This window comes from Rhinatrema bivittatum, chromosome 3 (assembly GCF_901001135.1).
Source record: "Rhinatrema bivittatum chromosome 3, aRhiBiv1.1, whole genome shotgun sequence".
Taxonomy (NCBI): domain Eukaryota; kingdom Metazoa; phylum Chordata; class Amphibia; order Gymnophiona; family Rhinatrematidae; genus Rhinatrema; species Rhinatrema bivittatum.
In genome coordinates, this window is record NC_042617.1 from 451,389,229 (window position 1) to 451,510,264 (window position 121,036).

The 121,036-nt window shown below is 44.1% G+C and overlaps 1 protein-coding gene and 1 long non-coding RNA gene across 4 annotated transcripts; both read right to left on the reverse strand.

The window, feature by feature from the left end:
• Positions 1–1,695: 1,695 nt before the first annotated feature.
• On the reverse strand, positions 1,696–88,980 carry RNF144A (ring finger protein 144A; the record flags this gene model as incomplete). 3 transcript variants are annotated; one of them, XM_029595896.1, is given in 6 exon segments in its annotated part: positions 1,696–1,843; positions 4,582–4,789; positions 30,922–30,982; positions 34,132–34,236; positions 63,764–63,910; positions 88,940–88,980. In XM_029595896.1, coding segments are annotated over 5 exon segments (657 nt in total), but the record flags the coding sequence as incomplete, so codon positions are not given.
• On the reverse strand, positions 55,586–57,833 carry LOC115088032. The gene is made up of 2 exons (XR_003855692.1): positions 56,685–57,833; positions 55,586–55,763 (listed from the first exon to the last, which is right to left on the reverse strand). It is a non-coding gene; the product is annotated as an uncharacterized LOC115088032 (long non-coding RNA).
• Positions 88,981–121,036: the final 32,056 nt, after the last annotated feature.

The window sequence follows — 121,036 nt, forward strand, 5'->3', positions numbered from 1 at the left end:
TATGAGTTTTTAATTATTGGATATTCCACTCATCAGCTGTTTCGAAATATGTTCTTTTTGTTAGTACAGTTTTACTGCTGATGATTTTATATTTCTTGATTTGTTTTATAAGGATGTGTGATGTTTCTTTTTTCCTTTGTACACTGCATACAGAGACTCTGGCTTGTTGCAGTTTCCAATTCAGTTTTTGTCTGCATGCTTCTTGTTATGCGTTTTGGTCTCTTTATTCTATGTTAGGTGAGGGACAGCACGTGATTCAGGTGAGGTTTTCTGCTGGCGTGTAGTTTCTGTGTAGGACTCTATAGCAGCCTGACTTGGTCCGTTTTCCTAATAGGAGATGTATTGGTGTCTTAAGGCCTGGTGTAATATTTTCAGAGACTTATTGTACTTTAAAAGTGTGATCTTACATAAAATGCACACATTTACTTGTATTTAGTTTTAAACATATTGTATGGCTCTCATGGAATTACATTTTAAAATATGTGGCGTTTATGGCTCTCTCAGCCAAAAAGGTTCCTGACCCCTGGTATAGGGCATGCTGAGCATGCTCAGTGTGCCTAGTCAAAGTTCAAGAAACTTTGACATAAGTTTTCCAGAACGGGGCTCCATCTAATGATGTCACCCGTGTGTGAGGACTACCATGCTGCTTATCCTCGGAGAATAATTTTGGCATTCTTAAAATAGCGGAAAATATTACACAGTTATACGACCATACAGGCACAATTACGTTGCTATGCAGGAACTATCATGTAACCATGCATGGTGTAGTCAATGTATTTCTGCTACCTAAACATATCTGAAAAGTTGCAAAAGAAAATGAGGTAGAGAAAAATATTATTATTATCCAATTACAATAATCTGCCCAAGCTCATGGACTTGGCTATAGGCTCAGACTACCAACACAACCTATATTTAATCACACACAACATTTTTATAGAAGCAATAAACAAAGGGGCACATTTTGAAAGGGTTACGCGTGCCGGGACTATTTTCAAAAGGCCCGGCGGGGCGCGTAAAGCCCCGGGACACGTGTAAGTCCTGGGGCTTGAAAAAATGGGCGGTCCAGGGGCGGGGGCATGGCCAGAGGCCTCTGCAAGGCCGCTGGGCCAGGGGATCACGCGCCCGGCAGTAGGCCGGCGTGCGCAAGTTACGCCTGCCTCTGGCAGGCGTAACTTGTGAGATAAAGGTACGGGGTTTTGTTTTTTTTCGGGCTGGGGGGCGGGACAGGGAGGGAGGGGAAAAGGAAAGTTCCCTCCAAGGCCGCTCCGATTTCGGCCTCGCAGGGAATGGGGAAAGCCAGTTGGTCTCCCCGAGGGCTCGGCGCGCGCAAGGTGTACTACTGTGCACCCCCTTGCGCGCGCTGACCCCTGATTTTATAACATGCGTGCGGTTGCGCGCACATGTTATAAAATCCGGCGTACATTTTAAAATCTGCCCCAATGTGCATACGTTTTCTCGGAAATTCTACTCGCACTATTTGTCACATATTTAACCCTATTTAGCACATACTTTCACTTTAAAAACTCGGTGCAAAATCTGCTGGTAAACCTTACCTGTGCACTCTACACCAGTACAGGCAGTTACAAAATTACCCCTGTATACATGCATCAGAGACTTACATAGGGTGGATTATAAAGAATGAGACAACACACAACTCTCTCTGCAAAAATACTAAGCACAGTCTTGCATACTTACATCAAGTGATTCCAGGCAGTACCAGCAAAAAGCATGTTTACAGTTTTTACACATCATTTGTGCGCATCCTTCATCACGCTCGATATAAACCTTGCACTTTGGACACCGCTTTATTTGCACATCATCCTCTTCTGCTTTAAAAATAGAGCTGTGGGAGAAACTCAAATCAGTGCACTAGCACAAATATTCCAGATAACTAAGGCACAGTCAGTCAGTGACACGTCTCTTTCTAATGTGTATTTTATGCAGGCATAACTAAGAAGGCTTACTATCACATGCAAGTAAGAATGGCAGTACTGCCATAAGAGGGACTGAGCTGGAGAAAACATATATCAGTGTCAAAAAATATATAATTTTCAAAAGTAAAAATATATAGTCATGCAATATTATGAAACACTTATATACTGTCTTCCTTGAACAAAATAATGCAATAACAAATACTTCATAATACATCAATAAAATTACATTCATCCACTATATTTATATAAAAGGCTGTTTATTGTTTGCATGGTGTTTTTCATACAGCCTTTCTCCTAAAATTCCTTTGTCTCATCACTGACTTGCATAGAAAACCCTACTGGTGAAATTAACAAGTCTTGCTCGAGGTAATGAAAGCACTGGAGTGATGAATACTGGCACGGTACTGATAATAGCATGAAGCTGAGAACCTAGATCCCTATTCATTTTCCTTATCTACTACTCATTGAATGATCTTGAACAAGGCACAACCTGTTGGATTGGTTTTCAAGATCTCTAGAGCAGGCATATAGTAACATAACTTGTGTAGCAATTGTATATTATTGGCATAATACAAATAATTATCTCAAATTAACTCAAGTTTATTAACTATCTCTCCCAAAAGACTACATAGGGATGGTAATTTTAAACAGCCCTCATATTTTTAGTGTGAACTTACACGAGTAATTTCACTTTGAAAATACTTGGGTAATTGGCTGCGTACGCACACACATTCACTAGAGTAAAGTTACACCTCTTTTTCAGACAGTGTAACTTACCATAAGTATATTTATACGCATGGGGGTAGTTTTCAAAAGTATTTATGCATGCAATTTTACATGTGGAAATGGGTTTTTTGAAAATTACCTCAGAGGTTGTACACATAAAAAGTATGACTGAAAGTGATAAAACATGTATCTTTACCCAGAACATACTCTTGTACGTTGGCTTATGTGACATTATATGCAATGCATTGAACATGTGTACTTTTCCTACCTATTTTAAAAATAAACATGCAACTAGGGCTTGATTTTCAAAAGCATTTACATGCTTAAAAACTAGGTTTACACCTGTAAATGCACTTTGCTCATGTTAAGTGGGTTTTTGAAAATTGCTACAATATGTCATTGAATTGTCCATAGGATATTCACGTGTAAGTGCACTTTACCCAAGTAAATTGCTTTTGAAAATTGCTACGATAGTATGTTACATTTATACGTGAATCTCTTTTTAAAATTAACTCCATATTTTATGCGTGAAAATAAAGTAGGACTTGCATAAAATCCAATTTATGCATGCAAGTTGGCATATTTTAAAACATGCACGCATAATTGAAGTTAACCAGTTTACCAATTTCTGGTAATCAGCTTTGACCATCAGGATTCCTCTCCTCAGTGTATGTAAAAGTCTGCACATAATCCAAATGTGCATGTAATTTTATGCACACTGAGTCTGGGTCAATATTAGAACAGACATTTAGGGGCATAAAACCAGGTTTTATGTGCATTCATGGCTTTGAAAGTTACCCCCATTATTGTCTTATTATTGACTAATGCCTTAATCAAGCATGGATATGCTTTGCATTGGTATCGGTAACTAATGTTTAAACTAACCTAATCAGATAGAAATCTTCTACAGCTATTTGCCCGAGTAAAAGGGCTATTTAAAAATTTCCCATCATTTATGCAAGTAAACATCAGCCTGTTGCTCTAACATGTGATAGGAGCTGTGGATTCAGTGTCCATGTATGCAGCAGCCTCCTGCTTTCCTTTCCCCTTCACTATCACTTGGACAAGAGTACAGAACATTGTCAGATCAGGGCTAAACATGGATGCACAGATAGATGGGTGGGAAGAAGAGTAAAAAATAAACTTAAGCAAACATGATAACACAAACTGAACTGAAAGCTGTTCGCTATCACTTCGTTTCAAGTACATACCAGTTATCCTTACAGAGAGTCACCATATTATCAACTGACCCTTTAAACTCAAAATTATTGTGACATATTTCATTATTTCAAAAGGACTCCTAAGAAGTACAGCACTTTAGAACTGGTGTTTTTTGATTAGTCTGCTTCTGAAAGGAAGCAACACTAGTGTGCCTTAATAACAAGATTGCATAATGCACCAACTCAGGAATTCTATTCTAGGTGTACAGCATCGCAAGGTGGAAGCATAGTGTTGGTAGTTGTGGGTGGAGGAAAAGGGCACAGATAAGAGTGATTTTCCCGATGAACAGAATTCACAAGGAAGGGTATAGGGAGAGAGAAGATAGGTAATGAAGAGCTGCAGAGTGTGTGCCTTTGTAGCTGAGCACAGAAGCTTGAACTGTATGCAGAATTAGACATGGAGCCAATGTCATAGTGATGTCAAAGGAAGACAAGCCATGCAACTGAATTTTGAATAGACTGCAGGTATAACTAAGGCAATTAACAAAAATTTTATAACATGCTATGAGGAGGATAATTCCTGCCCTCCAAAACTTATAATAAAATTGACTGGCTTACAAATATGTAACTTGATAACTGATGCATAATCTCTCTTTCCTATACAAAACACTACACTGCATAACAAGATTATGAGGTTTTCACTTTCCTGTTCACAGCTTCAGAACAGCCTTGTGTCAGTGGTATGTAATAAAATGTGATACCTCATTTCTCCTGGAAGGAAGGTGATAGGCAGGTTCTCTGGGCAGCCTTGTCCTGGATGCCAGTTGGCTTTACACGCTGAGCAGAATTCCATGTCGCAGGCATTACACTGAACCAACTGGGGATTCTGCGGCCCTGTCTCTTGGATCTGGCAAACCGCTTGGCAGGAAGAAGATGGACACCAAGTCCGGCATGGATCTAAAAGGACTTCTGCAAAAGAATGTGAAACTCACAAAATCAGCAGCAGCCCAAAGAAACCTCCATAAAGTACTAGTTTTTAATATTGCATTCTGTCTCCTATATGGTCTAAAAGGTAATCAGTAAGACTGAAGAAGAGAGATACTAAGGGAGCAAGATAAGTACAAGAGATACAAGTAAAGAAAAGAAAGATATTTGCAAGTAAATAATAGTAGACAAAGACAGCAAAGTTGCTTACCTGTAACAGGTGTTCTCCACAGACAGCAGGACAATTCAGCCATAGAAGCTGGTGATGTCACTGGATGGAGTCTTTGTGGAACATGCTCAGAAAGAGCTAGAAGTCTTTCCGCCAAATCCGCCTCCAACCCCCACATGCTATTGCACGTGAAAAGGGACTTTTCACATGCAACAGTGGCTTATCGCACGCAATAAGCGTTAGAAAATGACCCCCTAAGTTTGTACCTGAGGCAATGGGGAGGGTAAAGTGACTTGCCCAAGGTCACAAGGAGCAACAGCAGGACCCAAACCCTGGTCTCCTGGTTCGTAGCCCACTGCTCTAACCACTAGGCTACTCCTCCACCCACTTAAAGAGCACCTCCATAAATATGGATGCAGTGTTTCAAAGTCTCCCACTGCTGCTGGAAGCTAGTGCAGGCCAAAGCATGTGCTATGTTTCAAGTCCTGCCTCCACCCCCCCCCCCCCCCCCAGCAACCAGCCAAGGTGCCTGCTGTTTGGTGCCACCAATGTTTGAAGTAGGACATGCCCTCCACCTCCACCCTACATGCACACACACACACACTGGAACCACTCCCCGACAGGCTTCCTGGTCCTGCTCAAAAGCAGAAATGCAGTGCTGCAGAGTGCAGGAGTCACAACATGGATGCTGCTGAAGAAGGTAGGAGGAGGAGCCTGATTTTGATAGAGGCTGGGGATCCATGATTGAAGGGGGCTCCGTGGGTGATAAAAATGATGGCACTTAAGCCTTCTGGATAATGAAATGCCTGCAGCAAGTGGTGAAGATTTGATTGCTGTGTCGAGGACCCACTGTGCCCCACCCTTCTGCACCCTGCCCTCCCACGCCCTGACCCATCCTCCGGCCCTCGTTGCGCTCGATAACTTGTAATGTGGCCCAGCACATAAAAGTGTGCCTACCCCTGCTTTTAGATCCAGCATTATCAGTCAATCGATTTCTAGATTTGGAAAGATGGTGCCTAAAGAAATACTTTTGAATTTTTCTCTGTTGAGATAATGGTTTAAGTTTCTCGAGTCCAGAATAGAATGGAGGCTTCCAGACTTTTTGGGATAAAGAAAGTGCCCCTGCTATTTTCCATCATCAGGACTGGTTCTATTGCATTGGATGCTAACAGGATACAAATTCCTGTTTTAGCATTTGAAGATGTTCCAGGAAGACTGGATGAGGGTTTAGCTGTGTGAAAACGTTTAGGTGTTAATCGTGTATGAATTTGAGAGCCCAATGGTCTTTGGTAATCAGGGATCACTGGAGATTAAAAAAAAACAACAAAACATCTTGAACTTTTCCCCAACTGGAAGAGGTTTGAAAGAGGTAGGGAACTGATAAATTTTGTAGTTAAAAATTCAGTGCTGATTTTTGAGAAGACGGTTGAGTTGCCCTTAGCTGGACATTTCTCTAGACTGTGATCTCTGCCGTTGCTATGGATACTGTTACTGTTATGAATGTTGCCTCTGATAAGGTATGGATGGTATCTTATGAGAGTAACAGTATTGCCTCCTGTATGGTTGCTGCTGGTATTTCCTTTGAGCGGACGGTTGGCCGGAGGTTACAGATAATAATGTTTGGAAGGTTGAGAGGTGATCTTTTATAGAGTTTACCTTTTCCTTAACTTTGTTTCCAAACAAGATGTTGCCAGATCATGGGGTGTCTGCCAATTTAAAAATGAATTTTCAAAAGATGCACATGCAATAATCAGCATATACGCATGTAAAATAGCATATATTTGCGTATATGCTATTTTATACACCTCAAAATACATGTGCAATAAAGGTATACGAGTAAGTTTGCATATGTAAAAAAGTGGCGGGCAAGGGGCATCCTGGCGTAGAACCTTCATTTATGTGAGTAAATTGCTATTTTTAAAGCAATTTATGCATATAAATTTGGCAGTTTATTCACGCCTATTTGCATCTACTCTATAGTGGGAGTAAGTGATTGTAAATGTCTTAAAAGTCGCAACTTGGCTGGATAAGTCTCAAACAGAGCTCCTTATCCAGCTAAGTAAGATAGATGCATAAGTCTCAAATAGTGCTGCTTATTCGGCTATGTCAGATAGAGGGATACATCTGAAAGAAAGTTACTTACCTGGATAAGTCACACTATTTGAGACTAATGCATTGATCTTCCTTATTTGGATAAGTAGCTCTTTATGAGACTTATCAGTCATGGCGCTTGATGTTGATCATGCTGAAACATCAGTACTGGAGGAGGACAGTGTTGACTTCATGCACGCCAAAGGAGTCTCGATGTGGTGACTCTTGTGCTTGCTTCTCACTGCTGATGGAAATGTTTCTTCTTCCTCTTATCCTGAAGCTGGAGAATCTCAGCTTCAGTGTCAAGGGGACTCTGACCTTTTCCTTTTAGCTATTGGCCTGTTTGAACTTTTCCTGACCCTTTCCTCTGAAGGGGAGGAGAGATAGAATTTTAATTTGAGATTCCTGTATTAGTTTGCTTGAGAGGACATTCTTCCACATGCTGCCCCAGTTGCTTATGTCATGAGGGACCCAGGCACTGGACGAAGAGCTCATGGAAGTCTAACCTTGAAATTTTATGTTTGCATTTAGTGCAGCACGCAAAGGTCTTTTCCTCCATATTATGAAAATTACCTGAAGGGACTCTCAGAAAAAATGATCTAATTTTTCTAATTTTTTTTTTTTTTTTTTTTTTTTTTTTAGAGGCTTACAAAAATAAAACAATGAGTTAAAAAAAACCTAACCGAAAAATCAGGGTAGCAAACGTCCTTTTGCTCAGTGGAAGAAAAAAGACTGGCAACCCTTACATAGTGGAAGCCGCATAGGACCACTCACACATACTCCGAAAGACTTCTAGGTCTTTCTGAGCACTGAGGAAGCACGTCTCTTGTCAGCCTCATCAGATGATGTCACCTACTTGTGAGGCTGAATTCATTCCTGCTTGTCCACGTACAAAGTTTATAACCAAAGGGCAGAAAAGAATTAATAAATGAGTGAAAGGAGAAAAATATTGGAAAAACAAAATAAAAAGCAAATAAAAATCAATAATATGAACAGGTATACCAAGATAGCAAACTGACAGAAATGGATAATCACAGAATAAAACATTCTAATTAAATATCTTGGTGTATGAGTCAGACAGACAATCCTATATACTCAAATAAGAGGTTCAAAAAGAAATGAGATCAGAGAATAAATGGACAGCAGGGAACAAAAGAAGAAGAGCATTCAGTCAGGTTGTGTGTGGGAACCATTGCATGGATTAATGCTGTTTTTTTGGGTTCAATGCTTGATAAAAACACCCTCATGGATGAAATATGCACCAGTTGTGTTAGTGATTTTGGTTCTGAAGGTCTATATAAATTGCTCTTGTAAACTTTGATTCTGTGGATCTATCTTGTTCAAACTTGGGTTTGCAACTTAATATTTGTAGTGATAGCCCAATGACCAGGTTGTAGCCCCATTCCTTTCCATATACCCATTTCCACTAGAAAGGCATTTTGTGTGAAATGAAAAGTAGCAGCAAATTAGGTCATACCACTATCCTGGCTGAGACACAATGAGAAGAGTTGAAGAGGAGACTGGGATCTCAGTGATTTTGGATAATGGGCGACATGCTCTGGGAGGGAATGAGGATTCAAGATATGAATGGGAGAATGGCATCTCGGGGGATGGAGAAAGTGAATGGAGAATTCAGTGGGAGAGAGAGAAAGTCTAACTGGGGAGGGGAGAATGTGAATTTAGGGACTGGGTGGGAAACAGAGATTGAGTGAGCAAATGGGAACTTGGGGGTGAAATAGAGTGGGAACTGGGGAATTGATGGAGAGCGATGTTCAAAAAGAAGAGAATGGGAATGAGTGAGAAAATTGCAACTTGGGGATAGAGGATCCAGATAGGGAAGGAAGAATGGGGTCTCAGTGATTAGGTGTGTGGGAGGTGAGGGGAAATGAGTGGGGACTGAGTGAGGGAATACAAACTTGAAATGTAGGAACTAGGGAACTGAGTGGAAGGAGAGAGTGGAAACTGAGGAAGGGGAGAAAAGGGACTGGGAGACTGAGTGGGGAAGGGGTGAAGGAGAGGCCTTGGATGGGATTGGAAAGAATGGGAACGTGGAGATAGGAGGTAGAGGAGAGCAGGAACTGGGGTATAATTTGATACCACTTAGCTTCTTCCACAGTTTCATCTACTATGATCCTAACACACTGGACATAGCAGTTGCCAAAAGCACTGTATCTCACATTACTACACTCTGGCTAGCCTCCAGATCACAGACTCAATGAACACTCATCAGGTGAGAGCCATGGCTACCTCAGCAGTTCATCTGTCAGTCGTGCCTATTGAAGATATCTGCAAAGCTGCAATTTAGTCATCAGTTCACACGTTCACATCCCATTACTGTCTGGACAATCTATCATCAATAGGTGACATTAAATCTGGACAAGCAGTTTTGCGCAGCCTGTTTACCCAGTAGTCTACTATCCATGGTGGGGTCTGGGTTGCTGTTTTAGTAATTGCTCTTCTGCAACCTTCAACTTGGACTCCCCAAGTGTCATGATTAATTCAGCCCTGCTTGTCAAAGGAGAAAGCAAGTTTGCTTACTGTAAAGGAGTTTTTCCATTGACAGAAGGATCAATTAGCCACACTTAATATCCACTCTCCTCCCTGGAAAGTCAACTACTAAACTAAAACTCAGCTCTCAATCAACCGAGGGGCTCATGAAGCAGTACATGCATGGGAACTTCCACGCATGCTCAGTAGAGCAAAGGCTCTACGAGCTAGGAGAAAAAGTGCCTTCAGATGATGTCGCCCATGCATCATAGCTAATTCAGACTGTTATGTATGGAGAACCCCTTTTAAGGTAAACAAACTTGCTTTATATTCTGCAAATAAAGAAGAAGCTGGAGACAAAGGGGCAGTATGCACAGCAAAATGTGAAGCAAGCACGAGTTCAGGCACATTATAATCAGAGAACAGGAACTCGGAAATTTCAGGTAGTCTGCGGCCACAGTTAGATTCTGTACAAACCAAACAAGCAAGTAGAAATCTTATAAGTTGTGCTCTCAGTGGATTTTGGAAAAACACATCATACTGATGCCATGTCCCATTCCAGACAGGATAAAAATGGGAAGTTGAAAATATGCTAAAACTAGGGATTATAGAACTATCCAGGAGTGAGTGATGTAGTCCAGTATTTTTAGTTCTCGGTTCAGTTAATCAATATAGTTTGGTATAGCTTTTAGGAAGAGGATTGTGGTCTTGAAATGCTGTGCTCCAAGTGGATAAGCTTATGAATAAATCATGGGGTTTATCATTTATCTCCACTTTAGATCTTACAAGGGACTATTGGTAAACACCTCTTAAAACTATCTTCAAAAGAGAAGACAGCATATTGCTGGCTCAGCAGAAAAAAGAGATCCACTGTAAGAAAAAGTATTACACAGTCTAGATTTTTTTTTTTTTTTTTTACCATTTTCCAATTACCCATTGCTGCCTCAGAATTAGGTCAGAGATAGTTCTGTCTCAAAACGCAGATGGAAAAAAAGTGTTACATAGAAAGTTGGCATCTACAGAATGAAATTATATTGTCATTGAGAAAGAGTGTTTGGTAGTAAAGTAGGCAATCAATTTTCTTACATATTATTTCCTGCGTGGCTCATTCGTATCCACCACAAACTATTTTCACTAAAGGTGGCCGAATACAATGAAGACGGCAAAATGCACAACTTACATGGTGGTACCTGGTATTGCAGACATTTCCCTTACAGGCCCAACACCAAACAGAATTACAACACCTAAATGCATAATTCTGAGAATGGAGGACTTTGAGGTTGAAAGAGTGTAGCCCAAGCTACTATAGGGTAGCGGAAGGAGCAAGGTCTGAAGGATTGATCAATGGAGAAGGAAGAAACACAGGCCACAATGAACATGCAAATAAAATCAGAAAAGTAAAAGCCAAGAAAAGGTTTGCAGATATGTTAGGCTGCATTCTGCGGTAGAGTGCTGAGGGGGAGGCGGGCAGGAATTCTTACCTGCCTGAGAGAGTCAAGGCCAAGGCTAATAAAACTCAGTTGGTCTTATTCAGGAGCTCTTTGGAATAATCTCAGGTCAGCTGATCTCAAAAACTTGGAAGTGCCAGAACTCTCGCACCAAACTTCTAGGTTTTGCGTTTTACTTTTTTGTGCTTTTCATTTACCTCATATGTTGAAGAAAAATGGTGGTCTGAAGGGGTGTGTGCACACATTTTTCCCATTTGCTTTTTGTTTCATTTCATTTCATTTATTCGAAATGAAGGAAAAACAAATAAAAAATGAAATGAAAACAATAAAACAAAAGAATAGATAAAGTTGGGTCCCTTTTTAAATGGTTTTTTTTAGATTAAAAACCACAAATCATTCTGGGGCGAGTGCCATTTTCTTGTATGGAAGAAATTGATGTGTGCCTTCCTCAGTCCTCCAGCACCATTTATAACTGTAATTACAACAGAGCAGGAGTGATCTGCTCCATGAAGAAAGAAGACTTGGGGTGAGAAGATGCAGAGAGGCTTGGGAGGGGGTAGGAATTGATACATGACCTGGGAGGGGTTTGTGGGGGGGGGGGGGTTGCAGTGGAGTGTCCTGCTTTTAAAAACAAAATGTGGAGGATTCCGTTGGAAATGCAACCTGTACCCCTGCTGCATGATGGAGAGGACCCATTGGTCTGAGGTGACTGAAATTCACCAGTCGGCGAACAGCTGCAGGCGGCCCCCCACTGGGGTGACGGTGTCCTGGGCTAGGGTTTGCTGGATCAAATCCCCTCGCCACCAGTCAAAACCCCATGGTGAGGTTCTGAGATGGGCAGGGGCCGGTCGAGGGGCACGTGACTGCCGTGCCCTTGGTCTAGCTGGTGCCCACTGTGGTCTTCTTCGGGACGCCGACAGATAATACTTTCATGGCTGGTAGAAAGGGCATCTTGTGTATTGCCTGGGAGACTTCTTGCCTGAGGACTGGGTATCTAAGGTGCTAGCTGACAACTGCTGAAGGGTTTCGTGATAATCCTTCAGCTGTGCTACCACCTCTTTAATCTTATCCCCGAAGAGGTTCTCCCCTGTACATGGGAGGTCCACCAGACGATCCTAAACTTTGGGACAGAGGTCAGAAGCGCGAAGCCAAGCCATGCAACAAGCCCCAATGCCGGCTGCCGAAACCCTCATTGCGGTTTCAAACACGTCAACATGGAGTGGACTCCTTGTTTGTCACACTCCAGGCCCTGTTGAACTACATTTTGGTAATCGTCCACCAAATCTTGGACCTGCTTCCAGAGGTTTCTGGAGAATTGGCCCATATAAAGTTGATAGCAGGCAATCCTGGCTGCCAACGATGAGCCCTGGATTAACCGCCATCCAAGAGCATTCAGAGCCCTATTTCGAAAATCTCTTCCATCCCGCTAGGTGTCCCTGAGTCTAAGTCTAAGAATATAGTCGCCTGGGAGAAAGACCTTAGGGGAACTATAGACAAGGACAATTGGGACCTTTGTTTCCATTTGATAGTGAAGAGTTCAGTATCCTCTCATATTTAGGAAAATGGTTATAAAATCCCTGTATGAGATGTATCCCGCGGCTTCTGATCACTGTTGGCGGGATTGTGGTTTGAAGGGTGATTTCTTCCATATATGGTGAGCGTGCCCTGTGGCTGCTTGTTATTGGGAGGCAGTATCCGCATTAATTTGCGAGATCCTGGGCAGCTCGGTAGAGAAGGATCCTAAGCTCTTCCTAATTACTTTAGTAGTTCAGGATTAGGGGGAGGATTTGTGAAAACTGACCTTAAGAATAATAGTGGCTGCCAGATGTGAACTAGCAGCATAGTGGCATAAATCATCGGCACTTACTATGGAGCGTGTGTGTACCCGCTTGGCTAGGGTATTTTTGATGGGGAAGTTAACAGCTATATTACATGACCACTTGGTAAAGTTTGAGAGAAATCTGTGCTCCATATATAGCTTGGGTTGACCGGCAGAGAGGGGGTGTGCTTGGTTAAGAGGTAGTGATGAGGGAGTTGGGATATCTATCTCACTTTTGTCTTATTCAGTTAGCCATCCACATCTGGGTGGGATGCTAAGGGGCGGAAGGGTGAGATAGTGCTAGATGGGATTATAGGGAATGAGGATAAATAGGGATGGGTAAAAAGTTGAGGTATTTTGCTCATAATTATTGTCTTGGGGCTCTGGGAAATATTCTACATATTATGGGGCAGATTTTAAAAAAGTACGCGCGCACATACTTTTGTTCGCGCAAACAAAAATACGCCGGATTTTAAAAGATACATGCGTAGCCGCGCATATCCTTTAAAATACGGGGTCGGCGCGCGCAAGGCTGCGCAAAATCAGCAGCCTGCACGTGCCAAGCCGCGCAGCCTGCCTCCGTTCCCTCCGAAGCTGCCCCGAAATCGGAGCGGCCTCGGAGGGAACTTTCTTTCCGGCGCCCCCCACCTTCCCTTTCCTTCCCCTAACTAACCCGCCCCCGGCCCTAACTAATTCCCCCCCCCCTACCTTTATTTCAAAAGTTACGCCTGCCCGAGGCAGCCATTACTTGCACGCGCAGGGCCGGCTGCCGGCGCGCCATGTTCCGGTCTGGGAGCTGATCCGGAGGCCGCGGCCACGCCCCCAGAACACCCCTGGGCCGGAACCATGGCCATGGCCCCACCCCCGACATGCCCCCCCAGGAAAGCCCCGGGACTTACGCGCCGGCAGCCTAAGCAACATAGGCTCGGCGCACACGGGGGGAGCTTGGGGCAGGTTTTCGGGGGGTACGCGCATATCTTATGCACCTACCCCTTTGAAAATCTGCCCCTATGGGTTTTGCCTGTTAAGGTTTTACAGTGACAATTTGTTTTCTTGCTTGACTGTGCCCAGAGTCTGCGTATCCTGCTTATAGTTGTTTTATTCACTGTTTGTAAATCTCAGACTTCACAATAAACTTTAAATTAAGAGCATTCAGAGCCCTGTGCTCACATCCCCGGGGAGCCGAAGCATGAATCCAGAGCCTCTTTCCTTTCTTCAAGGCCGATTCCACCACTACCGACTGGTGTGGGAGTTGCCGGCGTCCAAACCCAGTGGTGGGCTGGATGAGATAGACAGCATCTGTCGTCCAGTTCACTGAAGGGATGGAGATGGAATGTACCTAGAGCCGGACGACAAACTCCTTAAAATGTTGTATACTGGCACAGTCACCAATTCTTTAGGAGCATTAATAAATTGTAGGATCTCTAACATTTTATGCCTAGAATCCTGCTCTGTTAAAAGCACAAAGGGCACTGTCTCCGCCATGGCCTCTACAAATCTAGCAAATGTCAGATCCTCTAGTGGGGACTTACGCTTCTCCTCTGGAGGAGAGGGTTCAGAAGGCAAGTCCTCAGATTCATCTGTGGAGGAAATTGATACCTCTCCCTCCCAGGGATCGTAGGGGACATCCTCCTCACTTTGGAAGCCCTGAGATACTTGAGGTGCAGCGCCCACCGGGGTCTTAAGCCAAGACCCAGAAGGCCTCGGAAACATTGGTGGGACAGAAGTAGGCACCAAAGACACCAGTGGAATTTGAGGGCACATTGGCATCAAAGGTCCCATAAGCGTCGGGAGTGCCGAGGGAAATCAATGTCTCCGAGGACACCGGCCCCGAAGGCTCTGGGAGGGCTAGCATCGGTCAAGGAATCACTCACCGGAATTGGAATCGGTGGAGGCAGCAGCGATGCACCCTTTGATAGAGAAGGGATTCATGAAAGAAGAAAAAGGTTGTTTTCCACAGCAAGAAAATGTGAGCTCCACAGCTGTGAGGCTTCAGCTTCGCGGGAAAAGAGAGACTGAAGAGGGACCCCGCATGGACGTGTGGATAGTGGCATGCTGGGCATGCTCAGTGTGTCAGCCAAAGTTTCTAGAAATTTTGAGAAAAGTTTTCTGTGCTGGGCTCCATCTGATTATGTCACCCATGTGTGAGGACTACCATCTTGCTTGTCCTTGGAGAATGCAACTTGCACATTATTACTCGTAATGTTACTGTCGGCTCCTCCCTCCTTTACTATCTTTCTACAAGATCTTCTTCCCTTCTCTCTTTCCCATCAGCTTCCCTTCTCTTATAGGTCACCTCCAGATATTTTTGGTTCCGCACGTGCATTTGCATAGCCTGAGCTGACTCACGCATGCAAATAACCCTCAGTTTCATAGACATGTACAATTACAAATGTAACTGTACATCATGCACATTAACAGGACGAGTAGTTAGGAAAAACACTTAAAAAGTCCACCCACTCTACAACCGTGAAAGAGAGAGACAACATAGTTTTACCTTCCCTTTTCTGAAAGTAATTTCCCAAGCAGACCACAACTGTCACCTCCTGTTATGTTAGCTTATAGAGGGGGGAAAAACAATATCTGATGTGAATCTCGGTTTACACAAGCAGATAGTTGTATAGGTCCCTCTTTACATAGGAACAGAAGACTATCCAGTGTATAAAACTTTTTTATTTTTTTTTACAAATATGAAGAGCATTTTCCCCTTCTTATGTTCACACACAAGTAACATAGTAAATGACAGCAGAAAAAGACCAAAGGTCCATCCAGCATGCCCAGCAAGTTGCTTTTGGTGGTAATTGCCGCTCTGTGCAGGTTACCCCCATGCAGAAGTTAACAAGGGTGACTCTAGTTTTTTCATTTCCATCCTGTAGCCTGTAGGGATCCGCAGTACTTATCCCATGCCCTTTTGAATTCCATTATCGTTCTCATGTTCGCCACCTCTTCTGGGAAAGCATGCCAGGCATCCACCACTCTCTCTGTGAAGAAATATTTTCTGATGATGGTTCTCCATACCCCTTGGAGCTTCATATTGTGACCCCCTAGTTCTACAGTTTTCTTTCCAATGGAAAAGATGTGTTGTCTGTGCATCATTAAAGCCTTTCAGGTATCTGAAGATGTGTATCATATCTTCCCTGACCTCCTCTCCTCCAGTGTATACATATTTAGATCCTTCAGCCTCTCCTCATAGGTCTTTCAATGCAAATCCTGCACCATTTTGGTCACCGTTCTCTGGACTTCCTCCATCCTGTATCTATCCTTATTGAGATACGGTCTCCAGAATTGGTGAGGCCTCACCAAAGACCTGTACAAGGGCATCATCACCTCTTTTTTGTTGCTGGTTAATCCTCTCTCTATGCAGCCTGGCATCCCTCTAGCTTTAGCCATCGCCTGTCACACTGCAATGATGCCCTCTCATCTCCAGAAACTATCACCCCATGATCTAGTGAGATTCCTCCTTAAGTGACCTATGATCCCTCCTACTCCTTTCACACACCGGAAAACCTAGTTATTTCTGCAGTACCCCCTCCTCTTTGAGAAAGGGAAAGGGGGTAACTACCCAAATCAAATGAATAGACTATGAGCTCAAGTTACCAGTGTGGATTTTTCCCTTTCCTTTTCACTCATTCCTCAGAAATTCACATAGCGCATTGCAGCTTCTGTGTAAAGAGCAGAAGCGAATGCACACATACCCAAATACGCACACAAGCCTAAGCCTCACATACAGTACATATATCTATTCACAAACCTATACCTACCTATATGAAGCCCAGCCTCAATCAGACATTCACAGCTTCACACAAATTCATATATATGCATGCATGCAGTCTCAGCTTCACATGCATGCATATGAAAATATATGCATCCATGAATGCACGTGCACAGCCAGAGTCTCATGTACATGCAGTCAAGTGTCACATGCATACACACTGTCTGTTTTACATGCATGCACACAGCTCCATCCAGGGTTCCCAGAAAATTCTAGAATTCCGTTTCCCTGATCCTTCCAATCAAACACAAAATATTTCCCAGAATAATCATGCAACACAATATCACAAATGTAGATACTGACACTTTTGTACCTTCCTTTCTAGTTTTTTTACAACATGTAGTTTGCATTAACAGCTTGGTAAAAGTTATAGATAATTGAACTATTACTTATATATGCAGTGATCAAATTTAGAAATGTCAGTGTCAAATAGTGTACCAGCCTTATGTCCCAATCTTTTCAGGTCTCTCCCTCTACTTCATCCTCCTCCCTCTTTCTCTCCTCTTCCTCCAAAGCCCATTCTGTTCTCTCTTTCTCTCTCTAAATTAGTCATTTAGACTGTAACTTTCAAACTGGCGCACTTTGGCGCATGCCCAGATAGGTGGCCATTTTATAACTTGTGTATGCTTTATAAAATAGCCTGGGCACGTGTACGTGTGCACAATTTTAAGAGGGTGTGTGCCTAGCTGTGCAAATCCCGATTCTTCTACCACGTAAGTGAGAGTATTTAAAAACTGGTGTGCGTCCACGACATTGCCAGTCTCACCAGTTCGTCTACCAGTTCACCCAGTATAGAACTTGGTCCTCCAAACCCCCTGGTTTGAAGCCTATTATCCCAGACTATATGATCCTGGCAGAAATGGCTGATTTCTTTTATTTTTTTAAGTAACACTTCCTCCACAGCAGAATTAGTTACACGGCAGTGGGCCTGGGCATGTGCACAGGCGCTAAGAATTTACGTGCACATCTCTTGACCACGCCCTGAAACACCCATGCGCCATCCAGATCATGCCCTTTTTTTTAATTGAAGTGAGATGTGCACACTGCAGGAGATATGCGCATACCTGGACAGCTTTTAAAATTCAGTGGGTGCACGAGAGCCTGACTTGGGGGCACATCTCACAATCTTGGTGCATGCCAGGCTTTTAAAATTCACCTTTAAGCCATTACTAGCCCTTAAATTTAAAAAACAAAGCTAAATAAGGCACTTTACAGCACTGGCAGCTTCCTACTCTATAGCAATATGTGGGGCAGATGCAATAATGTGCGCTGAAAGCAGGCGCTGGCTTTTCAGGCCTGCTTTTTTAATGCGCGCATCGCGCCTGCAAGGGGCGCCATGCAATATGGAAATTAGGGGGTCGAGCTAGGAAGGAGGTGCTAGGGTCGCTTGCGTGATCTTAGCGCCTCCTTCCTAACGCGACCTGGCGCGGCTGCCGGTTATGAAGACCGACGCCGGTAAACTCGGCCTCGGTTTTCATAACCGACCGTCTGCCAGTAATGAAAATGGCCGCCGATCGGCCATTTTCATTACCGGCAGACAGGCAGGTTATGAAAACCGAGGCCGAGTTTACCGGCGTCGGTCTTCATAACTCGGCGGTCTGCTGAGTTATATATATATATTTTTTTTTTTTTACTTTAAAAAAGAAGTACAGAAAAGCAGTTTTTTCTGCTTTTCTGTACTTCTTTTCAATGCGCTCAACTATTAACGCCTGCTCCAGGCAGGCGTTGATATCTGAGTGATAAATGTGCGTCTGAGACGCACATTTATCTTTTTGCATTTGGAGTGAATGAGTAATAGCCTCATTCACATGCATTTGCATATGATGAGTGCTATCTCATTCACTCCGCGTTGGACATGTGTTAAATAGGCGCTAATCCCCCTATTGCATTAGGGAGTGGATTAGTGCCTATTTATCCCGCGTCTGACCGCGTCTGACTGCATCGGCCCCTCTGTCTCTCTGCTGCTGTCTTGTGCATGGAAGAGCAACTACAGCACTGCCAGCTTTTGCAGACTCTTGGCTGCTATTCAGTGTATGTCAAAGTCACTGTACAGTACAAATAAAAGAATCTTGCTCATGGATCGCCGAAAGACGCAAGCACTCTGATGTCAGGGAGAGACTGCATGAATCCTGCTATCGCATGGCCTGATTAACTGCCCTGACTTTCTGTGACCATGTGCAAAATAACTAATCTTAAAAGCCCCATGATCAAATCATATAATTTCATTTGACTTTCATGGAGTCTCTCTGACTGTCCAGGTCTGTGAGAGCCTGGGCAATCATAAACAGATAGAAGCACAGCACATGTAAGTACCTGTGGGTACACAGGCTCAATCTGACACAAGCATACACAAGTGCTCAACCTCAACATTTATTTTGAACAGAGACAGTATTTGGAACCACAGAAGCAGAAGGCTGTGCCAGAACTCACCACTGATCCCGTACCAGACAGCTTCTGAGGGAAGACTGCTGAAACATTCTTCTGGAGGAAGAAGTGACTGAGCTCAGCAGTGCACTGGAAAGTGGAGACACGACTAGTTAAAAACTCAATGGGGCCGCCTCAATACCATGCTCTAGCCGCAGCGCACGGCCTAACACACGACTGGATGCGCGTTTTGGACACGCGTCCGTAACCCCCGATCCAATACGGGGATTAGCACATCCAAAACGCACGTCCAAATCTCCACGTGGCTAATAGCGCTCATCCCATGGAAATCCATGTAGATGAGGCTATTAGCTAACCCCCTGCCATGCAATGAATTTTTACGCACCCAGGCCCGGCATAAAGGTGTGCCACGCTCAAGGGCGCATTGGGAAAAAAAAAAAAAAAAGAAAAATCCTGCTTTCTGCGATTCTTCCTAATAGCATCGTAGCAATACTATTTTTTTATTAAAAAAAAAAATTTTGGCGGTGCAACACACACACACACAAGATACAGGGCCCAGGCCGTGGATCTTGTGTGTGTATATGCCGGTAGCAGGAGAAAACAGATGCTTGTGGATTGAGCGTCAATTTTCCCAAATGGCTTGTCGGCCACCTGTCCTGAGTGCCTGATTCGGAGGAGGCTCTAGGGATGTACATTTGTCCCTAGCGCCTCCTTTTTAGCGCAACCACTCATTTTAATATTGGATCGGAAGCCCAGGAGAGGTGGCTGGATGCGAGTTAGGAAAACGGGTGCTCAACACTGAGCGCCCGTTTTCTGGCTCCACATTCACTCAGTTTCGCTGTGCTTTATTTTTTTATTTTTTTTGGTAGTAAAAAATTGGAATAGAACTGCCCACACAGGAGAAGCAGTGGGAAAAATACCTATGTGCTGTCCTGTGCTGCCAAAGCCTGGAATCAGAGAGACAATCTGGACAATGGAGGGATCTGAAGTAACTCCTTAGAGCTCTAACCCAGCGCCCAGAACTGCTTGGCCCTGCTCTCTGCCGACAGCCTAAACAAAAGATGAATATTCAAAAGGACGATGCCAACAATTTCTAAGAGTGAGCCACATCCAATGGGTCCAAGCTGAGGAGAGCCAAATGCCTTGAGCTGGGGGCTGTAAGTAGAATCCTTTTAGGGAAATAATGCGAGAATCCCACAAACACTTTTTGCAGTCGCAGACCTTAGGGGAGAAATCGGTGCTCGCTTGGTCTTCAGCTGTTACTCTCCTTGCTACAAGCAGAGGGCGGGCCATGAACACAGAGCTCATTCATTGTCGCTATTGTTTCAGCAGTGCTGGTCAGTTCATTTTTTTTTTAATAACTGTTTGCCAAACAAAGGAACTATCCCCAGCAGAAGGCAGATTAGAAAGCCAATGAGCCGAATGTAAATAAACCAGAAAAGGGAGATAAGGTAACCCAACACTCTCACAGAAGAAGTAAAATAGAAGCAGTTGGTAAAAGGGGGATAACTCCTTCTGAAAACGCTCACTTCCAGCATTGAATATGTGATTGCTGTTATCTCTGGCTCCTATGGACCAAATAAAGGAGATTGATTTTTCTTTATCCAGCCCTTTCTAGTTAACATTCACTGTTTCAGTGCAAGTAGCAAGTTACCTTATCCTTTTAATACCTTTTTTCCTTTCTGGTCCTTCAAAGGTGCTTTCAGGAGCCAGGGTTGAAGCTTTGACAACAGGCGCCACTGCTCACAAACTTCAAACTGGTGCTAATTTAACCCTTTTTTTGTGTCTGGCTCAGTAATTTCAGGAACCTGCCAGCCTGTCTCCTCCTTCTTCTTACACAGCACCATCTTGACTATCTTCTTCTCCCTCCCCCTGGTCATCCCTTACAGAGGCCCCCCTAACCTCCTCCAGGGCCCACAGCTATGTTTACCTCTCCCTCTGCTCCCAGTGGTAGAAACAGTACCGACTCTCTGCCATGTGGAGAGAGATTTTTCCCCCTGCTGTGCCTATGCCAGTTTTTTTCCAGCACTCCTCCTCCAGACACCGTGATGTCATGCTGACCATGGTCCACTCCGTTCTTTTTTCACTTGGGAGCTGTCATACTCAACTCTTCCCAAGCAGCAAAAGAATGATTGAGATCCACACCTCAGTTACATAGAAATCACTAGCAATATAAACATGGGAAAGGAGCTGGAAAATGAATCATTTCATTTCACACATTCTTTATGGCCTGGAAAGTATGAGCTAAAAAAAAAAAACCCAACCACAGAAGGATACAGGGCAAGTCCAACTTGGACATGGCACAGAGGGCTAAAAGGCAAACAGAAAGCCACAGGCAGTTGTGGGAAACCTGCAGTGGCTCCGTTACTTTAAATGGAGCTGCCCGCAGCTTGTCTGCAGCCGCCCCAAGGCTCCCGTGGGAATCTACACATTTCTTTCAGCAGTCAGCACCACGGGATGTAAAAAGAGACAACAGTTCATCACCTCAAATGCCGTATTAATATCAAGCAGCCATAAGATGAAATATACCACACTACCACTATCAAAGAGAGCAACCGTCCATGCTGTGCCCTGAATGAAAATCAGACTGAGGCTTCAGGAGAAAAAGGTGTACCACGCAAGGCGAGAGGCAACCTCATGATGCGGAACAAGACATACGGTGATAACTAATTGATCAGCAGTTTTACAGGGAAGGTCTCATAAGTCAACTTTCATAGTAGCACTCGCTAGTAGGACAGCAGCACTAGCTAGATTCCTGATCATATCAACTTTCCTGTTTCCTGGCTGTAGTGCATCCCCACTGGGTCTCCCCCCTAGTTGTCTTTTTCTTTAAAAATATATACCTTGGATTGTATTCATATTTCAATAAAAGGAATGCACGGTTTATTATGGGCACACCCTCATTTCATTGTGTTTTTCCCCCTGCTAATCTAGGTATCTTTATATTTGGTGAGGGTGGATTTCAAAGCCATTCCCATATGTAAAACAGTGATTTTGTCACACAAACAGACTTGTTGAAAAATGCCCGCCCTATATGTAGGTAAAATTATGGACTACATTTTCAAAGGGGTTTCGTTTCCATGCAAAAGTAGCATGCACTTGCAGATATGCTATTTTATAAACATCGAGAGAGCAGAGTTGTTTACCTGTAACAGGTGTTCTCCTAGGAGAGCAGGATGTTAGTCCTCACACATGGGTGATATCATCAGATGAAGCCTGGCACAGAAAACGTTTGTCAAAGTTTCTAGAACTTTGATTGACACACTGAGCATGCAAAGCATGCCCTAATCCACCTGTCCACGTGGGGTCCCTCTTCAGTCTCGTAACATACAATTATGAAAAAATAAAATAAGAAACAAAGATGAAACCCAACTCCTCAGGGTGGCGGGCAGGTTTAGTGAGTACTAATAACCTGCTGTCCTAGGAGAACACCTGTTACAGGTAAGCAACTCTGCTTTCTCCTAGGACAAGCAGGATGGTGGTCCTCACACATGGGTGAATCCCTAGCTACAAGCTATCCCTGAAACAAAAAAAAAAAAACAACAGACACCTAACCAAATGCCAATGGGCTCAACAACAGGGGTGCTGTTGGCAACAGAGGGAGACAGCCTGAACCTGAAAAAAGAGCCCTAAGCAGGAAGAGTTGGGTTTAGAGCTACAAGAGATTCCTGAGGACGGACTGGCCGAATCTACTGTCATGTTGGTCATCCCTATCCAGACAATAGGGAGAGGCGAACATGTGGAGGGAACTCACAGCCCTGCATATCTCCTCCACAGGAGCTGCCCTCAAGTGGGTCACCGAAGTTGCCATGGCTCTGACGGAATGAGCCTTGACATGACCCCCAAGCCGAGGTCCTCCTGTGTATAACAGAACGAGATGCAATCCACTATCCAGTTGGACTGTATCTGCTTACAAATGGCAACTTCCAATCTATTCCTGTCAAAAGATTCAAAGAATTACATGGATTTCCTATGACCTTCTGTCCGCTGCAGGTAGAAGGCTAAGGCCCTCCTACAATCCAGACTGTGCAAGGCCCACTCGCCTTGATACAAGTGAGGCTTGGGTTTTGGGTGGACCCTTGGACACTGTGGCTGCTGACCACACCCACGGGGGGAAGTCTCATGAGGGGCCACAGGTCAGGCTCAGCTTAGGACACACAACACAGATAGATCTTTTATTAACAGTATTGAGGAGCCACCAGAGGTGGCAGTAGTGAGCAGAGATGAAGCCCAGCTGGGCTTGTAGTCCCTCAGGGCTCTGGAACAGCAATCCCACAATGGCTGTGCTGTAGTGAAGAGAAACTGAGATAGTGAGTACAATGAAGTATATGTGCGGTTCTGGAATAGAGCCTCATTGGTTAGGTACTTACACAGCGGTTTCTCTCGGTAGGGAACACAGGAGCTGGAGTAGAGGCAGGCCCTCAAGGAGTGAATACCTGGTTCCAGGGAACAGCTCTGAGAGAAGTAGATAGTAACTCACTGATGGTGTAGGCAGCAGTATCTTCCAGGCAGAAGTGAAGTCCAGGCAGCGAATCTGGGAACATGAGCCCTCAAGGAGCGAGTACTGGTTCCAGACAGCAACCTGAAAGAGAAGAGAGAGGCCCCCAAGGGGTGGGTACCCCAAATAGAGTAAGTCCAATAATGGAGAGGCAGAGTAGCTAGGTACAGAGAGCGAATCCCATCTGTAAGGAGTTCACCAGTACGAATACCTGTCCTTGCTAACTCGATTAGCTAGCAGTATTGTAGGCTTTTTGTATCCGGGATGCGTGACGTCATCACAGGGGGACGCCCCTGAGGTTCGCGCCAAAAAAAGTATTTGAAGCAGGGCCACGTGGCGCGCGTGTCCTAAGTCAGCTGGACAGCATGGCGGGAGGCAGCACCCAAGCCGGACCGGGGATGCCGGAGAGGACGGCAGGCAGACGCCGCGGCAGCCAAACGTCCATCAACCGCGGGAGGAGTCGCCAGAGAGGTAAGGAGGGCGGAGTGGAGACGTCAGGCAGCAACAGTAGTAACAGTACCCCCCTTCAAAGGGCGGTCTCCTCTGCGGGTACCAGGTTTAGGTTTTGAAGGATGCGTGAGATGAAATTGACGGAGCATCTCTTTATCAAGGATGTTAGCCTGAGGCTCCCAAGAGTTTTCTTCGGGGCCAAAACCCTCCCAAGAAAGGAGGTATTCAAGTGTTTTGCCTCGTCTTCGGACATCAAGAATCTCTTCGACCTTGAATTCTAGGTCATCTTCTGCGTTGATGGCAGGTGGTTCCTGAGTCTTGGAAGAGAATTCACTGAGTATGAAAGGTTTCAAGAGTGAAAAGTGAAAAGCGTTGTGGATGTTTAGTCTAGGTGGTAACTTCAGACTGTAAGTGATGTTGCCAAGACATCGGAGGACTGGAAATGGTCCAACGTAGCGAGGAGCGAACTGAGTGGAGGGTAACTTCAGTCTGAGATGTTTGGTAGATAACCAGACTTTGTCACCGGGTTTGAAGATAGGCACTTGAGAATCATAGAACTTCTTAGCGCGGTCACTCGCTTTAACTAGCATGTCTTTCGTCTGAGTCCACAGGTTATGGATTTCATCAGCAGTAGATTGAGCTGCTGGGGACGTCACTGAGAGCTTCAGTGGAAGTGGCGGTGTTGGAGAGCATCCATATATCACTTCAAAAGGTGTTGATCCAGGTGATGTTGCTGGATCAGAGTTGATAGCGAATTCAGCCCAAGGTAACAGTTCGGCCCAGTTATTCTGACGGCAACTCACGTAGGCTCGAATGAACTGTTTTAAGGTTCTATTCATCCGTTCTGATTGACCATTTGATTGCGGATGATAGGTTGAAGTGTAGTCTAGAGAGATATCGAATAACTTGCACAAGGTCCTCCAGAATCTTGCCGTGAATTGAGATCCTCGGTCTGAGACAATGTGTCTTGGTAAGCCGTGAAGGCGAAAAATGTGCGATATGAAGACCTTCGCAAGCTCCAAGGCTGAAGGTAAGCCAGGCAGCGCCACGAAATGGGCCATCTTGATGAAGCGATCGACTGTTACCCAGATGGTATTTATTCCTCCAGAAGAGGGTAAATCAACTACAAAATCAGTAGCGATGTGTGACCAGGGCTGTTCCGGAACTGGCAGTGGGTGCAGCAATCCCCACGGTTGGCCAGAAGCAGGTTTGTGTTTGGCACAGTTGGTATAGGATGCCACGTAGGATAGGGTATCCTTCTTGATAGTAGGCCACCAATAAAACTTCTGGATCTTGAGCAGGGTTCGGCATTGACCAGGATGGCAAGCCAGCTTGGAATCGTGTGCCCAAAAGAGCACTTTCTTCCTGAGGTGTTTAGGCACGATGGTCTTACCAGCGGGCACAGAATGTGTAGTCGCCAAGTTGACTTTCTTCAGGTCAATTATGTGCTGAGGCTCTTCTGGCACATCCTCCAAGAGAAAGGAGCGTGACAAGGCATCAGCTCTGGTATTTCTGTATCCGAGGAGATATTTAAGCACAAAGTCGAAACGATTGAAAAATAAGGACCATCTAGCTTGTCTGTGGTTAAAACGTTGTGCATGGCGGAGATACTCTAGATTTTTGTGGTCCGTGAATACGGTTATTTGATGTTGAATGCCTTCGAGCCAAGGCCGCCATTCCTCGAATGCAAACTGTATTGCCAAGAGCTCTTTATCGCCGATCCCATAGTTCTTCTCTGCCGGGGAGAAACGTCATGAGAAGAAAACAGGGACGTAAGGCTTTAGAGTCTCCAGTCTGGCTCAATACAGCCCCCACGCCGACATCTGAAGCGTCCACTTCTACGATAAAGGGCTTGTTGGGGTCAGGATGCCGCAAGCATGGTTCCGTGGAAAAGGCAGTCTTTAGTTTCTCAAACGCGGAAATGGCCTCCGCAGACCATTTTGAAGCACTGGCACCCTTGCGGGTCATTGCGGTCAAGGGTACTGTTAAAGAAGAGTAGTTCTTTATAAAGCTTCTATAATAGTTGGTAAACCCCAGGAATCGTCTCAGGGCCTTCAGGCTGATAGGTTGGGACCAATTTTTGATACTCTCGAGCTTTTGAGGGTCCATCTGGAAGCCATCTTTAGACACGATATAGCCAAGAAAAGGCACTGAGTCTTTATGAAATTCGCACTTGGAGAGTTTGGCGTAGAGCCGGTGTTCACGGAGTCGGCGTAGTACTTGCTTGACATCCTCTAGATGAGTGGGCAAATCCTGGGAAAATATCAGGACATCATCCAGGTATACCACGACACTCTTGTACAGCAGGTCCCGCAGGATGTCGTTCATCATGTTCTGAAATATAGCAGGTGCGTTGCATAGACCTGCTAATTGACTGGTGCAAGCAAAATCAGAACTGTTGCAAGTGAAACTGTTTGCTGCCATTTTGGGCGGGAGGCCTGGGTGAACTGGTGGGGGTTCAGGGTAAAGATCTAGAGCAGGGGTCAGGAACCTTTTTGGCTGAGAGAGCCATAAACGCCACATATTTTAAAATGTAATTCCATGAGAGCCATACAATATGTTTAAAACTAAATACAAGTAAATGTGTGCATTTTATGTAAGATCACACTTTTAAAGTACAATAAGTCTCTGAAAATATTACACCAGGCCTTAAGACACCAATACATCTCCTATTAGGAAAACGGACCAAGTCAGGCTGCTATAGAGTCCTACACAGAAACTACACGCCAGCAGAAAACCTCACCTGAATCACGTGCTGTCCCTCACCTAACATAGAATAAAGAGACCAAAACGCATAACAAGAAGCATGCAGACAAAAACTGAATTGGAAACTGCAACAAGCCAGAGTCTCTGTATGCAGTGTAACAAAGGAAAAAAGAAACATCACACATCCTTATAAAACAAATCAAGAAATATAAAATCATCAGCAGTAAAACTGTACTAACAAAAAGAACATATTTCGAAACAGCTGATGAGTGGAATATCCAATAATTAAAAACTCATATAAAACATTTCCAGATACCAACAAAATATTTCAAAATAGCAGACACAAAGATCCAGTAATGAAAAATAATAAGGATACAAACATTTTTTTGCTCTGCATACCTGGGAACGTTTGATATCCAGGTGTCCTGAGATTGTTCTGAATTAGCAGGAGGTGGGGTGGTTTGCTTGGAACTTTCTCCTCTCTCAGTCACATACCAGCGCTCTCTCTCACACTGGCTCTCAATGACACACCTATACACACATGCTCTCAGTCACTCACATATACAAATGTTTTTTCTCTCTCACTTATATAGGCTCTTAATTACACATTTACACACATGCTGTCTATCTTTTCACGCTTACACACACACAGGCTTTCAATCACATAAATACATGCTGTCTTTTTCTCTCACACACAGACTCTCATTCACATGCTTACAAACATGTCCTCTCTTTCTCTCATTTACACACAGGCTCTCAATCACATACTCACATGCTCCCTCACCTAAATCAGCTCTCAATCACACACATACATACACACATGGTCTCTCTCTCTCATTTAAACACAGGCTCTCAATCACATACTCACATGCTCCATCACCTAAACCAGCTGTCAATCAGACACAGACACACATGATCTCTCTCTTACTTATACACACAGGCTCTTAATCATACATACACATGATCTCTCTCACACACAAAGGATCTCAATCATACACACATACTCTTTCAAACAAACAGGTTTTCAATTACAAACTTACACATACAGGTTCCCAATGGTAAACTTACATTCATGCTCTCTCTCTCACAGGCAGGATCTCAATCACAGACATACTCTCTTTCACATATACAGGCTCTCAATCATTCACATACATGCAATCTCTCACTCACACACAGGATCTCAAAAACACATGCTTGCTCGCTCATTCATTCACTCTCTCTCTCCCCCCCCCCCCCCCCCCGGGAACTCGCGGCAGCAGCAGCCACCTCCCAACGCTAACCTCCTTCATTTTCAGCCCTCGCGGAGGCGAAGGCGGAGTCCCATCGGCCGCGGTTGAAGATTTTCATTTTCCTCCGAGCCGCGCTGCTCTCTTCTTCCCGCGGCCCGGAAGAGGAAGTGGAGAGCATCGGGTGCCTGCGCGGGAAGACCCGCGCAGGCACCCGATGACTCCAGCGCTGGCACCCGGCTGACACCCGATGACTCCCGCGCAGGCACCCGGATGACTCCAGTCGGCGTGCCCTCTGCTCCTCCCCCCCGCGGCCCGGAAGAGGAAGTGGTGAGCATCGGGTGCCTGCGCGGAAGAAGAGACCACGCTAGTGTGGTCTCTTCTTCCCGCGCAGGCACCCGATGCTCTCCACTTCCTCTTCCGGGCCGCGGGGGGGGAGAAGAGAGCACGCCGGTGCCGCTGACTCCAGCTGTCCTGCCGCGTTCCGCCCGGGCTGACAGCATTTTAAGCCCGGGCGGCGGAGGACCGGGGAGCAGCTGGGTCAGCGGGGAACAGCGAAGTATGGCGACACTTGTCTGCGAGCCAGATGCAGCCCTCAAAAGAGCCATATCTGGCTCGCGAGCCATGGGTTCCCGACCCCTGATCTAGAGAATCTAGGTGAACTGGAGATGGACTGGGTAAACTGGCAGAGGTATCAGTGAACCGATACTTTTCAAGTATATGCACAAGTATTTCTAAATGGGTTATAAACGCGTACTTTATAAAATACCTGCCTCCCAGTAAAAATTGAGGTTATTATGTGTACATGTTCTATTTTTTATGTACCTAAAATATGCGCATGCATGTTTATAAAATAGGTAGGGACAGTATGCGTTTTCTTTGCAATGGAAAAATTTGCGCCTCCTGAAACAAACACACATACTTTCTGAGCAGAACTACATCGTATTTTATAAACTGTGCATCTCCCACCGCAGCCTTTATAAAATCCTATAAAATCCTATAAAATCCTTTATAAAATTTCTGTGTATCCACTTAGGTGCATGCATGTTGTACCATAGAGAGATTTGAAAGTTAGGCTTCCTGTACATGGAATTTTATTCGCGGTAGGTGGGAGGTATTCTTTGGGGATTTTCAAAAGCAGGCGTGGATTTTTAGCCAGAAAATATGGAACTGCACAAATTGTCAGGTGTGAAATCTGTGTGGGTAATTTTCCTTAGGCCATTTTCAAAGACAAAGAACGCACCTGCCTTCCCTTTTACAAAATCTGTGGGCAAAAAGTACCCAGGCACTTTGCAATAATGTACGAGGGTGAGGCCTGCGTGGACTTCCAGCAAAGATAGCCATCTCGTAAACATACCCAGCCATTTTAAAAGGAAGAAGAGTTTTCAAAACGCTAAATGCTAATACTGCCTCCGGAATAAAACATATATCAGAATGAGAATGGTTAACTTGAATGGCTTTGCTGTAACTGCCAACTGAGTTCTCAAATTGATAGTATTTATGCTGCTAACAACAACATGTAAAATCTGAACAGACTTTTGCTCAAGTGTGCTGGAAGGTGAGCTGAGTTAAAACAAGCAATGGGGGAAAAAAAAAAAACCCAGGTAACCATGGTGGTCTTCTTTCAAGAGGTTGTGCTTGTCTGTGCTGGTCAGTGTTTGGCAAATGGTCCACTTTAAATGAGAAGTCAGGCAGGGAGGTATAAACAGAAAAGAGAAAAAGGAAAAAAAAGGCAAAGCAGAAGAATGCATTCCTAAACCACTTTTCAGAGAAATCATGGCTCAAAATAATTCTTTGCTAGCACTTTGAAATGGCCTTCGAGGAATAAGTAATCCAGGCAGATCAATTACTGATCAAACACCTAACCTCACAGCCACCCCAATATTTCTATCGCTGCACAAACAGCATTCATTGCAACCTAGAAAAATGCCTGAGAAAACACTGGCCTTTCAAACAACAGAGCAATACAGCTCACAGCACACATCAACAGATTTAAGTTGAACATTTAATGGAAAAATGATGTGGTCTATGTGCTTCCTGAGGGTGCATTTCAAACAGCCCTGCATAGGCTAAATCTGTGGCTACTTTTTATTTGCAGAATTTATTTTCAAAGCAGATTTATGCACAAAATCCAATTTGCTCAAAAGCAGATGTTAACTTTGTGCAGGTGGATTTACACCCATGCTTTTGGAAAGTAAAGCATCTTTGAAACAATGAAGGTCATTCTCCAAGACCTTTGCATGCATAAAATCCGGTTTTATGCGTGCAAGTGCCTCTTTACTAACAGCCCCAGTGGGCATGCAGGTACAAGTATCCACGGACCACGATTCCCTTGTGGATTTTTTACGTGCATAATCAGAGACGGCCAGCTCCAGTCTCCAAGAGCAGCACACATGACAGCGAGATCTGTATGCACTACCTCCTTTTTAAGCTAATATATCTTATATATATATAATATATATTCATTATAGATATCCTGAAAACCAGGAGTTGGCTATCGCTGAAACAGGTGTTCTGGGGGGGGGGGGGAGGGTTTGAGGGGGTTGAAATTTATGTTCATTCTTTTGGAAATCGAAAGGAATTACTTTTTGTGTATGCTCGCCATAGTTGTTATTAAACAGTCACTTGCATGCATAAAAGCCAGGTTTTTATATGCACAAGTGCATTTGAAAATTACCCCCTCTATTGTTTAGCAGGCCAGTGAAAAAGCAGATTTTGGTCAATAGCTGAGTTCATCGGTTTAAGTTGAAAGGCAGGTTGGCAGATAAAGGTACAATAAGCCTGACAATAAGTTATCTCACATCACTCTAGCTGGAATCTCATCCCATAGCTGTCATGTTTACACTTCCTGATTAATAGAAAACAACTTCTCAGTTCCCTGAGGTTCTGCCAAATTGCCCAAGAAGGCCCTTGGTGCCTCTCTGTGTTGATGCTTCTTACTTGGTATAAAACAAACAGCTGCGTATTATCAATATTTTGCCATTAGCCAACAAGTTGATATTATAAGGCTTCAATTGCATTTGTCAAAAGACTGGTGTGTTAAGTGGAAAATACACTGTTACATACCTCTTTCAAACTGCAACTTTTTATACCGCTGCATAATTTCTGTTGCAACCATGCACTCAATCTAGTAAAATAAAATTAAGCAAATATCAAATTATAGAGATACAGAAAGAGTTGATTCTTTCATATGGCAGAGAAACCTAAAAAATACATTAAAGTGTTAACATCCAACATGGGTCGGGCCTTTGCTTGCCAGTTTGCAGTTAGTGCTCTCATTTTTTAAAACACCTCTTTTTATCACTCTGCATTACAGAATTCAGCTCAGGAGCTACTCATTAATCACTGCTTCCCTGCAATGTTCTTGAGGAGGCAAAGTAATAAAATGCAGTTTGCTGAATGCACTGGTTTACTTCTGCTTAAGCGCACACGTTTGGTGTGTAAAACTTATTTCTGAGGCAGGAAGAGTTTTAGCACACAAAAATTGTGACCTACATGGGAAGTAAAAAAAAAAAAAAAAAGAGCTAATTTTAGTGCAATTTCCATGGAAATGCATGCTAATGAGCTGCAGATGGAATTACTTCCAAAGCAGGAAAGTGTGCTAAAAATTAGCACACTTTTTCACTTCTGTTTTACAGGCCGATGCAATAACCTGTGCGTTAAGAGCCTGTGTGCTGGATTTCAGTGCACAGTTTTAACGCACAGGTAAAAATTTTTTTTTTTTAAACTCCCAATGCAGTATGCTAATGCTATGCTAATACATCGGGAGTTAAAATGTGCCGTCAGCACAGGCTAACCATGCATTTTAAAACTCCGGAGGGGCTAAACAGGAGTGAGCATATAGGAGCACATCTTTTGCTGTAGCCCTAATTTAGGAGCACATCTTTTGTTGTGTTCCTATCTGGCCATGGTTAGACTTAAAAAATAAATGCACCATAAAGCCTATGCCATTTGTCCTTGCAGGTAGAGGGAAAGTCCAGCATTAGCAGCTTTACTCTACCTCTGCCCAGGAATACATTTTCTAATGTTAAGAAAATGTGCACCCAGCCACTGCTCCTCTCTGGGCCGGGAGGGAATGCTTAATGCCTTCATTTGCATGGAACTTCCATGTGAGGGCGCTGAGCTGATCACGCATTTCTGAACGCTCATTTTGTGAGCGTAAAACTCCTTGCTGCATCAGCAGTAAGGTTTACCCTCACAAAATGTGCGTTCAAGTGCAGGTGAATGTACCTTTCTTAATTGCCCTGTTAGTGCTGAAACTTTATTTCAACCCCCCCAAGGGGGGAAGTAAATAAAAGTAAAAAAAAAAATCAGTCAGCAACAAACAGGGAATTCCCAATTTGGGGACCAACATCCCTTGGGACCCAAAGTCCTGATTCAAAGGAGCCCAGCTTCTCCGAGCCTGGGACTCCTGTAAACGGAGCCTCCCCATATTCCCCTCACCCTCTATTGTGCCAGCACATTCCCTAAATTCATCCACTCACTAAACCCCTATTATGCTCCTCCCCACTAAACCCACCCACTCCCTAATTTACCCATCCCCACTGAGCTAATCCCCCACCCATATAAACTACCCCCTCCTACTCATTAATTCATTCCCCACTCATCCTACTACCCCCCACCCACTATCCCATTCCCTCCATGCACCCGCCTCCTCCACTAATTCCAGGACCCCATAAACTTACCTGTCCTATAGAATGGCTCCTCCATTCTTCCTTGCTGGCCATTTAAAAAAATGGTGCCTGTTCAGCTGAAGACACTGACCTCAGCTGAAAAGGTGTCACTGTTAAAATGGCCAGCAGGGCAGAAAGGAGGATCCATAGATAAGATGGAGATAAACATATGAAAACACATGAAGTAACTGGAGATCATCTACAGCAGTGGTGCCCACCTCAAGGCCAGCCAGTGTTTCAGGCCACACCTAATAAATACTCATGAGATATATTGGCGTGCATGGCTTCCAATGTATGCAAATATATCTCACGCATAGTCTTTAGGGCTATGAATCCTTGGGCTGGGGTGGGTGAGCACTACTGCTCCATGGTGCATTATAAGGCACGTGAGAACATGTGCACCAACCAAAAAATGGCAAACTAAATGGGAGTCAACTGTTATGGAGACTCCGGTTTTTTTTTTATATGAAAAGGAGATAATTGGAGAATTCCAGTGAATCCGTGTCAGGGATTGGGAAGAACTATCACACGTGTCAATTTAAATGTAAAAATCAAGATGATCTTGCTAATTTACTTGCAAAGTATAAAGGTTTTCAGAGATCTCCCAGGAAATGCAGCAAACACAGGGAGTAGCAACTTTTCGTGAAAGTATTAATCAACACATTAGTTGATTTAAAATGTGACTCAGAGTTTTATTAGTCACCAAGGCTTTGAGAATCTAGCGGAGAGGGTTTATAAAAGCACAGGATCATAGCAGGGATCATATATGGAGATAGGTTCTAAGTTTTTAGGAGTCCTGAGATGCCCCCAAGTCAGCGGGATACGTTTCTAGCTGAATAACCAGTTATCTGGCTGCCTCATGATCAGTCAGATGGCAAGATTTACAAACCTCAACATTCAAACCTCAACATTTGTTCAGCTAAGTCCAAACTTAGCCAGACAAATGGCACTGCATATGGGCCTCTCTGTCTATAGTCCTAAGGAAACATGAAGAGGGCAATTTTCAGAAGCCATTTACATGTGTAAATACCTATTTATCTGAGTAAGCTGGTAGTCTGAAAAATGCCCTGTCCTTATCTGGCTAAAAGCATGCGCAGGGATCCCCAATGCACATACTTTCAGCAGAAGTGCACGTGCTTAGGTTGGGGCAAGAAAATAATGTGCCTAGATTACATTTTTCAAATCCACACGAAAAATGTTGACATTCATACACCGGTATCCAATTCTTCCCAGAGAAAGTTTCTCCATAAGAAACGAGTTACAACAAAGCCAGACCACAAAGCCAACATGTCATGTGCTGAAACCTCCAGTAACAGCTCCCAACCAAAGTTGGCAGCCCTATCACCGGGTCATGACGACAGCTGAACGAAATCTACAAAACCCAACTCAGGAATAGCAGAGAAACGTGGAGACAGAAATCAGAGGCTCTGACTGGTTACCAATGCAGTCACAATTTACCCACAAATGACCGCGAAAACTGCATAAGGATTTCTAAAAACTACAGACAAGCAAGACTGACTTTCATGCTGTCCATCCTCTACTTATTCATTTCACTGCTGCCGCAATATACGCTCATCGGCCACTGCAGTTTCAGGTGGCTTACCTCATTCTCTTGTAGATGTCCTCGCTTTGGACAGGCAGAATCGGGACAGCTGATTGCCGTTTCCAGACCTTCCTTGATCAAAAGTTCGACGTACTGCTTTAAGCACTGTTGGGAAACAACACAGGGTATACATATCTTTCCAAAATCTGAGCTAGTAAAGAACACAGCACTTACTGCACAAGAAAAGGCTTTAAAGAGTTCAACTGTCAGTAGGAGACTGAAAAGGAAGTAAAAAATAAGTTTTATTTACAGAATTAACTGGATGCCATGAAAATGGCAGGAGACAAATTATGGGCACTACCCATCTCTCTCTCTCTCAGCTCCGATTCCCTAACTAGCCAGGAATCTGTATTGGGACCCGTACTTTTCAATATATTTATAAATGATCTGGAAAGAAATACGATGAGTGAGGTCATCAAATTTGCAGATGATACAAAATTGTTCAGAGTAGTTAAATCACAAGCAGATTGTGATAAATTTGCAAGAGGACCTTGTGAGACTGGAAAATTGGGCATCCAAATGGCAGATGAAATTTAATGTGGATAAGTGCAAGGTGATGCATATAGGGAAAAATAACCCTTGCTGTAGTTACATGATGTTAGGTTCCAGATTAGGAACTACCACCCAAGAAAGAGATCTAGGCATCATAGTGGATAACACATTGAAATCGTCGGTTCAGTGTGCTGTGGCAGTCAAAAAAGCAAACAGAATGTTGGGAATTATTAGAAAGGGAATAGTGAATAAAACGGAAAATGTCATAATGCCTCTGTATCACTCCATGGTGAGACCGCACCTTGAATACTGTGTACAATTCTGGTCGCCGCATCTCAAAAAAGATATAATTGCAATGGAGGAGGTACAGAGAAGGGCGAACAAAATGATAAGGGGATTGGAACATCTCCCCTATGAGGAAAGACTAAAGAGGTTAGGACTTTTCAGCTTGGAGAAGAGACGGGTGAGGGGAGATATGATAGAGGTGTTTAAAAATCATGAGAGGTCTAGAACGGGTAAATGTGATTCGGTTATTTACTCTTTCGGATAAAAGAAGGACTAGGGAGCACTCCATGAAGTTAGCATGTGGCACATTTAAAATTAATCGGAGAAAGTTCTTTTTCACTCAACGCACAATTAAACTCTGGAATTTGTTGCCAGGGGATGTGGTTAGTGCAGTTAGTGTAGCTGGGTTTAAAAAAGGATTGGATAAGTTCTTGGAGGAGAAGTCCATTACCTGCTATTAATTAAGGTAATTTATAAAATAGCCACTGCTATTACTAGCAACAGTAACATGGGATAGACTTAGTTTTTGGGTACTTGCCAGGTTCTTATGGCCTGGGTTGGCCACTGTTGGAGACAGGATGCTGGGCTTGATGGACCCTTGGTCTGATCCAGTATGGCATGTTCTTATGTTAAGTTACTAACTGAAGCAGCATTCAGTGGGTAGCCTAGCCCCCAACTTGTTGTGGAAAACCTTAGAGAAAACAAGGAGTGATACAACTTGCTGCCCGGCATCTTCTCCAAGCTCAATTAATATTATAGCCAGAGCTGTTTGCTTTTTTGGGGGGTTTTTTTTGTTTGCTTGTTTGCTTTTTTGTTTCATTTCTGAAAGCCAAATGAGAGAAATGCTGCTCACTCCTTCAGCTTGCTCCTCACAGCAAATGTAGGTTTTGCAGCAAATGGGAGGCAATGCTATTTTTAAAAGTTTGTTTTAGAATCATCAGATTTAAAGTAAATACATCAGTGACATTTGTAACAGGACAGAAAAAATGTGCACAAACTCAAGGGTTTTCAGTGTTAACATGCACCCATTTGGCATAAGGCTAAAAGAAAATGTTTTAAGATTTTGTGCCAATTCTGAAGCACATTTATATTTACTTAACATTTATGAATAAGCACAAGTGGCTGAGTTAGTGCAAGTTTAAAACTTATGAGCAATCTGCACCAATCGCCAGGACCTCAGCTCTTGCTACTGTCCATTTGTGCGTCTTTCATAAGCATTCATATTTCATTCACTTTCTGAAAAAAGTTTGAAAAGTACACATGAATAAAGCCTTAACTGACCCCACTGCTCACTAGTTCCAGGCCTGCTAATGCAGCCATTTCTTTGTATTACCATGTGCCCAATGTGCATATGACCAAGGGATTCCAACAGGTAAAAAGCGTTTTAACTAAGTAAATCAGCTGTTTGAAAATGTGCCCACTCTGTACACAGGCAGAAGTGTACACAGACCTCCACAACCCGCACACTTTTACCCGCAGTACAGTGGAGGCATTCCTAGGGAAGTGATTAGGTCAGGGGTGAAAAACTACATGCATCGTTTTGGGATTTTCAAACCTACTGAGAACATTTTCTAAAGGGCTCTGCCTGGCAAAGTGCCTTCTATCAAGTGAATTTTCAAAAAGGATTTACTCGTGTAAATGTAACTAATATTGTAGCATTTTTTAAAAGCCATTTACACACACGTAACGTGCACTTACATGAGCAAATCCTATGTACAATTCAATTAGCATATTGTCGGGGGACTGAATCTTACATATTTGATTAGACAACCTTGACTTGAAGGGATCTGCACTTGTAAAGGACTTTCTCTGATTAAAAGGACTCTGCTCATTTTTTAATAAATGATGAGGTAATCTCACTTTTAGTTTTTTACAAAAAACTTCTTTGTTTATACGCAACCACATGAAGTGTTAACGCAGCACACATTTGTAATTTTGTACGTTTCCGTTCATGCCCTCGACCCACTACTATCGTGGCTCTTCACTGTCCCTTCTGAAATCAATAAATGCAGTTTGGCCTTTAGCCACCAACATGCCACCCAGCCCACTATTTCCTTTGAGGTACTTACACCCTGGGGATAGTAGACTCCATGGTTGAACTCTCTTCTGAGGTCCAGCCAGGCCTGCCTCATGGTGCAGATGTTTCTTCCCTCTCTCTAGATGGCGAACATCATTTCCTTGTTTGCCATCATTAAGGTGGCCAGTATGGCCACATCCTTAGCAGTGAAATTTGGCTGTGTTGCTGAGGGAGCCATTTTGGAATGAGCCCGCCCCAGCAAAACCGGAAGTGCACGTACGTGTGTGAAAAAGTATGCATGTGCTTTTACAACCTGCAAGTTGTAAAATACTATATTAATTATTTGTGGACCCCTATATGTGTGTATTTGGGGGTCACATGAGATGTTTGAAAGTCTGGTTCCATGTGTGTAGCTTTAGTCAGAAAAAGTATCTGCAGGTGCAAATTTCTGTGGTACTTTTCTCTGGGCTAATTTTCAAAGTAAAGTACATATACGCTTTCCTTTGAAAGCTGGAGCAAAGTCTGTGGCTTAAAAGTACCCTTGGACTTTGCAGCAATGTGGGAAGTTAGAAAATTGCCCCCAGTATGCACGTAACAACTTTTACTGAAAGTTTCAAATTGTAAAAATATTTTTCTTTAAAAAAATTATAAAGTTCCTCCAAAGTTTGATCTCTGTATCTCAAGAATTAATTCTCCATTACTCTTTTTCTCCATTCCAGCCCCGTCAATATTTTTAGCTTTCGCTCCTTTTTCGTGTTCTCGTTTCCTTTATTCTCTTCCATTTCTTTCCTCCTATCCCAGTTACCTCAGGGGTAACTGGGATAGGAGCTCCATCTGTTCTCCTCCACTTCTCCCATGCCCCATGTCTTTTCCTTATTCTCTTCACTGGCATCTCCTTCATTCTCTCCATCACTCCTGTTTGCTCTCACTCACAGCATTTCTTCCCTCCCTTCTTCCTCACCTGTCTCTTATCCTTCCCTTCTCTGGTGTCTTTCAGTCCTTCCTTACTCGCCTTTGCTGTTACTGACTCAGCCTGCTGTACTGCCTCCCTCTGGGTGGCAGCTCGCTAGGGCTTTCCGTCAGCCACAGCATTGGCAGAGAAAGGAAAAGCGGCTGCAGTAGCAACACCGCTGGCACCTAGAGGCACAGGGTCCAGAGCAGTAGGTGAAAGGCAAAAGTAAAAATGAAATAACACAAAGTACCCTGACGACCTGGTTGTGGGCTGGGCAGAAAGGGAAAACTTTGAAAATACAGTTTAGCTTTACAACAAAAGTAAGTCTATGGATGTACAGAAGATTCAAGATCTTTACATAGAAACATAGAAATGACGGCAGAAGAAGACCAAACGACCCATCCAGTCTGCCCAGCAAGCTACTCACTTTATCCAATTTTTTTTCCCTTTTTCTCTCTCCCACCTGTTACTATTGGCTTCCAGTACCCTCCAGCCCTAATTCCCCTCCACCCCACCACCAATGCAGAGAGCAGTGCCATATCTGCATCCAAGTGCCGTATCTGCATCCAAGTTAAACATGCCTTTGCATAATCAGTCCAGGTTATGATGGGATCCGAGGCAGTTTTTCCATCAGTTTACAGTTCATTTGAATGGTTATGGAGTACTGAGCCCCAGAGGGGGAACACTGACTTCCAATTTATGTGAATAGGACTGACAGCACAGCCTTACCAGAGAGTGTCAACAAAGCCTATACAAATTTGGGATCATTAGAATTGTGTTGATTTTAATCATATTGGGGGAACACTGAGCCAGATTCAACACAGAGGGACACTGTTCATTTTGCTGAGTGCCACAGCTTTTATTGCTTTTTCCCAGGCATCAATAGTGAATAAGAAAATTACATTTGAGGCCAGACATTTCAGCAGACTTGTTCTGTGTACAGCAGGTATAGGACCTTAATAATGTACAAAATTAAATCCCGGCAGGTACTTTACCAGGCCTCCCTAACCCTTCCCCCAAAAGACGCCCTTTTCCCCTGCAAGTGCTATGCGCAGTGGGGTAGATTTTAAAAGCCCTGAGCGCCGGCGGCCTATTTTGCATAGGCCGCCGGCGCGCAAAGCCCCGAGACGCGCGTAAGTCCCGGGGCTTGCTAAAATGGGCGGTCCGGGGGCGCGTCTGCGGTCCGGGGGCGTATCCTGGGGAGCGTGTCCGAGGTCCGGGGCGGTCGTGGCCGAGTGCCCCGACACAGCGGCCTGTGTCGGGGCCTGGCCAGCCGGCACGCACAAGTTACGCCTACCAGTGGCAGGCGGAACTCCATCGAACAAGGTAGGGGGGGGGGGGATTTATGTAGGGCCAGGGGCGTAGGTTAGATAGGGGAAGGGAGGGAAAGGTGGGGGGGACAAAAAAAAAAGTTCCCTCCGAGGCCGCTCCGATTTCGGAGCGGCTTCGGAAGGAATGGAGGCAGGCTGCGCAGCTCGGCGCGCACAGGCTGCCGATTTTGCGCAGCCTTCCGCGCGCCGACCCCGGAAATCTGGCGTACTTTTGTTTGCGCCAATTGCGCGAACAAAAGTACGTGCGCACGCTGTTTTTAAAATGTACCCCAGTGTGTGGACATTTTCCCTCTTAGGGGTAGGGGGCACATTTTCAAAGGATTTGTTTTTAAAATGTACCCCAGTGTGTGGACATTTTCCCTCTTAGGGGTAGGGAGCATATTTTCAAAGGATTTGTTTTCTGCAGGTAAACAAAATTGGTTTCTAAATAAACTAACAGAGGTTCAGAGTAGTTAAATAGTGGTGGAAAGAAATGTCTTGTTTTTATGTTAATGCTAAGTCAATGCTTGGTGTAATAAGGTCATGTAAGAGTGAATAGCACATATGGTTATGTAAATAATAGCTGCGGCCACGGGTCAGCCGGAGCAAAGCCCCCAGGGAAAGAGGAAAGTCACTACTTAAGGGCGACCCCCTGGTGACCCGACTCAGGGCCCGTGACGCTAGGCCAAGGACCATCACTGCAATGACCAGACTGGAATAGGCATGCTTGGAGGAGGAGATATAAAACAAGGGGTGGGAGGGGGAAATCCCTGGGTAGTTGCGAATAAAGGCTCAGCCCTGGTTCCACTTGAGCTGGAAGTACAAAGGAGCAGGAGGAAACAGCTGGTCCAAGAAGAAGCTGCAACCCTCATTTCTCCAGTATTCTCTGCTCAGGGTTTTGGGTAATGCTAGCAATAAATGGAGAGTAAGAAGAGAGTGTGCAGAGGCTTACATTGTCCATGTGACGCATTTGTAAAAAAACACTAGAAAGCAGAGTCAGCACAGTTTTCTTTAAAAAGTATAAACTACAAATCAAGACTGAGCCAACTGGTATCCTAGAAATGAGACAGGAGAGACACTGTATGTGAATAGCCCTAAACTGGGAATGAGAAGAAATGCTTTCAGCCCCTATCCTGAAGTAGAATTAAGGTACTACAGTAAAAGCCTCCTTATCTAGCATGCTTAAGGTACAGTCCATGCTGGTTAATCAAATATGCCTGTTTTCTGAGAGGTTTTCATTCAAAGATGAATTTGAAAAGCTGGGCAAATGCCAAAATCAGGAGAATGGTGCGCGGCTGGCTCTTGCACTATTTAATAAGACGCCTGGATGAATGCACAAGAACCGATGCGTGCAAATCTCACACCGGCCATAAAAAGGGACATGGGCGTTCCGCGGCGGGGCCAAGAGATGCGTGCACAGGTACCTATCAGGTCCACTGCCGCATAACTTTATTTCTGCTATGGAGGAGGCGTATGTTAAAAAAAATAAATAAATAAAAGGGAAGGGTTGGAAGGGTCTGAGGTAACTGGGGGGAGTGCAGGCCAAAGAACCATGGAGTTGGGAAGAACTAGGAAAAACTGGGTGAACTGGTGAAACTGGTCTTTGGCTGGACACGCATCTGTTATAAAATACAGTCCCTTGCATATCCATAAGCTGACTTACGCTGCTGGGTGCGCACAAGCTTAAAATTAGGCACACACATACACACGCCTAAGCTATTTTAGAACATACACGCATATGTGTGCACATATTATAAAACTTCCACGTCTCTGGGCGTGCTCTCTCTCTCTGCTCACCTTCTTTGGCAGCAGTCCCAGCGATTTTCCTTCACCCAGCGCTCAGTTTGGTGGCCATGGGGCCATCAAGGAGCGTGTGCACACGCTCCCTGCCCTGCAAAGTCCCCGCATCCTTCACCCAGCCATAAAGGAGCATGTGCAGCGTGGAAGGCCCCGCCTCCACACAATCTAAAAAAAATGCTGAGCGGAATGCCAGATAACCAAGCATTCCAAATAGTGACAAGCTGGATAATGGTGCTTTCACTGCATGTTCCATCTCTAATGTAGAAAGAGTCTGATGATACTGAAAATATATTATTAATACATATTTACATTGAAGAAATTCAAGTGCTTGAGGCTTCATGGTAAAATGTCTCAATATGCTGCTGCAGATAGAGTGAGAAGCAGTTTTGGGAGAGTGTGAATAGACACACTCATATTTAAAGAACTCTATAAAGAAGTACCGGTATATTATATAAAATGAGAGATACACACCAAAATAGAAAACCCAAATAAAGGATTTGTACCCCAGTACACATACATGAGGAGCTGTCAGGCTGAAATCTGAAAACTATACTCAGGCAAATACATAAAAGCAATAGAAAGAAAAAGGCAAATTATAGACACTATGTCTTTCCCTTCTATTATATACCAGAACTGGCAGCTGCTTATAAAACTATGAGTCCACTTTGCAATTTTGGCAAAAAGTCACAATCCACTATGGTTTCTCTTATGCGTTATGTCACTAGCATTTCTTGCTGGAATAACAGCCTTGTAACACACAATTACCTATTATTTTACTCACAATTATAGTGCCCTGTAGTGGATTTACTGTACTGGTATGCCTTACAGTCAATGTGAAAGCAATTTCGTCCAATGAATCTAAATACAATCCAAAATATAATCTCCATCTTGCAAGTGATGCTTCAGGATCCAAACATATGAAAAGATTGTGCGTACACTAGGGAGCTTTACTATTGATTGTGGGATTATTGCTTACTGTAAGACCAATAATGCAACATTCTCTGGGTTGTGGATGAAAATTCCAAGGAGATAAAGTTGGTCATGGCAACATGAGTTCCCCCTTACCTCATTTTCCATCACTTGCATGAACTGTACTTTTAAAAGCCACTGGACATATGTTTTATGAATTCCAAAAAAATCCTGTATTCTAGCAGAGCCATAACATAAGAATTTGTCTGTTTGAGAAAGACAATGAGTTCCCTCCCATGCAGGTGAATTTTCAAAGGATTTACACATGTAAATGAATATACTATTCTAGCAATTTTCAAAAGACGTGGATTTACAAGGTAAATCCTATAGATAATTCAATGGTATATAATGTAGCAACTTTCAAAAGCCCACTCACATGGGTAAACTGCATTTATATGTGCAAAACCCATTTTTAAGCATGTAAATACTTTTGAAAAACATGCCCATAGGGAGGGCAATATGCAAAATCTATTTACTTAGATAAAAGGGGAGTCAAAAAATTGTGCGTACTTTCTCTTTGAAAACTGATGGAAAACCTATAGGAAAAATCTGCATAGTTTTGAAAGACGCCTCCTTAAACTGTACCTTAGCCTCTTGCACCCTGCCACATGTCAAAAATAACCTAACATGTGCGGCAAATATCAGTCCTGCTAACACTTTCCTTTGAAACAAAGCACAATAAAAAACCTATTTACAAAAGGGTTCTGTTGGGCCACTTGTGATACTGTTCTGAAAATACAGACACAGATATTACACCACTGGTCCATTACTGGTGAGCAAATTCCTGCTGTTGTCTCTATTGTTAGTTTGCAGAGTTGCTCCTGCCACCGGCTTGTGACAAATATTAGCCCCCCCTTCCCCCCTGACCCTCCCGACATGCCCCCCCCCCCCCCCCCGGGATACCTTTCTTTTTCATGCCGGGAGCAAGGGACCCTCTGTGCCTCCAGAGCTGCTCTGACAGATGCAACGCTAGAAGCATAAACTCATGTTCAAGCTTACACTTCCAGCACTGCCTCTGTTAAAGCAACGCAGAGGGTCCCTCGCTTCTGACATGAAAAAATAAGGTATCAGGGGGAGAAGGGTGGGCTGGCACCAGATATCTTCCTTCCGGGTAGATGAGGGGGAGGGGGGGGCATTTTTAACAATAATCGGGACAGGGGCCCAGCGTATAATAATAGGCACTTCACAAAATTTAAAACTGGTTTGGGGGGGGGGGGTAAGCATAGCATGGCCAACAGGGCATCTGTATTACGTTTTGGGAGGAAGGAAGGGGATTGGCCTGCTGGTCCTTTTATTTCTTTTGTTTGGACTGTTTCTGATAGCGCTTCCCAGCCAAATATCTTTTAACGATATCTGGTTAAGTAGCACGTTATCCGGCCACACAAGGCTAGATAACATTCAACCTGCTCAGAAGCAGGTTGTCTAACGTTATCGGGCTAACTTAGCAAGGTATGTCATATTCAGCTAAGTCAGCCAAGTAACTTAACCCCTCCCCGGAACACCCCTGGAACACCTTTTTTTTTAATCCGGCACTTATATGTAATTTATCCAGATAAGTGGCTGAATATGCCTATTTTGCCATTTAGACGGATAACTTTTGAGTTATCTGTCTAAATGGCTTTTGAATATGGAACTCTGGGTTTACATGTGTGAGAATGACTCAACAGTGAAGACTGATTCTACAGCGATGATGTATTTATGATTTGATATGCATGGGGCATGAGTTGAAATATACCCATAAGATAAGTTATTTTATGTGCATTTTTCAAAACTCTATTTAAAAATTTCAGGACAAATGAGTAGAGATCATGACAAGGCATTTTTGAACTAAATTGTGTTATGATGATCCTTAATTATCACAATTAGGGGGTGAAAAGCTCTGTTAATGCATGCAATAGCATCATATTGTATGGTGTGATGCAAATAGGAGGAGTTAGGGGTGGGCTAGCCTGTCTGTGAAGAACTATTGCACAGCTGTGTGCCAATTTTAACAACACCTTTTTGAATTGTGTTAGCCTTTTGTAAGGAGAGAGAGAGAGAGAGAGAGTGGCCATAATGTCATCCCCTTAGATAGGTATTTGTATCCCTATGGTAGGGCCACCTAGTAACTCGAGGTGGGGTTTAGGTATGAGTGTAGGGGGTTAGGGGCCCACTTTGACATTCTACATGACACGTACGAACAGAACAGTGGTCTCTTGTAAAGATCTGATGGCCTTCGGAGTGAGGAAACTCACTCCAAGATGAGATTTGGGCAATGTTCTCTCCACCTAGCTTGATGTTACCCAGGTAGCAACTTTCCTATTTTAAATACAAGCTGAATTTTGAAACTGGATATTCAAAAGTGACTATTGATAGTGTGTGAGAACAGACTGAGCAGTGTCTGCATGATTGATGACCTGAAAAATGACTTTGGGTGGCTGGCAAAACTGAATCACTTAGATGTGAATGAACCAAAATGTCCTTCAAATTTCTGCGATCAAAAAACTTATGTAAAGACAGAATAGGCCAATGACGGCTTATAATGGTAGTGATATCCCTACAAGAGTAGAAAATGGCAGTATACAATTAATGTACCCTTCTGACGTCTGATTTTGAGGAATAAACAAAAAATCACGATTCGCATAGAGAGCGCGTTTAAAAGCTCTACGAAGAATGCGTTGAGGGTACCCTCTTTCCCTGAACCTGGACAGCATCTGCTTAGCCTGAGAGATAAAATCATCCTTTGAAGAGCAGATCTGCTGAAGCCTGAGTAGTTGCCCAATAGGAATATTTGTTCTTAAAGCAGAGGGGTGATGACTATCAAATCTTAGCAGTGTATTTCGATCGGTGTTCTTACGAAAAATTGAAGTAGAGAAATTACCATTAGAAAAGGTAACTGAAACATCCAAAAAAGAAATATGAGAAGAATTGATGGAAAAATTAAATTGAAGGTGTTCATTACAGCTGTTAAGCCAGTCAAAAAATAAGAAAAACTGAATGTCAGTACCGGTCCATACTAAAAAAATATCATCAATGTATCAATGCCATATTGGAATGAAACATAACCATGTAGAAAGGTATACAAAATTTTCCTCAAATTTTTCAACATAAAGACAGGCGAGGCTAGGTGCCATAGTGGTGCCCATCGCCGTCCCTTTTATCTGTTGGTATAGTGTAATCTGAAACTGAAAATAGTTGCGGGTAAGGGCTAAATGTGTAAGAGTGAGTAGAAAAGAGGTAGGAACACGGACAGGACCTGGTCATTGATCTAAAATGTTTTCAGTCAATGATAAGGCATCTTCCTGAGGAATATTAGTGTAAAGAGAGATGATATCCAGGGTGACCAAAAAACATGGGGGTAATGGGTGGAGAGACATTGTCCAAAATGGTGATAAAATGACTTGAGTCTCTGACATAGGAACAACTTTGACACACTAAGGGTTGCAAAAAAACATCAACAAATTGTGACAAAGGTTCTAAAACAGAACCTATGCCAGAGACAATAGGGTGACCCAGAGGGCTGCATAAAGTCTTATGTATCTTGGGCAAAATGTAAAACATTGGGATCCGAGTAAATTCTACCTGAAGGAAAGTGGCCTCACGAGGGGTGATTTGATTTAATTCCAATGCTTGTTGTACAACATCCTTAATAGTGTTTTGTAAATCATGTGCTCATATTCTAAAATAGCCTGACCGCATGCACATGTGCGTTCAATTTTAAGTGGATGTGTGTCTGCGTGCGCAAATGCTGCTTCTACCACAGAAGTGGGGGAATTTTAAAAGACGTGTGCCGATGCCATTGACAGTTTTCCCAGTTTGTCCAGTTAAGGGATAGGACTTCCAACCCCCTTAGTTTATTAGCCTCTCTTCCACCTTGACAGACCCAACCTTTAACACTCCACTGATCAGTCTACATGTCATCCATAGCAGAAGTTAAGTTATGTTCCGGGGGACCCGATGCACACCAGTGTGCATAAGTATTTTTGTGCAAATTTAATGATTACATTTCAAAACACACCCAGGCACCCCACTTCTTTTTGGAAAATTTTCATTTGTGCATGCAGCAGCATGTATGAACGTATCCGGACAGTTTTTAAAATACACTCAGCGTACACTGGCTTGAAAATTAGCGCATCCCCTAATTTTGGTGCGCGTCTGGCTTTTAAACTTCACCTTTTAGTGTATTTGGATTTTCAGAAGGCATTTGACAAGAGACACTCAGTAATGGGAGAGAAGGCAATGCCCTTTTGTGGACTGCCAACTGGTTAAAAGAAAGGTAAACAGTGGAGTGCCTCAGGGACCCACGTTTGTCCCGGGGCTTTAAAAAATGGGCAGTCCGGGGGCGTGGCATGGCGGCAGTCCGGGGGCGTTCCCAAGTCCTCCGGCACAGCGCGCAAGTTACGCCTGCCAGAGGCAGGCGTAACTTGCGCGCTGCCAGAGGCAGGCGTAACACCATCAAATAAGGTGGGGGGGGGATTTAGGTAGGACCGGGGGGGTGGGTTACATAGGGGAAGGGAGGGAAAGGTGGGGGGGATCAAAAAAAAAGTTCCCTCCAAGGCCGCTCCGATTTCGGAGCAGCCTTGGAGGGAACAGGGAAAGTCTTCGGGGCTCCCCTTGGGCTCAGCACGCGCAAGGTGCACAAATGTGCACCCCCTTGCGCGCGCCGACCCCGGATTTTATAACATGCGCGTGGCAGCGCACACATGTTATAAAATTGGGCGTAGATTTTTGCGCGCTGGGTTGCGCGCTCAAATCTACGCCCGCGCATAAGTTTTAAAATCTGGCCCTATGTGCATAAAAATTGGCATATATCCAAGTAAACAGCCTCTACGCTCGTTCTCTATATTTTATAAAAGTCAAAAATTGCACATAGTTTCACTTTCGTACGCACAGATACACGTGTAAAAAAAGGGACAGTCTAGGAGTGTTCGAGGATAGGGCCAACACATACCAATAAATTGCCATTTTAAAAGACACTTTCCCATGGACCTTTTTTAATTTTCTTGCATATTTTTACTCCTGATAATTATCTGGCATAAATAATATTAAATGTTTTTATTGTGTAGTACTGACTGGGTGGGAGTTCTGGGTAAACTAGGGGGAGTTGAGGCTGAATAACCAGGTGTTACATTTACTGCTCACTGGACATTCTGCCTGCAGCTTCACTCAGCCAATAATTTCGCCTGATCTTTGACCAGTCCAGGCATGTTTTGTCCCCTGCAATTGAACTTTTTCGGATTCAGCAAGGCACTCACTCAGTTGGTGAATATGTGGTGTAATTTCTTACTTTGGTCTTTGAACTTGGTTGGGGCGAGGACAGCAAAACCACCATTTTTTAGCAAGGATTATCTGGGATGATAAAAGATAAATTAGCTGCTCGGGACCTTCCCCATTCCTAGAAGCCCTGGCCATTCATACAGATATGAGGTTTCAGGAAAAAGCTCGAGAGAAGAAGATCTCCCATCGGTCCACACCCATGGCTTCCAAGCCTCTGACTCTCGGAGTCCACCTCCGAACCATCGAGGATCGTTGCCTGTGAAGATCCCATGCAACTGAGTAACTTTTGACTTTCGATAGATGAAAAACAAAGGCGATGACTGCACAACCTCTGCCTCTACTGCGCTACATAAGGATATTTCATCAGTCGGTGTCCCGAGAAACCGGAAAACTCTGTAAAAAAAAAAAAAAAAAAAAAGTCTTGTCGGGAGCTTAGCATTTCACCATCCTGCTTCCTCTTCACAATTAATAATACCAGTATGCTTCGCCTACAGAAAACATTCAGTTCAGATGGAAGCCTTAGTAGGTTCAGAAGCCAGGAGCAACTTTATCCTGGAATCACTGTTATATCAATGTGGCTGCCCTACAACCAGCTTAACCACCTCCTGTGTCATTTCTTCCATCTACGGAGAAACTCTACCTGCTTCCCTGACCACAGCCTCTTTGCATATTACGATGCAGATTGGGCCTCACCAAGAGGATCTTCAGTTCTATGTACTATCTAATGCATCCAGCCCTCTTGTACTTGGACAACCCTGGCTTAGGCTCCATCAACCATTCATTGACTGGAATACCTTACAGATTAACCAATGGGGTCCATCCTGCCAGGAGCATTGTTCTGTCTCATCCATATTTCCAGGCACTTCACTCCAAACCGCCTTGCCTGAAGAAACAGACCTTCCGCTCCCATATACGTCCTGTTCCTGCTCGAGTTCTGACGTATGTCGTCTTCCTGTCAAAGGATCCTTGTCTGTAATCTGGACTTTCCTCCAAATGTTTCTTCAGTCCAGCCCCAAAATCAAAGAATCTCTGGATCCCATGTCAAGAACCCAAGCTCCTGGTTGGTAAAAAGATGCCTTTATTTCCTCAGAAGCCAAAGAGAAGAGGCCTCAGGAGAGGGCTTAGAAGAGGGGATACAGTTATGTTTACTGCTCGCAGGGCAGTCCTGCAAGCAGTTCACTCACCCTGAAACTGCCAGCCAGTCACTGCTGCTACTCGTAGAAGGGAACCGCTGCCGCTCCAGCCTTGCCTCTAGGCGCGTGTGTGCAAAGCGCATGCTAAGTTATGAAGACCATGCAGCGGGAATCCAGGCTCCCGTCACATTCTGATGATGTCACATAGCTGGGTATTTAAACCCGAGCTGTGCAACCCGCGTTTCCTCAGCAAAAAGGCCTCCTGGAAGTCTTCAGCCTTGCTCTGCTCATCTTCAGCCTTGCTCCAGTTTTCAGCTTCCGCTATAGCCTCTTGGACTCTGTCATAGCCTGACCCATGCCAAGACTCGCCCATCCGCTGTCAGCGCAGACCTCAGGGCCCTGCCCACAATGTTGCGTCATTTGCACTACAGCAAGAAGGGCTCACGTTCATGTCGCTTGCAACACCAGGAAGGTCTCAATGATCTGGAGAAGGACTGGTCAAAATGGTGGACTAACTGGTAAAACTGCTAATTTCCTTGTCACACACATGATTTAAAATTGGTCGATTTATGCGCTTAAATGTCTTATGCAAGTAAGTCCAATTTTACCTGCGACCAAATTTTCAAAACCTCTCGTCCGTAAAAATCGGTAGATATGCGCGGAAGTATCAGGGTTCATAAGAGGAGTAGGCCAGGGGCTGGGTCTTGGCAGGTTGGGAGCTGGTGGGGACAGTGCCATTAGATACTGTCCCAAGGAAGTGTACGCCGGCAGCTGGCCGACGCGCAGTTAGTTCTGCTCCAAAGGAGCAGTAAGTAAGTAAACAAAAAATTGGGGATACATAGGATTAGTTTAGGGGTCGGGGAGGAGAGGGGAAAAAGGTGGAAGGGAAGGTAGGAGTATAGGAAAATTCCCTTACACTCAGCTCCTTAATTGGAGCGGACTGGGAGGGAACTGGCAAAGGCCCGATCGCATCGTTGCACCTACTTTACAAAATCCCCCCCCCCCCCCCCCCGTGTGTGTGCGAGTCATGACCCGCCTGCACAGGCGCACGCCGATATTAAAATCAGGCATGCATGTGCGCACGGGAATCATATTTTAAAACATGCACACGCCGACGCACACGTTATAAAATCGACATGTCCATGTGTGCATGCCGGGAACCGCGCACACATGGACGCACATGTGCGCCTTTTAAAATTAACTCCTTATACGTGCGTAAGAGACTAAACTGAAACTAAGAGAAGCGTTTTCTCATGCAGGTCCTTTTATTGTGGAACACATTACAATATGATCTAAGATCAATGATTTGTCATCTTTTCAGAAAAAGTGTAAAACATTGTTATTTTCCAATGCATTCTCTTGATATATTTTTGACGTTATGATTTTATGTATTTGGAGTGTCTTGAATGTTTCTATTTTTCTGTATATTGTTTTGTAGCCTTGTGGAAAAGGCAATTAAATTTAAAAATAAATATATTAATAAAATATATTATTTTGGGTGCTATAAAATCATAGCCCTTGGAAAAGCTAAACCTACGTTTAAGTACTATTGTGGGTTGAATGGACATTAGTAAATTGAAACTGAATCCCACAAAAACAGAAGTGCTATGGATAAAAAAATCCAAACCTCAAGTCCTTATCGCCAATCTGGACTTAGATGGGATGGTTCTTGTAACACAAGGTATCTTGTATTAAAAATCTGGCTATTTCAGTGGACATTTGGAACTTAGAGGTCGATTTTAAAATGTCCACATGTGTGCGTAAGTGGGCCGTGTGTGAGCAATGCAGATTTTAAAAGCTGTGAAGTACACGTGCATATACCCATGTGTGTGTCAAAAAAAAAAAAAAAAAGAGTGTGGTGTTTTGGGGACAGGTTGCACAAGAAATTTCTGATATTATTAACTTGCCCTTCCATTTGACAACTCGCCTGGGGCTTCTTGAGCGATGGGAAGGATCACTAGTTCCCTCTAACAAAGATTTCTGGTTGCGCAACTTGTCCTCGCATCACGACTTATGGTCGCTACCTTTTGGAAATTCTCTGGGGGTTGACTATTGGGAAAAGCAATGTCACGTTGTTTCTGCTCTTGAAAAACTTTGCTATGAAATGAAGAGTGAGATTCATAAGTATGATGCTATTTGGCATTGCTATAACGGATATTACGACTTGGATGGGGTCTAAAAAAAGTGGGTGGAAAAGGGGTGGGCATGGGTGTTCCGGGACGGGCCAACGGTTACAGACGGAACTCTGTATTTTAAAACCGGAGACCACAGTGTGCATTGGCTTATCTGTGTAACTTTACTGTGCTCGGATGAGCAGCACGCCTGTAGATGTCGAGTTTTAGGGCTTAAAGTACAGAGTGAGTTGTCTGGGTCAACAGGGGGTGCTCAGGTCTTGAAGACCTTGATATTAACTGGGCAAACTGGTAGACTACTTGGAAAAATTGGGTTGTCCCTCATGTGAGCATGTTTTAAGATCTGCCTACATATGCATGTAAAAGCCAGCAAAGTCCTAGGAAAAATATGCGAAGTACATTTTCTCGAGGATTCTCTTAAGATTAGGCACATACACACAGGAGGTGTATTTTGAAACTTATGCGCATAAGTGTGTGCACAACTTAAAATTGCAATGTATTTCTGCTCAGATACGCAAGTGTATGGGCACACTCGTTTGTTTTAAAATTAGCCTGTTAGCTTTTAATTATTATGGCTTTTAATTTTATAATCATTGTATGCAAGGGATTGAATAAAGTTTTATATGTTGCAATTTTAGTCAGTTTATTATTTATTTGATAGCGTGTGCAGCAGACTATGCTGCATTTTATGATATTTTTATGTTATTCCTGCCTTCAGCTGCTTGGAAAGTTGGTCTACAAATTGAATAAATAAATTCAATATGCAGGAAAACTCTTGCAAAGCATACAATCATGTAACTATGTATTCTTAGGACTCTTGGAATATAAAAAAGTCATATAATGAGATTCTATTTGGCTACATTAGTAAGCATGACTCATCAACAGAGATTACTCCTACTATTACACAGTACTATTATCAAGACACCCAGTTTCCTGCAGCACATTCTGCAGCAAGCGTTATCAAATTCTGTGGCAGATTTTTTAAAATACTGTAGTAATTACATAGCAAATTTTCATAATTTTACACATTAAAATATATTTTATTAAACTTCATAAAAACAATAATTTTCCTGTGTACAGTTAATATATTTTGTTCTTTATTAGAGAAAAGGGGTGTTAGTGATTGAGACTGAGGAGGAAGGAGGGAAACAGATCTGGGAATGGGAAGAGAGGATATATCAAATGAAGTATAGGGGATCTCAGAGGAAGAAATGAAGAAGGGATCTCAGGCAGGAAGGGACAGAGGGATAAGGGATGTGAGGAGGATACAGGCACAGAAAGAGAAAAGGATTAGGGAGAAGAGGGGAGGAAGAGGGACTGGGGATGGAAGAGGAGGAAAGATTGGGTTGGGGAGAAGAAGGAAGGAGGAAAGAGTTGGGATGGGAGAAGAGAAGGAAGAAAAATTGAAGATGGAAGGAGATGTAGAGATCTTTGGGAGTGAGATCCCTCCCCTGCTCTCTTCATATCCCTACCTCCAATATCTACCCTCCTTCTGTCACCCTTTCTAGCCCATACTTTCTCTCTCCTTTCCTCCCTCAACGCCCACTCTTTTTATTGTTCCCATCCTACCTGCTTATACATACATACATACCCCCATCCAACCTTACCCAACATCTATCACACATTCCCATTCCCCAGTCTCCCCCTATCAAACATGCCTATCTCCCCAGACCCTTATCATACATATCCCCCAGCACCCTTACACACCCTTCAACTAAGCCCTTTCCCATAACCTCTCCAACCTATCACAACCCTCCCAATCGCACACCACCACTACCAACGCTTTCCCATAACCTCTCTCCAGCCTCCTCCCTGTTTCACACAACACCCCCATCTCAATTTTCTCATATCCTACCCAACATGGCTCCTTTCACACACCCCATCCCCCCCCCATCCTCTTTTTTTCCCCTTAGTCCTCCTCCAGCCGCTCTGATTTCACACAATCCCTTATCACCTCTTTCTCTAATCCCCCTCGCTTCTCCCTTGTTTCAGACAAAGATACACCTCATTTACATGATTCCCCCGCCATTTCCTTCTTCCCAACAATTCCCTTCCCCCACCCTGATCACACTGCAAGGAGGGGAAGGAAAGCAATAGTACGTTGGGATACATCTTTCTCCTCTGCTAACCTGGTCCCATTGCTGCTTTCAACCATGGAACACTGTCCCACGGCAGAAAGCAACAATGGGGCCTGGCCAGCAGAGAAGCAGGACACTGCCCAAAGTAATGCAGCTTGCCTCCTCTTCTCCATGTGATTAACATGTGAGGGAGGAGAGGAAGAGGGAATCAAGAAGGGCTCTGGAGGTGGCAGTTGAAAACACCACCATGGTAAAGGAGCCTTTTGCTTTTCCCACCTGACCCAGCTGGACCCAGCTCCTTCATCTCCTTTGGTGATTCTGTGGAGGATCAGCAAATTCCATGAGAAGAGGCAGATTTTGCAATCCTTCCTGTTATATGCACTCCTATCTCTGGAACACAAAGGGCTGCACACATTTCATTCACACCACATGCGGTTGTGATCATAAGTTTACATACCCCTGGCAGAATTTGTAAGATGTGTAACATTTTAAGAAACTAATGTGTGATCAGACAAACCATGTCTGTTATTTTTTTATATGTTTCAAATTAAACTATTATGCATCATAGAATTGCACAATCATGAAACAAACCATAGCAATAAAGGAAATAATAAAATGGTCCTGTTCAAAAGTTTGCACACCCTTGAATATTTGGGCTGATAATACACGCTCAAGTTGATACACACACAGGTTGAGATGGCATTTAAGGGTGGGTATCCACACCTGTGCCTTGTTTGATTGTAATTAGTGCCTGTGTATAGTCAATGAGTTTCTTAGCTCTTGAAAAACAAAATAATTTGGAGTGATGAGACCAAAATTAAACTTTATGGTCACAACCATAAGCACTATGTTTGGAGAGGCAACAACAAGGCCTATGAAGAGAAGCACACCATCCCTACCATGAAGTATAGAGGTGGATCTCTGCTGTTTTGGGGGTGGGAGTGGGGGTGAGTTACAGTGGCACAGGGAATTTAGTCAAACTTGATGGCAGGATGAATGCAGCATCTTATCAGAAAATATTGGAGGAGAATTTTCATTCATCAACCAGGAAAGCTGCACTTGCGGCACACTTGGACTTTCCAACACAACAATGATCTGAAACATAAGAGCAAAGTCGACCCTTCAGTGGCTACAGCAGAAGGAAGTGAAGGTTCTGGAGAGGCCATCACAGTCTCCTGACCTCAACATCATTGAACCACTTTGGGGAGAACTCAAACATGCAGTACATGCTAGTCAACCAAAGAATTTACAGGATCTGGAGGCTTTTTGCCGAGAGGAATTGGCAGCTTTACCACATGAGAAAATAAAGGTCCTCATTCACAACTATCACAAAAGACTGCAAGCCGTCATTGATGCAAAAGGGGGCAATACACGATATTACATACTAAGGGTATGCAAACTTTTGAACAGGACCATGGAGAAGTTACTACTTACCTGATAACTTCCTTTCCTTTAGTGAAGGGTAGGTCAATCCCAACGAATGGGTTATGTACCTCTGCCAGCAGATGGAAGTGGAGCAAAATCTGACATCATGGCTATATAGTCCTGCCCCGACATCAGCCTGCCAGTATTCTCTGGAAAGCCAAACTGTGGACAAACCTGATTAAACTTGAACATTATTAGCAACAGGCAACCATTTGTGTTTCTCAATCAACAAGAACACTGAGCTCAGCCAAAAGAAGGACAAATCTAGCAAACTAAGAGCTAGAGAAGTCATTGCCAGCAAAATCGGAAGGAGACAAATCTCTCTGAACATCCAAGCAGCTCTGACACAGGCTTAAAAAAAATCTCCGGCTGAATGGTTCTAATGTGGCAGGCAGCACAGATAGAGAGGCGCTTAGGTTTCTACGCCGTGGGCACCATACTATAACCACACAGCGCAATGAAGGTCCGTGCCTAGCTTTCCCGCATGTACAAGCAAGCCTAATATGTACGCACAAAAAAATATGCATACAAGCCCACTTGCTTAGGCCGCTCGAACTACTGGACGCCCAAACTGAACATCCAAGACTGACGCCTAAACTGGATGCGCAAGATGCGTGTGCAGAAGAAAGAACGCCCAACTGCATGCATAAACGAGAATGGGCGCACCCCCAGATGCGCAAGCGCTTGCAGATGTTCTGAAGCACAAAAAAGTGCACAAAAGTACCTCGCAGGCTACCGCACACCCAAAATGGGAGAAGCCTGGAAGCGGGGCCTAGCCAAACGGCTGCTCAATCTGCCTTGCCTCCATTCTCTTCTCACCTCACAGAACTTCCCAGAGACTTAAGTGGGACTTCCGAAAGCCGAGGAAACAGACCTTTCTCCTGCAGTCTTCCTGTCACTGACTCTTTTTTTTCTTAAAGTAAAAAAACTTTTATCTGAGCTCAGCCCTCCCTGGCTGAGAGCAGAAAACAGGTCCCAGCTGTAGGGGGAGAGGGCTAAAGCCTTCACTGCCAAGCCTCTCTCGGCATGCAACCACTAATTGGAAATTAAGTCCATGCCAGACAAGGCTACTGGACTGAGGCACTCTACCGAGGGAAGGACTGCACGGTATCACCTCAGGAGGCAAGCAGTGCTACATAGCCCTCTCCTTTCCAACTTCTTTCTTTTCTTCTTTTTTCTCCTTTTTTTTACTCAGAGGGAAATGCATATATCCACCATCTGCTGGAGACAGAGAATATTGGCAGGCTGATGTCGGGGTGGGACTATATAGCCGTGAAATAGGCTTTTGCGCCATCTCAGAGGTGCATAACCCACTCGTTAGGACTGACCTACCTGAACACATAAGAATTTATTTCTTTTATTGCTATGGTTTGTTTAATGATTGTGCTATTCTGTTTAATTTGAAACACATTAAAAATAACAAGACGTGTTTTATCTGATCACTCATGTCTTTTTAAAATGTTACATATCTTACAAATTCAGACAGGGATATGAAAACTTATGAGCACAACTGTACATATTTTCACTTATAGATTATTAATATCTCATACTGAATACAGCAGTACTCAACACATGGCATATGTGAAGTAACAACAGACAAACTAACAAAATAGAACACATTTATTTACACAAACATAATAATAGAAATTAAACAAAAACTCTTGGCATCTTGCATGTTGTATCAAACTCTGAGTCATGAAATTGGTTGTGATTTTGCTCTTGCCAGATGCCATGCTGCTGTTTCTGGGAGTTTGGGGAGCCTTTGCTTATCCTCCTCACTCTCCTAGATGTCATAGTAGGGATGCAAAAGAAGAAAAACCACATAAGAAAACGTATAATGAAATCCTTCCTTAAATGCTATGTGATAAACTAGAATGCAAATCTTAACAACCAAACTTACAGAGAAAGACAGGAAGCAGAGAGATGAAGGGGATGGGTAAGGCAGGAAATTATATACGATAAAAAATATTCAGAGGAGACAAATAAACAAGAATGCATGCAACTGCAAGATTATCGGGCAGAGAAAGGAAAACAAGCTTGCAATGAAGAACAAATATGTACTGCTAACCAACAAAAATATCCTTCCCACCTCTCACAGTCGTAAGTCAGGAACACATACAACGACTGAAACCTATCACAAAAATCATACAACACTGAAACATAAAGATGGACAATCTGTGTTTGGAAATGGATATTTTGGTCAGACTCAAATATACCACAAGCAAACGGTGAAAGACCAAAACCCAACTTAGGAATTTCCATTAAGATGGAAGGGTGGTCAGAAGAATGTACAGATCCACAAAAGTTTCCAAACTGAAGAAATAGGAGTTTATTAACAAATTTAGGGTGCCATTCAACATGCTCGTAGCCGCTATTGTTGCGGGTTTAAAAGGTCCTTCCCGACGCAGCTTGTCGAAACATGGTTCCATGTCGGGGGACTGTGTAATATTTTTGTTGAACTTGCAGTGCCAACCTAAAGTTGTTAATAAACGCCTATGTCTGCAATTTGAAAACCTTTATGGATCTGTACATTCTTCTGGCCACCCTTCCATCTTCCCAGACTCAAATATACAACATGGGCACAGCAACCATATTGTCACAATAGCAAGCACATCATACAGACACCAGATGAACTAAAACTTACAACTACAGAGAAACACAGCATCAGAGAAGCATTCAAAACTGCATTAAACTGTTTACTCACTTCCTTGGTGACGAATGCATGCCAAAATGGACTCTGACTTGAGGTTCACATCTGAACCCTCCTTTAGATACCAGAACACATTTGTGCCTGGGTGTTCCTCTTGCTACTGAAGAGGAAGAGTGCCCAGAGAAGGATGAGGAGTATCAAAGCCCTCACTGTGCTGAAATACATAGATGTTAAAACATGTTGGCTAACATACAACCACAAAATAGGAGACCTCTCTCTCAATCCCTCAGCATTTATTGATTTACACTTCTGCAAAAAGAAATAAAAGTTCATCTTACTGCTGGGCTCAGGGAGAATTTTGTATCCCAGACACCGGCAACTGCCTGCTCCTCTACAAAAATGTAATCACACGCTTGTGGTGCAGGAGCCACCTCTGGGGACATCTGGAATATGGATTAGCGTTGATGAGGGGATATGCTATAGTAAGGCTCTTTCTTAGAAATAGCCAAAAGAAAAACAAACAAATTCTGATAGGGGACTGCATAGAGAGGGTTCTGCATGGTGGTGCAGTTCCTGGAAGGCTGCAACTATATGAATACTTACTTAAAACATCCCTTGCAAAAAGAAAAATTAAAACTAATGCACAAAGGGAAGAAAATAGCTCTCATCTGATGAATCTTGCAGTGATGATGATGATGTAAGATCGGTGTGGAATGCACTTTTGGCACCATTAAAACTAGGCTGAAGTAGCCATGTTAACTGTTTTTGGTGGACACTGTTTTTAGACGCTGTTAATCACTCAACTGTTTCTGAAGCTGCAGCCAAAACAGTAAATGAGTACCAGACCAATTAAGACAACATTCTAGTAATTGATACTGACAACACTAATTACATGAAAAAAAATTGCGGATTTTGTACATTGTTTCCAGAAGCTGCACATATCATTAGTTTGACACATATTAACCTAATTGGTGAGTCATTCAGAAAGTCTTTATACACCAGGTTAATACATTTGTAAGCTGTTTCAGAAAGCATGTTCTTAACTCTGCTGGTAGAAAAGAACAATATCTTTGTTTCATAGACAAAGGTTTTGAGATACTAAAGCACACGTATCTCCTGGTCCTGTGGAAATGCTAGTCCCAGGCTCTTCAGAATCACTCACTCAACTTATAATTAAGCTCTGGAATTCGTTGCCAGAGGATGTGGAGAAAGCTATTATTTATTTATTTATTTTTAATTTTTATATACCGACATTCTTACATCCGATGTAAATCATACCGGTTTACATTAAACAGAATAGCAGGAAATAAATTTCCATAGTCTAATACAATGAACATTTCTAATTAAAATTGTTAACAAGCAAAAAGAAAAGGTAAAGAATTGGAATAAAGGTTAAATAACAGAAAAATATAAAAGTTCTCACTATGTTATATGTTATAGTGTAGCTATGTTTAAAAAAAGGCTTCGACAAGTTCCTGGAGGAAAAGTCCATTAACCATTATTAAGGTACAGCTGCAGAAATCTACTGCTTGTTCTCGGGATAAGCAGCTTGGAATCTGTCTACCTCTTGGGATCCTGTCAAGAACTTCTGACCTCGATTGGTCGCTGTTAGAAACAGGACACTAGGCTTGATGGACCTTTGGTCTGTCACAGTATGGCAAGTCCCGTGTTCTTATGTTCAAACTGTCAGTTCTACAGTGAATTCTTCAATGAAGAATACAACAGCAGGCCCCTTCCCCCCTCCCTCCTCCAGGTTCTAGTCCAGCTATTTAGAAAATGCTTACACAGCATTCTGCAATGCCACAGCCTAGTTTTCCAACTGGGAATTCTGAACCTACAATCTTCTGGCTCCCAATCAGGGGACTTTTTTAAACGAGAAGCTCCTTTAGCTATTCTAATAGGAGAACCCTATCTAATTCAGTCAAGTGCTAAAATCTTATTACGCTACCCTGTCACAATGTTAAGTTTACCTTGTTAACAGGACAAATCACTTTTCTAGGAAAGAAATGTGAACAAATTATCTATTTAAATCTGGGATTAGAGAGCATAAAGCTTTTCACTGCTAAATTATTTATCTTCTGGAAGAACTGCAGATATATTTCAGTTCATATCTAGAGCTCTTTCCACAAAGCACTTACGGATTCTTAAAATTTAGGAAGACAGAAAATATAATGCCTGTTGAAAGACTTCTCTGTCTAGAGTTCTTTAAAGAGGCTTTCCGTGAAGCGTCTGAAAAACTTTACAAATATCTGTCATTTGGACACCCAGCTCTGAATTTTCTGAAGGCCTGTAGGTTATAGGACATTTACAAACAGAGATGGAGCAACCACAATCAGAAGTGTAAGACATGAATATGTAATGGTTTATTCATTTAAAACATACTTACAGTCTAAAGACATTTATTACCCGCTCTTCCTACGTCCAGAGCGGGGAACAATAAGAGAATACATACACAGAAATAAAAGGGGAAACAGACATTTCATATATTATCCAGGTATAGCATCAGTCATTGTAATAATACATGATCATCGGGGGGGGGGGGGGGGCGGAGGATAGAGCTAAAATATCTGGGAGGAAGTTCATACTTTCCAGAAAGCTCTTGCTTCTGGCCCTTGGTGGCCTCTCTTAAGAGGGATATGTTGGGAACAGGCTCTTATCATTTAAGCTTGAGAAGGCTTTTTTGAAAAGAAATGTTTTGAGGGCTTTTTTTTTTTTTTTTTAAAGAAAGTTCTGTTTTGGAGGCATCTTAGTTCTTTGGGTAGGGTGTTCCAAAGGAAAGGTCCTGCGGAGAAGAAGGTGCAGTCTCTGGTTTCCTTGGTGTGTGAGCCTAGGGGATGGGACATCTAAAAGCATGAGATTGGACGATCTGAGGTGCCGGGAGGGGGTGTGGATGTTTATTACTGAGGAAATCCAGGGCAAGTGCAAGTTATGAATCAAAGAGTATATAATCATGGCAAGCTTGTATTGTACCTGCTACTGGATTGGGAGCCAATGTAGGGATTTGAGAACAGGAGAGATGTGAGCATGCATCAGAGTGTCTGTGAAGAGTCTTGCTGCCAAATTTTGAATGATCTGGAGAGGAGGGTCGCATATAAATGTAGACCTGACAGGAGGGAGTTGCAGTAGTCTATGCTAGAGAATATTAGAGATTGGAGGACAGTCCTAAAGTTGGAGGGTTCAAGAAGGGGTTTAAGGTGACGGAGTAAGCGAATTTGTGGAAGAGTTGGTAATAGTTCTTATATGTTGTTGCATAGAAAGCGATGAGTCAATAGTTTTCCCCAGGTTTCTTACATTTTGTGAGATGGCAATTGATTGGGAGTCAAAGGAGAAAAAGTTGGGTGTGTTATCCACTGGGTGACATGATAGGATAATGATTTCCGTTTTGGAGATGTTGAGGGCTAGTTTATTGTTATGTAGCCATCTTTGGATAGTTGTGAGGCAATGGGTGAGGAAAGATTCTGTAATGGTTTCCTTTCGGAGAAAAAAGAATTGGATGTCATAGGCATAGATCTTGTGGTGGACTCTAAAGTTGGCAAGGGTGCGACATAAAGGAGTAAGATAAAGGTTGAATAAGGCAGTGGATAGAACAGAACCTTGAGGTATCCCAGAACTCAGGGGCATCAGGGAGGAAGTGAAGGAGTTGATTGTGACTTAATGGGTTCTGTTGTTCAGGTAAGATGAGAACCAGGCTATCACAGAGTCAGACATTCCAATGGAGCACAGTCTTGAGAGTAGGATGGCATGATTGACAGTGTCAAATGCAGCGGAGATGTCGAGAAGACAAAGGAGGAATGCTGAACCTTGATCAGAACCCCGTCTCATCGTGTCAAAGCTGGACAGCAGCAGTAATTCAGTACTGTGGTGCTTTCTGAATGTGAATTGGTATTGGTTAAGGATATTGTTTGTGTCAATGTAGTTGCAGAGTTGGTGAAGCACTGCTATTTCTAACCCTTTGGCCATGAAGGATAGGGCAGAGATTGGGCGGTAATTGGAGATGATAGTAGGGTCAGCAAAATGTTTTTTTTTAATTGTGGGTCGGACTGAAGCTTGTTTAAGTCAGGGACAATACCAAGTTGAAGAGAAGAGTTGATGAACTTAGTCATGAATGGAGCAATATCCAGTTTGATCAGGTTAAGAAGGGTAGTATGACAGGGGTTAAGGGGATTAACTGATGGTTTGAGGTTACTGATGATCTTGATGGTGTCAGATTCCATAATATCTTTGAAACGTTCCCAGATTAGGCCATCCAAGTTCAGTTCATTGGTTTCTTCCTGATGGGAGTTATTAAAAGTTTTGTTTACCGTTGCTGTCTTGTTGGTAAAATGTACAGTGAAGGTTTCTGCGATGTTCATCCCTGGAAGTGAGTGTGGAAGAGAAGAAGCGGCTGAGCTGGAGTTAGTTTCTTAATGGCTGTATATAATTCTCTAGCGTTGTTTAGTGTGGCTGACAATTTTGTGTAGATGAATGAATTCTTCGCAGAGTTGATGGCCTCTTGGTATAATGCAAGTTTATCATTATAAAGTGTTTTATTAGTGTGGGAGGGGGGGGTCTTTCCACATTTTCTTTTGTATCTCCTCAATTCACATTTTTGGGTTTGTGGAGAGGGGTTACACCACTGTGCAGAGTTGGATCTTTTGGTCGAGTATGGTTTTTTGGGGACCAATTTATCAAGGGTAGATGTAAGGGAGGAGTTCCAGGGTTCTAGGAACTCATCAGGTGAGTAGCAGGAGTTTTTACCAAGGATAGGGGTGAGGTTGGATGCAAGGGTTTCAGGATTCAGGTGTCCTCGTTTCATGAGAACGGTGTTATTTCTGTGCAGGATTCATGGGAGGGATTTGGATCTCAGAGTGAAGCAGATGAGAAGTGGTCGCTCCAGGGAATTTCAATTGTGGCTACATTCACTCTGTTTATGGAAAGCCGGAGGGATTAATAAATACCATGTCAAGGCAATTGCCTTTCTTGTGGGTGGGGGAGAAGATGATTTGTTTCCAGCCACAGGAAAGTATGGTGTCAAACAAGGTATTAGTGCGGGAGGCTATCGATGAGGTCAAAGGGTGAAGGTTAAAGTCACTGAGAATTATGGTTGTGGAGTGATTACGATAAAGACTGAGGTTTGAGGATTGCCTCGCATAGAGGGGAAGCATTTTTGGCAAGTAGCCCAGAAGGGCTATAGGTCAGGCAAAGATTAATGTGTTGAGATTTCAGGCACAGGATCTTGTAGAGAGCAGGAATGGAAATTACTTGCATAGTAAATTTTAGGTGGGATTTTAAGAATATAGCTAGGCCTCCTCCTTTTCATCCTGGTCTTGGTTTATGGAAGTAGGAGAAATTGGGTGGGCAGCAGTGATTGAGAATTGGAATGTCGTAGTCTTTCAGCCATGTTTCGGTAGTTCACTGCAGGAAATGCTATAGCAATTATTATAAAATATCTATTTATGTATAAATATAAAAGACCAGTGTCAGTCATTCGGTCACACTGTCCTGTATCTATGGCCTACTAAGTGTGTCCTAACAGTGAAAGCTACATTGTGCAAAGACAAATGTTCTGTCTGCAAAGCACTGTCACAAACACACACACACACACAGGCAGACACACACAGGCTCAGTCACCCACACCCACACGCACATACACAGGCAATCCATGCAATGACAATGTTCGCTAATGTGCTCTGTCTGCAAAGCCCTATCTCTCATGCTCCTACACACAGGGGACAGGTAGGCATAGGCATACACATATAGGCACACACAAGCTCATAGAAGCATGCACACTGGCTCATACACAGTTTCATACACACAAGCAGACCCAACCATACTGGCAGTCTCACGCACGGAAACACACACACACAGACACAGAGGCTGTTATAGACCAGACTTACTGAGCAATGTTGGACACATTTTGCTAATATAATATATATAACTATGATCAAAACCATATTCAAAGATAGTCAGAGCAATGCAGGAAGTCACTGGGAGTACCGAAGCCTGGGTCCTCCTGATGTCTAGCACTGCTCTGACAGCAATGCTGGTAGCATACCCTACTTGCATTGCTCTCAGAGCAACAAAGGCACTTATAGCTGGGAGACCTGAAGTCTATGCCCTTAGGATCCTTTGACGGAGGGATTTTTAGGGAGTGGGAGATTTGAGGGAGGGGACCTTTCTGTACCCAATTTTAACTTTGGGTGGTGAGAGGGGGGGTTGGTGCTGCACATATTTATAGCTTTGGATGGGTGGCAGGTAGATGTGTGTGGGAGGGCCAGTGGATCCCCCATAATTTTTAAAGGGCCTGGGGGCCCTTTAATTTTAACCCGGGCGGGCACCTGGGGGCCCACCCCCCCACCGGCATAACAAACTTCTGGGTGCAAGAGGGGATGCTGGGAAACTGGTGGCTCCCCTTCTCTCCCCCACATAAGAATTTAAACTTGTCAGTGGGATGGATGTTACAGGGCACCTACAGTTTCATTTAGTCACCTCTATATATAGTCAAAATGTAAGAAACCTAAAGTCAGCTGAAAACAGGCTCCTAAACTGATGTGCTGAAGTGTCCTCTGAATATCAGGCTCTTACTCATCGGTTCATAGCTTTGGTGACTCTTTCAGGATTGCACAATAACATTTTTTTTTTTTGCAGGACTTGTCAATATTTTATCACAATGGTGCAAGGAGGAGCAAAGGCCCCCTATTCAGGAAGGTGTGCTAAATGCTAACATGCCAAAATGCATTATTTACTGCAGGCCTTATTTTCATTAATAACATTCATTTTGGCAAGTTAATACTTAATGCACCTTCCTAAATAGGGGCCAAAGTAATTTCAACCCAACTAAAATTTACTGTCTCCTTTCTCAAAACGATTTCCATTTAAGTTTGAAGCTACAAGTCGTAAAACTGCTGTCTAGCAAACTGTGCCGAAGTTGTTTAATATACTGCATATATTATGCGGTGGAATTGGCTTAGCAAAGAAGCACTGCATGTATTGACAGGTTTCCTACAAGAGCATGTTCCTTCTTGATGGCTACACTTTACAGAATTATGCCCGTAGAAACTGGAAATGAAGGCAAAATGCTTGCTCAGATCCTCTAGTTCAATAGCTATTCATTTTCATCTCTTTGCAACTATGAAGCAAAAAAGCATACCAACCAGCGTACAGAAGATACACTGGCACTGCGTTATTGTGGTCATTTGCTCCACGGGATATTCGCCAAGGCAAAGTTTACAGGACACCAAAGGATCGAGTGCCAAGTCCCACGTAGGTCTATACCTTGCTGTAGTCATTGCAGAAAAACCCTAAAATAAGAAAAGGGAAAAATTAATTTTACACTACAGGACAAATATAAGAAATGTTATTAAATAAGGAACATAATCTAGTAATTAAAATAACTTATTTATAAAGAAACTGGATGTTATGTGCCCTGATATGAATTCTTGAAGTTGAGCTTCTGATAGCCTAAGGTGAATGAATCCATCTGCTTAACAAGAGAAATTGAGTTTTATAACCCACGTGACGTGTGCTGCTGCCTGTAAAAATACTGTGATGCATGACCACTAAGACTTTTGTATGGTTTTGTATAACTGATATTAGAATCACATCACTACAAGGTAGAAAGCATGGAGACAGGATTTGGCCACAAAAGAGAAGAGCAGAGATAGGAGAGACTTGCCTGCTGAGCAGAATTCAGGAGGAGGGGTGTAGGGAAAGATAAGAGAGGAGAGTTAGTGAAGAGGTGCAGAAGGAAGGTTCTTGCACTTAAATAACAGGAGCTTGAACTTTATGAGGAAATGGATAGGGAGCCAATACAATGACTTAAGAATGGATAGGGAGCCAATGGTATTACCAAGTAGCACATTTAAACAAATCAGAGAATATATTTTTTCACTCAACGCACAATTAAGCTCTGGATTTCATTGCCGGTGGACGTGTTAAAGGTAACTGGCATAGCTGGGTTTAAAAATTTTTTGCCAAGTTCCTGGAGGAAAACTCCATAAACTGTTATTAACTAGGTAAAATTAGCATATGCGCACATGAGTAGCTTGCACTCCCAGATTTGATATTTTTAAAACATCAAAATGTACGTGTGTATTTTTGGTCTTGCATGCACATTTACAGGTGGAAAAAAGGGGTGGGTTCGGGGCGTTCAGGGCACGGCCTACAGCTACATGAGCAAGTTGCTATTTTATGAGACTTATGCGCATACATTTGTCAATTTATTTACATAATTTTATGCCTGCTAATTATCTTGCACAATTGATATCAGACTCTTCTGTTGTTTACTGTTGGGTGGGAGGTCTGAGTGACCTGGGGGAAGTTCAGAGTGAGGAACAAGGAGGGTCTAGATGACCTGGAGAAGGTCTGGGTGAACTGGTGGAGGTTTTACCAAACTGCTGATTTCAATTATATGCATAATTTAAAATATACCAACTTCCAAGCGTAAACAGAGTTTTACGTGTGCAAGTCGCAAAATTTTTCGCACATAAAACATACAGATGTATGTATTTAAAATACATAGGAAAAGTATGCAGTTTCAAGGCACTTAAATGTGCGCTTTCAATTCATTGCAGATATTTGTGCATAACCATACATATGTACATATGTTTGGGGGTAGACATATGCGTATTTCATAATCTGCGAATCCCGCAGAGGTTATAAAATACCGTTATAGATCTCCAGATGGCCATGTATGTGCAAATATGGAGCTACATGGAGTTGCTTGAAAATTACCCTCTATATCTATAGTTCTGTGTTTGAATTTTAGAACTAGAAACTTTGGTAAAATTCTAAAAATTGCCTTCCAAAAATCTAGGTCATACTAGCTACCAAAGCAAGCATCTCTCTGTCAATCTGAACATAATTCCATTTAGAAGGCAATAAGGTTCAAGAATAGAGCATCTGTGCCTCCATGACATCTGGCAAAGCAAGAGCCAGCATAGCCCCAACACCATATGATGAAGTATCGTAGGAGTTATGAAAGGCCTCTCTCTGTTCATCATAATGAATGAATACAGAGTCTGATGTCAGAAATTTTGTAATGTTACAGAAAGCATCTGCATATCAGCATGTTCACTTCCATGGCACTCCTTTTTGGACAAGGCTGTGTAGAAGTTCAGCGAGTGTTGCTTTTTGCGGAAAAATATATGATAGAAGGTAAGTATGCTCAAATAAAACCTCGACTCATCTTTAGAAGTTGATTCAGAGGCATCATGGATTGTCTTTACCTTGCCTTCCATGGATTCCTAAAGCATCAATGCAATTCCCCAGACATTTGACACCGGTAGTCACCATTTCACATTCATCTTCCTTCACTTGAGTACATGACTTCTCAAATCAGTGTAGAATTTCCCTAAGTCACACAACGAGTTCATTTTCTGATGCTTCCATGACCAAAACATTGTCAAAATAAAGTGCAACAACTGAAAATCCAGCCAATAAAATTTCTATGAAACATTGAAAGATGCCTGGGACAACAGAGATTCCAAATTGGAAATATTTAACTCGGAAAGCTGCTCGATGAGTAATGACTGGACATCTGCAGTTTTATCCACAATCAATTGCTAATAGGCATGTGTAAGGTCAAGTTTTGCAAAGAAGTTCCCTCCAGCAAGTGTGGCGAGTAGTTGGTTAACATCAGACACAGGGTGCAGGTGATCTTTAAGTGCCTTGTTAAGAGAGCACTTAAAATCTCACAGAACTGCCCATCTCCATTTTGCTTTAGTATTAGATATTGGGTGTGGTCCATTTTATGTGTGTAATTGGTTCTAGGATAACTTGTGCTATGGGATGCTTGACTTGTGCCTCGATCTTAAGTAGTAGTGAAAAGGCACATGCTTGGACTTCAGGTGAAAGGGTGCAATGACTAGGTCCAGGTGGAATCATGCTACTGGTCCCTTGTAAGCTCCAGCTCCTCAGAATACACCTGAGGGAATTCATCTTGTAATGCTCTCAGTTGGTGGACCCTTAATGCTGTGGTGTGATTGGTGCTGCCTAGTGAGCAACCCCACTAGAATCATACGAACAACTGGCGGAGAAGCCCTTGGGCGAGACTGGCTGGAGCTTTGCCTATACCAGCCTCCTCGGCCGAAGGTTAAGCCCTTGGGTTCTGGCGGCCAGCACATCTTAGGTCGGGAAGGCAGCAGACAAGGTACGGTCAGGTCCAAAGCAGAGGGTCGGGTCCAGGTAGCAGTCAAGGAAGGTCAAAGTCCAAGCCAGGATCAGGATCCAGAAAGTCAGGTTGGGGAGGGAGAGACAAGACAAAGACAAGATACAGACAAGGCATGGACAAGGACACAGAAAGACAAGAGACAAGCCTGAGAAACTAGCAACATGCACTGGGACACACAATGGCACCAGGAGACCTATTGCTGAGGCAAAGCAAAGATGTCTGGAACGTCCTTACGTAGGACTAGGCCAGTGATGTCATCAATAGGTGCCACAGCCTTTTCCACCACAGGCCCTTTGAAGGGGGCAGCGTCGGGCAGGCGCACACCTAATAGGTTCCTGTATTTACCTGTGAGACTAGAATGGCAATGAACCATGAAAAGGGCCATAACAAGCACTTACAACACAGCTTCCTTCAAGCTCATTATTCTGTGTTTTGTAATGATGGAGGCTACCGTGTGGAATGGACAGCTTGGGAGGATTTGAGTAGGAAGCCAACAATAAACTGTATTTGGCTAAGTTATCCAACTGCATATGGATGGATAACTTTAGGCTTAACTGGCTATATTCAAAAAGTATTTAGCCAATTAAGCAGCAACAGAAAGAAAAACACCTAGGTCTGCCCCGGTGGTCATGGCTCCCTCTTCCTGAGTGGATTTCAAAATAGGGCCAGTGGTTCTGTGCCCCAATCCAAACTCCCCAAAATATTTTTTTAAAGTATCAAAACAAAAGGCCAGAGAAAGCGAACCAGCAGCCCTCCACATACAGTTCAAATGTTCTTAACTGGGCAGGGGGATCCTTCTCTCTCCTATCCCCATTCCCAACCCATCAAGCTAACTCCGTCTCTTCTTCAGAATTGGCAAAGGCTGACGGGGACATGCTACAAGCTCTAGAACAGCACTGCTAGGTGGAAGCTGCATAGGGAGTAAGATACAAGACAGGACCAAGATCATGTCTGACCTAGAACCTGAACATCCCTTACACCTAGTGCCCCCAGCTACATACGTAACACACATTATTTAGCACATTTTTATGAAACTGAAAATGTATTTTTTATTTTGCTTTGTCCATCTGAGATGCTTGATATAGCAGGTGAGGACTAGCAGCATGGATGCACACAGTGAAAACATAAGCAGTGATGTGGAAGGGTTAACACGGAATGGGGGGGGGATCACCTGGGAGATGAGAGGCAGATCATATGGTTGGGTAAGGAAGGGTTGGGGGATGAAATAGGGCTTGGCTGGCAGGGGATCGTGTGGAAGGATTGAGCAGAGAAGAAGTGGTAAGGCTAGAGAAGGGTCAGAAAAAACAAAAGAAAGTAAAAAAGTGAAAAAAAAAGTCAAGAATTGTATTGTCACTGCACATGGCCTCTCTTCCTGGGGCCCTATTGAAAATGCTCTCTTAAATTGTCATGCAGTTCTAGATTTTCCATTGCTACTATTAGCTTTAGATACATACATTTTTCTTGATATGCAGCATGGATAATCCTCTCTTACTGGTATGCTTTTAAATAGTATATTTTGAATATTTCATTAGCATTGCCCACGTTCTAAGACTTCACTTCAAATCCAGCTCATATGCCTGAATGAATCATTTTCGGTTTCACTTATTTCCCATCATTCAGGCTCACGTCTGCCCAAGGGAGGACAATTTTCAAAGCCGTTTATAAGAGTAAAGATCAATCTGCACAAATAAAATGTGACAATCTAAAAACAGACCTCCCTCGATATGGCAGGAAATGTGTGCAGCACTCCACACTGCACGCAAGGAAGATGCTCCCGGGTGTGTGCTTTGAGCAGGAGTGGGAGATAATGCACCTCGTTTGCATTTTCAAGTACTACGCACGTCAATTTCAATAGAAAAGCTACCTGCAGAATTGCTTACCTGTAACAAGTGTTCTCCTAGGACAGCAAGATGTTAGTCCTCACACGTGGGTGACATCATCAGATGGAGCCCGGCACGGAAAACACTCAGCATGCCCAGCATGCCACTATCCATGTGAGGTCCCTCTTCAGTCTTGTATCATAGAATTATGAAAAAATAAAATAAACTTAGGAGAATCCCAGCTCCGCGGGGTGGCAGGCAGGTTTCGTGATGACTAACATCCTGCTGTCCTAGGAGAACACCTGTAACAGGTAAGCAACTCTGCTTTCTCCTATGACAAGCAGGATGGGTTAATACCAAGCTACAGGCTGCTCCTGAGCAACAACAAGAGCCAATAGGCACGTAACCGGGTGCCAAAGGGCACAAAAACAACGGTGCTGCTAGTAACAGGGGTAGACAGCCTGAACCCGAACAATGGGCCCTAGGCAGGAAGAGTTGGGTTTTACAGCTGAAAGAGATTCCGAAGGACAGAATGGCCGAAGCTGCTATCATGTCGGCCATCACTGTCCAGACAGTAGTGGGCAATGAACACGTGGAGAGAAATCCACGTCACAGCCTTGCAGATTTCTGTTACAGGAACCGCTCGCAAGTGGGCTACCGAAGCCACCATGGCTCTCACGGAGTGAGTCTTGATACGGCCTCCAAACTGAAGGCCTGTCTGAGTATAGCAGAAAGAAATACAATCTGCCAGCCAATCTGACAGAGTCTGCTTGCCAACCGCAACTCCCAACCTGTTCATATTGAAAGAGTTGAAGAGTTGTGTGGAGTGCCTGTGGCCTGCTGTCCGTTCAAGGTAGAAAGCTAAGGCTCTCTTGCAATCCAAGCTGTGCAGTGCCCGTTTGCCCTGGGGTGAATAAGGCCTGGGAAAAAAGGTGTGAAGAATAATTGATTGGTTAAGATGAAAATCAGTCACCACCTTAGGCAGGAACTTAGGGTGAGTACACAGGACCACCCTATCATGAAAGAATTTCATGTAGGGCGGATATGTCACCAATGCCTGAAGTTCGCTAACTCTGCGCCAAAGTGACCGCAACCAAGAAGATGTCCTTCCAGGTCAGGTCGTAGGAGTGCAGGGGCTCAAAAGGATCTCACATGAGTTGAGCCATGTTAAGGTCCCAGGACACAATAGGAGGCCACAGGGGAGGCTTCAGCTGAAGCAAACTCCGTATAAATCGCCCCACTATGGGCTGCACAGATATGGGCAAACCGTCAACACCCTGGTGATAAGCACTAATGGCACTCAGATATACTCTGAGTTAGTCTTTAAACCAGCATCCGAAAGGTGCAGCAAGTAGTCAAGCAATTTTGGAGTGGAGCAGGAGAACGGATCCAAGCCATGGCTCTCACACCAGAAAGAAAACCTCTTCCACGTCAGGCTATAAGACTTCCTGGTAGCTACCAGGACCTGAGACACATTGTCAGAGAGGTCAAGGGGCTATGCTCTAAACTGGCCCCAGCACTGGCTGCAGATCCAGGCCATCAGAGACAATGCTCTGAGGTTGGGATGGCGCAGCTTGCCCCGATCCTGCATGATCAGGTCAGGGAGGTCCCCAGACCGATCGGTTCTCTGACGGAGAGATCCCGCAGGAGCAGGAAACAGACCTGCCTCTACCAATGGGAAGCAATGAGAAACATGATCCCCCTGTCCTGCCGGAGTGTCAAGAGAGTCTTCATCATCAGTGAAATCGGAGGATACGTATACAGAAGGACCTCGCCCCAAAGGTGAGCAAAGGCATCCGAGGCTGGTCTTCCATCTCCCCTGAACAGGGAGCAGAAGTGCTTCATTTTGCTGTTGCAGGGGGAGGCGAAGAGGTCCACGTCCGGGATCCCCCAAAGATGGAAGATACGATCCACCACCACTGGATTCAGGGGCCACTCGAGGGGCCAAAATGTTAAACTCAGGTGGTTCACCACCACATTCTCCATCCCAGCTGGGTACATGGCCTGCAGGAGCATGCCCTGGGACTGAGCCCATGACCAAATCTATACTGCCTCTTTACACAGGAGGAATGACCCTGTGCCTCCCTGTTTGTTGCTGTACCACATTGTAACCTGATTGTCTGTCTGGATCAGGTCCGTCTTGTTGGACAAGCAATCCTGGAATGGCCAAAGCTTGCAGCGGATCACTTGTAGCTCCATGAAGTTGATTTGGCACTGAGCTTCCCGAGTAGACCACCGACCTTGTGTGCAAAGACTATCCACATGCGCACTCCAACCTAGGGTGGACGCATCTGTGGTAAGCACAACCTGTGTCAGGGGAGACTGAAAAGGAACCCCCTACTCCAGATTGGGTAGACTCCCCCACCAAGACAGGAGATCTAGAGAGGCAGTGTGATGCAGATGTGCACACTGAGGTCTTGGGTGGCCTGCTGCCACTGAGATCGCAAGGTCCACTGAGCCCTGCGCATGTGAAAGCGAGCCAAGCGGGTAACATGGACAGATGCAGCCATGTGGCTCAGCAGGCGAAGTAAAAGGCAGGCAGAGACCTGCCGGCTTTGAAGGACCAGACTTGCAAGAGACGCCAGAGCAATCACCTGATCGCAGGAAAGATATACTCTGGCCTGAGTAGTGTCTAGCCTGGCATTGATGAAGCTTAACTTGAGGTGATGCGCTGAGATGTGACTTCAGGTAGTTGATGACAAACCCAAGAGACTGCAGCACTTGAATGATCAACTGCAGAGAGCGAAGCATCCCGCCCCCCCCCCCCCCCCCGGGTAGCGCTCTTGACCAGCCAGTCGTCCAAGTAGGGGAACACGTGCACCCATAACCCCTATCAGCGCCCCCACTACTGCCAGGCACTTGGTGAAGATCTGCTGGGCCAAGGTGAGGCCAAACGGCAACACCCTGTACTGGAAGTGCCTCTCACACACAATGAACCGAACATACTTTCTGTGACCAGAGAAAATTTCTATGTGGGCGTAGGCATCTTTTAGATCGAGGGAGCAAAGCCAATCTCCTCTTTGCTGGAGTAGGATCAGGGTGGCCAAAGAGACCATCTTGATCTTTTCTCTTTGAAGAAATTTGCTCAAGGTTCTCAGGTCCAGAATAGGGCAGAGGCCCTCTGTTATCTTTGGAATCAGGAAATAACGAGAATAAAACCCCCACCCCTGCTGCCGCAGAGGAACGGGATCGACCGCTCTGGCCATTACTAGGGCGGGGAGCTCCATCAAGAGTATTTCCTGATGGGCAAAGGGGAGAGTCCGTGGGGACACCCAGGAAGTTTAACCGGTACCCTTGACAAATGAATGACAGGACCCAGTGATCCGAGGTAACCCGAGGCCAGTGGTCCACAAAAAATCACAGCCAGCCTCCAACCAGACAGCATGAGGCCAAGGGTATGGCAGCAAGGCTTATGGTCCCCTGCAGCCAGTCAAAACCCTGTAGCAGGGTTCTGCTAAGGGCCAGTTGAAACCTAGGAGTCCTTTGCTGTCGAGATGGCCCCTGGAGCTCACACATGGAGTCCGTGCACACGAGGCAGAAGGATAGTATTTCCTCTGGAAATAGAAAGACCTCCTGGAGCCCTGGTGCGAGGATTTTTTGGCCGAGGACAGTGGGTCAGATGTACTGCTGGAGGGTCTAATGGTGATCCTTCAACTAAGCCACAGCATTCCTGACCTTAACTCCAAAAAGGTTCTCGCTTGTACAGGGCAGATCCGCGAGCTTCTCCTAGACTTCCGGCCAGAGGACAAAGGCTCGGAGCCACGCCATCCTGCAGGCCCCAATGCCCAATGCTGCTACTCTAGACGCCATCTCAAACACGTTACAAGTGGACCGCACCTTGTGTTTATCACACTCTAGGCCCTGTTGGACCACCGCCACAAATGTGACCTGCTACTGCTGGGGCAGACACTCAGAGAGCTCCTGAACTTGCTTCCACAGGTTCCAGGTGTACTGGGTCATGTACAGCTGGTAGGAAGCAATATGGGCAATCAACATGGCACCCTGATATACCTTCCTGCCTAAGGCATCCAATGCCCTATGCTCTCGACCCAGGGGAGCAGAAGTGTGGGTGCAAGAAAGCTTGGCCTTCTTGAGGGCAGATTCCACCACAACCGGTTGATGTGGAAGCTGTCGCCTCTCAAACCCCAGCATGTACAAAATAGAACGCATCTGCCTTCTGATTGACCAGAAGAACGGAGATGGGGTGCTCCCAAATCCTAAGGAGTAACTCCTTAAATATATCATGGACTGGAATGGCCACCACCTCTTTTAGGGCATGGACAAATTGGAGGACTTCCAGCATCTTATGTCAGGCATCCTCCTCTGTCAGGTGCTGAAACGGAATAGCTTCCTCCACGGCCCGAACAAAGCCCGCAAAAGTAGGTCCTCCGATGGGGACATGCACCTCTCCTCTACAGGAAAAATCCGAAGGAAGATCCCCTGAATCATCTAAGGAAGACTCTGAGGTATCGCTCCCCCACGGGTCACATGGGGCATCCTACTCACAAAGATCTCATGGGATCACCATGGAGGGTCCTTGCCCAGGCCTCTCAGTTTGTGCACAGAAGGCATTAGGGCACCGAAGGCACAGAGAACCCTGAGGGACCAGGAACTGGACTGGGCAACACCGACACGGTACCAATGATCCTGACGGTGCCGCAGGCCGCAACAACTCATCCTCCTCGGAGGAACACACGATGGGAATTGCACTGGAAGGAGGAGGCATCGGTGGCCACTGAGGTATCGATGGACCCCCAGGCAGCAGCACCTGCTGGGTAGGCAAAATGCCCAGGAGGACGTCAAGGCACACCAGCAGTGGTGCCAACATTAAAGGCGCAGGCAGACACAGTTGGGAGCACCCGTGGAGCAGGTGGCTCAATGCCCTGCAGGGCTCGCAGCGCCGCCAGCTGCACCCTGTAGTCCAGCTCCTCCTGGAAATCCACCGAGGACAGGACAGATTGAAGAGGAGGTGGAGAAGGCATCACCATAACTCCCTTGTAGCCCTGAAGGAGCTCTGTGCCTGGCTCCGGTATTGGTGGGGAACGCCTGGGACTCCCGAGTTCGATGCCTCCTCTCCGTGGGGTCGCTTCGGCGGCATCATGGCAGCCATTGGTACTGATGGCGACTGGTGCTGATGCTTCTGGGGTTTCCCACGGTGCTCGGCCTGGTCTTTCCCCAGCGCCAAGGTGGATGGAGACAAGTCTGATGTTTTGGAGCGCATCAACCCCGATGACGGCCTATCTCCTGCACACCTTTCTTGAGAGGGCCCCGGAGGAGGGAGTAGACAGCGATGACGCCATGTCAGTAGGCTCTCCACAGCCTCTCGGTGTCAACGCTCCCAATGCCGGAGTCAATGGATCGGACTTTCTGGAATCAAAATGTTTCTCCATCTTATCTAACCAGGCACAACCCTTGGGGGTCATTTGATCACAAAAACGACATCCCTGAATGTCTTGCAATGCCCCCAGGCAGAGGATACAAACCTCATGTGGATCTGTCAGAGACATGGTCCATGGGCTTTGGGGGCATATACTAAAACCCAACGATACCATTCAAAAAAGATCCGGCGAGCGGTCTATGACTGGCAGCCACCGGAAAAGCGACACTGCTGGGAATCGACCACACAGAAGGGAAAACTTACTGCGCTTCCCTACAGGGGAACAGACAGGAGAAGAGGGACCCGGCATAGAAAAACATTCTGTGACCAACCGAAAAACTGAAGAAAAAGAGCAGAGCTGCACAACTGCGAGGCAAATCCTCCGCGGAAATGAAGAGACTGAAGAGGGACCCCACATGGATGCATGGATAGTGGCATACTGGGCTCCGTCTGATGATGTCATCCATGTGTGAGGACTACCATCCTGCTTATCCTAGGTGAAAAAGTAGCTACAAGAATCCACAGGCACTTTGTACCCATGGCGAGTTTCTTGTGGGGACTTTTTACCCTGCTTCCAACTTTCCCATACCAGCTGAGTCTTTTTTGGCTATTTTGGGAGTAATCCTGCCTCCCCTTCATCTGACAATACTCTTGATGCATAACCAAGATGAAGTCCATAAGTATTCCCCTTTTTAATCCTGCCAGCCCCCCCCCCCCCCCCCCCCCCCCCCCATGCTGCAGAGGAATGCCAGTAGCACCCTGATGCCTGCTCTATCAATGCTGGAAAGGACACAGTCACTGTAACACACTGCTCCACAGGGCCAATGCCACCTCCTTCCTCTGCCGCAGTCTGCTTTTCGTTGTCGCAGTTACAGCAGAGGGAGCCAGTGATGATTGGGATGCATCTGGCTTCGCATTTAGCACACTTCCTGCCCTTCTCCATGAAGGGAGGGGTACTAGTTTCAAACCTGGTTGACCCTCCTTGTTTTGTTTTTGGTTTTTTTTTGCACTCATTGATTTTTTGCAGGGAGACTAGGAGACCAGCACAACTGGATGCCCTGGGGAGGGAACAGTTCTAAAGAGGCTGTCATCCCACAGGTATTCCCTACCCGGCCCTGGCTCCCAGGGATATTGACCTTATAGAAGGCTGTTGCCCTGGAGCTCCTTTTCCCCTGCTGGTCCAGCTCTCCATGCTCTTCACCATCTGCTGGAGGTAGAGACTACTGACATTCTCCCTGCTAGGCCAGTCTATATACAAGCTGACATCACAGGAAGAAGTCATGCACTCTGCCCTCATCTACTGGAAGGAGGGAGAATTCCATTAGGTCCACTGGTTCATTGGTCTGGCAGGCCGAAGATGAAGGAGCAGTTGTGCCAGAAGCCTAAGTTGGATGCAGCAGTAGTGGCAGTCACTAAGAGAACCATAATTCTGGTTAAAGGAGGAGATGCACTGAAGGACCTACAGGATAGGAAGGTGGAGTCTGCTTTGAAGGGATCATTTGAAGTAGTCAGCCTTTCACTCCAGGCAGCTATTTGTGGAGGCTATATGGCAAGAGCACTACCCAGATAGATGAAACAGTCCCCTTAGGGCAAGGAACCAGATGCATTCCAAATCCAGCAGTACTCAGGTGGTACTCAGGTGGCATTGCTAGAGTTTGAAAATCACAAAACGGAGCCACACCTCTCAGAATATACCATAAACCACCAAAAGAGAGAGAAAAAATATAAAGTAAAAAATATATAAATTACAAAATTCTCCAAAATAATCTCCAAAATTCTAAAACGAATTCCATCTAAGAGGAAAACGGTATCAGAAAAGTTAGTGTAATGGATTTAATCCACTGTCTCCCCCTGCAATGGGCCTCAGGCAGTATCAGAATTATACACCATTAGTTTAAATCATCTTCTGAAAACCTCATCTATAAATATATTTAAAAAAAAATTAATTCCACTTTATTCAAAAAATAACTATATCACATTCACACAAAAAATTATACTAAATCCTAACAACCTAAGGTACCAGGTTAGTTATCACAATATATTTATAGCTGAGGTTTGTGGTAGATGATTTAAAATAATAGTGTATAATTCTGATACTGCTTGAGGCCCATTGCGGGCAAGAGACAGTGGATTAAATCCATTACATCAACTTTTCTGATACAGCTCTCCTCTTACATAGAATTCTTTTTAAGATTTTGGAGAATTTTGTAACTTATATATATATATATTTTACTTCATATTTTTCCCTCACTTATGGTGGTTTATTGCTAGAGTTTGTACTGTCCTTTATAGCAGATTACCTATTTGACTTGATTAGGGCATCAGCCAAACAAATGGCAATGATGGTGTTAGCCTGGAGACTACTGAAGCTGAAAAATTTGCAGCAGACTCAGATTCCAAGGCAAGATTGAACAAATTCCCATTAAAAGGAGGATAACTCTTTGGTGAATAGCTAGGGAAGTTAGTCAAAAGCCTGAGGGAAGCAAAGCCACAGAGGTTACCTGAAGATCAGGGTAGGACTAGTTTTAGAGCAGGCACCAGTAGGGCCAAGACAAAGAACTATAGGTAGTGCAAGCCAGAAAGACCTTATGGCACAGCAAAAGTATACATCACTAGAACGAGTAAAGCCATTTTGAGGAAGTAGGTGCAATGGCACAGATAAGGACATCAAAGGGCCCAGAACAGGCAGAAGCACCTAGTGACGATGCCCAGGGCCACTCCTCAATCTGCCTATAACAATAATACGAGTAATGGCCAGGTAACAACCAACCAATGGGTCCTAGAAATGGGGGTACACATTGGGACTAAAAGCCTCAGTAAGGGATGTCATTGTCCAGTCCCCATGCAAAGGATATAAAAGCTTAGCAGTACAGGCCACATTACACAGGTTACTGCACTTACAAGTTATAATACCAATCCCAGTACAGGAAACAAGGAAAGGCAGCTATTCAATTTATTTTGTCGTCCCGAAGAAAGAACGTTTTGGCTAGTACCAGATTCGAAAGTAATAAACCAGTCCCTGCATGTACCCCATTTCCAGAAGGAAATATTAAAGAGAGCAATTATGGCAGTAAGAAAGGGAGCATTTCTGTCATTGATAACATTTATCAGAAGCCTATCTTCACATTCCAATAAGAAAATATCAGCAGTTATCTGCACTTCGCAATACTGGGAAATCATTTCCAAATCAAGGCATCACTCTTTGGCCTGGAAACAGCTCCCAGAACATTTACGAAGATAATGGTGATAGTAGCAGTTACCTTATGCAGAGAGGAAATAAGGGTATACCTGTATCTGGACAACTGTTTTATAAGAGCAGACTTATTACAGAAAGGGAACCAGCAATAACCAGAGTGATATGAAGACCGGAAAGCCTAGGATGGAGGGCGAACAGGGACAAAAATCACTTAGAGCCATAAAAGCAACTAACCTACCTGGGCGTCCATTTCAATACAAAGACAGAGAAAGTATCCATGCCAAACAAGAGAATCCTCAAACTGCAAGCCCAAGTAAGAGGACTGCTAGTCACTGCCTCCCCAACAGCGTAAGAATATCTCCAGCTTCTAGGCTCGATGATAGCCACCATCGAGGTGGTGCCCTGAGCAAGAACCCACCTGCACCTCTTACAATGGAGCCTATTGTCCAGGTAGCCACCACAGAGCCAAAAATTCAACAGGATTCTACCCTTGAGAAAACAGGTCAAGGAGAACCTGCAGTAGTGGCTAAACAAGCCAGCTTATCAAGGGGTTTCAGTCTGGACTCAACAAAGTGGATGATAGTCACAACAGATGTGAGCAGGTTAAGATGGGGGGCACTTTGCAAAAGAAAAGTGGCACAAGGATTCTGATCAAGAAGGGAAGAAATGTTCTCAATAAATCAACTAGAGACCAGAGCGATCAGACAAGCAATAAAAAGCTTCCTACCAATATCCAGAGTGCTATTAGGCAATGCAATAGCAGTGGCATATGACAACAGGCAAGGGGAAACAAGATGTCTGCAAGTAACAAGATAAGCAGAACGCCTCATAAAATGAGTGCAATAATATCTGCTGGATACATTAGCAACACACATTTCTGGAACACTCAGTATAAGAGCAGATTTCTTAAGCCTTCAGAAATTGAACCTAGGAGAATGGGAACTGCAGAGAAGTCCTTCACCAAACACCGACAAGATAGGGAGCCCCAGTGAGATTTAATGACAATGCACAAGAATGCCAAGGCGAGCTACTTCTTCAGTCTTAAAAGAGAATGGGGATCAAGGTGAATAGAAGCCCTAACGCAAAGGTGGCCAGAAAATCATTACGGTATTTGTTCCCACCATTGCCAATGATGGGGAAAACCCTAAGGAAAATCGAAAATCATCCAGATCTAGTCATTCTAGTAGCATCCGACTGGTATGCAAACCTTGTAAGGATCAAGGACCACTAAAGATTTACTTAGACCAAGGGCCTTATTTGGCAGGGATCAGTGACCATGGAAAACTCAGCTCAATTTTGTCTTACAGCATGGTTCTTGAAAGAAGAAGTTCAACAGAACAGAGTAGTCAAAACTAATAATAATGACCTTGCTCAAGGCTAGGAAGAAATCAACATCGTTACCATATATAAAAATCTGGAAGATCTTCGAAACATGGTGCAGGAAGAAAGGAGTAGCTCTAAAAAAGACACAATTGCCCTCTATTCTGAAGTTTCTCCAGAAGGGATTGGATAAGGGCTTGGCTGTGAACTCATTTAGAGTACAGTTAAGGACGAGAGCATGTTACGAGGGAGACATAATGGGGCCCTTCAAGTATCTTTTCCAGATGTGACTCGCTTCCTGAAGAGAACAGACTATATTAGACCACTAGTACTTCCGTGGGACCTAAACTTGAGCTTGAAGACATTCACAAAAGCCCCATTCAAATCGCTCAAAGAATCCACCAAAAAAGACTTAACATTGAAGACTAACAGGATGATCTAGATAGATAATAAAGGGAAAGCAAGTACCAGAGAGCACAGGTGGCCTCATGGGCAGAGCACAGACAGGTAAACCCAGCAGAGATTTGTAGAGCAGCTACACAGGTGTCACTGCATTCATTTTAAAGCACTATAGGTTGAATCTTCAAGACAGAGGAGATACAGCCTTTGCCATGGGAGTTTTAGAAACAGCTCTAGGATGAATCCCTCCCAGTATAGGTACTGTAGAGATGCATCCCACTTGTCTGTACTGGTCTACAGGATGATGAGGTAGGTTCAAATAGATATTACCTGCTAATTGTGTTTCCTTGACACAACAGTTCAAAACTCACCCTGAGAGTAACTAGGGGACAAAACATTTCTATTTTTTTGGTTGCACTTGTTAATTGCGAGTATATTGGAAATGAAAAAAATATATAGAGAAACAACAGAGAATAAGAAAGAAATAAAGGACTCTCTTTTCCTTTTTACTGAAGAGCCATAAGCAAGATGTGACCCAGGGAAGATGAGCAGAGATTATGCTTATTCTTATTCCTTTACCGATTAGGGATCTAATGTTTGAATACCATTCATAATATATTTTCTCACGTTCCAGGAAAAGCCAAATGCTTCAGTTTGGGCAAAGAGAATACTGACGCCTTCTCTGCTGCACCAGGCTATATAGGGAGGGACATCAGGTCAAACAAACGTTTTTGCCCTCTGCCTCCATCTCCTGGTAGTGGCGACAAATCCCACTTGTCTGGACTTGTCTGTCAGGACCTTATTTTTCTTTTTTTCAAAACATGAATTTCAGATAACATTCTTTTGTATGCTTCTGAAAATAAGTTGACTGCAGAATACTCTTTTCAAATGTTCTCACTTTTTGGGCAAATGCTTTTCCATATACACTTTTTTTTTTTTTTTTAACATAATCGTGAACTTTTGCTCTAATTGCTGGATACTGACATAGTCATAAGCTTGCCTGGAGATTCACCTCACAGAATGACATTTCAAAACCTGTTTTCACACAATACAACTGTTCCTTCCTCATATTGTTCAGAAAACTAAAACATTCAAGGGGCAGCAGCTTTGAGAATATTAGATCATCCTCTATTTCTAGGTAATTTTCCATAATAAATTTACTACATCAATAATTTGCTCCATCTGTCAGAGTTTGAAGTATACAATCATTCTTTCAGCGCTCTGCTGCCAGCTGCATCCTGTTTCGTTTTAGAGGTATTAGTACTTAAATAGTTCTTAAATGTTCAGCACTATAATGCAGCTGTGCAGCCAGGACAGTATTTTCTGAAGTCAGAGGGAGCTAAACCGTCATCATTATAAGGCAACAGGAATGTGTTTAAACCAAATCTAGGTTGTCTTTCTCTCTATACACATTTTCAAAATGATGGCTGGGTGAACTACAAAACCATGTGGCTCTGTGCTTAAGCGAGGTGCAAGTTAGTCATATGCAGTGCTACTGAGGTGCTAAGTAAAAGGCCTTAGACCCACTGTTTAGTGTTTATAGAGCTGGCATCAGCCTCAACTCCGTAGATTAGAAATTAAGCCACAATTAGGCTGACTACTCTGTGCTGGTGTTTCCCTTCTTAACACCAATACAAAACCAAGTGTAAATCAGCCCCTCGATGTTTAGACCACAATGCCAGACAACTGGTCTAGGCTCGGAAAAGTACAGCAGTACAATGGGAGAACAATTTTCAGTGTCGTGCATACAGGTCAATAAACTTGACCTCTGCTACCCATGTAAATGTAAGCGGCAGCTTTCACAGCACACCTGCGTTTCGCCGGGGGGGGGGAGGAAGAGGCTCTCCCCTGAGCATGCTTAGGCCAAGGGAGTGCAACAGCGCAGCTAATTTGATTTTCAAATATATGCACGCTGTTCCCCTCCCCACCCCCATCGGCAGCCCACACCAACAGCAGATGGAAGTGTACACGGATGGTCTCAGCAGGCAGATATTGTAGCCAATTTTCTAAGGGAATATACCTGCGCTGTTTTCCATAGAAAACTGCCTACAATGTATGCAAGCTAGAAATGCCTGCATAAACTGTCAGCACCACGGGCTATTCAAAATTGTCCCCTGACAATTTTCAGAGACATTTAGAGGGTCATTTTATAAATATGCACATTTGGATAAAGTGTGCATGTATTTCTTATGTGCAGACTTTAGCTGGAATTTTCAAAATTAATTTTAGCATTCAGGGTTACTTTGAAAATTTGTGGGCAATTGGCCTCATAGGCGCACAGATTAACTCACACAAAGCTACACCCTCTTTCTGAAGGGCAGAACTTGTTTGGGTTCACAAGTGCATACTTTTTATCATCAAAAAGAATTAGGGGTAGATTTTCAAAGGGTTACGCATGTAAGATACACGCGTAACCCCCGAAAACCTACCCCTGCGCGCGCCGAGCCTATTTTGCATAGGCTCGGTGGTGCGCGCAAGCCCCGGGACGCGTGTATGTCCCGGGGCTTCGAAAAAAGGGCGGTCCGGGGGCGTGACAGCGGGTTGGGGGTGGTCAGGGGGCGTGGCCGGGGGTGTGGCGGCAGTTCGGGGCGGGATCGAGTGCTTCGGGACAGTGGTCTGTGCCGGGGCATGGTGCGCCGGCAGCCAGCTAACGCGCGCAAGTTACGCCTGCCTCAGGCAGGCGTAACTTTTGGAGCAAAGGTAGGGGAAGAATTTAGTTAGGGATGGGGGCTGGGTTAGATAGGGGAAGGGAGGGAAATGTGGGGGGGGGCTGGAGGGAAAGGGGGGGCCTTGGAGGGAATGGGGAAAGCCATCGGGGCTCCCCTTGGGCTCGGTGTGTGCACCCCCTTGCGCGCGCCAAGCCTGGATTTTATAACATGTGCCTTCCTCCCCCCACTCCAAGCACCTTCCTGCAGTTTTCAATACTCACATAAGCAGGATACGCATGTACCTTTACTTACATAAAATCCCAGGCTATTTTACAACAGCCACTTACATGCAAAAAACATGGCTTTGAAAGTTCAGCCCTTAATAGTTAACAGAGTTATCTGTCTAGATACCCCTTTCTCTGCCCCCCACAGAGGAGAGAAGTAAGCACTGGCTATCACGATGCACATACTTTTAGCCAGATTATGAAGAAGCTTTCCTTTTTTGGGTCGGGAATATATTTGGATTTTAAAATGTGTACGATGCTATTTTATAATGCTACTGTAACTGTAAATCTGATCCAACTGTGATTGTGAATGACCTTGAAACTAAGGTTACTGTAATTGCAAGTTTGATTTTAAATGTGCTTGTAATCTGCCTTGAGGTCGTTCTCGGTAAAAAGATGTAATATCAAATGTTTCTAAAAAACTAAATAGTTTACTGCTGATGTGCTGCCCGTACAAATGCGTGTGGGCCCTTTTGTGCACACATTCCTTGTCAGCAATTGTCAAAGTGAAACTGTCCAGGTAGCTTCCCTTTGACGACTAGCTATATGGTACAGGGAAACAAAAGTGCCTGCATATCGTGCAACAAGGCAGGTTATTGAAAGTGGCCCATCCTAGATAATCATCGTAAACTGCGCGTACTGGGGCTTCTAAAGGCAAAGCTAGACTTTTGATAACTCAAATGTTCTAACATTACCTCTAGTCTCCGTGTCAAAATATCTGTACAAATATTCATCAATTCCACTCCCATAATAAATCCAAATAAGCAAGTCTTTAAGAGGGTAATATTGAAACACTGCGCACAAGTTAGCCGGCAAAGCATGCAAGTCGCAAGCAGTAAGTCTGCTTTGAAACTTATCCCAGCACAACTACATGCACCCAATTACCCCTGCTATTTGGCACATCTAGTTCTGCTGCATTATGTACATATGGCCCCACCCTGTCCAGACTCCATCCCTGGAATGGTTCTCCCCACCATGCTAAAAAAAAAAACAAAAAACGTGTGCTTACAGAGGGTCATTGTCAAACAGAAGATCACTGTGAAAATCCTTGGGTAAGTGGATGAGTACAAGCGCACATTACTTCACGTAAAGTTACACCTGATCTGCAGAGGGCAGAGCTTACACACGTACAATACTTGCTGTTTTCTACAAGCAAGTTCCCGTTCCACTCCCCGGAATGCACTTCTGCCGTTCACAGATCAGAATTGCGTGGATACTTTTACACACCCAGAACGTGGGTCTATTTTAGAATAGCTATATATGCACATAAAAAAAAAAAAAAAAAAGTTTTATGCACATACATAGTTGGTGCAGAATTTTAGCCACACAGCACACGTGCCCAGTCTTCTAAAGGGCCATTTCTGCAGTACAGCAAGACTCTTCCTGCTGTAGACCGTTTGCAAATTATTCTTCCCAGATCCAAACAAGCTTGGGTGGTAACTGCGCTGTCACATTTTAAATGGACAATTATTGCAGCTGCCATGGACTCTGACAAAATATCTTTCTCCAGGGAGCCATTAAACATGGTTCATAAACAGGTGCATAATACTTCAATGGCTTTTGTTTACCAGATTCCTCTGAGTACCCATCTGGACTAAAACATTCCCCAGATTTTAGCCCTTTTGTTACCACTATTATTTCCTGCAGTGTGAAAGGTTTCGCAAGGACAGTCTTTTGTTCAGTTATAAAGAAGGGTTTTTGGGTTTTCTTTTAAGAGCAAGGTATAATTTTGTAGTCCTTGTAGTATATGTTATATCTTTGGATTTTTGGAATTCATTACAAAATTCAAAGAAAACCTTATTAATACCTCCTAGATCATAAATGATAAGAATTAACGTGGAGTGGTAGGAATTGTAGAGTTGAGATGCTGTGAGAATGGGCGCACTAGATAGGCTGTATAATCTTTTTCTGACGTCAATGTCTCCATATTTATATGGATTTTAATGTCTTTGCTAGCGGTTTCTGATTTTATCAAGCATACATTTAAGGGTCTTCATAGTTCATTCAGATATTCTCTCTTGGCATTTATTACAACCTCAACTGCTGTGACAGCAAATATATTGTATTGCTTCTAACTTGTTTCATTCCCCTGACTGTAGATGCTTGAGTGCTGTGTACACTGAATAGTGCTATAGATATGTTAAGTAGCAGCAGTAGCAGTAAACCATATTTGGAGCTATTCTTAATTCAGCAATGTAATATTCTTTATAAACTTAAGGCCTATTCAAATATGACATAAATATAGCACATCTTTGTAAAGTTACGTTTGAAGGCCTTTTTCACTGAGAAACGGGATTTTTGGAACTAAGTTTCAGGTTTACTACTGATTCCTGGCCAATGGGAATAAAACCGTTACCTCTGTTGGCAGTTCTTATGCAGTCTGCATTCATCTTGATTTTAGTGATAAAGCACTCATCCTTGTCTCTTGCCACATAGAACTACTGACAAATGTACTTTTGTTTTATGGTCTCTTAAGACTGCATGAGCCATAAACAACAGGCAACCATCTGTGCTTGGAGGAAAAGAGAGAGGAGGATTCTTTTCTGCCACCCCTTACTGGACCTTAGCATAAGCAAGTGCCTCCAGCCATTGCCAATGGGAAATTGTTGTTGTTATTTCTGACAACAGCCTTCAAAGGTCTGAAGAGGCACCAGGAGAAACAGCAGGGAAGTGAAGGAAGTTGTGAAAAGATTTGAGAGTAAAGTGGCAGAAGGAATGAGAAGGATGAGTGTAAAGGGGTTGTGGTGGTGGTGGTGGGAGGAGTTGAGAGGGATCAGCATAAAGGGGCACATGGGGGAATAATGGCTTCAGGGACCCCAAGAAGAATGAGAAGCATCACTATTATTTCCTGCAGTGTGAAAGGTTTCTCAAGGACAGTCTTTTGTTCAGTTATAAAGAAGGGTTTTTGGGTTTTTTTTTAAGAGCAAGGTATAATTTTGTAGTCCTTGTAGTATATGTTTTATCTTTGGATTTTTGGAATTCATTACAAAATTCAAAGAAAACCTTATTAATACCTCCTAGATCATAAATGTTGGCACTAACCCGAAAATCGGGGCCGCCGCCCCCCACCGAAAAAAAAAATCGAACAGCGGGAAAAACGAAATTTCCCGCGGGGGGCCCTGAAACGAAGCCCAAGACGATTAAAAAAAAAGATGCACATCTTTAGAAAGTACCCCTCTTACAGTGGTAGATATATAGTGTCATATTAGAAACATAGAAATGACGGCAGAAAAAGACCAATCGGCCCATCTAGTCTGCCCAGCAAGCTCCCACCCTTATTTTCCCATACTCATCTGTTTCACCAACCACCAACTTCAGGGCTCTTGTTGGTAACTGCTTGATTCAAATTCCCTGCCATCCCCTGTCATTGATGCAGAGAGTAATGTTGGAGTTGCATCAAAGGTGCGCTCGGCCGAGCGTTTGAGACGCGCTATTTTTACCCCTTATACAGTAAGGAGTAATAGCTCGTGGAAAACGCACAGCCAACCCCCCCCCCCCCCCCCCGAAACAAATAGCGCTCATCAAATGCAAATGCATGTTGATAAGCCTATTAAGTATTCACCCGCAATACAGAAAGCAAAATGTGCGGCCAATAAGGAGGCACTGGGAACGCACTAATGTCCCTAGCGCTTCCTTATTAGCGCGAGCCCTAATTTAAATACTGCATCGCGCGCCAAGCAGAGGTGCCTGGGCGCGCGTTGGGAGAGCGGGCGTTCTCCTCGGAGCGCCAGCTCTCCTGCACAGTTTACAGTATGGGCCTGTTTGAGTTCTGTGTGGAAGGAGACACAGACACAGGGGATCAGTAGAAAAGTTACTTTAAAAAACATTATAATACAAATATGTGCTAGCAAAAATAAAATATCAGGATTGAAGAAAGAACACTAATAAGTGACACAGGCAATACATCAGAGGCTGTAGCATATGTGCATATAGAAAGGTAATATTAAAACAAAACTATCGCTAACAGGCTTAGGTATAAACAGCAAGAAAAAAGATGATAACATAACACTAAATCATGGGTTCACTTTCCTTGTCCCAATCCCTGATAGGCAAGTGGTGCAGACTTGGTATTGTCCCTGTAAAGAGTTGGCATAAGGTTTGAGGAAGTCTCTCCCGGGTGCGAGGATGGACTGTGCAGGGGTAAAGATCTGCTTTTATCTGTCTCCCGTCTGTTCCAATGATTGGGGGCTGGGGACGGGGCTTTTATATAGACAAGCGCATCTCAGATTTGTCTCGAGCAGTCCTGAGCTATGAGTCATAATTTCCTGCTCTTAGTGTTCCATTTTTCAGGGGGGGCGGGGGGAGGCTATTTTGACTCTGCCCATACATCAAAAATCTTCCTGTCCACTCTCCCTAATCCTAATACAGCAAAGAATGAATTCAGTCAACTTTAGCACCAGTAGTATCCTACATGACTGCCAAGAATGGTGAACTCCATGGCTGTGGCGGCCCTACCCCTGGAGTACTGCTATTAGTGGTGCCCCTTCAGAGCAGTGGCCCCTGTGTGACTGTGCAAGCTGCACAGCCCTAACGCCGACCCTGGGGATGAGAATGTTCCTTCCACTGGCTCCCAAGAAGAAAATGTTTTTCCCATTGGGTCTCAAGAAAAAAAGTTTGAAAACTATCGACCTAGTGAGTATGGACTAATATGGAAGGAAGATTAAAGAAGGCATCTTACAAGACTATTTGTACAATAGTGAGAATGTAGTAAACTGTTAGAACATGCAATTAAGAAGAATCCTTTATTCTTAAGAAACAATGAGGAGCCAAAAAACGGATGTTGCAACATGTCATGCAGAGGTAGTAACATGAGCGTTCTGGATAGTGACTGAAAGCACTGATAATTCTGGCGAGTGTTGAGCTCGACCAGTAGTGAGTGCTGAAATATGGTGACAGCTCCTTTATTAGGTTCATTGAAAGCACTGGAGCAATAGACTCCAATTAACCATTTCTTTAATATTTTTACATATGTACAGAGGCAAATTTTGTATTTCATCCTAAGACCATCAAACACTTCACAAAGGATTCCAATGAACTATAACTGTTCCAAAATAAATATTTAAAATATTTCTTGGCTATACAATGTATTCTGAGAGATAACAGAAAGTGGATTACTACTCTAAAAAGTATGAACACAGTTATCTATTGCAAAAAATCTGTGATCCTGGAAACAGCATCCGTTTCAAAAATCAGATTTTGTTTAAAACATTATTTTATGCAGTACTTCAGTATAAGAACCTGGCTTCTAATGTTACTGCATGAGTGAAAGTACTGACATCCAACTGCACTGCCGCAATAGCAGTGTTCATATACAAAAATCTAATTTCTAAAAGCCTTCCTTCTAACAAACGGATAAAAAAGGGAAGTTTTGCACTGCTGCACTGAGTAGGTGGAATTCAAATAAAGAACTACATCCGAGATCAAGCAAGGCCAGCGAAAGCATGGTACCCCATTTTGGGCATCTAAGTACCAATTTCAAATTTACATGACTCCCTACCGAAAAAGAAAAGCCACCCATCCAGCTCTGCTATATTCCAAACAAAATTAAGAGAAGGTATAATCTATCACGGCCTGGAATCATCTTAAATGAATGTGCAGGGCTCCTGAAGCTCACCGCAAATGAATCTGGCTGTTCTTCAAGAGCCATGCAGTTTCAGGGCACACCACAGTGAGCGGCATACAATCAAACCTATAATTTAATTACAGGGAATCACAGGAGCCAAAATATATACAGAGTTGGAAAAACAGACTCAAAAAAGTAACCACCTGCATTTACCATGTCCTTTTACATATAGGCGAGAGATGAAGTGATGGCGCATTTAAGCTAGTCAGAGCCGACTGAAAATAAGGCCTTACCAATGCAAATTTAATATTTATGAAACCTCTAAGAAAAGTATTTCAGTTATTATGTGTAAAAGGAACGAATGACTACATCTAATCTATCTGCAGACTTTTTGGGATGGCAGAAGTGTCCTTGGAGCTATTAACAAAGAACAGTTGCTGCTGTGGGCCAGATGTACTAAAGAGTTTTCCCAGTTTCGGTCCATGGGGAAAACCCCTTAGTACATCTGACCTCGAAAAAAAACAAAAACAATGGTGTGTATTTACACAGAAAGAAACAACTGTTACAGTAACAGGAAGCTGTGTTGCAAAGCAAACTGTAGTTTCACAATACGAGCTCAAGTGAGCAGGAAAATATCAAGGCCAATATTCAGCCGCTATCCAGTTGAGCAAGTTAGCTGGCTAACTTGGCCAAGATACTCAGAGACGTACCCACACTGCTGAATATACTCAGCTATCTTATAGTTAGCCGGATAAGTTTATCTAGCTAAAGCAGCTCTGCTCAGAATGCCCCCGTCTCGCCCCTCACTTAGCTGACTAAATACAGGAAGAAAAACGTTCAAACAAATGTGCGCATATGACCTCAAGCAGATACATGCAAGTATTTTATAACTCGTGCATTGTATAAACTACATGCGTTTCTACCCAACATATGCGCATATGTAGGCTTATGCACAAATACTTGCGATGCATTGAAACCACATATATCAATGCATTGAACGCTTGTACTTTTCCTATGTTAGAAATATACGTGCGCACATTTTACTCACAAAATTGAAAGTAGGACTTACTCGCACAAGTTGGCCACATTTTAAAACGTGCACATAAATGAAATTAACCAGTTTATAAATTAGTCCACCAGTTCATCCAGTCCTTCTCCAGAATGAGACCCTCTGTTTCTTCAGCTTGAACTCTCCCCAATTCACCCAGACCTCCCACCCAGTCAGCACGACACAATAAACACGTTTAATTTCACTTGCACCAGATATTTAACAGGTGTAAAAATACCTAAGTTGGCAAATGTATGTTAGTATCTTTTAAAATAGCAACTTACAGGCGTACATATTGGCCTGCCCCGGAGTGCCCCAGACCACCCCATTTTTTATTCGCATGTGAAAGCAAAAACACACCCATATTTTTTACTTTTATAATGCAGAATATGCGAGTAAAGGCTACTTATCTGCTTTACTCCTTAGCCAGGTGAAATAGTTAGCTGGCTAAGTGGCAGCTGCTCGCCATGCCCAAATATTGAAAAAGCGCCACTGAATATCAACCTCCTTGGGAAGCACGTTGGGTCTGATTTCTGAAGAGCTGTTTTCCCATTCTGTACCTAAGGGAAAAAAACCCTTGCTCAATCAGGCGTTGTGCTTGAAAATTATTCATTGAAAAGTACTCAACTGCAATATACCATAGTATAGATATTATAATCACTTGCAAATAATTATACTATGGCGTGGTAGTATAAAAGTGTTATTAATAAATAAATAGCATTGCAACTTGACTTGGTGAAGGAAGTGTGTCTGATATCTTCAGGGGAAATGTAAAACAGCTAGTTGTTCCTATTTTTGTTGAGGCAGTTAGATACCCTTATCACTTTCCCATGAGGTATCAAAAATGAGAGACTGTGGTTCATCCAGGAAGAAGGAAGGAGGAAGAAAACTAACTGCCCAGAGAAATAAACAGATTAAATAAAATAAAGTTAGCAAAAGAAAAAAAAAAAAAGAGGGCACGCCCTGGTAGAGTTTTGGGAAAGAGAGGGTCAGAAGTGCCTTCCCCTGCTGTCTCCCAATTGAAGGAACAGTAAGAATTAGAGTGGAAAGAGAAAGGGGGCATGCCATGAATCGGATCGACAGGCAAGAAAACTGTGGAGGAGCTGGAGGAGACAAGGCCAGATTAGAGATGCTGGAAGGAGGTGAGATGCTCCAGCAAGTGACACATTAAGGGGCAGCGCTGATAGATCCAGACTGTGTGACTGCTTTAAAGGATCTAGGGAGGTAGCCAGCGTGCCACCACAGCAAGACCTAACATAGTTGGTGGGTGATAGGAGTAGGATTTGCCATTTTATGTATTTATTCAGTTAAACATGCTTATTGACTGCATTCCCAACTGAACCAGCAGCTGTCCAATATGGTGTAAAATACGAACATTAAAAAAAAAAAAAAAAAAAAAAAATGATAATAATGCAACCCACTTAGACGCACATAACTAGTACACATTAAGGGGCGGATTTTCAGACTCCGCGAATAGGCCTACTTTTGTTTGCGCTCCAGGCGCAAACAAAAGTACGCTGGATTTTAGTAGATACGCGCAGAGCCGCGCGTATCTGCTAAAAACCTGGATTGGCGCGCGCAAGGCTATCGATTTTGTATAGCCGGCGCGCGCCGAGCCGCGCAGCCTACCCCCGTTCCCTCCAAGGCCGCTCCGAAATCGGAGCGGCCTTGGAGGGAATCCTCTAACGCCCTCCCCTCACCTTCCCCTCCCTTCCTCTACCTAACCCACCCGCCCGGCCCTGTCTACACCCCCCCCTTACCTTTCTCCGGGGATTTACGCCTCCTGGAGGGAGAAGTAAATCCCCCGCGCGCGAGCGGGCCTCCTGCGCGCCGGGCCGCGACCTGGGGGCGGGTACGGAGGGCGCGGCCACGCCCCCGGACCACCCCGGACCGTAGCCACGCCCCGTACCCGCCCCCAAAACGCTGCCGACACGCCCCCCGAAACGCCGCGACGACCGGGCCCGCCCCCGACACGCCCCCTCGGAGAACCCCGGGACTTACGCGAGTCCCGGGGCTCTGCGCGCGCCGGTAGGCCTATGTAAAATAGGCTCACCGGCGCGCAGGGCCCTGCTCGCCTAAATCCGCCCGGTTTTGGGCGGATTTAGGCGAGCAGGGCTCTGAAAATCCGCCCCTAAAAGAAAGATAACCAGCACTCTTATTCAGCACTTACACCAGGGCTTCCCAAAGCTGTCCCGGGGACCCCACAGCCAGTCTCCATGATATGCAAATTTATCTCAAGCATATTCATTGTGGATATCCTGAAAATCCAACTGGCTGTGGGGTCCCCAAGACAGGTTTGGAAAGCCCTGTCGTACATCAATACTGTTATCAAATACGAAACCTGTTTCGAAAGTTTAAATTGTATGTCCTGAGTCAAGAACTCAGATCAAGTCAACAGGCATTCTTGGAGGTTCCATCTTGCTAGGACATACGTCTGACTTAGGTATAAGCAAGGATTTTCTTGGTGACAGGATCACAATTCTAAACTGATCTCCCATTAGAGGTCAGACTAAAGGAAAATTATCTAGTTTCGGAAGAAAGTAAAATCCTGGTTATTTCCAAATTCTTGATTTCATACGCCTGTGTCCCATGTGATGAGATATCTGAAGTTTGGGAAAGGGTGTATCTGGGGTGAGAAATGCAAGCACTTGTTTTATATTTGTTGTCTAGATAGAGCGTATGCACTCTTCAACATCTAGGAGTGGCTGCAGATAATAATTACCACCCAGAGTAAGTTGAAGAAAGGGTTTCAACTTTTCTATGCAACCATACAAGTACTGCACTATGTGCTGTAAAACTGGTGAGAGGAAATCCATGCAATTAGCATGAAGCTCTGAAAATCTTTCCAAAATTGTTACATGGAATCCTTCCTTGATGGTGTATTTGCTCTTTTCAGGGCAGATTCCATGACAGACTGATGAGATAACTGCACTACTGCAAACACTGGTGATTTTTTGTACTCTATATTTAGGATCCCATTTTCGTGCAGTCGAGGCACAAGAGATGGGGGTTTCTCACATTCTCATCTGCAGCTGTTGTAAAATGATATGAACCGTTTCCTGATTGATATCGCTCATTTATACTGAGTCCCTCCTCCTCCCTATTTCCTCTATGTATGGTGCATGTATAGTTTATTTAAGTAATATATTAATATTGCCTGAATGATCTTTTCCACTTTATTGTACCGCTATTGCCTTTACAAGATGTATTCTTGTGTTTATTTGAAAAGCTTTGAAAATAAAAAATTATAAAAAGAAAAGATTTGAACCAGTATAGCTGCCAGTTCTGCTGACATGTCCAGGATTTGGAGGAGACTGAAGACCTCTGTGCACGGGTCTTTCTCTTTGCGCAAAACTAGTTCAAGCACATTTTCTAGTTTATCCAAGAATTTTGAATAAGAAAGGTTTTCCGGAGGAGAGGTATACTCCAGAGGTTCAGGAAATGAGTCAGAAGGGATTCTTGTCAATCCTTCCTTCAAGCCTTAGGGGTGTGTGAATACTGAGGATCCCAGTGCTGAACACAGTGACTCAGGAGGTTACCTTGGTAGCCTCAGAAGGGAATATCCCTTGTGTAACTATCTCTGACTGGCTAGACTCTCCTGCAATTAAACTCAATGAAGAAGAGCTTTATAGTGGAGGTTCTGATGGCGTATATACCCGAACTGGTGATACTGGGACAACGTATTGCGGAAAAATACTAGCAACATTGAGTGCGACATGAATGTGTGCATCAATGGCATCGAATGCCTCATCTTAGCATGCTTGGAATGTGTTGATGCATGCGTCAAGTGCATTTTTTTGGAAATTAAACCCATATGGACTTTGTTATATTACCTGTAAACAAATGGTTTCATTGGTGGGAGTTAACAAGACCCTGAAGAGTATGCTAAGGAAATTTGTGATGAACACCACCAAAACACTAGGACAAGTTTTTACTACTATTGATCTTCCTAATGGTCTAAGCAAAATTCCTAGGTCTTGGCATGCTTTTCACATTTGACCCGCAGTAAAGGTATAAGCCACGGGGTACTAAGTAAATCTACCACATAAACTTGCTCAAGTCCTGGAGAGAGCAGGAATATGGGAGGATCAAAAGGACTTGAGATACTCCATAGTGGAGATCAATGAAAAAGCAATCCTAAAACTAGGGGAGGGCCTGTCTTTTAGCCAGAGAAAGCAACTTGGGAGATTAATGAGACAATATTTGCAAGTCTTCTCTACTCAGCCATTACGGACTTCAGCTATTACCCATTCAGTATGGACTAAATAGAGGCAATACCAAAAGTGATAGAGATAACACCAAGTTCTGGAGGCCAACACTAGGAAACAGATTCAAATGTGCATTTCAGAGTGCTAAAAAAATTCAAGCAGCGAATGGGCTAGCCCAGGGGTGCTGGTTACCAAAATGGATGGAAAAACACGTTTAAGTATTGATTTCCACTGGGCTAACAAGATTTCTAATTTTAACTCTTACTCCATGCCCTGGACTGAAACTTTTAGACCAGCTAGAGAAAACAAAATTCATCACAATGCTGAATCTGACTAAAGGAAATTAGCAGGATCTGACTAAAGGAAATTAGCAGATTCCGCTGGCCCTATGCTTTGTGAAAAAAGACAGGTGTTTACTACCTCATCTGAACTGTGTCAGTTGAAGTTATTTCCCCTTGGACTTCACATGAAAGTGAATAACTTCCAGTAACTTACTGTCAAAATATCCCAAAAGTGGTACACTAATGAAAAATAACAAAAAGGGAATCAATAAATGTAACAATTTTATTACAGATGTTCAAAAGTCTCTAAGGGGTTTTATCAACAGACTAATTCCTTAAAGGACATACCAATGTGGAATGTTGCAGGTGTGGACCCTTAGACTAAGGTAGACTTGGCGCAACCTGCAGGGAGGAACTCTGCAGGGAGGAGCCCTACAGATCTCCATCGTCAGCTGGCGGAGTGGGATGAGGCAGAGGCCCAACTGGAGTGTCACCTATACCAGCCCACCTTCCCCTTAGGATGAACCCTTGGGTTCCAGGGCCGGTAGGTCTTAAGGTGGGGGTTTCCACTGAAGAGCTGGAGATCCATAAATGAGGTCATGGCGAATGGGAGCAGTCTAAGGCAAGCTCAGGTCAGGGCAGACGGCTCTCAGGAATATGCAGTTTTAGGCAAAGGTCAGTGGCAGATGGCGTTAAAGGAAGGTCCATTAATCTGGCAGTGGTCGGTGGCAGGTGGCATTCAAGGAAGGTCCAGTAATCAGGCAGTGGTAAGTGGCAGGCGGTGATCAAGAGAAATCCAGGAAGCAGGCTGAGGTCAATACCAGGTAACTGTTCAAGGGAAGATAGGATGAATAGGCAGCACAGGAAGACAAGGAGCACACAGGAGGCAAGACACTCAGAAGAACTGAAGACTGACCACAAGCTGATGAGATGAAGCTCACAACACCAGAGGATGAACTGAAGACAAAACAAAGACCAGAGACCGAAGACTCGGAGAAGACCAGGAACTTGGGAACACTGAGGCAACTCACTCTACAAAGCTGTAGGGAGACCTGTTGCCGAGGCATTGGAGGGGTGTCTGCAGAGATCTTTTATAGGCCTGAAGAGTGATGTCATCAAGGGGTGCCTCCAGACTCTTCCCGCCGCTAGCTCTTTAAAACTAAGGTCGCGCATGCACGCACCCTAGGAGGAGCGGATGCAGGCGGCGTCAACATGCTGCTGCATCGTGGCACGGTTTCCCACCACGTTGGAAAGAGGAGTGGCCTAGCAGTGTCAGGTAGCAGCCAATGAGGCCCAAACTGAGGGGTAAGTGCGGCAGTTTGCGGATTTCCCCCACGGACTGCCAAATTACAACTCAAAATAACTACAATTAAAAACTTTACACATCACACACACACACTTAAAAACATATCACATGCTTCTCAAGCATACAACCTACATCCACACATACAAATAATCTCCTCAAATACTTTTATAACCATGGGTGTTTACAAGATCCTTTTTATACTTTACTTGTATGTGTGGCTGTATGCTTGGGAAGGATGTAATGTGATGCAATGTGATGCAGTCTGGGTCAGTGTGAAGTTTTTAATTGTATATACTCTGCACTGAAGTGTCCTTTAAGGAATTTGTTTGTTGATAAAACCCCTTAGAAACTTTGAACGTTTGTAATAATTATTTTTTTATTTTTCATTACATCACAATCTACACTATCAACTTAACCCTACATAGTGAAGGTTGATCCAATCACTTATGAGGTTATTGTCCTTTCTCGGATTCCTAAGAGCAGCAGGGATAATGGACAACTAGGCAGAAGGTCCCTTTGCCAGTAGAAGTTTGGTACCTGGGGTATGTTGTAAATATGGTCATTCCTAGGCCTAGTGGAATGCAAAGATAAATCCATACCATGATTTTCACAGACAACATCCCCCTTGACAAAACTACTGAAACATACAATCCAAAATCAAATAAATTGGACACTTCAAACCAATGCAGCATTTAAGCACCTGAAAGAGCAGAGCCAGGACTGGAGGGAGTTGGAGGCTGCCAGGGTGACAAGCCCAAAGGGGTGTCATCAGCAGGGCTGGTTTTATCTATAGGCAGAAGCATTCAAGGCTCTGCCCTGGCGACTCTCCCCTCCCAAGTATCATGTGACGGACAGGATGGTGGGAGAGATGAGCCTGGAGCAGACAGAGTACAGTGCAAAGCACAGAAGAGCCTCTTCTCATGTTCCTCCTCCCCTCCATTCGGCTGGGAACAGGAATGGGATGAGGGGGAAGGGGGTCCAGCTGTAGTGGATGTAAAATCAAAAAATTCCGTTTTTGTCTGAATATTTCCATTTCTAATTTATGATCCCTTATTATGTATTTGATGGTCTGTGTTTTGTATGTTTGACAGAGGTGAAGTATTCTGCTAGCATGTAGCCTCTGTGTAGGGATCTGATGCAGTACGGTTTGCTCCATCTTTCCACTAGAAGGTATATTGGTGCTTTAGAGCCAGATGAAATGTATGCATTATTGCCTTTTCCTGTAGTGTTGTTGCTATTCTAGCTCTAGAAGATCATTCTGTTTTGGTATGGCAAGTTTGCTGTACAGGTTCTGAGCGACTTTTTGCAGAGTTTGTGTGTTACTTTACAAAGTACCTGGTAATGAAGGGACTTTGTCACTGTTACTGAAGTGACAACATAATTTGAATATTTTTCTTATGGTGAGTAGTAAGGAGAGAAAAATCCAGATCAGCCTAGCCTGCCATTTCTGAGATTCCTTTCAACCATTTAATTTCATTTAATTAATAAATTTAGATATTTCTTGGTATTTTTTTTTTTGCAGTCTATCTCCAAAAAATCACAATTGAGATATTCATCAGATATTGTGATATGATTTCTGAAACTTATTTGTATGAGATATATATATATATATATACACATACACACACACATTTGTATATTCTTAAAAAAATAAATTTTATTTTGCATGTATGTGTGTATGCTGCTATATCAGTATCTATTTATCTATCTATACCAGGGGTGGGCAATTCCGGTCCTCGAGGGCTTCAAACCAGTCGGGTTTTCAGGATATCCTTAATGAATATGCATGAGAGAGACTTGCATACACACTGCCTCAGTGTATGCAAATCTATTTAATGCATATTCATTAGGGGTATCCTGAAAACCCGACTGGTTTGCAGCCCTCGAGGACCGGACTTGCCCACCCCTGATCTATACAATACATACATACCCTGAGGAGTAGATATTCAAAAGTCGTTTAGATGCAAAGCTCACAAGTTATCCATCTAAATGGCTTATACGGCATATTCAGGTTCTTCTCCAGATAAATTATTCCTGGATATGTTGTTATCAGGCTATTTATTTATTTATTTATTTAGCGGTGTTTTTTTTTCTATACCGGCATTCGAGATAGAAATCACATCATGCTGGTGAAAATGAAAATAAACTAAAAAACTGTAACAAGTGAACAGAAATCTGCAGTTACAAAAAAACAAGGATAATCTAAACTGGGTGAGGAAGGAAAGTTTAAAGGAAATTAACAGAAAGAGCAATTATTTACAATGTTCTGAGAATGTCTGACTGTGGTTGTTGTTGCATAGAGATTCAGTTGGGGTCTGGAAAGGCTTGTTTAAACAACCACATCTTAAGCCTTTTTCTGAAAGTTGGAAGGCACATATCTTGACGAAGATCCGGAGGAATGGAGTTCCATAGAGATGGTCCTGCTGTAGAGAAGGCCCGGTCTCTGAATTTTATATGTTGAGATGTCTTGGTATGGGGAACATGTAGTGATTCTCTGTAAGCTTCTCTAATGGGTCTGGAGGAGGTATATTTTCTGAATGGGATTTGTAGGTTGAGTGGAGCCTGGTGATGGATGGCTTTATAGATAGTAGTAATGGACTTATAAATGATTCTGTAGTGAATTGGCAGCCAGTGTAGGTATTTGAGGATGGGAGAAATGTGGTCTCTTCTCCTCATGTTTGTCAGTATTCTGGCTGCCACGTTTTGGACCATCTGAAGAGGTTTGGTGTGAGATGAGGGGAGACCTAGTAGGATAGAGTTACAGTAGTCTATCTTAGAGAAGATTATGGCTTGCAGAACCGTTCTGTAATCTTGAAAGTGAAAGAGTGGTTTTATTCTTTTCAGGACATGTAGTTTATGAAAGCAGTCCTTAGTTGTTTGGTTGATAAATGATTTTAGATTTAGCCGATTATCAATAATAACCCCTAAGTCTCTTGTTTGTGTGATGTGAAGGTTTGCTGGTGGATTCGTAGTGATATTGCTATTTTCCGGGGAGATGAGGAGGAGTTCACTCTTAGAAGAATTTAGTATTAAGTTTAAGCTAGTGAGGAGGCCATTGATTTCTTGAAGGTAGTTTTCCCAAAATTCAAGTGTTTTAGTGATGGATTCTTTAATGGGGATCACGATCTGGACATCTTCGGCGTATAAGAAGTGTTTTAGGTTCAGTTTGGTTAACAGCTTGCATAGTGGAAGAAGGTAAATGTTGAAGAGCGTGGGGGATAAGGAAGAACCCTGGGGAACTCCTAGGGAGGAGTGTTGACAGTGTGATTCTTTATTGTGAATTTTAACCTTGTAGCCTCTGTTATCAATAAATGTTTTGAACTAGGCCAATGCAGTTCCTGTTATTCCGATATTTGACAACTGGTTGAGGAGGGTGGCGTGGTTAACCGTGTCAAATGCTGCCGAGAGGTCCAGGAGAATCAGTAGGAACGAGTGACCTTTGTCGAGACCCATGATGAGGTGGTCCGTCAGGGATATGAGCAGGGATTCTGTGCTTAATGCTTTTCGGAATCCATATTAGGAAGGGAACAGAATTTTGTGGTCTTCGATGTAATCAGATAGTTGTGTATTAACTATAATTTAGCAGGATATAAAAGAGGCGATCCGGGGGCATTCCAGGAACGGGTGCCGTTATCTGGTTAACTTAACTAAATATCAGGTAAATCCAGCTAAGTTTTCCGCTTATTTTTAGACCTGCTCGGAAGCAAGACTAAATGTTATCCAGTCTCGAGTGACCAGATAACTAGCTACTTACCCGGATATCTTCAGCAACATCTGGGTAAGTAGCACACATATAAAAAAAAAAAAAAAAGCACCACATCACGGGCCTCCTGGCCCAATGCCCAACCCCCCAACCACCTGTCTCAACCCTCCTCCCCTGCTCACCCAAAAAAATAAGGACCCCAATCTTCAAAAAGCACACTAAAGTGCAAGAAGATGAGCGCCATCAGCCTGGGTCTCCAGCTCCCCTCCCCTCCGGTAAAAAATATTAACATCCCTTCTGCCCCTCCCCCCAAACATCCACTCACCCCCCTCCCATGCCCAGCACCTTTCCGCCCACCCAGTTACCTTGCAAATCGTCCCTCTTGGTCTGCCAGGATCACCGTTGTAAACGATCCCGGCATACGCTTCCAGCATTACATCGGAAATAACACTGGAAGTGTGCTTCTACACCACTCAGTCCACGCCCAGCGTTATTACCGAAGTAACGCTGGAAGCGATCCCGGCCCATCAAGAGGGACTATTTGCAAGATAACCGGGTGGGTGGGAAAGTGCTGGCTGGGAGAGGGGTTGAATGGGTCTGAGGGGTGGGGGGGCAGAAGGGATAAAGTTAATATTAATTTAGGGGAGCTGCTGAGCGGAGAGGAGAGAGAGGAGTAACCTGCTGCTGGTGCCTTGACGGTCTGTTTTTACCATCTGATACCCCTCGGAACAGCTGCGGGCTCTAGACCCGGAAGAAGGACGCCCAGTGACGTCAGCAGCCTGCGCCTGCCTTTAAAACGAGCTGCAGACGCTGGAAACCCCCGGGAGCTGCTGAGCGGAGAGGAGAGGAGTAACCTGCTGCTGGTGCCTTGACGGTCTGTTTTTACCATCTGATACCCCTCGGAACAGCTGCGGGCTCTAGACCCGGAAGGAGGACGCCCAGTGACGTCAGCAGCCTGCGCCTGCCTTTAAAACGAACTGCAGACGGCGCGTCGTCGTCGTCGCCGCGCTGCCTAAGCCGCGCGCTCCGTAAGGGGCGCGCGGCTTGGACCGGCTTAGGCCGGCGAAGGCGAAGAAGGCGCCCAGGACTTTATTCCCACGATATCGGAACCTCTTGAACCTCTTCAGCTGAAAATTGCCTTGCTACAGAAGAGTGAGTAACCCCAGATTCATTGACTTTAACACTTTTTGGTTAGCATAATGCCGCATACTAAAAGAAAGGGAAAGGTCAAGCAGGAGTCCTCAATACCTGCGAGACCCAACCCTATTCAATCAGTGATAACGGGGTTTTACTCACAGTCGGCAAATTTAACCCCTGAGAGGCCTATTATAGAGGTAGATAAGGAGCAATTATCTCCTCTATCAGGCGAAGTCAGTCTAAGTCCAGGGGCCCCATCAGTACCGCCTCCCCCCCAGACTACTGTCAATGCCTTGGAGTCTGGCTCACATAACATACGGAAGTCGTTTGTAGCAGTGGGCCCAAATGAGGAGGCTCTAGGTATTAATACAGTACAAGAGAGCGAGCTTGAAGAAGCAGCTGATACATCTCAAAGGGGCGAGCACAAAGTCGGCGAAAAAGTAAATGGAACCGACGGGAGAACAAAAATTCCTGGAGAGAATATTCCTTCTCCAAATCATGGGAACACTGACAGACAAGAATTTGAAGGGAACATTTTTCTATCCTCAACCCCAATTGCCAAACCTGTAAACCCTAAGAAAGTTTCCTTAGAAATGTTGTGGCAAGCTATAACTGCTTTACAAGTAAATATTGCCAATCTAAATGTCAACATAAAAGAGATGCAGAATGCTATATTAAATATTAATCCTTTGGTTACTAATAACAGTGTTACACTGGTAAAAGTGGAGGAAGAACTAAATTCAATTAAAAATGTACAGGTTAACATCATTAAGGGAGAAAGTGTAATGGCTAAGAAAGTGGAAACTTTGGAAAATGTGGTCCGCTATCAAAATCTTAGAATAGTCAATTTTCCTAAGTGTAGATTAATATCATCTAAAGAACAATTGAAAAATTATTTTATGAATGTTCTTTCAATAACATCAGAAAATTTACCTTTAATATCTAATGCGTATTTTATAGGACAGAGTAACCAAAGTAGGAATGTAAATGTAAATCAAGAATATCAGGAAACAACTTTGAATGTTACAGAATTGCTAGAGACATCTCTTAGTGCCCAGGTAGAGAGTAGGGGTACCCTGATGGTAAAATTCTCTCTGTCAGAAGACAGAGATAAAATTCTAAAATTGTTTATGTTAAATAGAACCTCTCTCTACCTGGGCCAGAAGATATGGATCTATCCAGATATAGCTAGAGAAACTCAAACTAGGAGAAAAAAGTTCATTGTATTGGCAAATCTTGCCAAAACCTTTGGGATCCGTACCATCATAAGGTTTCCATGTAAATGCATAATGTGGGTGAAGGATAAAAAGTATATATATTATGAGCCACAGGATTTAGAAAAATTCTTAGAAGGGCAGAGGGCTCAGGAGGAAGGAGATAGGAATTCTAGTCAGGACACTGTTGGGTCTTAATGATATGTCGACACACTTCTGTTAATTTGTTGTAAGATTATTTCCTTAAAAATTTTCTTTTGTTTATAGTAGCTCCCCAGATTTGTTTGGTAATTGGAAGAAGGTGATTAATTGGTATGTTTATTGTTAGAATTTGGAGTTGTAATTATGGTAACCTTTCTTCCTCAAAAATAATTTTCATTGTATGAACATTATAGAAAAGTATTTCTGATTTTATTTTGTGAATTAAAATCATAAATAAAGAATTTTAAAAAAAAAATAAATAAATAAAAAATATTAATTTAGCTGGGGAAAGGGGATTAGATTCCTGGGCCGGCGGGGCTCAATGTCTTGCATTTTAGTCTGCTTTTTAAAGACTGGGGCCTATTTTTTGGTTAGCGGAAGAGATGGGGGATTGAGACAGATGGTGGGGGTGGGGGCGTGGGCATCAGGTGGGAGGCCAGCAACTTGGTGCTTTTTTTTTTTTTTTTTTTTTTTTAAAGGTGTCCTACTTAGCCAGATATCTCTGAAGATATCTGGATAAGTAGCCAGTTATCCGGTCACATGAAGCTGGATAACTTTAGGTCTAACCAGCCATATTCAACTAATGGCCAGTTACGGTTAAAGTTATCTGGCTATATATAGCCGGATAACTTTTAACAAGTATATTCAACGGGACGTTTATCCCGCTGAATATACTGGACAAGTTATCTGGGAAACTTATCCACTAAATAGCCTTCTGAATATTGGCATCTTAGAAAACAAAAAAAGCTTAATATTTAAAGGTATGATGTCCAATTATGTGATTTTACAGGATTGTTCTGGGAAGGGCTATGGTGGGAAGATAATGATTACTGAATTTAATTATCAAAATTTCAGGGGAGCCTACAGACCTGAAAATTAATTGGGGAGGGGGAATAAGGTTAAAGGTTGAAGACCCTCAGAAAGGGGTTCCCAAACCTGAACTTGGGCCTCATGCAAGAATACAAGTTCATAATTCAACACTACACAGGAAAGGATAATTCTAATGCAGATTTTCTGTCCTGAGGTGGTGGGGTAGAGGGGGAAGGGACCATGGCTCATGCTGAGTGTACACAAACACTAGAGAGATGGGGGAGATATGTGGCCAGCCAAAGACAGAGTAAGACATCAGTCTATTGAGCCATGGACTTGCACTTTGCTTTTTAGAGCTGGCATTCTCACTCAATACAGTATTAATAGAAATATGAAAGCAAGAGCAGCACCTGACTCAACACTACATCAACCATCATGTCAAAAGTAAGGACCACATGGACACTCTTAAAAGAGCATCCACAGACCAGAGTTCACTAGTTATTGAAACTCAAAATTTGCTTTATGTTTTTCTTTTCACAATCTATCCACTTCACCCACCCTATGATTTAGAAATAGAAACACTCCTAACTTGATATGTAAACTCTTTTGTTAATGTATTTCTTAGAATACCCTTCAATGCAGGGTCAGATTCATTCTGTTGATAATGCCCTAACAGCAATATCCATTCTAAACAAACAAATCAATCAATCAATCAATCAATCAGACTGGCTAGTTCAACTGTGTCCAGGAAATGCAGTCAAGATGTGCAGCAAATCTGAGGTTGCACAAAGAGCATTAATCAGCCCCATAACACATTTGTCCTCCATGCTTATGGAGCCTGGTTGAGGAGTGTCACAGGGCCAGGCAGGAAGGGGTTACAAATGGGGTTAGGGAGGAAATTACAGGTAATTATGAATGAAAGCTTATGTGCTCTAACCTCAGTGGAGATTAATCTCTATTTATTTACTTAATTTACACCAATTAAGTTGGAAACCCAAACCAAGCAGGAAAAAACTTCTGGATCCTTTATAAAAAAAAAAAACAACCAAAAAACCACACAGAGAATCTGAGGTTGCAAAGGATGGTCACAGGCATATTGCATCATTCTGTTTCTACATCAGGGTGGTATGAAGAGCTCAGTATGTATGAAAGATAAATCCTAAACCATCCATGCTAGAGGATTAAATGAGTCATTCACCATAACTGGCTCTCTGCTCTTTTTCAGGTAAGGACAGTAGTTGTGGATCAACTGTAGGCTTGTTTTTCAAAACTCCTGTTAAGTCTATTTATGTCATTGTGCCTGGCCTTTTGCCTAAAAGTCCCTCATATATATACTGCAAGTCATTTTTGGGCCATTTTTTCACTTTGCATTTCACTCGACTTACTCAAATGCAATTTCAGGTTTCTGTGGCCTGATGCCCAAAGGTTATCAGTTGCAGTTGTCCATAAACCAACTACCATACTTTGACCACTACATTCATTTAAATCCCACCAAGACTATTTTACATTTTAAAAAAAGGTATCAGACTGGCAAGTAGTATACCTACTTAACGTACTGGCTCATTAATAAAACAGGGGGATATTTTAAAATTTGCCCTTCAAAAATAAAACCAGCCCTTGTCTTAACTGCGAATAAGGTTTCAGTAGAGTTTGTCCTCACGAGAGTAGGGAGCAGCAGCCCACTCAGGCACAGAGGAGGAAAGCAAAACAGGCCCAAGTCAGGGTGACCAGGAAGAACTGCAGTGCAGTGAGCGAGAGTGGGGGAAAAGTTAAGGGAGAGAGAGAGTAAAGAAAGAAGACAGAGGGTGGGGTATCAGAAAGAGAAGAGGGAAAAAGGGAGGAGATGAGGGTAACAAGAGCAATGGGGATGGGGAGAAGAGATAGGGAGAGGGGGATAACAGGAGAAGAGGAGCAAAGGAGAAAGTGAAATGGAAAAAAAGGAAACAAAAACGGTCATAGTTTATTAATTTGCTCTGAGAAGTAAGGTGTTGTCTTAAAAATGACACCACATCACATTTTGTTCACAACGGTGATAATAAATTCTACCTGGCAGGATAAGCCATATTAGGCCCCCTGCCTGCTGTTGCAGATTCACAGAGTGGGCTTACCGGGTTCACCACAGTTACAGGCACTTGGGCACGGCCCGAGGAAAACCATACAGGAAAGCTCAGAGAAGAGAGGAAGCGGGCAGCAGATAAGGCAGGCAAAGGATATGAGTAGAGAAGCAGTGCTGGGACACTAATAGAGCAAAGAAGTACAATGTGCGAAGGAGAGATACAAAATATGGGAAAAAGAACCAGAAGAAGGAAACCAGTATGAGAATGGGAACAGGACCTAAAGGAGGTGCTGTTGGGGAGGGAAGTTCTCTGGGATTGGCGTGCTAAACCTAAAACAGCTGTAGCAAGGACAAAAAAATCTTCAAGTGAGGAAAATAAATGCAAATAAGAAGAAAAAGAGACTGTTAAGATTATCCAAAGAGGTGGCTGAAAAAGAACTACTACTTCTACAACACACTTTTATAGCGCTATACAAAAACATAAAAATAAGAGAATGTTCCTTCTCAACAGAGCTGATAACCTAATCAAGACAAACATACAGGGCAAAAGAGACACTGGGAATTTCATTTTTCCGAGGACAAGCAGGATGGTAGTCTTCACACTTAGGTGCCATCATCGGATGGAGCAAAGGTCCAGAACGTTGATCTCAAAGATTCTAGAACTTTCAAACATGCCCTACTGAGCATGTGCAGCTGTAGTCATCACCCTGCCCCCCCATACAGAGTTCCTCAGTCTCTTTTTTTCTGCAGAGCTGTGTGGTCGCGGGAGCCATGTGTGTCACAGTATTCAGCTTTGCTCTCTCCTCACAGTTTTTGTAAGTGATTTTTTTCTAGAGCTGCAGCTGTTTTTATTTCCTTTCCCTTATGGTAGTTTTCTTTTATGTTCCTTTTTCCCCTTCTTTCCACTATTTACCAGCTGCATGGCAGGCCTTAGTCACTATGCAGTCTGGCAGAGTCTACTGCTATCCCTTATTAAATAAATACTGCACCTGCAGTTTAGTATCTATGCCCTCTCCTTGCTCTGTCTGTTTTTGTACCTTTGTCAGGTGCTAGCAGGACTGACTGAATGCAGTCCATGGGTGATCTATGTAGGCTGCTGAGTCTGGGCACTCGCCTGAGTTCAACCCAGACAGGAATTCCACTGATCGACTGGCATCATTGGAGGTTTAGACAGCGAAGAGATTGAGGACCACACCGTTCTGTGGGGAGGGGAGAACTCATCCTCCCCATATTCAAAGGAAATGGTCTCCACGGCCAGGAGCCCCAGATGACGTAGCATCCCCTCCCGCTTGCCTATGATGGCAGTGCAGTCTTCTTGAGAGCAAGGGTGAGCAGGAGCCTGGGCAAGCAGCTTGCTGATGCACCTTCGGTTCTAAGCCCAGAGACAGTTACCCGTGTACATCTGTGACCAGCGCATGATTGATCTGATGCGTCTATTTCAGGACCTCATCGGAGACCAGGATTGCCATTGGCATCCAGGGTGACCATGGTGCTCAAAGTGCCAGTCCACCCTCAATGTCATCGAGGTGCGTGATGCCTCGATGCTGTAAAGGCCTTCTGTGCCGTAGGCATCTTCTCGATGCACCAGAGTCATTGAGAGCCTTGAGCCTCAATATGTTGGGGATCAGAACTGCCATTGAGAGCCATAGTCCCTCTCAATGCCATCAATACTCTCAAGGCAATTGATGCCCCTGGTGCCTTCGATACTATCGAGGCCCTCGAACTCATCGAGGTGCGTGCATGGCCGCCCTTGATGCGATTGAGGTGCATGGCCTCGATGCTGCATCCACCCTTGATGCCGTTGAGGTGTGTGGACTCGATGCTCGCCTCGGGACCGGAGAGCAGAGAGAAGGGGGCCGCCTCTATCCCGTAACGCACCGCACATTCATGGGGAACCAGGTGCCAAATCATTTGTAGATAACCTGATTCTTTTCAATGCCATCGCAGTGCAGAGATGCCTCAATACCATCAACGCCCTCGATGCCATTGAGGTGTGGGGCTGCCATGGAGACCATCGGGTGTGTTGGCTATTGATGCCATTTGTTGCCACTCTCGATGAGTCAAGCACCATTAACAAGGCACTAGGATCACTGTTGACGCCCTGGTCATGCTCACGGCCATTGACTGTCGAGGTTCTTAAGAGTCCTCAAGTGCCACTGAAGCCCTCAGGTGACAGGGGTTTGGCCTTGGATGGATCGAGCGCCGAGGTCGCCATTCACTCAAGGCACTCTGGGATGCCAAGGCATCCAGGCACAGTGGTCCGTGCCCTTCAGGCTCCTTGCAGTGTCCTGATGGGGGACCGAGGAGCATCCTGCTGCCCCATCACTGGCCTATGGCTATTGGGCACCATGGATACTGATGATCTCAGGGGCCTGAGCCACTAGGATTGGGAGGCATGGGAGGCCCCACCTGGATTCGTGCACAACGGTGCTAATGAGCGCTAGAGAGGCTATTATCAGCCATAGCTGCTGGTGAGGGATGCAACCATCGAGCTTGCAGCATTGATGCCCTCGGACGGATAGGTGAGTGAGGGGAACCGTCGATGGCCTGGCAGTCATCAGTTCATTTGGGCACCAATGAGTCGTGTTTAGGCCGTTTCTGCTGCAGAGCCTCTGCCTGCAGGCGCCCCTGGCATTGTTGGTTGCCGCTGGTCCATCAATGCCTTGGGGCACTGGGGTCTCTATCGATGCCGCCGGGCTGTCTATGTCCTTGGGTGCCTGTGGCATCGGAGAGGGCGCTATATACAATCAAACTATCAATACAAGTGCCATCAAAGCCCTGGGTACAGCATTATTTGGTGCCCTTGATGTGATTTATCGTTAGTGAGCCCAAGAGCACTGTTGGCTGTTGGCCCCACAAGTGCAGAGCACAATGGGCACCGTCGGTTGCCATGGATTTGCTGCTGCCATTCCATGAGGGAAACGGTGGTGAGCCATTCCCGACACAATTTCAAGGGCTGTGTCCAGCCTCTTGAAGTGTTATCAGGTACTGGAGGGGGCAATGCCATGGAACGCCACCCACCACCATGCCATAACCAGAGCCCCAATAGTACTGGGGCTGCCATCATCACACTGCTCCTATTCACTGCACTGGAAGTTAGTGTGACAGTGGAGCACAGCATGCACGGTCGGATACAGCAAGGCATCTGTTCCAAACACCTCGGGCGATAGCAGGCAGCATCCTTCCTGTCTGTGCAGTACTCAGCCATTTTTATTTATGGAGACGTATTCTTTTTAAGGTGAGCTCGACTCAGGCCAAGTTTCGCCCCCACATTGGGGCTGCCTCAGGGGCTATATGTAGTCAATCTTATAATATATGTGAGTTCAGTCTCATAACAAAATGTTTCTGATGGTTATCCTGCTGCACTGTCACAGTATGTGCCGTCTCCACTCTAATCAGACATTCTTTGGCTTTTAATCTACTTTGTTGCCCTCATGGCTTTTTTAGATAGCCTGCCCTCCTGCTTTGTTGGTCCAGTACTCAGCCATGCCAGGGTTCTGCCATAGTCACATCAAGGTATCATCCTCGTCAGTTCTGAACCACAAAATACTGAGGAGCACTGGTGTAGAAGGGATGTGCCACAGCCACAAGACTGCCCTAGGACTGTGTTCCTGTTCAAACCCTTAGAGGAATAGACACCAGGAAGGTAGTGTCGGGAGACTTCTCCTTCCTCAGAAGAGAAATATATCTTTCAACTCCTACCGGGTCACAAATCCCTTTTGTGGAGAAGTCCCTGGGACTCCATCCATGCAGGTTATTGCAGAACTGGAGCCTCAATTCTTTGAATCAATGCCTCTCCTTGTAGACCAGGACCGGGAGACAGCAGCAGTGGTCATTGGACCGTTTTTGCTGGGATCCCTCCGTTGATTATCGTGGTGGTCTACTCCATCTGAGGGTAGCTGCCAGTGGCAGATTGATCGCTTCTGAACCTCAGCGATCAGTGATTGTAACTTAACTCTCAACTGGAGAGTTGAAAGAATTTTTGGAATCAGGAGGCCCTGATTCCCGTTACTTTCCTGTCCCTTTCAGAAGTGGAGATTCAATTGGGTTCCAGGGAACCCTTATGGGTTCCCTATGGACTGCCAAATTGTCAACCCCTAACAAGGGGTGTCCCTCAGTCTCCATTTCCTGAAGATGGGATGTCACTGCTTCTGACTGGTGGCTGATCTCATGTTGAGTGGTAGCTCTCTCCATAGGTTGTCCTAAGGTGCAGCAGGTCTATTTCACAAGGGAGCCATACCAAAGTAACTCCCCAGTGAAGATTAGGTGTTTCTCCCATCCAGGAGTCACTTTTGATACCTGCTGAGCTCAATAAGCATTTTTTGATAAGGCCCATTACTCGCAGTCATTCTCACCTCAGGGATCCTACCACATTAAGGAGGGTTCTAGTCCATCTAACTGGCAGTATGTCTTTCAACCTATCACCATATCTATGCTGAGGGAGTTGGGGGAACGAGGGACCCCGCAATAGAGGTGCTGCTCTTTGTTTGCAGTGGCTCTCAAGCTATACTTCCTATTTTAGGGATAACCCTGCCTGTGGACAGGGGGTTCCCTGGTTCAGGCAACGATTGTTCCACTTGCTGAACCGTATACTTCCTTGGGGGAAGTATATACTATCATGACTGATCCTGCCCTGTTCAATGGGGGTTAACCCTTGCAGCACCCCGGCTTCTTGTGGAGTGTTTCTGGATTTCTTCCCTGGGGGAATAGCTCTCAGGTTCAGCAGGCTGAGGGCTCTATCTCAGCAGGTAACTCCCTACTGGAATTGGCAGAGTGTTATTCACTTGGGGCTAAGATATACAACCTAGTGACTTATTACCCCTGTAGTCCAGCGCTCTGAATCCTTTTCTTTGCTCCTTCCAACTTTCAGTTGGAATGTCAAGGGGGAGGGGAGGAAAAGCCAGGACATTCGTGGTATATCTTAGTGTATACCTGCAGGGATAGATATACCACTTTTCCCTATATTTTCGCCAAGTTCTGGCCAGCACTGCCTTTAGCTTTTCTTACTTCACTAGATTATCCAAAGTGCTTTCCTGCTTACCTGAACTATCCTGTAGACAAGATGTATAGCACTGCCCTTGACAGGGTGCAGTGTGGGAGAGCTTCAGGCCTAACTTATCTCCCTGCTCAGGAGTTTGGGCTAGCAATCCCATTCGGTGATTGCCTTTCATCCCCTGAAACTCTTGATGTGGTCCTGCATGGTCAGCTATGTCTGGTGCTTTGGTTCATAGGGTCTGTCACAGATCCTACTGTTGTTGCTGATTATTCTTCCAAGCATTGCTTAGGTGATTCTGCTCATTCTGCCTATCAGCCAAACATGGGCACACTTCTGCAGATGCATTCTATCCTCAGGATGCCAGTGGGACGCATTTTTCTTCTTAGGGAGCTCTCGGGACCCAGTTGGTTTTTCGGTTGTCTTGTAACAACATCCAAGAGTCCTTCTCTAGTTTACATCTCTAGACTTTTTCTTGTATCCAGAAGGTTCTAGACTTACTGTCGTCAGTGTTTCCTGATTAAAAACCCTGCTTGTACTGTTTTCCGTGATGTGGAGTATGTTTCTTGCTGGCATTCGCATCACTCCTCTGCCTAAGATGCCCCTGCTATGCATAGGGGTTTTGTGTCTCAGTCGTTTCTATGGTTTTCGCTTTGTGGTACCCAACTCTTTTCCTGCCTAGACCCTTTTGTGGGTTGGCTGCCTCAAGGGCAAAAGGGAGAGACGTGGTGCTTTCAGCACAGAGCGGTTTCCCAATTTGTACTATTTGGACAGCCTATAGCTTGGGATTCACACATGTGTGAGGACTACCATCCTGCTTGTCCTCAGAGAAAGCAGAGTTGCTTACCTGTAACAGGTGTTCTCACAGGACAGCAGGATGTTGGTGCTCGTGAAACCTACCCGCCTCCCCTGGGAGCTGGTTTCTCCTTGTATTAGGTATATCATGGACTGAGGGTCTCTGCCTAGGGAGCAGGATGATGACTACAGCTGCATATGCTTAGTATGGCATGTCTGAAAGCTCTAGAATCTTTGAGATGGATGGAGATCGGATGGAGCCCCAGACCGGGGCTCCATCCGATCATGTCACCCATTTGTGAGGACTAACATCCTGCTGACTTCAGAGAACACCTGTTACAGGTAAGCAACTCTGCTTTCTCAAGAAAATTGTTAAAAATTAATGAGGCTGAAAGGGGGACAATCAGGGGTTAAGATATAAAAGCAGCCTTAGGTTCTTAGAAGCGATTTAAGTAAGGCATGATGCACCAGTTCAGGAAGTCTATGCCAAGCACACGGCACAGCCTGATAGAAAAGCAAGGAGTCAGGAACTAGTGGTAGAGGAGAAAGGACTTGCCTGATGAGCAGAGTACATGAAGAGGGGTATAGGGTCAGGTAAGAGAGGAAAGGAAGTGAGGAGTTGCAGAGTGAAGACTCTTGTAGGTGAGTAAGAGGAGCTTGAATTATACGAGTAACGGATAGGGAGCCAATGCAGTAACTTGAGAAAAGAAGACATCCAGCTTACTTTAGGACAGTTTTCATGTAGCCCTAATGTTATCCAGCTAACATAGGGGCTCATTAACCCAGTCACAAAGGTCATTAACTGTGCACTAAATGCTGTTTATCATGTGGTAAATGGCCTAACCCGGGGACAATGCAAGGTATCTGAAAACCTTACATTATATTTCAGTCCTGGAATCACACATATTATAATGAGCTGATTAGCATGCAAATACACGCTAATTAGCTCATTATTATCATAAACAACGCAAATCAAATATTGTGGCTTACTTAAAACATTTCAAGCTGCAGTATTTTAGCTGAAGTTAGCCACAACTCAAGATTTATAGCCAACGTCCCCCCCTGGCAGCATCGGAAATCTAACACACAACCTGATATTCACAGAACCATTGCTTAAAAGGGCAGATTGCCCCGAGTAAGCCCCTCCCCCCCCCCCCCCCCCCACAAAAGTTGCCAAAACCCCAGGGTCTGTACAGATCCCCTGTACACCCCACTCTCAACAATCCTGGAAGTGGCCATATAAAAAAAAAAAAAAAAAAAAAGCTAAACTTTTAACATTCTTAAGGCAGTCCCAACCCTGCCCCCTACCCCAATCCCTCCCCTGCAATATAAAAATCCAGCCCCTGAAGGCTAGGTCCCCCACCATAGCCCAGCCGTTACTTACAATGTAAGACCTTGTGGTCCAGCGGGTGCCCAAACTGCCCCCTTAGGCTCCAGGCCCAGCAGCGCCTCTTTTTCAAAATGGTGACATCCAGCCTTTGCCCCATCACACACCTGCTTATACCTAGGAAGCACTCCAGGCCCTCACTGAACCACCAGGGCTTATATTTTGAATAAGGCAGGGGGTCAGAGAGTGGGGGATCCAAGCTTCCAGGGCCAGAATTTTGTTTTGAGGGAGGGGGGGGAGGGGCTGGGCAAAATTAGGCCTTAACATTTTTGATTTTTTTTTTTATACAGCTGCCTCCAGGGGCAGCAGGGGCGTGGGACAAGGGTCTGTGAAGACCCCCGGGATTTTAAGCAACTTTTCATGGAAGGAGCTTACTCGGGGCTGTCGGCTCCTTCAAGTGAAGGCAGCCCTAAGTCCCAAGGCCACCATCATGCACGTTTTTTGGGGCATTTAGTGCCAAGGTATTTTACCATGGGAGTGAAAAAGTAATAGGGTAATTTACTGCGGCTTTGTGGCTCCCAGAGAATTTTTCAATCGGGGAAAAATTCTGCTGCTTAGGAATGAGCCCCTTAGCTGGATAATGCTGAATATCGGCATTTATCTGGCTAAGATAGCTGGTTAATGGACTCCACCCTGAAATGCCCCCACCTTGCCTTGGATTTATCCTACCAACATTTTAGTCAGATAGAAAGTTAGCCGGCTAAGTCCCCGGAGATGAGCGCAGCCAAAGGCTGAAATAGTGCTAAAATGGTTCTGATCCCTTCCCCCCGGCGAGCCTGAACCGCGATCGCGCAGACAGCATCTCAGCTCTGCACCTAAGACCCTCCCTCCAGACTTACCATCCAATCGGGGAGAGGAGAGGGATTTTAAATTTTCCCTCTATCCGGCGCCGCGCGCCAAAGGAGCGCGACAAAGGGGCTTGCCCCTTTGTGCGCCCCTTCGTGCAGCCCCTGAGAACAGAACCGGCTTCATTGGCTACGTCTTTCTCCTTTCATATCTTGAAAAGAAGTCAGCGTTTCAGCGTTTCAACTTCAAAACGCTAGTTTACATAGGTAACAAGATTAAAGACAGCTGAGTCTTGAAAGGGAGACAGGAATAGATCCCAAGCATTCTTCAGCCACAGGAAAACATACTGAAATCCAATTCACCACAAGCCCTTGAACTACAACGGGTAGTGATCCTTGCTCCTAAATCCATCTTAGGGACAAGTACAAGCCAGTTTTCCGGCCCTTGAATATCTAATCTTTACCCTCAGCTTCCTTGGAGCTCTTGAATAATTCTCTACTATACTCTTTTTTACCATACAAACAGATCAACATGCTACCTGGTTTCCCAATCCCCTTACATCACCATTTTTGCCATGGTTCATACTCCATTCCAATCATCAGGAAACAACGCAATCATCAATCTAAACCTCTACCACAACATTACAACCGTCAACAAAGGCTAATTCCAATATTGATTTCACCAATCACACAATTCCATGGCCTTTCTCTTCTATCCCTAACACTTTTCAACGCACAATCGCTTTCGAAAAAAACACACATCTTGTATAATTTTTTCTGGACTCAAAGCTTAGGGCAACAAGAACACTTCCAATCAGCAAGAGGTTTAAAATTTAGTTTATTTGGCTTTTTAAAGAAGAGTCAAAGACAAGTGTTCTTGTGAGATGCAATATGCCCTCTATATGTAATAAGTAGCATCTCTCCGAATAACAGACGTGGCTCTTCTTTATAGTCACACATACCGCATTGCCGAAGCTTCCAGAATCACGTCACTGCTCAAAAGCTCAGTTACAGAGATACATTATGCTGTTGTCATGACAATCTATCCTGTATAGAAAATGCTTGTGAGGATCACTCCCCCCATTCTGAGAATTCCTAACCAACTAAACCTGTATATCCTTCCACCATAAAAAAGTTCCTTTATCAATCATGGCTTTGCTGGCTTTTGTTCTTCTGTTCTTCTCTTGATATTCTTTGTTGTATAAACAGGTAACAAGTCTGGTTTTTGAATAGAAGCTCAGCATGAATTCCGTTTTGTGGCACCAGGATTTAATTAAAGCTGCACCCTCAGGGGCATCTTCATTTACCTGGCTCCTGTCAGTTGAAATAGGCATCTGCAAGACAAAAGCCTGCAGCCTGGACCCAGTTTCTCTGTATTGTGAAGTAAATGTTGCCATTAAATAGGCCTCTTTCCTGTTGTTGCCAGCAAATCTGTCTCAGGGATTTTCTGCAAGTCATGCTCAGAAAAGCACTCAAAGTTCATTCACCTCTGACAAGCCACAGTACAGCAGAGGTGTCTGGGTATTCTTGATTGTCTGAGCGGCCTATTCTTCAATCTTAAATGATTACCTTACAGAAGTAAACCCAGATATCTGTGCAATCACAGAAACATGGTTTAAACCCACAGATATAGCCCTATTAAACCAACTACCTACTCAGCTTTACAATTTTTTCTCCATCCCTAGATTCAAAAGAAAGGGAGGAGGTCTGTTCCTAGCAGCCAAGAAAGGGCTAGGTTTAACTTTACAATATTCAAATATCACATCGAACATAGAGCTCGCAGTTTTTAAATCCGATCATCTACAAATTGGCTTAATCTACGCTCCTCCTGGAACTATAGACTCTGACCCCTCTCCGGTCATTGAACTTACCGCCAAATATTTTAACCCAGATAAACCTGCCATTTTATTGGGAGACTTCAACATACATGTCGATGCTTCACCACAAACAACAAACTGTGTTACCCTACTCTCATCACTCAGCTATATGGGTTTCACACAAATAATAAAAAGCCCAACCCACAAAGCAGGCCACACTCTTGACCTTATTTTCATTAATCAGTGTATCTCGCCCCCGGTTTCACTCACTTGTTCTCCTGTCCCTTGGACGGACCATCAAATTATCAATACGACACTCAAGCTCTCAGGACATCCTCCCATTTCATTCCCAAAAACCACTATTCAATTCAGGAAACCCTGTTCCACAGATCTTCTCAGCAACCATCTCTCTAATGAATTATCACAACTTGATCTTTCCAACGCAACTACAGCCATATCCTCATGGTGCAACATCACCAATAAAATCGCAGACCTAAACTGTCCTTCAATCACCAAAGTAGTACAACCTTCGCCTGACAACAGGAAACCCTGGTTCACCAATGAACTGAAGCTACTTAAACAAGAGCTAAGAAATAAAGAACATACATGGAGAAAAAAACCCATCCCCCACAACATTAGCTGTATACAAAACCACTCTCAATGCCTACAGGATCAACATTCTTAAAACAAAGAGAGATTTTTTCTCTAAAAAAATACATCATTTCATCTTTGATTCGAAAGCACTCTTCTCCTACGTCTCTGCCCTCACTAAACCATCTCCTCCTACCATCCCAGATGATCAAGCTCTCAACAAAGCCTCCGAACTAGCTGAATACTTCAAGGAAAAAATTGATAAATTGACTGTCTCTTTCACTTCATCTAGTTCTTCTCCTTCATCTCCACCCAATACTCCACCTCAACTAAATACGACTCTAGAAACTTTCGAAACCACATCAGCTCTTGAGATTGAAAATATTCTCAAGAATATGAAACCATCCTCTCATCCTTTAGATACAATTCCAAACAACCTCCTCATAGCTATAAGGAACACCATTTCAAAGCCAATCGCCGATATCATTAATTGCTCTCTTTCCCAAGGTCTAGTTCCTGACCAACTTAAGCTAGCTATTCTTAAACCTCTTCTTAAAAAACCGAATCTTCTGACTACAGATCCAGCTAACTTCCGCCCAATAGCCAATTTGCCAATGATCGCCAAAATTATGGAAAAGATAGTCAATAAACAACTATCCGAGTACCTGGAAGAAAACTACATTCTTGCACCATCCCAGTACGGTTTTCGTAAATCGTTAAGCACTGAATCCCTACTTATCTCTCTTACCGACAATATTCTAACTAATATGGATAAAAAACAACCTCATCTCCTTATTCTTTTAGATCTCTCTGCGGCCTTTGACACTGTCAACCATTCTTCTTTATTACAAGGTCTGACAGACATAGGCATTAAGGGAACAGTACTCAGCTGGTTCAAGTCCTTCCTGGCTAACAGACAATTCAAGGTAAGTATAAACAACAAAGAATCACCACCCGGTCCCAGCAAATCAAGGAGGTCCCTCAAGGTTCCTCCCTCTCTCCAACCCTTTTCAACATTTACCTTCTCCCTCTCTGGTCGACTTCTTAATAATCTAAATCTAACACACTACATTTACGCAGATGACATCCAAATACTCATCCCAATCTCAGAATCCCTACACAAAAAACTTTGATTCACTGGAAGTAATTGCTTGCAACTAATCAATCATCTCTCTCCAGGCCCTCAACCTCATTCTTAACAACACAAAACCGAGATCTTAATTATCAATCATGACGTTAATAATATCTAATATACCCATCTGGCCCCTCATTCTACCACTCCTATAATTAATCATTCACCATATGGTACGAGATTTAGGCGTCATGATGATAATCAGCTTAACCTCAAAAAATTTATAAGTACCACCACTAAAGGACTGTTTCTACAAACTTCTTGTCCTGAGAAAGTTGAAACCACTTCTCCACTTCAATGATTTTCGGATGGTTCTACAAGCCATTATTCTAACAAAAATCGACTATTGCAACTCGCTCCTTTTTGGCCTTCCAACCTCATCTATCAAACCCCTCCAAATGATTCAAAATTCTGCAGCCAGAATCCTTACCAATACGAATAAAAGAGACCACATAACCCCCATACTAAAACTCCTCCACTGGCTGCCTATTAAGCAAAGGATTCTCTATAAAGTATATACAGCAATTCATAAATCTATTTACAACATATCCCCACTCCACTTAAGCACCCAACTACATTTTCACTCTTCAACCAGACCTATCAGAGGAGCTTATAAAGGCACACTCTATGTACCTTCAACAATATCCTTACATCAGAAACGTGCCATTTCTTTAGCAGGACCCGTCCATGGAACATGCTACCCGCCAGACATCCGCCTTGAGATCTGCTACGCTTCCTTCAAAAAGAAAATTAAAACCTGGCTCTTTAACCAAGCTTTTCCAGAACTATGATCATTTTTTCTTCACCTCCAGCTATTAAGATTTTCTCACCATCGCAATATTCATGTTCTTTTATATTACTTGACATTGATTCAAATCCCTTCTGCAGATCACATTTAACTTTTACAGTTACACCTTATTTTATGATTTGGATATTCAAAGAGACTTTACAATTTTCTCAATGTAATTTTTGAATCTAGTTTCCCTGTTTTCCAAGTTCTATAACCTTGTTATATGTACCGCCTCTCGGCGTAACTTTATGTTTCAATGTAAACCGATGTGATCTGTATTTTTATACAGGAACACCGGTATATAAAAATCTAAAAATAAATAAATGAACCTCCACGAAGCTGAAATTCAAAAAAAGCAGAAATCCTAAATTTTGGGCAACTAAATTAGGTTCCTAAGTTAGGTTCTTTTCAGTTGACCTTAGGTGCCTACATTTTCAGAAAATGTAAAAGCCTTAAAAGCTAGGCTAACTCCAAAAATTAGGAGCCAGAACTCTTTGAAAACTGGTTCCTAAAAGCCTAATTTTGGGGACCAATTTTTGGCTGGGAAAGTGCCAACCAGAGGTGTTCAGGCTGTGGCAACCTCTCCCCCGCTCCCCCAAGCCCCTCCTGCTATCTGCCTGCAGAGGACTCGGATCCTTCCCCTTCCATGGACCTTACTCGTGGCGGAAGCTGCATCTTATAAAATGTTAACTTCCGCCACAGCCAAGCTTAAACAGAAGCAGCACCAGGGCATCCGTTCTCCTGCGGCTTGTGTAAGGACACAAAATGGTGGCCCTTGCGGTGAACTGGCCAGTCCTGGCGAAATTGCCGTGGGAGACGGGGGGTGGGGGGATCCAGCCAGAGCATTGGGGGCAGTGGAATGGTGCATTCCTCCCTCTCCCCCCACCCCCAAAAGAAAATTCTCTTTGGTGGAAGGGGGACGGCACATTATTTATTTTCTGGCACCTCCGTCCACAGCAGTGGCCACCTCCGCTGCTGCCCCGATCCCCTTACTTACGCTTCATGTTCTGAACGAGGGGAGGGAGGGTACTGAAAGGAAATAATGTGCCGTCCCACCTGCCAGCAATGAGGCTTCTCTTCCAGGGAAGGGGTGGGGGAGGTGAGTGGGGGAAGGGATTGAAGGAGTGAGAGATGGGAGTGAAAAAGGTGAGTGAGAGTATCATGAAGGGGTAGGATTAAGGAGGTGAGTGAGGGGATCCTGGGGAGATAGGAGTGAAGGAGTGAGATGATTAAGGGGAAGGGAAGTAAGCCCTAGAGGGTGAAGGGTGAAGGGTGAAGGATTCAGATCGGGGTGGGGGTGAGAAGAATAGAGGATGGGAGGGAATGATGGAGAGTGAGTAGATGGGGATGTGAGTGAGGGGGCTGTGGCTTCCTTCCTTCCTTCCTTCTCCATCCAATCTCAGTCATCCCGTGTAAGGGACTCGCACCAACAGGCCAGATGAGTGGATGATGGTAGTCAGAGGTGAGGGCAGGCTGGAGGAGAGCGAAAGGAAGAGGCGGGGCCCGGATGGAGAGACAAGAAGAGGGGGAGGGGCGACGGGAAGGGAGAGATGGAGGAGGGAGGCAGGGGAAGGGCAGGAAAAGAGGACAAGGGTGGGGAGAGAATTGGGGCTGAGGGGAAAGGAGGTGGGAAGGGTCAAGAGCAATAGAGGATGGGGTCAGGGGGGAGAAAAAGGGGCTGAAAGGAGGAGAATGGGGGAACGAAGTGGGGAAAGGAGCGTGCAGGGAGCAGGGGAAAAGAGGTAGGTTAAGTGATGGACCGTAAGGGAACAGGTAAATGCAAATTTGTTCTGAAGAAAAGAAAGGCAATGAGTGGCCTGTATCAGAGGTCTGTCCTGGAGTCAGTTCTCTTTTGTGAGTACACTGCAGAGGGGCTCGCAGGAAAGTTTGTCTACTTGCAGATGACACTAAGGACTACAACAGTGTGGACATCTGAGGGAGCAGAGAGAATGAGGAAGTGATCTAAGAAAGCTTGAGGAATGGTTCTGTGCTTGGATGCCAAGTTTCAACGCAAAAAAAAAAAAAAAAAAGTGCAGAGCCATGCATTTTGCAGAAAGCCAAGAGAAACGTATGTGATGAGGCTTGAGACACAACAGGCGAGAGACCTCAAGAGTGATCCTATGGAATGATCTCAAAGTAATTAAATAGTGCAACAAGGTGCTAGCCAGAGCCAGCGGGATAGCAGACAGCATAGGTACATGCGATAATGCCTCTCTACGGGCCCCCAGTGAGACCTCACCTGGTATCCAAATTCCCAAAATGATATACCCAGAGCAGAGGTGGTCCAGGGAAGGCACAGTCTCCAGCAAAAGCCCTAGAGACACAAGGTCCTAAACCTAAAAGATGAATGCACTAAAGAAAGGAGACACAGGGCATGAGACAGACATTCACGTTCTTGAACGATATCAATAATGGACAAAAGGCAAACATTTTTCAATGGAAAAGAAGGTCTAGAACATGAGGTCATATGAGCTCAAATGGGATAAAACTCAGGAGTAAAATCAGAAAAACATTTCTTCGCGGAAAGGGTGCTGGAAATGTCAAGACAGCCTCCAGTGAAGCAGGGGTGGCAAAAACAGTAACCGAATTCCAAGAAAGCATGGATGGGCCCAGAGGATCCTTAATTGTAAAGAAAGTAAAAGCCAGAGATCAACTGAGGTCTATGGCATTGCAAAAAAGGAAACAAATTGGACAGACCCATATTCTCTGCTTTTACGGTTGGCTCACAACCGAGAGAAGCTCCTTGCAGAGATGCGGTTTCATGTGACTGTCATGTGGGGGGGTGACGAGCTCTCATCTCCTAAATCTGTTTACTCCCCACAGTTTAGCGGAGTCTTATCCAAATCACTAGGACCTAACCATTATGCTAAAACATTATGCAAAAAAATATATATTTTCATAATGTTTTATATGATGGCTGTAATTGCAATAAAACTCCCACTGCATGGGGGAGAGGGCAGAGCAGGGAAACAAAATGACTTGGAAGACAACGCTATCCCACCCCACATGACTTTAAATCGCATCCACGTATAAGCAAAGAACTGCATATTCACTGTATTGCAAAAGTGTACTGAACTGCAATAAACGTCCCTGCCAACTAGAGGTGCTTCTGTGGTTAGAGTATGGATTTCCCACCAGCGTGCCGCAAACGTTTGGCCATCTGCAAAGGGAAGATGGAGGCAGGTCAGCAGCAAAAATCTTGCTCTCGCTTCTCCCCCCTTCTCCCCCATGCCCAATCCAATCCCCTGCACCGTGGCCTCCCACAGCAGGAGTCGCCAACGAGCAGCATTTCTTACCTGCTGGTGCTGTCACCTCCTCTGTCAGCAGTGCACAGGGCTCCTCCACCGCCATGTCCACGCAGTCCCGACTTCAGAGGGAAGCCAGCAGAGGAGGAGGAGGCAGCGGCAGGTAGGAAAGGTTACTCACTCAGTTCTTCCTGCCGGCTGGAAGCCATCTGGTGGGGGAGAAAATTATGCTAGGGGGCGAGGGAGGGACGACAGGAAAAAGAAAGTGGTACTGATGCCAGAAGCCTGGGAGAGAAGTGAAGTGGTGATGCCAGGAGACTGGGAAGATTGGTAGTGTTGCCAGGGCATGGGGACTGAGAGGGAAGGTGATAAGAGTTTGCCACGACAAAATGAATCCAGTGTCAGTTGTCCTGCAACATCAAAAAGGTTGGGATTCACTGTGAGCACTGAACGTATCAGTGCTTCTCCTCACCTGTAGTTGCCACATATGCCCTACTAGCTCGTCTGCCCTGTAGGTAGCTCTGCATATGATACTACATCTGAAGAAGAGTTTTATTACCCAGTTACAGTTAGGTAAACGGAGGCACGGGCAGATGAAGTGGCTTTATTGAGCTCACACACAGGCAGTGATAGAAGGGACTTGATCTTGTGTCTTTGGAGTTCTCTATATCTATGCGGTCTCTAAACTCTTTTGTACTAATCTTTTTAAAAAAATGTATCATAACCTATTAAGTCTCCAAAAAAAAAAAAAAAAGACTCAAGAAATCCAAATTATTAACATACAACATATACATGAATTGTGCTTACAAAATATGAATTTTACGTGCATTATATTATTCTTTCCTGTATGCCACATTGAAAAGGTAGTCAACCTATGCCTCACTGAATACCTAGAAACACACAATGTTCTATCCCCATCCCAGTTTGGTTTCCGTAAATTTTTTAGCACAGAAACACTCCTAATATCCCTCACAGACACTATACTCAAAGGCATGGATAATGGACAAGCCTACCTCCTAGATATGCTTGACATCTCCTCTTTCGACACTGTCAGCCACAAAATCTTACTAAACCAACTCACTAACATAGGCATAACAGGTACTGCCCACTGCTGGTTTAAATCGTATCTGGAAAACAGACACTTCAAAAGTCAAACTAAAAACTGCGAATCTGAAACCCATCAAACTACCCGAGTGGATCCCAAGGCCTCTGCCCTCTCCTCCACCCTCTTCAATATCTACCTGCTACCCCTCTGTCACCTCCTAACTAACCGAGGCATTGTCCATTTCATTACGCCGGACGACGTCCAAATCATTATCCCCATCACCGATTCACTATCCATTCCCTAAATACCTGGGAACAATTTGCATCAGCTCTATCAACCAACGCATCACTAACCTCAACCTTGCACTAAACACCACCAAAACTGAAACTCATCATAATCTCCCACAAACCAGCCCCCCCTTAATCACACACTAACACCTCACCCTCCCCTAACCCCATTTCACAAACATGTACGCAACCTGGGTGCCACCATCGACAAACCAATTAAACCTAAAAACCTTCATAAAATCCACTTGAAGGAATGCTACTTTAACTTCATGTTCTAAAGAAAATTAGACCTCTCCTACACACACATGACTTCCGCACTGCCTACAAACTTTAATCTTCCTCTAAAATTGACTACTGTAATTCTCTCCTCATAGGCCTCCTCTCTTCTACCATCAAACCCCTCCAACTATTAACGAATGCCCACAGCCAGAATTCTAACCAACACCCGTAGAAAAGAGCACATCACCCCCATCCCTTAGAGACCTTCACTGGCTCCCGATCTCCTCTAGAATTCTCTACAAAACCCTATCCCTTATACACAAAACTTTACACAACCAGAACTTCACCTAGCTAAACAACTCGTTCCACTTCAACTCCTCTAATAGACCTACCAGATCTGCCTATAAAGGAACCCTTCACATTCCCTCTCCGAAAACCACACAACGGTCCTCCACTAGGAACAGAGCACTCTCAATAGCAGGACCCATCAACTGGAACTCAAAGCCGCCTGACCTACGCTTGGAACCATGCACACACAAATTAAAAAAAAAATTTGAAAACGTGGCTCTTCAAACTAGCCTACCCCTAACTAGACTACC